The sequence below is a fragment of the Balaenoptera physalus genome (assembly GCF_965194825.1).
Source record: "Balaenoptera physalus genome assembly, chromosome: X".
NCBI classification, from domain to species: Eukaryota; Metazoa; Chordata; class Mammalia; order Artiodactyla; family Balaenopteridae; genus Balaenoptera; species Balaenoptera physalus.
In genome coordinates, this window is record NC_138903.1 from 2,193,572 (window position 1) to 2,337,750 (window position 144,179).

The following is a 144,179-nucleotide window of genomic DNA, read 5'->3' on the forward strand; positions in this document are numbered from 1 at the left end:
GACTGAACATTGACAAGAAGAAGTGAAACTAAGCGGAAACGAGGGAGGTTCAAACACTTCCATCGTATCTTTTTGTTTCTTACTTTTCCTAAAACCAAAGGGAAAAGAAAACATTTGCATAAGTTCATTGAGCCAATACAGAAAGCTACTAGTTTGCTTTGGGAGATGCGTTTTGGTCCACGGATTTAACCTGGAATATTAATAGATAGCCATCCCCCTACAGAGGATGAAATTTTTTAATGCAATAGAGAAAATTCCTTGAATAACATTCATGGTCAATGGCTAGTCTTGCACTAAAGTTCAAACCCACATCTCCTTCCCTGTCATCCTGGATTCATGACCCAAGGCTACCAGACACAAAGCATTGAAGACATTGGATATAGACCGTCGTATGATATTTTCTTCACATATAACCATAAAATGCATATGAGATGATAAAAAATGCACATGTCATACTTTTAAAATTTGTCCCCAAGAGAATAGATTCTTGAAAAAAAAATCTGAAACATAAACACCATAGGCTCTGCAAAGTAGGAACATTTACTTCACTGCACAATTTCCCTGCTCCAGGCACACCGTCCTTTTTATACACACACACACACACGCACAGGCACAAACACACAATCTGTGGTTGTATCTGAACAAGTTCAGCTCAAACTTATAAAGTCTACGAGAAAAAACCCCCCAGGATATCCCAGTAGGAACACAAGCCTAAAAAGAAGATAAAATCTACAACCAAACATTTTTTCAAAATGTCCTACTGTGCAGTCGATTTCCAGTTGCTTAAATAATTCTAGGTCCACAAACGTCAATGGCTCTGCAATCTCTTTATATACATCCGGGTGTATATAAATGTGGAAAAGTCCTTATCCCATTAAGAAGATGCTTCTTCAGGTCTGCCTGGGGGCAGCCATCTGTCCCAGGCAGGCTCAAATCACCCTGTTGCTGGCGTGAAATTAGACAAAGGATTTTGTTAGTTTTTAAACACCTGGGTAAAGTTTGTCATCCTAAGAACAACAACAACAATAATAGCACGAAAGAAACCAAACTTCCCTTTGGAATTCTTACTGCAAAGACCCACAAGCCTGAATTCTAAGGAGAGAAGATGCCTAACAAGAGACATGGAACAGTATTTTAAAGGTGGGTTTTTAAGGTTCTATGGTGCTGACATCCACAGAACTAGCCCCTCCTCATCCACGCTGAGAAAGGAGATTCATCACTCAAGCAAAACCAGATCCTAGTTTCAACGTGCATTGCTGTAGGATTATACAACCAGATAAAACATTTTATGATGCAGAAAGCTACAAGGCACAGGGAGGTGAGAGGTCCCCTGCCAGCTGTCTTCACATCCATCTCCACCTGCTGAAAAGCAGTAATCCACACAAAGATGCATGATTAAGTCACACAGCTCCAGAACATAGCTCCGGAATCCTGTAATGAAGCTGAACTTGGGTCTCACCTATGGGATTAGATTTCGCTTCATGAAAGAATATCTTCTCGCATAGAATCATCACACCTAATTGCTCAGCGGAAAATACCAGCCGGTAAAATTACTGAGATAGATTCAAATATGAATGTGTCTGGCTTTTAGAAGAGGTAAATGCAAACTGGTTGAATAAATAGAAAGCAATGTGATCATGAAATGATCTCCTGACTTCCAAAGGTTCATCAAGAATGTCATCAAATACTGCCCCTGCCATTGGCCAAAGTACATTAAAAATAATTCCACTATAAATCTAGAAAAATAGTGATACAAATGAACTTATTTACAAAATGGAAACAGACTCACAGACACAGAAAACAAACTTATGGTTACCAAAGGGGAAAAATGGGGAGGGAATATATTAGGAGTTTGGGATGAACAGATTCACATTACTATGTATAAAATAGATAAACAACAAGGACCTACCGTATAGCACAGGGAACTATACTCAATGTATTGTAAAAACCTACAATGGAAAACAATCTGAAAAAAATTTATACACATATACAACGGAATCACTTTGCTACACCTGAAACTAACACAATACTGCAAATCAACTATACTTCAATAAAAAATAAAAATTAAAAAAATAAAAACCAACCCCTAGATACCGGGGAGAAAAATAAAACGCAATTAAACTAATTCAATAACTAACTAAATAAACTAGACCTTCAAAGTCGTCAGAGACCTTCAAAGGTTCGTGGACATAAGAGACTCAAAATCATTTCTTTTACATCTCAAATTAACTTTAGCAAATTTCCTACGAGGTGTTCCTTTTTTAACAAAAAGAGACCCAAGAGCCCTTCTGAAAATACTTGGGAAGTACTGTGGTCTGGACCTCGGGGATTCCAGGAAGGAGGCACAGGAGCTAGGCTTCTCCAATGTGCAGGCGCACCCGTCTCCCAGGAGCCTTATTTACTGGTACAGATCCTGCCCCGGCAGGTGGGTCCGGAGCGTGAGATGCTGGTGGTGAGGCCGGTGCTCTGGCCGTGCGGCCCACACACACCGGCTGTGCCTTCTGCTGCCCTGGAAAGGCCTCAGGCTGGTTCTGCTCTATCGCTCGTGCCCGAACGGGGGAGAGAAGCCCCACTCGGTCTAGGCAAGACCTCCTGCACATGAGGTTCTGTCAACCTCGCTGATTTTTAACTACTAAAGATAAAGATACACCTTGTCGGTTATCCATTCTAATACAGCAGTGTGTATGTATCGATCCCGAACTACCAGTGTATCCCTCCCCCCGACCCTCCCCGCCTCGTAACCATAAGTTCGTTCTCTGAGTCTGTTTCTGTTTTGTAAATCAGTTCAACCAACAAGGACCTACTGTAGAGCACAGGGAACTGGGCACAATAGTATGTAACAACCTAAATGGGAAAAGAATTTGAAAAAGAAAAGATACATGTGTATGTAAAAAAAAAAAAGAAAGAAACAGAATTCAACTGATAAAATTAATGAATGAAATAAGAGATGCCTTGATATTAAAAAAAAAAAAAAAAAAAAAAAAAGCTATACCTTCCAGGTGGGGAGCCCACGCTCAGAAGTTCTTGAAGACTTCCAGATCTTTCTGTGACACGGGAGGGGCCACGCTCCAGTCATTCTCGGGATAAGCTTCGAAGTTGGAGGTGTCGCCCTCGCTGCACACTTTGGGCACGATGGGAGGCTGGGGAACAACAGGACACAACACCGTGTTACGGAGGAACAGCGCGCCGGGATGTTACTACGCTCAGCGCACGTTAGTGCACTTTGCACAGACTGTGCTTTTACAAATGGACGCCCTGCAGCAACCCTACCCTGAGCAAGTCTGCTGGGATCCTTTTTCCAACCGCACTGGCTCACTTCCCGTCTGTGTCGCATTTTGACAATTCTCACTGTTCAAACTTTTCCACTATGATGATATTTGTTATGTTGATCTGTAACCAGTGATCTTTGACGTTACTACTGAAATTGTGTTTTTTTGTTTTGTTTTGTTTTGTATTTTTGAATTAAGGTACAGACACTTTTTTAGACATAGTGTGACTGTATGCTTAATAGACTACAGGATAGTATATATTGTACATAACTTAATGTTTCTTTTCTTTTTTTTAAAAAATTTTTGGCCACGCCTTGGTTTGCGGGAATCTTAGTTCCCGGATCAGGGATCGAACCCTCACCCTTGGTAGTGAAAGCACAGAGTCCTAACCAATGGACCACCAGGGAATTCCCTATACATAACTTTTATATGTGCTGCGAAACGAAAAAATTAGTGTGACTTGCTTTATTGCGGTGCTCTGGAACCAAGCTTACAGTATCTCCGAGGTCTACCCATACATCCCTCTATGTCTACAGCTTTATGTGAAAATGTAAAAAGAACTGGAAAACAACAGAGCTGCTTTTCTTTGTTTATGAACAGGAAAAGCTTGGAATTAAGATATTGCAAGTGAGGTGTCAACTATCAGATTGATGAATGCTTACACAGTTTGAAGAATTTAGGGAGGAAGGAAGGTACCCAGCACTTGCTTCTTAAATTCTAGAATTGAGGACCACCTGGACTGCTTGTTAAATTCAGATTCCCAGGTCAGGGACATTCTGATGTAGCTGGCCCTGTGGCCACACTTTGGAAAATTCCAGAAAGATGGAAAGAGCTCCAGATTTGGGTTTTATTGTCTCAGAGGCCAAACCGCAATCCTGCGTTGATAAAAATGAAGGCATTGGGAATGAGAAGAGGGTCAGCAAACTTTTCCCATTAAGGGCCAGTTAGTAAAACATTTTGTTTTTCAGGCCATGCAACTTCTGTTGTGACTACTCAGTGCTGCCATGGCAGTGGGAAAGCAGCCATCGACAATCTGTAAACAAATGGATGTGGCTATGTGCCAATAAAACTTTATTTATAAAAACAAGCAAGGGGCCAGATTTGGCCCACAGGTTGTACTTTGCTGATTCCTGCATACGTCCAACTCCAAGATTCTGTAACGCACACAGACACCAACTAGTTTTCTCTAATCCTATGAAACTGTTATGCTTTGTCCAGAGCCTTTAACACACGTGGTGAACACCACCCCTCTCCCCCGTCCTCTGCAGGATGCATCCTAACCTGGATGTTTCACAAGACACTTGAGGTTCAGTGATGCTAGAATCCTCAAGTCAAGCCCAGGACAAGGACCTAGATATGTCCTTGTCCCAAAGTTCCGTGCTTCCTAACAGACCACAGCAAAGCAGATGCAGCTGGAGAATCCTGACAGAGCATGGGCTCATACGTGGATCCCAGGGGGAACATTTTAACTGCTATGTGGACACAGAAATGAGTCAAGTAAATTAAAAATTATTCATGTAAAAAAAAAAAGAAAAGAAAACCCTCTTGTCACTTGTATATTTCGTTGACTGTATCAAAATGCAAAGAGTACTGAGTGGTCAGCATCTCAGAAACATCAAGGAACTTCAGGTGAAGGTGCCACGTTCCTCATCTGACTCAGAAGTTCCATGCCAGAAAGCCTAATTAGTGAGGTTCACGCTTTATACGCACAGCAGACAACCCCCATCCCCAAATGGGCCAACCCACGCGTGAACAGATCTTAGGTTGGCTCCATAAAAGAGGTTAAGGATTTACAAAGATTTTAAAAGTCACAGAGTAAGTTTAAGGGTCACTTTTCCTTCATTCGTTCTCATTGCATTCAATAAATGAGCTATTTCTATAAACCAGGCACCACGTGGACAGAAAGTGCATGATTCTGGCTTTCAGAAACCTTCCAGCCCAGTCAATGGCTTCAGGGGAGCATCTCTATCTGGGTGGCATGTTTGGAATCACTTGATGAACTTTTAAAAAGTTATAAAAATACAGTTACACAGAGATACCTCTTTTTAACCATCAGTTAGGCAAAACTGCAGAAGTTGTATAACTCACCACTCTTGAGCTGGGGGGAAAGAGGCATTTTTCAAAACAAGTCCCCTGGGAGCACAAAAGGATGCCATTTCTACAGAGAAGTATGTTGCAAAAGTACCAAGATTTCAAACGCCATTTACCCTCTGACCCAAGGATCTCACGTCTGGAAATTCATCTTCAACACAAAAGAAATGTATGAAATTATTCCTTGTAGGAGACTGGAATTGGCATAAGTGTCTGTCAGTTGAGGTCTGGTTAAGTAAACGATGGTAGAGACATGTAAAGGAGCTCCATGCGGTTTAAAAAGAACGAGAAAGCTATTCAGGCATATGGGAAGATCTCGAGGTTATATCGTTAAATGAAAAAAGCAAAATTAGAATAGTGCATGCATAACTGTAGGTTTAATGTTTTTAAAAAAGGGAGAAGGACTTCCCTGGTGGTCCAGTGGCTAAGAATCCGCCTTCCAATGCAGGGAACACGGGTTCGAGCCCTGGTCAGGGAACTAAGATCCCACATGCCGCGGGGCAACTAAGCCTGTGTGCTCTAGAGCCTGCGTGCCACAACTAGAGAGCCCGTGTGCCACAACTACTGAGCCCGAGTGCTCTGGAGCCCTCGCACCACAACTAGAGAGCCTGCATGCCACAACTAAAGACCCAACGCAGCCCAATAAATAAATAAATAAAAACAAATACTTTTTTTTAAAAAGGGAGAAAATAAGAATATGTATATCCACCTGGGTTCACATTAACCTAAAGAAACTTTTAAAGGATACACAGAAAAATCTAATAAAAGTGGTTACCTACAGCCAGCTGGGAGGGGACAGCCTGGCCATGTACGCATATTAATATTGATTTGGTTTTTGAACAATGCGAATATATTACCTAGGCAATTTTGTAAGTCAGTGTAATAGAATAAAATACATAAAAGTTAAAACCTTGAACAAAATGAATATCAGCTCCACCCCTAGAGTCTGGGCTGGGGGCCAGGCATTAGCATTTTTTAAGTCTCTCCACTGGCGCCCAAGTGCAACGTTGAAAACATTGCTATTGAGGATACCCGTCAATAACATATTCAGTTCAAAGAAAGATGAGCCTCAGAATACTTTCCATCTCATCCACCACCATCACTGTGCCACATCCGTCCATAAGTACGAGACATACGTCCTACCTGTGTTATTCCCCCTTAGAAAGGGAACAGATGACATTCATCATAGTCTCAGAGCTAGGGAGGGATGGAGCCAGTTCTCCAAAAATCCAACTGCAAAAAAGCCAGGGTCTTAACACCCCATTAGGTGACTCTTTACCTGAGCTCTCCCCTGAATAGGGAACCTGGCTTATTAACGATGTGGGATGGTTGCTTGTGTCGAATCAATTCATTATGTGTCCATCCTGAGTAAATGAGTGTCCAGGAGAGCTCCAGGCTGCCCAGGTACAAACTGCCCATATACATATGTTGTACCTTCAGTTTCCTTGCTGGGACAGCCTCCCAGTCTGTGGTCCGGAACCACCGATGCCGTTTCACGTCTTCTGCTCCATTCTTCAAAAGAAACACGCATCATCAGTGAACAGAAGGTTGACAGGATAGCAAAGAAAATATTCCAAAAGAATCTCTACACGATTCCCTACAGAGAAAAACAAGAGTTTGCTATGTTTTGAATCACTCTCCCCAGAGTGTGAGCTATTAGGGAAAACTACAGATGAAGGCATTTGAGTTTCATTTGCTTTCCTTCATCGTAGAAAGAAATCCAGTCACGAGGTCCATGTGTATACTGCTCTGGACCACAAAGACTGAAGTATAATTACGGTTCAGCCTCCTGACATAAAATTAGACTGACACACGGTCAGGTCTGAGTTTGACACCTGTTTTCATCTTGACAGTTTCCTCAGGTGAAATTACGCTCATTTTAGAAACGTATAAACTGAGATTCATTAAATGATATCATTTGCTCTGTATTGCCCAGCGAGTAAGTCTGTAACTCAAACTGAGGATGTCAGACTTCAGAGATTTTAACAGCTACCCAATGTTGCCTCTCAATTAACAACGTGTACAGCACAGGGAATGCTACTCTATACTCTGTAATAACCTATATGGGAATAGAATCTAAAAAAGAGTGGATACATGCATATGTACTCACTTTGCCGTACAACTAAAACTAACACAACATTGTAAATCAACTCTACTCCAAAAAAAATTTAAAAAAAAACAACAACACAAAAACCAATGTGTACTAAGGTCTGTCTAGTTCATCCTCAGCTGTGGTGTCAATAGCTGGACGGGAGACACCACCAGCACCAGGACCTCTGAAAATCCCTTCCAAGTTCTCAGCCTTCAGCTGCACCCTTCTTCTCCTTTTTTACGACACTTGTAGCAACTTTTTCATCAATTAAATGTGTGAAGGTATAAGACAGAAACATGTGAAGTCTGTGACACAGGAGCCAGTGCATCTGAAGTTAACTTTTTAAAACGTGTACCAGTTCATATTTTTTAAAGTTTTAAATGATTTATCCTCAAAAGAGAAAATTCTCTGTAACCATATCTCCAAGAGGAAGGAGACGGGGATGTCAATGTTTTCTACTTTTCTCCAGTCCTATTATTCTGAAAACTCTTTTTCTTTTCCTATTTCTTTCCATCCATATGTAAGTCAAATAATGACACCTGATGAGTGTTACCTTGAGGGATGCTGAGAGAAGGTAAATAAGACTGAAGGTTTACTCCCTAAAAGTTCAAACTCGGTATGGATACTAAGGTATTATGATATCTGGATAGATGACAGAGAGACAGATATAGATGATGGTAGATGACAGATGATGAGCTATTTAGATAGATCACTGATAGATACATTTATAGATGATAGATGAAAGTTAGGTAGATAGGTGTTCAATAGATAACAGACAGACAGATGATGGAAGATAACAGACAGACAGATGATAGGTGATAGATACATAGGTAGATAGATGATAGATAAATTGATAATTGATAGATAGATGAGGTATCTAGATAGATGATTGATAGATGATGGATATGTTGGTAGATTGATGATGGAATATCACTGATAGATATATAGATAGACATAGATGATAGACAGATACAACAAATAGACAAAGAAGTGAAAAAGAAAGTAAGTGCTAGAAACTTTCCAAGTGTGGAGGACAGAGCAGTGTCCACAGAGGATGCAGGAGTTAAACACAATGGTCTGTTTTGGAAGAAAAAAGAGAAACACTCCAAACGAAGGAGCACCAGGAGGAGAAAACCAGCCAGGTATTGGATGAACAACTACCCTGTTTCACAGATTTGTTCCTTTCACCAGTGATATCCAACCACTTAGCGTTTACTCCCCTCCTTAAGGACCTGAACACTTGAGCCAATGTCCGTGAGTAGCCTTAACTAGCCAACCAATTTAACTAGTTATGGATGGAACTGTGCTCCCCACGAAAGGACATGTTGAGGTCCTAATCCTCAGCACCTGTGAATGTAACTTTATTTGGAAACAAGGTTTCTGTAGATGTAAACACGTCAGGAGGAAGTCATTGGGGTGGACCCTAAATGCAATGACAGCGTCCTTACAAGAGACAGAAGAGGAGAGACCCAGATACAGAGGAGAAGCCCCAGGAAGACAGAGGCAGAGACGGGAGGGAGGTGGCCACAAGCCCAGGGACGCCTGGAGCCCCCAGAAGCTGGAAGAGGTGGGAAGGACCCTCCCCTGGAGCCTCTGGAGGGAGCTCAGCCCTGGGACACCTCGACCTCAGACGTCTGGTCTCCAGGATGGGGGAGGATGGATGCCTGTGGTTTTAAGCTCACGGTTTGTGGTCCTTTGTTACAGCCGCCCCAGGAAATGAACACACCCACATAAGCAGAGGGCCCGAAGAGATCTGCGGGGTTCAAGTCTCACACACAGGTCTACTTTGTCCCTCAAGACTGCAACTGACAGGGTCAATGCACTGGTCCATGTCTAAGTTTATCCACGGACGTCCAGAGCTAGAAACAGCTAAGAAGATGTCCCTGGTTTGTCTCAAATTCAGCAGTGCCAAAACAGAACCAAGACGGGCATATACAATATCATAGTTTATACAAGTCAGTTCCTTACACATATTTCCCTCCAGATGAAAAGTTTGACAAAATCGCACATGGTGTACAACTTTTAAAATGATGATTAATTCACATACAAACCTGCACATGCATGTTTATAGCAGCACTATTCCTAACAGCCAAAAAGTGGAAACAGCCCAAGTGTCCATGGATGGATGGATGGATGGGTGGATGGATGGACAAACAGCATGGGGGCCATCTACACAGTGGAATATTATGCAGCCATGAAAAGGAGTGAAGCTCTGACACAGGCTGCCACGTGGATGGACCTTGAACACACGATGCTCAGTGAGAGAAGCTGACACAGAAGGTCATGTTTTGCATGATTCCACTTTCATGAAAGCTCAGAATAGGACAATCTATAGAGACAGAAAGTAGCCTAGTGGTTGCCTACCTCCAGGAGGGACAGAAGGATGGAGAGGTGATAGCTACAGGATACGGGTTTCTTTTGGAAGGGATGAGCATTGTCTTTAAAACTGTGGTGATGGTTGCACAATTTTGCAAATACATTACAAGCCATCGGACTGTCCGCTTTAAACGGGTAAACTGGATGGTATGTGAATTAGACCTCGATAATGTTGTTTACAAATATAAAAGTAAATAAAGTCATGATCCGTAACCTATAGATCACTGTTGAGTCACTGGCTCCTTTGGAGAGACAAGGAGATGGGGTGTAGACCCAGTTTGATTCTGCATGCCCCAGAAACCCAGATTTGGAATTTGACCAATGACTGAGTATGAACGTTCTGCCTTTGTTGAAGAGTGTGAAGTCAAATGACAGGCACTTATAACGCATACCACTTAATGTATACGGACGGAAACACTCACCTTCATGTTTCCCAATCTCCTTGTTCTGTCGACAACAAGCAATTTCTTAATGAGGTCTCTGTTTGGGAGAAGGAGACAAAAACACAAGACATGTTGATACGGACCCATGCAAACACAGCAGGTCAACAGCAATAAAATCCAGACCGTACAACGTGGACACTGGAGCAATGGTTCACACCGGCTGAACGCTTTCTAACGCTTCTTTCTAACCATTGTGCGTTCCTAAATAATTTCTGCGACGCAGAGTTGCGAGAGGGATCTAGCTGAGGGGAAGAGGTTGATTAAATACCGTAGAGAAGAATAGCCTTTGAACGTGACCAGCAGCAAGAGAAAATGTGCCTGCCCTGGGGATGGTGAGGCTTCATTTCAAATATACGAGTCAGGCCATCCCTGCCGACTGCACGACATGTGCTTTTACCAAAATCGATGGTCTCGCTTTGCCCTGTGGGTCTGCTTACCTGTGGGATTCTTGTCTGGCCATCCCTGCCTTCCCGTAAGCACGTAAACTTATTGGATCCCGTTCGTGTGTGCTGGTTCACTTAGATCCTCCCTCTAAAGAGCAGATGGGGGGACTTCCCTGGAGGTCCAGTGGTAAAGAATCCACTTTCCAATGAAGGGGACACGGGTTTGATCCCTGGTCAGGGAACTAAGATCCCACGTGCCGCGGAGCAACTAAGCCTGTGTGCTACAACTACTGAGCTCGCACGCCTCAACTAGAGAGGCTACGTGCTTTGGAAGCCGCGCGCTACAGCTACAGAGCCCACGCGCCCTGGAGCCTGCATGCCACAATTAGAGAAGAGAAAACCCGCACGCCACAACTAGAGAGACGCCTGCACGCTGCAACGAAGACCCCACGCACTGCAACAAAGGATCCCGCATGCCTCGACAAAGATCCCGCGTGACGCAACTAAGACCCGACACAGCCAAAGATAAATTAAATAAATAAATAAATAAATAATCTTGTTTAAAAATAAATAAATAAATAGCAGACAGTATCAGAATACAGCAGGACGGTCAATTAAGATGGGAAACTGGAGATGGTTTTCAAGACTTCCAGAAAATGGGCTAGTTCTCAGAGTAACAGTTAAGGAAGTAAAAAGTATATAATGTGTGTGTTAAAGTATCTAATACGCTGAGTATGCTGTGTATAATAATATCCAGGGACTTCAAGCATATAAGGATGTTTTCCAGGACAATCAAAAACCCCCGACACAGCTTTAAGCATCTCAGCTTTCCTGAATCCAACGATGCCCCGGGGTGAGCAGCACAAACCCAGCCTCCAGCTACGCCCCGGGCGCTGTGACCAGCTAAGGAGGCTCAGGTGCGTCAGGTGATAAATATGAGGGACCAGGGACCCAGGGCTCCTCACATCTGGACTGTGAAATCTCCCAGGTTCCTACTGATGTCAAACTCTGTCAAGGCATAACTGTAACACAGAGTGTCCCAACACTGTGTATCCTTAAGTAGAACTGGAGTCCTTCTAGACGTTTCCCCAAATCCATCTCAAAGAGAAAACCCGAGAACACTGGCTCACCTAAGGCTAGGATTGAGCCTTAAGGCTAGGATTGTGATGTGTCCATCGAAAACAGAGGAAATTTACTCTTGCGCAAGGCAGAGGGATACAAGAGCGCTGAGAAATTAAGGTACCTTTCCCGTACTTAGTGAGTTTCCCCTTCATTACTTTCACATACCAAAGAAACAAACCAAAAAAAACAAGGTCACCAAACACCACACTCCCAAAACATCCCCAAATCCATGTGTTTTTTCTTCTTTTTCCCTATTATTTACAGCACCCTCAGCCCTATGAGTGCATATCCTTAAAGCTGCCTGTCCCAGGATTACAAGAAAATCAAAGACTTATTTAATATATAAAATTAGATCTTTGCAAAACAGCTCGATCCTCAAGGCAAAAGGTGCAAAGGAAAAGGGGCCACCCGATATGGCAAAGCCACGTAGGAACTCTGCAAGCATCCAAGACGTGACAGGTGGGCACGTCCATCCTGGAATGGCTGTGAGTCCACTGGCAAGCCCTTGATTCACCGAGGCTGAAATTCTGAATCCTACTGACTCCCCAGGTGCCAGCTGGCTTCTCCTTGACCACTTTCAGACACAGAGAAACACCTGTAAATAAATATGAGTTCTATACCAAGTTGGCACCAAGCCCCAAAGCTTTTACTTCCTTTTCAATTATATATATTCCTGCAAGGAATCTTAAGCTTCATCCAAAGAGACATTTGCCCAGGCCAACACGCCGACACGGCCCAATGCCGAGGTTGTAGGAACCCACAAAGGACCTGAAAAACTTCAGTCAAAATTCTACCCTCAGGGTCACTTGGTGACAGTCATTTGGGTAAGAAATGACTCCTTACGGTTCAGCTTCTCAGCCAACTCATGAAGATCTAGGCAAAAACGTGAAGAAGTAAAATTTTACTCAGCTACGATCTGCCATCATCAAGGGCAGCAAAGGGTCCCAGGTTCCTGCCCTTGCTGAGCCCCCTCATTGGGGATGTGAGAGGAAGTGCCTGGAGCTGCCTGCGTGAAATCTAACCCTAACCCTAATCCCTAACCCTAACCCCTAACCCTAACTAACCCTAACCCTAACTCTAATCCCTAACCCTAACCCTAACTAACCCTAACCCTAACCCCAACCCCTAACCCTAATCCCTAACCCCAACCCTAACCCCAACCCCTAAACCTAACCCCTAACCCTAATCCCTAACCCTAACCCTAACCCCAACCCCTAAACCTAACCCCTAACCCTAATCCCTAACCCTAACCCTAACCCCAACCCCTAAACCTAACCCTAAGAATTCCAGAACAGCCTCTGCTCCTTCTCTCTTGAAAGTAAACTATGCAAAAAAGACGGGGAGTTGGCAGGAGACCAGACGGAGATTATGCTTAGGTTTGTTCTCCTTCTATACCATCTTCTTGTTCACAAAACGTTGGAAACGCACTCAATATATGAACATGAGTGTAAAAAAGAATGAAATTGTGCCCTCTGCAGTAACACGGATGGACCTAGAGATGATCATACTAAGTGAAGTCAGTCAGAAGAGAAAGACAAATACCATATGAGAGCACTTACATGTGGAATCTAAAAAATGATACAGGGACTTCCCTTCCAGTGGGGCGGGCTCTGCACTTCCAATGCAGGGGGCATGAGTTCAATCCCTGGTCAGGGAACTAAGATCCTACATGCTGTGCACTCACAGACACAGAAATCAAACTTACTGGGAAAGGGGGTGGGGGGAGGGATAAAGTAGGAGTTTGGGATTAGCAGATACACACGACTATATATAAAATAAACAACGAGGACCTACTATATAGCATAGGGAATTATATTCAATATCTTGTAATAACCTATAATGGAAAAGAATGTGAAAAAGAATTTATATGTATATAAATATATGTGTATATGTATAACCAAATCACTTTGCTGTACACTGGAAACTAACACAATATTGTGAATCAACTATACTTCAATAAAACAAAATGGATAAAAAAAATTGTGGTAAAATAGAAATAAAACTGACTATTTTAACCATTGAAAATACATATATTAACATAAGCAAATAAGTGACCTAAGATTTATGGATCTCCGCTTCTCTTGGGGAAACATCTCCTGGAAGAATTTAAGTCCTTCCTTGAAAGAGGAAGGGGATTCAGTCTGATGATCTTCTGTGTTGCCTAAGACCATCACAAGTTCACAAAAGAAGGAAGCAGACTATGAGGGCACAGGAGGTAGTTCATCCTTATCTTGCTTGGAGCACGTGCACCCACGGCAACAGCGAAGTCATACCCATCGCGGGCAGGTCCCGGCAACGTGCAGCGGGTGTTTACAAGTCCCAGGTGTACCCAGGAGAATTCCAGGGAGTCTACAGGGGCCATCAACTAGCAGTGCCCATGGGTGTGAGTAGGCGCTAATCTGATCAAATCATTGGTCAATCGTTGATACATCTACAACTCAACTTTATTTTTTTCTCTTTATTTTGTCTTCTCTTAATACCCTCCCCCTGCCCTTCCTCATCCCTCCCCACCCCTCCCCTATAACTCAATTTTTAAAGTGTTTTGCCATCCATTCGAAACAACGTCACTCAACACTGCTGGGATTTGGAGCCTGGGAGAGAAAATCCTAGACCATATTTCTTCATTTCTTTCTAGAGCAACAGACTTTTGAGTGCTGTATTCCCCGTGTCACCTTACTGTCGGACCATTCATGACACAGAAGTCCCCCTTCCGGATAATTTATGTCTAACTGGAGCCTCCTTTTCTTGCTAAAATCTTTTAAAACCTAGCTGGTGGGTCAAACACGACACAAGCTCCAGCCCACACGAACCAAGAGGAACACCATCTGTGAATCACACTGAGAATCTCGATTTAAGGTAAGTACACTGATCTCTAAGAAACAAAACTAGATGCAGCCAGTGGCCCCAGGAGCCGATCACTGTCATGAAACAAGTTTTCTCTGAACTTAATTTCCACAGGTTACTTTAAAAATATGTAGGAAAAAAGAGAGAGGAGTTTAGTTCTCAACTGAACACAATTAACCCCATTTGGGGATCAGGAGGGGTTTGGAGCACCTATCAATGTATCTGGGAAATACGGTAAAACAACTGGAAATTAGGACTCACAATGGTGCAAATGGCTAAAAGCTGACACACAGAGCAAGGTCGTCGGATAACCTAAAGCATTCTTATCTTTTAAAAAATTTAGTTTTTTCCCCCATTGCCACAAAAATGCACACCCAAAGTTTAACACTGAAGCAATGCAAAAGTTCTTGAAACAATGAGGGCGTAACTCAAAATTCTAGCAGGAAAAAGGACTTTAAGAATGAAAATAATTTAAGCAGGAGAGAAAAGCTAAACTCTGCTAAAGCCATCAACACTTGTGCCAACCACAACACTAGCTGGGAGGAAGGACACCCTTCTTGTCAAATAACAAAACGGCTCTCTTATTAAATATGATAACAAATGCCTTTATTTGCTAATTGTAAGTGTCGTTTATTTCAAACGGTATAAAATAGGGCTGAGAGTCATTAAAAGGTGAAGTGTCATCCCAGCAGAGCCATGAAAACCTTTTCCCTTTTGGTGGAAAAAATGACCGGTCAAAACAGCTTCAGCCCAGCATAGAGAATAACACAGGATGGTACCCCGCTCGGCAGATGCCGTAACTGGGGTTTCTTAGATGCTTTAAAAATAAACACACCCGATGAGGAGGGAAACGGTTTACTTACTTGACACTGAAGTCCAAATGTCTGGGGAAATCTATCTTGCCCGCAAGAATTTTTTGGTAAATGCCAAATGCGTTGTCATCAAAAAACGGAGGAAACCTGTTAGAAACATAAACATCTATTTTTAGTGGCGAGCAAGTGTGGAAAACATCCCTGCTTTGTAAGGATGACTCTTTCTGCCTGACCAGGGCAGAACAGAATTTATTTCACGGCAGCTCTTTCCTCCCACCCTGGAGTCCATGGATGGCTCGAGACGAGCTTCGAAGAGATGGTTCCAAGAGGCCAAGCGTGAAGCACTGCAGCCCAAGTACAGAGGATGGGCCAGCAAAGAAAAGGCAATGACCGTGAGGCCATCTGACCAACTATGAGGTCACTAGGGTGCCATTAAAAATGTCTCCCCAACTGGACCATGAGTGGACCTCTTTGTATCCTTCCTGCATACGGGAGTGTGTAGCACACAGTAGGTGCTCAATAAGTGTACACAGGCCAAATGTAAGAGGACAGGTTACACTGTATCCTATTTTTTTGGCTCAAGTACTTCATAACTTTATAGAAGCCAATATGTGAATCTCCATAGTCGATGAATTCACCTCCATCCTACTTTGGGAGGTGAGTGACAGCAACGCTGGTTTCCAGTTTGCGATTTTAGGCACAAAGATCTACACTAGGGGTTGGCCAATGATGGCCCACAGCCTCTTTTTGCCAGTAAAGTTGTACTGGCACACGGCCATGCCATACACTCATGTATCATGTGCAGCAATGTTACCACAATTAAAGACTATAGTCCAGTTATAGAAACTAACAGACCTATCCTTTCTAATATCTGGAAATAGAAAAACAAAAAAACGTGACAGAAGCTAAAGAAGAAATATACTTACAACTGCCAAGACCAAGAAAAATCCAAGAAACTCTAGAAGTAAACCACTGAATATATACTAGATAGCCACATGTCCCTGGGCACAAGGTATACTTTTGATATTTCCTCAGAGTGCTCAAGGCAAAGACCTTCAACTCAAAAGCATAACCTCTATTTAGTTTCTTTAGAAGGAGGTCTTCTAATTCCGTAGAATAAGCAATGGAAATATAAAGGGGAGTTTTCAAATGATGGTCTGATTGATGATGGCAAATCTCAATGATCAAAAATAATTCTCGTGTTGATTCCAAATCAACTCATGTTTTTTTTAAAGAGAAACAGTGTATCGTGGGTGGAATGGTGGCCTCCAAAGTTACATCCACGTCCTCAACCTGACGACCTTAAATGGGACATTATACGGAAACAGAGTTTTTGCAGATGTGATGCAGTGAAGGGTCTGAGATGAGGTCCTCCTGGAGGAGGGTGGCCCTACATCCAATGACAGGGTCCTTCTAAGACACAGAAGAGGAGAGACACAGACACAGAGGAGAAGCCCTGTGAAGATGAAAGCAGAGACGGGAGGGAGGCGGCCACAAGCCCAGGGACGCCTGGAGCCCCCAGAAGCTGGAAGAGGCGGGAAGGACCCTCCCCGGGAGCCCCTGGAGGGAGCGCGGCCCTGGGACACCTCGACCTCCGACGTCTGGTCTCCAGGACCGGGAAGAGGATGAATTCCTGTTTTAAACGCCCCAGTTTGTGGAAATTTGTTACAGCCGCCCCAGGAAACCAATACACAAATATATCACAGAGAAGAGAGAGTTGAAAAATATTTAAAAACTAAAGAACAGAAATATGAAGTACAAAAATAGAAATGAATGGGAAAGTGGAAGTAAAAGAGGTAGGTTCCTCAGAAAAATGGAATATTCTAAATAAATGTAGAAATGCAGCTGTGTGCAGCATAAAATAGCCTTTTTTCCTTATGTGATACTTTCGTTCCTCAGCTTTACACTTGGGCGTGAATAGGAGCACAGAGTCCGTAAGACCACACCTGTACCTCTTGGGGTCACTGGCTGTTATGGTCTCATAACTACAACTACTCTGGCCAGTTGTGCTTCCAGAGTTACCAGCTTCCATGGATTGAGAAACTAGCCAGGCCGGGAGACACCCAACCCTCGCCAACCGTGAATGCCTTGAAGCTTATAAATCCCAAGCTAGCCCTTCGCGTGCGTCAGGAGTTTCCTCTAACAATGGTTGGGGGAGTCATATTCCTGTCTTGGGTGGTGGCCCTGTCTGAGTACATCCAGCTGTATGATTTCACTGGGGGAAACAGATACACATTCAGAAACGGGACCAGGGGAAAATGTGTCATACATACCTACCCACGTTCATGGAGAATATGACACGCAGTACTCTGGAGTAGCTGGCATTACACGACACTATCATGGGAAAGGTATGTTAGCAGTAGTTTAACGAGCGGAAAAAACAATAATAAGTGAGCACTGACAGATCTTGCCTGAAGGAAAAAGCACGGAGAAGGCCTATTGGAGAAGTCGGCGTGTGGAAAGTAGCCCAAGAAAGTGCCCTCAAATCTGTCTTTAATCCAACAGAATCCTTCCAATTCTTAATAAACGGGTGCCCATCATACAGAAGTGGGCGTCACATGCACCTTCACATTGTCCACGGTGAGATGTAGTCAGAAGGACAGCCTGCTCTTCCCCATGAAGGCAGGCTCCAGAATTTCGTCGGAAAAATGCATGCCAATTTTGCCATTTTCTCCATCATCTACCTGTGATCCTTTTTATAGATACCTTCGACCTACCTAAATCTTCCAGTAAAAAAAGTGGATTGTCCAGAAACAGGCGCCATCGTTGTTGCTACCTCGTGTTCTTCATCAGACCCCCAGAGACCCCTGTTACAAAATGATGGTCCTGGGACGTCCCCAGTGGTCCAGTGCTTAAGACTCCATGCTTTGGACTTCCCTTGTGGCACAGTGGTTAAGAATCCACCTGCCAATGTAGGGGACACGGGTTCGAGCCCTGGTCCGGGAAGATCCCACATGCCGCGGAGCAACTAAGCCCGTGTGCCACAACTACTGAGCCTGCACTCTAGAGCCCGCGAGCCACAACTACTGAGCCCACGTGCCACAACTACTGAAGCCCGTGCACCACAACTACTGAGCCTGTGAGCCACAACTACTGAGCCCACGTGCCACAACTACTGAGCCCGCGCACCTAGAGCCCGTGCTGATTCCTCAGAAAAAGGGGCAAGAACAAAGTATTGGGCCAGGAAACACTGGGGCAGACTGTAGCGTGAGAGAGAGTCCCGGGGCACCCTATCTTTGGCATGGCAGCCGTGATTCTCAAAGTGGGGTCCCAGGGAATCCTCGGGTTCCTCGAGGCCTTTTCAGGAGCTTTGTGACATCTTTTTTCTAACTATAAATCTGAATATGGCTGCATTTTCGTCATATACCTCAACCAAAACAACGAATCACACCAGACAGAGTGTGAGAGAAGGGAAGAACGCAGTGGCCCGCAGTTAAGCTGGACATAAGAGACTAATGAACATGTGAAACAATGTCACTCTTTTCTCTAAATATTTTTAATACTAGGAAATAGTTACTTTTTTCATTAAAAATTTGATTTATGTTAACCATTAGTTTATCACCTTATGTATAAGATATGCTTTTACGTATAAACTTATATATTTAATTTTCAAATGCTTTTACGTATAAACTTATATATTTAATTTTCAAATGTGGTAAACGTTGACAGATATAACCTGCATCAATGAGAGCTCTTTGGGGTCAATACTAACATTTAGGAGCGTTTTCATAACTTTTAGGAAGGGAGTAACTTTTAGGGTAGATGGTTATTGAAAACATTTAGGGTCCTGCGGCCGAAATGTTTTGAGAACCACTGCACCGCAGCTAACGTTCCACATGGGTGCAGCTCCAAATGCAGACAAGTTCCACCTTCCTGAAAGACAGGTGTGGGACTGAACTCTCCACATGGGTGGATATGAAAGGAGCAGATGATGAAAGACATCAGGGCTGAGCTGGTGCTCCTGGGAAAGCCCACGAATGGGCCACCTCTCTTCAATCCAACCGAAACATTTCTCACTCGATAAAAATAAAACCCCAGTTATGACATGCTCTCATACCTAATCACACGGCTGGTTGGACCCAACAAATGTACTTCTTGTACTTCATGAAACAGTTCAACCACCAACGAAAGCAATACGCAAACAGACAAGACAGAGTCTAGTCTGATCTTGCTAAAGGTGCCAAAACAGAAAATGGAAATCCAACAAGCACGCGGGAGACGGGGACTTGGAAGAAAAGGCCATCTCCACCGTCTATGTAATAACTCCCTCCCACTGGCCACCAAAGGCGTCTGGGTTCAAGGGGGTGAGAAGGGCAGCTTGCACCATCCAGTGACCTCGTGGGCAATTCACACACGGAACCAGATGGTTTCAGACCCACTGGGCGCTCCAGAGAGAACGGAAAGGGGTGCCGGGGCAGAGCGTGGGTGGGAGCTGCGGAGGAGGGCTCTGAGGGCAGGTTACAGGTGAGCCTGAATCGTGAGGACCGGAACAGAAGGGACCAGGCGGGGGGATGCCCTCAGGAGGCTGGCAGAGAGAGGAACAGCAATGCCTCACGGGGTGCTGGAGGGACAGCGGGAAGGCCTGCGATCCCGGGAGAGGGGCCAGGCCTCCGTCTAGGGTGGGCAGACCTTGTACAGACCGACTCAGAGCCTCGTATAATGAGGGGCTCCGGGTCTTTCCCCTCGAGGGCTGCTAGGGAGAAGGACGCGGCTGGTTGGTGCTGGGGAGGGACCCCTGCAGTGGCTGCCAGGGGAAGGTGTCACAGGCAGGCGCAGGGGCAGCTGGAGGAGACATGAGGACACGTGGGGCTGCTCCAGGCGAGAGCGGAGGCTGGCCAGACTTCAGGGACAGCCCAGGGTCAGCCGCGCGTGCAGTGTGGGCAGGGACGGATGGCTCTGAAAATACCACCCAGACAAGCCTGACTAACTGGAAATGTGGAAAACAAAACTATGCTGACTGAACAAACAGTTCCCTTTTATGAAATGCGAAGTTCAGCTTACGGTGTTCTGGGTTAGGAGAGGCTTTGAGTTATTAATCTCCAGTTATTCTAATAATAGGACCTAGATTCTAATTACATTATTTTCTACTGAATTCCTAATATTCTCTGAGAATACTAGAAATACTGTATGGCTAACATTCTACTGAAATAGAATTCTATTTTCTAATATTCTAATATTTTAATATATTACATCCCAATAGTAATTAGAATATTATTTTAATATATTATATCCTAATAGTATCTTAGTTACTATTAAAACAGCATATTAAATTATTAGAATTCTAATAATTATGTTTATATAATAACCCTCATAATAATTCTAGTATATCCTAATATTATATTCTAATTCTACCCTATTCTACTTTATCCTACTCTATTTTAATAATTTTCTATTATAGTCTATCAATACTATGTTCTAATAGTATAGTATATTCCAACACTGTCTTTCCTAACGATATTCCGCATTATTATATTCTGTACTATTATAGTCTATCCTAACAATAAAGACAAAACAGAGGACACATGAACCCCATTCTGCTAAACATCACTGGGAGCCGGGATTCAATTCTCCTCGGGCAAGGCTGCCCTCCCGTGGTCAGTAATGTACAGGAAGGAAGATATGCTGCTGGCTTGAGTGTGGAAGCTGATCGAATACAGGTGCAGAAAGATGTACAATTTCTATACCTTCTTGCTGGATTGACCGTACATGCCATTTATTTCAACGTTCTGCTTTAATTAGGACTTCCTGGGCTAGGGTGCATATGAAGAAATTTGGGTCTATGGGATTTGCTAGAGGTGTTTGACTAAAGAGCAATGGAAAATTGAAAAGATTAGATAGATTGATAGATATTGATCTATGATTGATAGACAGATATTGATCTATGACTGAGATAGATATTGATCTATGATTGATAGATATTGATCTATGATAGACAGATATTGATCTATGACTGACAGATATTGATCTATGATTGATAGATACTTATCTATGACTGACAGATAGATATTGATCTGATTGACAGATATTGATCTATGATTGATAGAAAGGCAGATAGCTAAAAATTAATAGATATACAGTTAGAGGTAGATATAAATAGATGATAGGCAGATAAAAATAAATATACAGAGAGTTAGAGATCGATATAGGTAGATGGTAGGATAGATGACAGATGATAGATATATAGAATAGATGACATATAGATGATAGATAACAGATATACAGTTAGAGATAAATACGTACAGATAGTAAGACAGACAAAAAGGTAGATAGATGATGGATATAAATGACAAACAAGATGATAGGTAAATATGATATGATAAGCAGGTGACAAGAGAGGGTATATAGGTATGTTATGTAAATAGATGACAGAGCTGATAACAGATACAATAAAGAAGATATACAAAGACGACAGACAGATACAGATGATAGCTAAACAGCCGACAACTAGATATAAACGACAGACAGATCACAGATAGATGATGAAGAGACGGATGACTGAGAGACGAATATGGACAGGTTTGCACAGATTCCCCCCCGGCTGGTCGGTCACACACTCAATGCAGGAGAAGGCCTCTTTCCATCTTTCTTTCCAACCGGAAGCTGTGGACCAGCCCTGCAGGGAATCAGACAGGCATGGAACAGGCCCCGGTTTTATTAAAACCAGAGTAAACTCAGTGTCTGCAAAACCTACCAGCAAAAAGCACAGCCGCCAAAGAAAGCAGGACAGAGGGAAGCAGCGGGAACGTGGACATAAGGCAGCACAGGTCGAGGAGGAGTCCCCGGGAGCGTGGGCAGAGCGCACACGTCGAGGAGGAGTCCCCGGGAGCGTGGGCAGAGCGCACAGGTCGAGGAGGAGTCCCCGGGAGCGTGGGCAGAGCGCACTGGTCAAGAAGGAGTCCCCGGGAGCGTGGGCAGAGCGCACAGGTCGGGGAGGAGTCCCCGGGAGCGTGGGCAGAGCGCACACGTCGAGGAGGAGTCCCCGGGAGCGTGGGCAGAGCGCACAGGTCGAGGAGGAGTCCCCGGGAGCGTGGGCAGAGCGCACAGGTCGGGGAGGAGTCCCCGGGAGCGTGGGCAGAGCGCACAGGTCGGGGAGGAGTCCCCGGGAGCGTGGGCAGAGCGCACAGGTCGGGGGGGAGTCCCCGGGAGCGTGGGCAGAGCGCACACGTCGAGGAGGAGTCCCCGGGAGCGTGGGCAGAGCGCACACGTCGAGGAGGAGTCCCCGGGAGCGTGGGCAGAGCGCACACGTCGGGGAGGAGTCCCCGGGAGCGTGGGCAGAGCGCACACGTCGGGGAGGAGTCCCCGGGAGCGTGGGCAGAGCGCACACGTCGGGGGGGAGTCCCCGGGAGCGTGGGCAGAGCGCACAGGTCGGGGAGGAGTCCCCGGGAGCGTGGGCAGAGCGCACAGGTCGGGGAGGAGTCCCCGGGAGCGTGGGCAGAGCGCACAGGTCGGGGGGGAGTCCCCGGGAGCGTGGGCAGAGCGCACACGTCGAGGAGGAGTCCCCAGGTGCGGTTTCTGCGAGGGGGATGCCTGCTTCGTGTGTCCATCGCGCACGTCTCACGCGGGAGCCACGCTTCAATATTTAATCAGGCCGACCCCGTGAGAAACAGCCCAACTCCTGGCTATCTGGACCAGGGGCAACGTGATTCCTAACCTCCCCGGAGGCACGTCTGGGATTTCAGGGAAGAACACACTCCTTCCTTTCTGGCACACTCTCCGTTCATAACGTCCTCAATCGCGTTATCCATCACGTACGTTACCCAGCTCCGGGAGTCACCCCAGAGTGTCCGTGCGGGAGATGAACAGTATTTTCTTGGGAGACAGGGACACTTGGGAGACAGGATAAAAGACCGCGACAGCTGTGCCCTGCTGGTCCTTCAAGCCTGCGCTTTTACTCTTGGGAAATCAAGCCGAACGGTCAGTTCGTATCACCGTCACGAGCAGCGGGAAAGTGCCGTGCGCCCCGACGCCGAGGATCTGCCCCCGACCCCCAGTGCCCCGTCCTAGGGGCGGGCCGAGCACCCCAGGGCCAGCGAGTGGGGCCGCGACTCGCTGGAGACGTCTCCACGGAAACGCGACTCACCCCGAGAGCATCTCAAATATCAGGATGCCGAGGGCCCACCAATCCACGGCTCTCCCGTGGCCCTTGCTCTGGATGACTTCGGGGGCCAGGTACTCGGGGGTCCCGCAAAGGGTCCACGTCCTGTGGGCAGAGAAGGGGGTCCACAAAACTCAGCTGTGCTTGGCCAATGCGTGCGTCTCAGAAGCACTGAACGTTACAGTCACTGAATCGGTCAACAAGATGCCTTAAACCCTCGCCCCGTGGATAAAGACAGCAGCCTCGTCTGCCCTGACTTTTGTCCTTTATCAACACTCTGCAACCAAGAGAGAATCTGAGTCACGGCCCTGTTATCACGGCTGTGTCTTGTTCTCGGTGCTTACCTTCGCTGCTCAGAAAAAGCAAAACCCCCAGTCCCTGTTTTCCCGTAACATGATGGGAAAAAGGATTCAAGGCTTGACTGGAGGGAGGGACCCTCAGGAACCCACACGTCTGCTTTATGAATAAATGAGCTGGTTCTGTCCTCCCAGAGGAAACACAAAGCGACAGCTAAGTGTCTTTTCCACCTGCTCTGCAAAAGGTCTGAACTGTTTTTGTGGGTTCGCGGTCATTTTAGTATCCGTGGTGGCTTTTGGAAATCCTCAGGTTAAGGGGCTCTGGGATGTCTGGGGTTTAAACGGGGCGGAGAGCTTTGGAAAGGCTTTTCTCCCCAGGAGTTGAGACTTGCAAAAAATTTAGCTTTTAGCCCCACCTAGAGGACGGCTGGCTGAAAGCAAGAGATTCCAACCAGCCAAGCGGGACCCAGCGTAGAAGGCGGAGATTTCTGAGTGTCTGGGTGGTTGGTTTTACTTTGGGTCACCCCTTCCCTGTGCTGCCTTAGATCTGTCTTTTTCACAACAGATGGGAGAAGCAGCCTCCTTCTCCTTTTAAGAGAATTCTATTTCTACTTTAAAAAGCCCCAATGTTTAATTAAAACTTACAATTTGTAACATTTCTGCTGAAATATCTAAATTTTTATGACCTGCGGAAAATAAAGACTGATTTTTTTCTAATTTACTCTTTATTTGTGTATCTCAGTATGGAGGATTTTGCTAACAAAAATTCACCCGTGAAAAGATAAAAATGGTACAAACTTCCAGTTGAAAGATTAAGTCGTGGGGTTGTAACATACGGCGTGGTGACTATATAATTAATAATACTGTATTGTATATTTGAAAGTTGCTAATAGATATGAAAAGTTCTCATCAAGAGTAAAAACTTGTAGCTGTGTGGTGTTGGATGTTGATTATAGAGTTATTGGGGAAGGTCATTTTATAATAGATACATATATCCAATCACTATGTCGTACACCCGAGACTAATACAATGTTATACGCCAATTATACCTCAATTTAGAAAAAAAAGATAAAGAGCCATCAGTGGATGACGGATACACAGCATGGGGTCCATGCACACAGTGGAATGACTCAGCCATGACAAGGAGCAAAGCTCTGACACAGGCTACCACGTGGAAGGACCTTGAACACACGATGCTCAGTGAGAGAAGCAGACCCAGGAGGACAGGTATTTTACAATTCTATTTATATGAAATATCCAGAAGAGGCAAATCCACTGAGAAAGAAAGCAGGTTAGCAGTTGTCAGGGGCAGGGGGAGTGACTGGTAATGAGTATGGGGTTTCTTTTGGGGGAGGGATAAGAATGTTCTGGAACTAAACAGGTGTGATGGTTGTACAACCTTGTGAATGTGCTAAACGCCACTGCATTCTTCACTTTAAAATGGCTAACACAGTGGATTTTGTGTTATACGAATCTTAACAGAATTTTTTAAAGCCACATAGTTTCTCTCTGCTACACCCCAAGGATCACATATTGGGTAACCTGGTCCCTTACACCCCCCCGCTGCATTTAAGGCAGCTCTGAACACCTCAGGACCCCGTTCGACAGACTCTGCTTGAGGTCTGCAACCTCTCAGGTCCCTGCGTGCTCCAGTCCGTTGGCAAGAAAGAGGGAAAATTCAATTTTTAAAAACCCTGTGTCCAAAGCATAGGAAAATAACACGCTAAGGTCATGCTCATGTTTTGTATGACAGATCAGTGATAGTGATCAACATCCAAAAGGGCAACCACGGACTTCCCTGGCGGTCCAGTGGTTAAGACTTTGCCTTCCAATGCAGGGGGTGCAGGTTCCATCCCTGGCCGGGGAGCTAAGATCCCACATGCCTGGTGGCCAAAAAAACCAAAACAAAACAGAAGCAATATTGTAACAAATTCAATGAAGACTTCAAAAAGGGTCCACATCAAAAATATCTTTAAAAAAAAAACAAAGGGCAATCAAAGGAAACACCAGGGAAAATGCTGCTGTGACACATGAGCTATGAGCTCCATCGGAGCCTTTAGCAAAAGTCTGAATGGTGACTTTCTCTTCCCAAAAGTGCAACTTAGACAGCTAGGCTGTTAAACCACAAAGAAGATTTGGAAATCGCTTGGTTCCATCCCATGTTCTTACATTGGGTAAAAGTCCAAGGCAATCAATGTCATCTGCCTGTTTTGTGTTTTTGGTGTGTGTTTGTCATCATGACATAACGCTAAATCCCCAGAACACATTTATCATATAACTGGAAGTTTGTACCTTCACCCATTTCCCCTTCCGCTCATCCCCTGCCCCTGGCAACCACCATCCTACCCTCTGGTTCTATGCGTTCAGCTGTTTTTTTAAAAAATTAAAGTATCGTTGATTCACAATGTTGTGTTAGTTCCAGGTGTACAGCAAAGTGATTCAATTAAACACATATTTTTTTTTCAGATTCTTTACCATTATGGTTTATCATAGGATATTGGATATAGTTCCCTGTGCTATACAGTAGGTCCTTGTTGGTTATCTATTTTATATATAGTAGTGTGTATCTGTTAATCCCAAACTCCTAATTTATCCCTCCCCCGCCCTTTCCCGTTTGGTAACCATAAGTTTGTTTTCTGAGTCTGGTAGTCTGTTTCTGTTTTGTAAATAAGATCATTTGTATTATTTATTTAGATTCCACATATAAGTGAAATCATATGATACCTGTCTTTCTCTGTCTGACTTACTTTGCTTAGTACGATAATCTCTAGGTCCACCCATGGTCCTGCAAATGGCATTATTTCATTCCTTTTCATGGCTGAGTAATATTCCATTGTATATGTGTACCACATCTTCTTTGTCCATTCATCTGTCGATGGACACTTAGGTTGCTTCCATGTCTTGGCTACTGTAAATAGTGCTGCTATGAACACAGGGGCACGTGTATCTTTTTAAATTAGTTTCCGTCTTTTCTGGTTTTATGCCCAGGAGTGGGATCTCGAATTCAGCTTTTTTAGATTCCACACCTAAATAAGATGCTACAGTATGCGTCCTTCTGTGACTGACTTATCTCACTTTAATGCCCCCAAGGTCCAACCACGTTGTCGCAAATGGCAAGATTTCCTTCTTTTTTGTGGCTGAATAATATTCCATTTTATACACATCTCCTATCTTCTTTATCTACAAGCCGAGAAACACGTGAGGGTACCAAAAGCTAGGAGAGGGGCACAGAACAGATGGTTTTCTAGAGCCTTTACAAGGAACATTGCCCTGGCAACACCCTGATTTCCTACGCTGGCCCCCAGAACTGTGAGGCTGTAACATTCTGTTGGGTTAAGCCCCTTAGTTTGTGGTACTTTGTTATGGCGGCCCCAGAAGCCAAACACCCACCCCTTGGGGGCCATATCACATCAGCCCTCACCCAGTTCACCTCTGCTTCTAAAGCACCTGGGGTTTTCACACTCCACACCGCGTATTATAACTTGTGTCATGTGATGGGCTACAAGCTAAATGATGGCCAGAGAAACAAAACATTTGGAAACACATCTTTGGAGGTCCAGAAAATTGTCAGAATGACGTCCACGTTTATCTCTTTAAACAGGCTGACCCCCTAGTTGCCCCCTCAGGCTTGGGGAGGTGACATCATGTCACGCAGACAAGCAGCTACAGCTCAGAAAGGGGATGCGGTGGGGTTTCCGTGAGGAAGAACTTCAGCTTCTCCGGGTGACTTTGCTCTGTGATCGGCGGGAGGAAAGAGTCAAAAGTGCAGAGGTGACCACTTCACCCCATGCAGATGGCTACTATCAAAAAAACAGAAAACCAGTGGTGACGGGGATGTGGAGAAAAGGGAACCCTCCTACACTGTAGGTGGGAATGTAAAATGGTGCAGCCACTATGGAGAACAGTATGGAGGTTCCTTAAAAAACTAAAAATAGAATCACCGTTATGATCCGGCAATCCCACTCCTGGGCATATACCCACGAGACATGAAAGCAGGGTCTTGAAGAGATACTTGTACACGTGTGTTCATAACAGCACTGTTCACAACAGCCAAAAGAGAGAAGCAACCCAAGTGTCCCTCATGGATGAATAAACAAAATGTAATACATCCAGACTATGGAATACTATTCGGCCTTGAAAAGGAAGGGAATTCTGACACCTGCTACAACATGGAAGAACCTTGAAGATATCATGCTCAGTGAAAAGGAAAAATACCTAATGATTCCACTTACATGGGGCCCCTAGAGGAGTCATATTCAGAGAGACAGAAAGTAGATGGTGGGTCCAGGCGCTGAGGGTGAGGGAGCAGGGGAGCTGGCACATTTTAATGGGGACAGAGTTTCAGTTCTGCAAGAAGAAAAGAGTTCTGGAGATGGATGGGGGGGGACGGCTGTACCTCGTTCTGAATGTAATTAATACACTGAATTTTACGCTTAAAATTGGTTAAGATGGTATCTTTGATGCTATCTATACTTTGCCACAATTAAACTTTTATAAAGTGCGGAGACAGAGGAGGCTAAGAAAGGAGGGTGTCCCCATGGGCGGGAGATCCAGGAACAGGTGTCTGATACCCAGAGTCAAGGTAAGGTAGCCAGCACCTCGGCAGAAGCTGGACCAAGGGCGGGTTTGGAAAGGATCCGGGACCAGTACGTCCAGACAGAGCCGTGTGTGAATCACGTCCAGCTGGCACGCTCCTGCCAAGGAGCATGTCGCTGGGACAGCCACTTAGCAGCTCCGGGCTGCAGCCCAGGTCCAGACCACGTGTGCCCGGGCTGCCTAGTGTTGCCGTCGTGTCTGGCACCTGTCTGTAGACTGGCAGAAAGGAACGGCATCTTAGGAGGGAGAAAATATCCTTTGCAAAGAACTCCTCCAACAAGAGATGCAATGATGAAGCACGGACAGAAGAAACCCTTACCTTGCAGGTTTAATGTAAAGAAAGCAACAGTGTGTGCTCACTGATATGTTTGCCCACTCTCTCTCTCTCTCTGCCCATCATCGAGCTCACGCTGACCCTGCTGTGTAAGCAGTGCATCTGGCCCGAGCCCTCCCCAGGTCCACTGGAGTGCTGGGGGTCTTGGGCGGGGGTCTTCAGCTCTCTCCAGGAACCCACCCAAAGGTGCTCTTGGGTCCCTGCTTCCCTTCCCCATGACACCTCTCCATTCCCGATCTCTGATTCTTTTTTCACACGATAGACTCTTTCCCATTTCCCTAGAACCCCTTGTGATACAAAGTACCATTCCAATTTCAAATCCTATGGAAGGAATGGGGTCACGTTGCATTGGCGCAGATAGAGACTGTATGGTCCGGTAACCAGCCAGGAATTCGGGTGCAGCAGGTGGCCGTTAAGTTCCAGAAAGGAAAGCAGATGGGAGACGTGGGTTCTTCCCACACGGAGTCGAGCGGGAAGGGGCTCACACTACCTGCTGGGCTTTTTCAAGTGACATCCCGTCAGGGTGCACAGAACCACCTGGCGGTCCAGCTAGGAGTTTCCTGTCCCCAAGACTTAAGCTTAGGAGCGCCTTTCTTCCCGCCACACCCAGCTGAGTCAACTCAAAGTCAACCCTCATTGCTTTGGCTCATGAAATCCTTTAATTCTGCTGAACGATCCGGTACTGGCCCGTTAATGCTGTATTCCCAGGTGGGGCACATCCACGGTTGCCTGAATCTAGCTGGAAGCCTGGTGCTTAGCTCATGTCCTCACCAGGTGGAGGTGGGTGCAGATAATTCTATCTGTGTTAGCTGTGGTGTCTCCGCTTACATGTGGAAAGGTGAGTCTCTCCCTCGCTTCATCCTGGGGTATGGGGCACAGATCGAAGGCTCTATGACTTTCCAGTTTCTCAGTAAACTCAGGTAGCCTGACCCCTCATTCAAGTAAAAGCTTTCTCCAAAAAGCCCCCAGGCTTCTCGGATGTAGAGAGGCATAAACTGCTAGAAAGAGCTTCAGACTGCAGTAAACGTTCTTAAAGCCTTAGATTTCAAACAGTACTGCAGTTCCCTAAAAAGTTAAAGAGAATTTCCTTAAGTCCCAGAAACTTCAGTCCTTGGTTAATGCCCCCAAAGAATTGAAAGCAGGGCTCTAACAAACATTTGTACCCCCAGGTTCATAGCAGACGATTATTGCAAGGTGGAAGCAGTCTTCTCCTTTTAAGAGAATTCTCTTTATACTTAAAAAAGCTTCCTGCAAAAAGCCCCCATGCTTCTTGGATGTAGAGTCATAAATTGCTAGAAAGAACTTCACACTGCAGTAAATATGTTAAGACAAGACAGACAGTGGTGGATGTTACTGGGAGAATGCTGGTCCAGGCTGTGAATTATCGATGTCCCTGGTCTTATCGTTTCTGCTCACTTGGCTCTTGAAGAGAGGGCAAAGTGACACCCGCCGTTCTCAGTTTTCTCACTGTTACCAGTTCCACCACAACTGCGGGTGGGAGACCGTTATCCAAGTATGCTCTGTAAAATAGATGTCCCATTGCTCATGTGTTCCTACTCCCTACTGCCTTTCACTGTATCCCCACTGAGTTGAATTGTGTTCCCCCCACAAAAGTCCTAGACTCCGGTACCCGTGAATGTATTTGGAAATAGGGTCTTGCAGATGTAATCAGGTTAAGACTGGGACTAATCCAATGACTCGTGTCCTTCAAAGAAGAGGAAGAGAGAGAGATCTCTCTACTGTATTAGAAGGAGGCCACCTACAAGCCAGGAAGAGAGCCTCACCAGGAACCAAATCAGCCAGCATCCTGCTCATGGACTTCCAGAACTGGAAGAAATACATTTCTTATAAGGTCACCAATCCTATGGGATTAGGATCCCACTGTCATGACCTCATTTGACCTTAATTACTTCTGAACAACATGATCTCCAAATACAGCCACAATGGGGGTTGGAGCTTCAAGACATGAATTTTGAAGGAACACAAGTTCAGTCCAGAGCAATGGTGGTGATCATGAAGTTGATGGTGATGATGGTGATGATGGTGATGCTGGTGATGAAGGTGATAATTATGGAGATGATGATGGTGATGATGGCACCGATGATGACGACGGTCATTACAACGTTGATGTTGATGATGGCGATTGTGATAATGGCGATAATGATGGTGATGATGTTGGTGATGATGGTGATGATAGTGGTGATGATGGTGATGATGATGGTGGTGATGATGGTGGTGATGATGGTGATGATGATGATGGTGGTGATGATGGTGATGATGGTGATGATGATGGTGATGATGGTGGTGATGGTGATGATGATGGTGGTGATGGTGGTGATGATGGTGGTGATGATGGTGATGATGGTGATGATGATGACGGTGGTGATGATGGTGATGATGGTGGTGATGATGGTGATGATGATGATGGTGGTGATGATGGTGATGATGGTGGTGATGATGGTGATGATGATGATGGTGGTGATGATGGTGATGATGGTGGTGATGGTGGTGGTGATGATAGTGGTGATGATGGTGATGATGGTGATGATGGTGGTGGTGATGATGGTGATGATGGTGGTGATGATGGTGATGATGATGATGGTGGTGGTGATGATGGTGATGATGATGATGGTGATGATGGTGGCGATGATGGTGATGATGGTGGTGATGATGGTGATGGTGATAGTGGTGATGATGGTGATGATGGTGATAATGATGGTGATGATGACGGTGGTGATGGAGATGAAGGTGATAACTATGGAGATGACGATGGTGATGACAGTGGTGGGGATGTTGGTGATGACGATGATGTGAGGGTGGGCATGATAAAGTCAGAAGCACCTACTGTCTACTCAATGCTTACTACATGATAGGAACCGTTCTTAGGAAATCCTTTCCAATGAGCAGACCCATCCATTGTTACCAATCGCCCTACAGGGTAGGAACAATTCTCATTACGCAGATGAGCAAAACCAAGGCACACGGGGTGATTACAATGTACTCAATCTCACCAGCTGGAGAGTGGCAGACACAGGGGTCCAGCAGAGGCAAGTGGTCCCCATATCCACTCTTCATTCCTAACTGCCCCTCTGAGGTGCTTCCGATAACAGAGGCTCCTGGTAAGGGAAATAAATTTAACCTGGAAGCCATAAGGTACTACCAGCTGGCAATTGTGGGGTTGCACGCAAACCACCTTACCTCTCAGGGCCTCAGATTTCTCAGCTGTAAAATGATGATGGTTGGCCAAACTTATCACCGAGTGAATTTGTGAAACATTTTATTGGTGGTTTGTTTGAATCAGGGCTTCCAAATAAAATGATTAAAAAAATCCCAAAAAACTACCAGGTGGACTATATACCATATGTTACCAATAGGGGGCAGCACCAAGGCCATAAAACCAATTTTTAAAACTATATAAAGTCTTCACACTCTTCTACGTAAAACCATCCCATTTTATTCTTAGCCATGCAATAGAAGAAATTCTATAGGGGAAAATCAGATTGCATTTAACAGCATCCTAGAATGAAACTGGGTCATTTGTAGAGACATGGATGGACCTAGAGACTGTCATACAGAGTGAAGTAAGTCAGAAAAACAAACATCGTAGATTAATGCATATATGTGGAATCTAGAAAAATGATACAGATGAACTTATCTGCAAAGCAGAAATAGAGACACAGACGTAGAGAACAAATGTATGGATACCAAGGGGGAAGGAGGGGGATGGGATGAATTGGGAGATTGGGATTGACATATATACACTATTGATACTATGTATAAAATAGATAACTAATGAGAACCTACTGTATAGCTCAGGGAACTCTACTCAGTGCTCTGTGGTGACCTAAATGGGAAGTGAATCCAAAAATGAGGGGATATAGGTGTATGTATAGCTGATTCATTTTGCTGTACAGCAGAAACCAACACAACACTGTAAAGCAACCATGTTCCAATAAAAATTAATTAAAAAAAAATAACTGCATCATAAAAGCAATCCTAGGATAGCCCTTCTCTAAAAACCATCAGAGATGAATCATTTAGTATACAACAGCTCCCAAATCGTTTCCCACAAATGGGGCTGTTTCTACGACGTGAGGGACACAGGTATCACCTGAACCAACCCCATCTCGTCACGGAATAGGACGCTACGGGTGTATTTTCCAGGTCTACTTCCCAAGATGGGAGTTACTGGCTGCATGTGGCATCTGAGCACTTTTAAAAGTACAGAGGTACTGAAATTCTAATCCAATTTTAATTAATTTGAACATTCAATTTAACAACCCATACTCGATGCAGCGACTGAAAAACTTTTAACTATTTCTGGAGAGCTTGGGCACGTGAATCTACTTTTTTTTCCAGCTGTTAAGTGTTACGGACGCTAAATACAGATCAAGTGTTTCTGATGAACATTTAGCACCCTCCCTGAGACGCACGCACCAAAGGACAAAAGGCACATGGAATTTCAAAACCTCAGTTGCAAAACTTCACGTAAAGTCTCTCAGTGCTGATACTGATGATACGTTGAAGCGATCCTATTCGGGATATACTGAATTAAATCGACTTTATGAACAAAATAATCTGTACCTGTTTTACCTTTAAAAACACGGCTACTTAAAAATGTGAAGTAAGGGGCTTCCTTGGTGGCGCAGTGGTTGAGAGTCTGCCTGCCGGTGCAGGGGACGCGGGTTCGAGCCCTGGTCTGGGAGGATCCCACGTGCCGCGGAGCGGCTGGGCCCGTGAGCCACAACTGCTGGGCCTGCGCCTCTGGAGCCTGTGCTCCGCAACGGGAGAGGCCGCGATGGTGAGGCCCGCGCACCGCGATGAGGAGTGGCCCCCGCTTGCCGCAACTAGAAAGAAAAGCCCTCGCACAGAAGCGAAGACCCAACACAGCCAGAAATAAATAAATAAATAAATAATTAAAAAAAAAAAAAAAATGTGAAGTAAGACACGAGGTCCGCGTTGGACTTGTATTGGACAGCACTACTCTAGACAGAAATTTTAGGAACTTAAATTACTAAAATTGTCCGGAGGAACAAAACATACATCTTTGGTCCGTTGAAATGAAGTGCTGTATGACAGCAGGTATTATCAGCAGCTGTGACGGTATCAGAAAAAGTAGAGTCCACACCGCCATAAAGAACAGACTGGTAGTTGCCAAGCGGGAGGGGGGTGGGGGAGGAATGGAGTGGGGGTCTGGGGTTAGCAGATGCAAACTAGTGTATATAGGACGCATAAACAATAAGGTCCTACTGTAGAGCCCAGGGAACTCTATTCAATCTCCTGGGATAAACCATCATGGAAAAGAATATGAGAAAGAATGCATATATATGTAGAACCGGAATCACTTTGCTGCACAGCAGAAATAAACACAACATTGTAAATCAACTCTACTTCAATAAAACACATTTTTTTTTTTTTTTTTTTTTTAATAAAACACATTTTTGAAAAAAGAAAGAAAAAGTAGAGTCCATTGTGTCTCCCCCTCTGTCTGGGTGTGTCTACTCAACGCCTAATTGTATCAGCTGATGGGGTGGGCAATTGGGGATACAGGGAGAAAAGCTTACGTTTTCTCAGAGGATTAAAAAACAACAATAAAACAAAACCACAGCAAAATCAACCCAAACCAAAACAAAGCAAAAACCTAGAAAACAAATGTGTGACGTAAAGGATGAGAGACTGCCAACATGGAAAATAAGCAAGTTCTATTTCCCCCCACCAACCCTGCCCCTGGCCCCAGCTTTAGCCACTTAGGGTCTGACTCCTTTCTTTGGAATAAAAATCTAGAATTGAACCCAAAACCATACCTTTAGACCCCGAGAGAAGCCCCCAGTGCTTCATGTAAGGGGCCTTCCTCGCTTAACTGCATGGGATTTAAAACACTAACAGTTAACACTTTTATTCTCTACATCTCGGGCAGCGTCGTTCCCAGTAGAAAGAGCGTGCTGTTTATAAACTAAAAGAGTCGTGAAAACGCAACACATACGGCTTTGCAAGTACATCAGCCTTACTTATCCCACATGCTGTCCTTTTCTAAGCTCTAAATTATAGGATGATACACGTTCATTATAAACACTTCTCCCCAGGTAAACAGAGCATTCAGGATCCTTGGGGCGAATTAATCCAAAAGGTATTTTATATTGAATTATGTAAGATTTTATTTTATTATTCTTCATGACATCAACTTTTCGGTGCTAACAATGTTTCTCAGAATATTTGTCCCAGTAATCCCACTTTTGGAAATCTATATTGTGGAATTCATCTCAAACACGTATTTATAAATAGCGCATGTACTGCACCTGTATTGACACAGGAGAACAGTCAAACTCATCATGCATTTGCTCAGCAAAAGGACCCTTTTGGTGTTTTGTTGTTATAAGAAATGAAAAGATATAAGTTTAAAAAAAAAACCCGACATAAAGACGATGTCAAAATGTTTAAAGGCATAATCCTTCCTGCTCAAAGGTGGTGGATTAAAGGAATTCAGCTCTGCCCCCTCCCAAAAAGACAATGAAGAACGATAGAAGGAAACTGTACAACATGGGATCCACCAGGACTAAAAAGGAACCAGGTGACAACAGCAGCAGAATTTTGGAAGGTGCCCAGGAGATGAAGGTCTGTCGGAGCAGAGCTGAGTGGAAAATGGAAGGGAGAGTGCGGGGAGAAAGCTCCTGGACTCCACGTACGTGCACGGAACATGCGAGAAAAATGAAAGCTAACTTGAGAGCTATCCCCTCACACCTGTCGGAATGGCTCTTATCAGAAAGACAAGCCGTAACATGAGCTGGTGAGGGTGTGGAGAAAAGGGAACGCACGTGCACTGTTGGTGGGAATGTAAACTGCTGCAGCCACTATGGAGAACAGGATGGAGGTTCCTCAGAAAACTAAAGATAGAGCTACCATGTGATCCAGCAATCCCATTCCTGGGCATATATCTGGAGAAAACTCTAATTCGAAAAGATACATGCACCCCAATGTTCATTGCAGCACTGTTTACGATAGCCAGGACATGGAATCAACCTCAATGTCCACTGACAGATGAATGGATAAAGATGTGGTATATACGTATATGTGTGTATATATATATATATATATATATATATGTATATGTGTGTGTGTGTGTGTGTGTGTGTGTGTGTGTGTGTGTATATATATATATGTATATATATATATATATATATATAAAATGGAATATTACGCAGCCATGAAAAAGAATGAAATCATGCCATCTGCAGCACCGTGGTTGGACCTGGAGATTGTCATACTGAGTGAAGTGAGTCACACAGAGAAAGACAAATACCATACGATATCACTTCTATGTGGAATCTAAAGAAAAAGGAAGTCACAGCGCAGAGGACACAGAGCACGCTGCCAGAGGCAGGGGACGGGAAGATGGGAAAACGGGGGAAATGTTCACTTACTTGTCCACCAGTTTCTTGGCGAATCCGAAGTCAGTGAGCTTGATGTGACCGTCTCTATCCAGCAGGATGTTCTCCGGCTTCAGGTCCCTGTAGACGATCTCCTTGGAGTGCAGGTACTCGATCGCACAGATGATCTCCGCTGAGTAGAAGAGCCCGGTGGAGCTGGAGAAGCGGCCCTGGTTGCGCAGGTAGCTGAAGAGCTCACCACCTGGCACGAACTCCATCAGCATGTACAGGAAGCGGTCATCGTGCCCCGTCCAGAACCTGCGGGACCAGAACGGGAGTGAGGGCTGCGGCTCGGATGGACAGAAAGGGACAGGGACGGACGGATGCTGAGATGGCACTTAGATGGAGGTCGTGTTACATGAACAGGTCATGTTAAGATATATCTCTAGGTAAGAGATGATCATACTACGTGAAGTAAGACAGAGAACGACAAATACCATATGATATCACTTACATGTGGAATCTAAAATGAGACGCAAATGAACTCATCTACAAAACAGAAACAGACTCACAGACACAGAGAACAGACTTGTGGTTGCCAAGGGGGAGGGTGGTGGGGGAGGGATGGAGTGGGAGTTTGGGGTTAGCAGATGCAAACTATTATATAGAGAATGGATAAACAACAAGGTCCTACTGTAGAGCACAGGGAACTCTATTCAATCTCCTGCAATAAACCATAATGGAAAAGAATATGATAAAGAATGCAAATATACGTATAACGGAATCACTTTGCTGTGCGGCAGAAATTAACACGACATTGTAAATCAACTCTACTTCAATTAATCTTTTAAAAAAAAGATATATCTCTAGGTCCATGTTAGGATACTCATATACACGGACAGACGCAAGACATGTGTGTGGACAGATGTTAAGATTTGGTAGAGATCGATGTTAAGATACGTCTATAGGTATTAGAACAGAAAAACCAACACATAAACAGATGATTATTTTGTAAAAAAAGATACATCCCTAGGTAGATGTTAAGATACTCATACAGACGGACCGATGCCCGCATCTGTGTGTGGGGCGATGTTAAGACTTGGTATAGAGCGATGTTATTGGTACAGATACATGTTAAGACATGGCATAGACAGATGTCACGTCATGTGTATAAATACACGTTAAGATCGATCTCTAGGTGGATGTTAAGATACTCGTATAGGTGAACAGATGTCGAGATACGTGTGTGGACACATGTTAAGGTTTGGCAGAGATCCATGTTATGGGTACAGGTACCCATTCGATGTGCTAAGATGTGGCACAGATGATGTTACGTTACGTGTACAGACACACGTTTAGACACGTATAGGCAGACGTTAAGATTCAGGTACAGGCAGATGTTAGGATACAGGGAGACACAATGCTGAGAGATGGCTATCCTGTAGATGTGCAAAGGTCTCAGAATGGCCAAGAGGAAATACCAGCTTTTGATGATAAACTGGTGAACAGCTTGTTACGGGCTGAATTGTGTCCCCAACCCCCAAATTCATATGTTAAGTCCTCACCCCAGGACCTCCGAATGTGACTGATTTGGAGATGGGGTCTTCAAAGAGGGGATGAAGGTACAATGAGGTCACTAGGGTGCGGCCCTGATCCCATAGGACAGGTGTCCCTATAAGAGGAGGAGATCAGGACACAGACACACACAGAGGGACGACCCTGGGAGGACACAGGGAGGAGAGGGCCGTCTCCACGGTCTCAAAGGGCACCCACAAGGCCGACATCCTGACCTCAAGACTTCCAACCTCCCCAAACATGCACTAATAAATCTGCGGCTCCAGCCGCGCCATCTGGGGTGCTTGTCTCACAGCCCGAGCAGACTCACACGGGGTGGGCACACCTCAGGGATCACACGTGGTTCAGTGGCCCCAGGGCTGTCATCAAGACTGCAAATTTCCAGTCCATTCACGATGGCCTCCCAGACGCCTGCTGGGAAAGGTGGCCATTCACAAAACCCCAAAGTAAAAGATTTCTAAGCAACGACGGGTAGGAGATGTCCCCAGAGAGTCAGAAGAGACACATCATCCCTAGAAAGGCGTTGATCGGCTCTGTTCACGGAAGAAAAGGCAGCAGCGAGAAACCGAGGAGAAAAGAAGAATATGGATGCGAGAAGAAGACAGAGTCCTGAATGAATTTTAGAGGTCATGGCAAAGAGGAAAAGCAACAACTACATCCTGGGGAGATACGCACTGATGGAGAAGAAAGTTTGCCTGTAAAGGAAACGTAGACATGTATAGCTGATTCACTTTGTGATACAGCAGAAACTAACACACCATTGTAAAGCAGTTATACGCCAATAAAGATGTTAAAAAAAAAAGAAAAAGATGTAGAGAAAAAGAGGAACGCTCTTTGGAAGCAAGGGCTCTTGTTTTTGAGCGGATTTAGGACACAGAAGCGTGACTGACGCACAAGCACATAAAGGTCCCCCTGCAGGATCGGGACACACAGAGGATGATGTGAACCAACGTCAGGCTACCGTGCCAACGGTACCTGATCCGCGACGCCCCAGCCCGGACATCTTCTCTGCTCAGGACACTGTGCTGCCCTCCCAGGCTGGTCCCAAAGAGCTGCGTCCATCTGGGCTTCCGTGAACACAAAGGATGCGCGGAGGACCCGGCATCCTTGTGGGGGGGGCAGGGGGGCGGTGCTCAGGGCACCATCCACCAGATGGTCTTGCCTGCTTCCAAAAAAATAAAGAAAAGTACAGGCACACCTCGTTTCAGTGTGCTTTGCACACACCGCATTTTTAACAAGTGGAAGGTCTGTGACAACGCTGTTCCGCGAGCAACTCTACGGGCACCATTTTTCCAACACCATTTGCTCACTTTGTGTGTCTGGGTCCCGTTTTGGTAATTCTCGCAATACTTCAAACCTTTTCATTAGTGTGGCGATCTGTGATTTTGGGTGTTTCTATCGCAAAAGAGCAAGTCACGGAAGGCTCACAGGATGGTAAGCCATTTTTACCAATAAAGTGTTTTTCACTACGGCACCCACATTGCTTTTTTAGACATAACGGTATTGCATACTTAACAGACTACAGTCCAGCGTAAACATAACTTTGAGATGCGCTGGGAAACCAAAAACTTTGTGTGACTCGCTTTACAGTGCTATTTGCTTTACTGTGGTGCTCTGGAACAGAACCCACCGTTATCTCTGAGATCTGCCTGTAATAAACCGTGTCAATATATCCACAGAGCATTGGAGGAGAGAGTTTGCAATGACCCAAAAACTAGCTGGAAGGAAAATCACAAAGCAATAACCAAGTGCGGCAGTGGTCAGGAAGGTATAAGTTTATGCACTAAATAAAAAGATGGGGGACACTTCCCGGGCGGTCCAGTGGTCAGGACTTGGCGCTTTCACTGCCGAGGGCACGGATTCAATTCCTGGTTGGGGAACTAAGATCCCCGCAAGCCTTGTGGTGCGTGCGGTCAAATTTGAAAAAAAAAAAGATGGGCTGCAGAGAGGAAAAATGCCCCCCGTCGTAGATGTGAATATCTTCTCTATGCCAAAGGGAAGCCTTTTAAAAAAGGACAACACACTATTCTGATGTTCAAATGAACGGCTGTTTTGTTAAGCACTACGGTTTATATGTCTTCGCACAATATGGGCCACACGTTACAAAAGGCTTTCTCTACGTGCGCGTTTACACGTGCAGGCTCTTTGCACGACGGGTGCAGCTGGGGGATGACGGGTGCAGTTGGGGGATGACGGGTGCAGTTGGGGGATGACGGCTACCCTCCGATAGGGTTGTTATACATGCCATTCTTTCTCGGTGTTCCTCGTTGACGTCTGTCTCTCGGAGTCAGAGACGGCCCGGGATCCTGTCTGTGAGAAGCACAGTGGCGGCCACGTCTGGGCGCTGCTTCTCTCCCAGTTCCTGACAGCCGTGCGTCTCTGTCCTGTTCCCCTTCTCACATCTTACAGCTCAAAGGCTCAAGATGTGCAGTGCTGAGACTTGAGGGAACACAGGACGCAGGTAGAGGGCTTTGGGGTTGCGGCTTGTGGCTATCGCTACTGGCGTGGAAGACAACTTTGCCCCCCGAAGTATCTCTTTGTCACGCGGATTATTTCGAGCTGAAAACAATCAAGGCCCAAAGACCCAACAAAGAAACTCTGACCTTCTCGCTAAGAGCCTAAAAGAATTTAGACGGAGAAGCAGCTCCTGGAATCTCTATCCTCACCAGAGACGTCTGCCCGTGACACGGGTCACCCGTGGCGGGGAAACAGCAGGGTCTGGAGATCTGGGGCCACCCTGTGTCCCACTGTCTCTGCAGGCGCAGCAAACACTTGTTTACCAACCTTCTTCTTTTCCGTCTCCATGTCAACGGCCTCCCTCCCCTCTGAAGTCCCAAGCCACTACCCCAACAGGCTCTTTCGTCTTTAGCTGAAGATGACAGCATTTAAGATGAGGGTCTGGACCATTTTTGTGAGTGACTCCGTTTTCCTGGGTCTCTCCCGTGAGTCCAGGGGATTCAACTTTTGTGTGACTTTCTCCTGTTCATCTTTCTCACGTCCATTTCATCCTTAGACCAGCCAGAAGAGCCTAGAAGGGTAAGGAAAATGTCTTCCTCCCCGACGTGACTTTCTGGAGAAATCGTCTGACCAGACGCCCATCTTCCTTCCATCGTTTAAAATCGAGATGAGCTGTTATCTTTGGGCCGCCCACCCTCCTTCTCCGGTCCACATACCGATGTGTATGGCAAGGACGTTCTGTGCCGTGATGCTTGAATAGAAGCGCACAGTATCCCAAACGCACGACAGCCTCGCTGTGTTTTGTGGGCGAGGTTAGAACCCAGCCAGGGCTTTGCGGTTCTGACGGGGAAATGCGTTCTAGGGCAGGGGTCCCCAACCCCCAGGCCACGGTACTGGTCCGCGTCCTGTTAGGAACCGGGCCGCATAGCAGGAGATAAGCTGCTCCCCATGACTTCATCTGCCGCCACCCATCACTCACCATCGCTCGCATTACCACCTGAAGCCCACCATACACACACACCTTCCGTGGAAAAACTGTCTTCCACAAAACCGGTCCCCGGGGCCAGAAAGGTTGGCGACCGCTGTTCTAGGATCCTGACACCTGACTGGTGAACTTGTACACGGAACCTCTACGTAAACTGGTGACTTGCTGAGTTTCTCTGGGGCAGGGCGGATGGCCAACCTAGCTGGAACTCATCCGGAAAGGCCTGGTATTCTGGGATTTCGGGGCCGCACTGAGCCCTTAAGAAGACGTGACACGGTCAATCGTATCTAAGCAAGGGCACTACCATTTTCTACAGCTGTGAATTGGGTTGAAAAGGCAGGAGAAATATATATAAGCCTCTCTCTTCTCTCTCCTCTGCTCCAATGCGCGCACACACACACACACACACACACACACATATACACCCACCCAGAGGTCATCAGTGAGCTGCTAGGCAACTCATTCTTTGCGTATCTTCCGTAACTGCTCCCACACACCCACCATCAGGATAAGAACCTGCCCTGACGTATTCTCAACTCTGGAGAACAATGCGTCACAAGGTTCCAAGGCAAGCTCACCTCAAGTCTCAGGGGCATCAGATAATGAACAACGCGGGGACATGAGGACAGGACCCAGATGGGGTGAGGAGGGGGGAATGAGGTAACTTTCAGGGTGCAGCAAGTGAGTGGAGTGCGTCAGTCCCGAAAAACAGCGTGGCCGGACACCAGGTGAGTCGGGAAGGAGGCCGGGGTCACAGTCTCTCTTTCCGTCACCCGGGCTCCAGGGGAACTGCAATTTCACCCACGGGTAGGTCGACCGATATAGGAAGCAACTGAGGGTGAAGTGTCTATTATCCGGCTCCCAATTCCTCACACGTCAAGCCATTCTCGGATACCAGCTGGGTGTCCTAGAATTCAACTCAGTTCTGGTACCATGCACTCAGAGTTAGCACCAGACCCCACGGGGTAAAGGGCTCAGTCCCACAAGACCCCAACGGCAAGCGCAGGTGGTCACCTGTGCTTCTGACCGACCGGCTGCAGGTGGAAGGTTGCCATGACCCCTCCTTGGGTTTAATCTGCTAGAATGGCTCACAGAAGTCAGAGGAACATTTACGCACTAGATCACCGGTTTATTACAAGAGGACCTAACTCAGAAACAGCCAGATGGGACCGACGCAGAGGGTGCGATTTGGGGAGGGGGCAGGGGACCCCGACACCCTCTCCAGGCTGCACTCTCCCCAAATCTCTACACGGAAGCTCTCTGAACCCTATCTTTTTGGGGTTTTACAGAGGCTTCATTACATAGGTCTGATTCACTCACTGGCCGTTGGGAAGTGAACTCAACCTCCAGCCCCCCTCCGCTTCCCAAGGTCAGGGTGGGACTGACAGTTCCACCCTCTAATGGTTGGTTCCCCTGGTAACCAGCCCCCAGCCACAGGTGACCGGGGGCTTTCCAAGAGCCACCCCTTTAACCTAACAAAAGACCCCTTTATGGCTCTCAACACTTAGGAAATTTCAAGCGTTTTAGGAACTCTGTGCCAGCAACTGGGAAGAAGACCAAATAAATATTTCTTATGATAAATCACAGTACCACAATCTCAAATGTCACAAACAAGGGATAGAGTGGGGAGAACTATACCGACCGATAAAGATGGATGAAGATGTTTGTTCCACAAATATCTAATGAAATCAAACAAAACTTCAACAAACCATCATACCTAAGAAAGCCACTGTACATTAAGCGGATAAGTCATTTCTACCTATGTAGATCACACGCAAAAGTGATCTGTCATCAGCGTGCTTAAGAAGCAATAGTTTTCAAATAAAGGCACCCATAACAAATAGAAATTATGGCTATAAAACAAACACAAATCCTGAGGGCCCTGATGCCACTTTCCTTCTCCAAATCACCAAAATCAAATAACTATCGAAAGGAAGAAAAAAAATTCCTCCGATACATCTTTGCTTCAAAGCTCTACCAGTTAAGAGGTTTCTTATATGGAAAGAATTTGTAAAGAGCTGGGTATTATTAATGATCAGAACTAAGCAAATATTCAAACGGTTCCTGACACCACGATTGCAAAAACAGTTACGGCCATCGCTTGGTGCCTGTGGCTGATAGGAGGGGGTCCATGTGACCTCAGAGGAATTAAACTCTTGAGTTCAGAAAATCAGAAACAGGATAAACTGCATCAGCCAATCTGTTCATCCCGCCATTCTCATCAGCTGCAGGACACTGTCTTTTGCACCGAGTCTATAAAAAAAATAAGAGTTTGAGGGCAGAAAGCAAGGTTTATCACATCGCTACGAGAAAAGCACGCATGTAGTGGATCTCAAAGGCATGGGACCCACGGTTAGCACCGCCGAGCAACATCTCCAATAACTCATGATCACCCGTCTTTATTGACCTCACCGCCCACTGGTTTTCTCTTTGTTTAGTGGATACATGCGGACAAGGACCCACTTCGGGGACTTCCCTGGCGATTGGGTGGTTGAGACTTCGCCTTCCAGCGCAGGGGGTGCGGGTTCGAGCCCTGGTCGGAGAACTAAGATCCCACATGCCTCGCAGCCAAAACACCAAACACATAAAGCAGAAGCAATACTGTCACAAATTCAATAAAGACTTAAAAAATGGTCCACAGCAAAAAAACAAACAAACAAACAAAAAACAAAGAAGGACCCACTTCAATGTCCTGTCTTGGACACACTGGAAAGGGCATCTCCCGTTTGGACTGTCATGAGCCTGTGGGAAGCAGAGGAACCGCCTCTAAACACCGAACACAGAAGGGGGGTGTGTCCCAGCAAGATGGGAAGGGTTGGCCAGGTGTATCTGTGGTCGAAGGAGGCTGGGGACAGACACACAGGGAAGTTGGAAACTGAGGCACCACACACCCTGGAGCTGTGGGCACACCATAGAGAGTCTGCATTTTGTCGAGGGCAGGAAGGAAAGTCACTGATGGGACGGGAAAGCAAAGGATGACAGTTAGGTTTTCATGTCAGAAAGAAGCCCCAGTCTCCAATCAAGAGTGGATGAGCCCTGGGGAGGTGACTGAGATGAAAGAGAGGGGACCCAGAGGAACCAAGGCGGACGGACTTTGGAGATGTGATTTAGAAGAGGAAAGGGCAGGTCTGGAAAAGACGAAAACTCCAACTCGAAAAGATACATGCACCCCTGTGTTCACAGCAGCACTACTTACAACAGCCAAGACATGGAAGCAACCGAAGTGTCCAGCGACAGAGGAATGGATAAAGAAGATGTGGTACATATACACAATGGAATACCACTGAGCCACGAAAAAGAATGAAACAATCCCACTTGCAGCAGCATGGATGGACCTGGGGATGATCATACTACGTGAAGTCAGTCAGACAGAGAAAGACAAACGTTATACAATACCCCTCATATGTGAAATCTAAAAAGTGATAGAAATGAATCTATATACAAAACAGAAACAGACTCACAGACACAGAAGCATGGGTGGACCTAGAGATGATCATATTGAGTGAAGTAAGCCAGACAGAGAAAGACAAATACCATATGATATCACTTATATGCGGAATCTAAAATATGATACAAACGAACTCAATTACACAACAGAAATAGACTCACAGACACAGGAAACAAACTTACGGTTACCAAAGGGGAAGCGGGGGGAGGGATTAAAAACTAGGGGTTTGGGATTAACAGATACACACTACTATATATAAAATAACCAACAAGGACCTACTGTACAGCACAGGGGACTGTACTCAATATCTTATAATAATCTATAATGGAAAAGAATAGGAAAAAGTTTTATATAAATATATAAAACTGAATCACTTTGCTGTACACATGAAACGAGCACAATATTGTAAATCAACTATAGTTCAAAGAAATAAAAAAAAAAAAAGGAAGAGAAAAGGGCAGAAGCCCTGGTTAGAGTGAACACGGAAGCAAAGAAAAAGAAATCAAAAACAGTCCCCGGGGGTGGGGGGGGGGACCCAGGAGCTGGAAGGGCCATTTGGGGGGGAGTCCAAAGGAGGAACTGATTGGAGGTGTGGGGCAAAGAGGAAGCTCAAGAATTCCTTTCCAACAGGAAGACCCTGAACTGCCTGCAGAGACATCTGGGCAGAAGGGACCAGGCGCCCGTTGGGTGGATGAGTCTAGCTTGGAAGGAGCAGGTGTGAGTGAGAAGCTGAGCCTAGGAGTCTGGAGTGTCTAGTGTGCAGCAAGCGTGACCACAGTGCATGATTTCGGGAGCACGTGCACACAATCACGCACGTCCATCCCCTATACCACGTCCGCTCCCTGGTCCTCCCACCTCTACGTTGCATGGCCCAGCTTCTCTCCAAGGAAAAGCTAAGAGACCTCCCTCCCTTTCCGTACGCCCTCACCCCTGCCCTGCCTCCTGGAACGCGTCCACCCAAAATGCCCAGGAGGGATCTCTATGAAGCAGAGTTAAAAACAGTGAGAGGCAAAAAAAATGTGTACAATATGCTGTAAGGATGCCACACTCTGTGTGTGTGTGTGCGTGCACGCTCGGAGCTCTTTAAGCACAGGGAGGAGGAAAGAAGGCATCATACCAAACTGTCAACGTGGTGACCTGGTGATGACGGAGGGACAAAGGAAGAAAGAAAAGGGAATGAGGCAAGCTGAGGAAAAAAAAAAAAGAAAAGCAGAGAAGGGAAGAGAAAATGCTTAAGCACTCTCCACGGGCAGGAAAGAGAATGAGATGTCGAAAACGCACTCAAGGAGTTGAAGCAGGGACTCAGACGTCTGTACACCTGTGTTCACAGCAGCATTACAACAGCCAAGAGGTGGAAGCAACCCAAGTGTCCATGGATGGATGATGGATATAAACAAAGGTGTTCCATTCACACAATGGAATATTACTCAGCCATGAAAAAGGAAGGAAATCGTGATACAGGCTACAATGTGGATGAACCTTGAGAACGTGATGCTCGGTGAGAGAAGCCAGACCCAAAAGGACACACAGTGTGACTCCACTCAGAGGAGGTCCCTAGAGTTGTCACACGCATCAGAAAGTAGATGGTGGGGCTGGGGGAGGGGGAGGGGCACGCAGTGTTTCATGGGCGCCATGAGTTCCAATTTTGCAAGATGAAAAGGTTCTGAAGATGATGGTTGGGATGGTTGCACAATGTGGATGGACTTAATGTCACTGAATTATACACTTAAAAATGGTCAAGATGGCAGATGAATGGATAAAGAAGATGTGGCACATGTATACAATGGAATATTACTCAGCCATAAAAAGAAATGAAATTGAGTTATTTGTAGTGAGGTGGATGGACCTAGAGTCTGTCATACAGAGTGAAGTAAGTCAGAAAGAGAAGAACAAATACCATATGCTAACACATATATATGGAATACAAAAAAAAAAAAATGTCATGAAGAACCTAGGGGCAGGACGGGAATAAAGACACAGACCTACTAGAGAATGGACTTGAGGACACGGGGAGGGGGAAAGGTAAGCTGGGACAAAGTGAGAGAGTGACATGGACATATATACACTACCAAATGTAAAATAGATAGTGGGAAGCAGCCGCATAGCAAAGGGAGATCAGTTCAGTGCTTTGTGTCTACCTAGAGGGGTGGGATAGGGAGGGTGGGAGAAAGGGAGACGCAAGAGGGAGGAGATACGGGGACGTATGTATATGTATAGCTGATTCACTTTGTTATAAAGCAGAAACTAACCCACCATTGTAAAGCAATTATACTCCGATAAAGACGTTAAAAAAAAAAAGGTCAAGATGGTAAATTTTATGTGAGGTACATTTTACCACGATTAAAAAATTAAAATTGAAAAAATGTATTCGAGAGAACATATTAATCAATTATTCCATAAACAGAAAAAAAAAAAAAAAGTGGCCGTCGTTGAGAATGACTAGGAACACAGCGGCAGAGACGTCAGCTCTGAGCTCAAAGCAGCACTTTCCACCTTTGATTACTGTCTTTTATTTGCAAAGTCTGCAGTGAGCACCTCCCCTATGGCATTTTAATTAACTTAAAAGTCAGCCTCATTTAGCTGGAGACACCTAACTTTAAAGTTGGTCACTATTTCTCCAGATGCTGCGGTAAAGCTGGACTTCTGCCATTAAAAGGAGAAAATGGAAAGCCACTCATGTCATCCTTTGTTGAGCCCCATCGCCCCGCGCAATCTGAGGTTCTGGAACATCCCTTCCAGTTTCCGAACCGGCTCCATGGTAACCAGCGCCCCCCTGCCCGCCCCGCCGAGGTGACCTGAGCTTGTTTCGCTGTCCCCCACCCCAGGGTCCCCCTGTTGTGGTCCCCAAGGGTCCCAACACTTGGTGGCTCCATCTGATGTCTTCCCAAGGACGACCGCTCGCTCACTCTCTCTTCTGAGACAGCTCCCTGGAAATTGCCCCACCTGGAACGCTCTCTCTCCCGTCCAACTTCCCAGGCGTGTGCCAGGCCAGTACACCGCTGTGGAAGGCGGCGAGGGGGTGACCTCGTGCTCCGTCCTCGCACCCCAGTCCCCAGCTGAACGCACAGGGAAGCACACCCTCCGAGGTACCCAGGGCGCAATGTGTCCATCTAACCTCCCCAGAGGTGCCCTGGGGGCCCGTTCCCATCTCCTCCTCCTCCTCCTCCTGAGTTACACACCAGCATCAATGCTGGAGCTCCCACCCAAGCCCAGCCTTGCGTCCACGCTGGACTCCGATTCCTCCCCATGTCCCAGCCTCTTGGCTGACCCGTGGCCCCTGACCAAGAATTCCCCCCACCTGTCAGCCAACAAGTGCCTTCTCCTCCTGCGAGATTCTGCTGCAGCATCCTGTGCAGCTTAGGACCTCCCGCCCCGAAGGGCTGACGATTCCGTCCCTGCCAACCACGCTGGGATCTCCCAGAGCCTCATCGGGAACTTCAGTTTCCCTCCATCAGGAGAACCCAAACCTCCCTGTTATAAGCGTCCACCTTGCCCCACCCCCCAAAATGCAAAATGGACATGTCATTACGTTTGAACAAACAACAGAACAAGGAATTGGGAAGTGGCTGTGCTCCTTCTGTCACAGCTGTTCCTTGCAGGCGATGCTGAAAGAGGAAGGAGAGCTACTTCTGGACTTTTGCTTCTGAAACTCAAGTGCAGAGGGGTCCAGGGAACTCAGAACAGGGTGTTCTTTCCTCCTGAAGTGTCAGAAGAGCCAAGGAACAGTTTTACTAACTACCCGTCCCTGTGCCAACGGAGATGCACACCAGACTCAAGTCTGTGGGCAGGAGAAAGACCTTTCCCTTAGGCTATGGGCTCGTCCTCTCCAGACTAAGACCCAAGTCCTCTACGTGGAGATCCAAGCTGTCATTTCGCCAATAATGAGAAGGATGTGCCCCGTGAGTGATGGACCTGTGAGTTCTTTCATACCCAGACCTGTAGGGGAAAGCCAGTGGAACCCGGCTGGCTAGCTGGGTCTTCTACTGCACGATGAGTGACATGGCACTGTGACTGTCACTGAGTCCAAAGGTTCATCACCAAGGCTAAATGATGCAACTCCAAGTGCAGGGGCTGGGACGGGAAAGTGAGAATGGACCCACACCCACCTAATCTCTCTGTGTGCGTCCGTCACAGGCGTTATCAACCAACCAGCCACCCGTCATTCCACGCATCCATCCATCCGTCAACCTATCTAATCTATCTGTCTACCATCTGTGTATCCACCCATCCATCCATCCACCCACCCACCCACCCATCCATCCACCCATCCATCCGTCAACCTATCTAATCTATTTGTCTACCATCTGTGTATCCACCCATCCATCCACCCATCCATCCATAATACCTACCTATCAATCTATTTGTCTACCATCTGTGTATCCACCCATCCATCCATCCAACCACCCACCCATCCATCCACCCACCCACCCATCCATCCATCCATCCGTCAACCTATCTAATCTGTCTACCATCTGTGTATCCACCCATCCATCCACCCATCCATCCACCCATCCATCCATAATACCTACCTATCAATCTATTTGTCTCACTATTTCTATATCACCTGCCTATTCATCCTGTCTTCCTTTCTTCCTTCCATCCATCCATCCACGCATTCTATCTATCTATCTATCTGTCTGTCTGTCTGTCTGTCTGTCTGTCTGTCTGTCTATCTAGGCAGTGGTCTGTAATCAGGACTATTTCACTCCCCGGGACATTTTCTGTCATCACACCAGGGAGGGAGTGCTCCTGGCATTGAGTGGGTAGATACCAGGGATGCCGTTAAACCTCCTCTACTGCACAGAAGAGCCGCCGCCACAAAGAATTTCCTGTCCCCAATGTCCGTGGTGCCCAGGTGAGAACCCCTTGTCCTGGATCCCACCAACTCTAAGATGCCAGCAATTTCTGTACGCACAGAGGGCGGGGAGCAGACACAGGGTCATGGTCTAGGGGCAGGACACAAGCCTTCCTCCCCGGGAAATCTTGACTGTGTCACAATCCTTCTACACCGAGTTTGTCAGCTCTTCTAAAATTCTCTCTACGCTGGCTGAACTGGCCTTCAGGATGGCTTTATCCCAGAACAGAATGCATTCTCTGATGTGTATGCAATGAACGTCCTGGCCGACTTTCAAAAACGCAACCAGTAGCACTTCAAATACCGAACGCTGATAACACCGTGGGCGAACTTGACAAGTCGTTCAAGTGGAAGTTGAAACTTGAGTCTTTGTTCCGCGTGATACCCGGCATCATCGGTGTTCCACGTGGCTTCATGTGAATGCAAGTATGGCTCACTCAACGCTTCTGGACAGTATGAGAGGCAGATGTTGGGAGAAGCAACTCACTTCCAAGAGAAACTGCACAGCTGGGGGGATTCGATACCTGCTTCCCTCGTGGTCTCTTCCCACTAAATCCGGTGCTCTATCCAGTGGCCCTGGGCACCCTACTCCCCCCGTTCGCGGGGCTGGTCAGATACAGCACTCTCCCCCTGCTACGTGTGGGGCACCTCTAGAGTCTGCTGACCCTGGATCAATTCAATCCCGGTTTTCAAACACCGCCGGGTCCCTCAGGTGACAACGCACAGAAAACTTCCAAAGGCTACAAGTACTTTATAATAAGACCCCCGTGCACTGAAAGACCTGCACTTAGCAAGTCACTAAGTAGTAGTGTCCACCCCAAAATCTATATGCTGAAGTCCTAACCGCCAGGACCTCAGCATGGGGCTGGATTTAGAGATGGCGTCTTTAAAAAGGGGATGAAGGTGAAATGAGGTCACTAGGGTGGGTCCTGATCCTGTAGGACTGGGGTCCTTATAGGAAGACGAGGCCAGGACGCAGACACGCAGAGGGACAGCCTTGTGGACTAAAGGACCAGGAAAAATTCCTGCCTCTTGGCCACAGCACAGCTGGACCTGACATATAAAAAGACCACATTCAGGTGTGCCTGCACCCAGTGGGCTGTATGGCAACAGGAATATCAAGGTAGCAAAGAGCCTGTCAGATTGTGGGGCTACCACAGTGCAGAGAGATCACACTCTTTAAAAGAGAAAACCCGATTTAGATAACCTGGGGTCAAACTCCAACCCACTGAAACTAGGGCTTAAGCCTTTGTGATGGAAACAATTTAGGTACTTATCCAAAAGCAAGGAACATCGGAATACAGAATCTGTGTCCCTCTGGACTCGGCAATCTACCCTACCTGATGAGGAAACCGCCTGATTAGCTGTCAGAGTAAAGGAAGCGGAGTTATCTGACTAAAGCTCTGTTTTTCATGCTCCTCCTTTTCCCTATTCCCTTTTAACTTCCCAAAGCTCAAGGATTCTATCCTGGGGACTCCTCTGACGTAGTTAGAAAGCATCTCCAGAGCCCATCACCTAGGCTGGTCCCCACTCCGGGAGACGACGGGGTGTGTGTTACTTTGCTGGGGCTGCCGTAACAGAAGACCACAAACTGGGTGGCTTAAACAACAGAAATGCATCCTCTCGTAGTTCTGGAGGCTAGAAGTCCAAGATCAGGGTGTTGGTGGGGGTGGTTCCTTCTAGAATCTCCAGGGAAGGATCCATCCTAGCTTCTTCTATAGCTTCTGGTGGTTGCCAGCAATCCCTGGGGTTCCTCAGCTTGTGGCCGCATCACCCCCAATCTCCACCTCTGTCTTCACGTGGCCTTCTCCTCTCTGTGTGTCTTTGTGTGTCTTCTCCGCTTGTTACAAGGACACCCATCACATCGGATGGAGAACCCGCCTTACTCCTATAGGACCTCGACCTACATCTTGATTACACCTACAAAGAAAGACCCAACTTCCAAATAAGGTCACATTCACAGGTACTGGGGGTCAAGACATCAACGTATCTTTTGTGGGGGGGGGGCGGGGAATGACACATAATTCAACCCACAACAAGGTGGAGTTCCCAGAATTGGAAGCCATCCCCCGAGATTCCCTAATGTTTCCAGGGGGACGTGCCTGAACCCAGAAAATATGCGATGAGGTGAACTCAGCGTCCCCGCCAGGTGCTCGGCGACACGCCTGCCGCCCACGCACAGCCCTGGAAAGCGCCTCTCCCACTGGCTTCTCCCCTCTTCTCCAAACTTGTGTCTTCTCAACACCAGTGTCTCACACTTTCCGTTTTCACCATCAATTCCATCGGCTTTTCTTCCGTGTTCTCCTAATTTCACTGCAGACACATAACAGATCACGCCACTCGGTTTCCAGAGCAAACCGGAACCCAGCGGCCAGGTGCCCCATCTTCCTGGGAAAACTCAGACACAAAGCACCCTCGGGGACACACCCTGGGGTTCTGGCTGGAGACTTCCTGTATTTGGTAAAAGCCCAAGACCGTTCTCCTAAATCACGTGAGAATGACTTGGCAACAGATAAAGGAGTCCACATCTCCTTTATAAAATGTGTACTGAAAACCCTAGCGAACTGAAGTCTTTACCCAGAATCACTATTTCAGTTTCTAGAAGAGACACCAGAAGTAGAAGCTTTTCTTCTTTCCAGAAGAAGATGTGCACGCATGTGATTTTCTACCCATCTTCCCACCACTTCCCAGTGAAGAGGAGACTCAGAGCTGAACGGGGAGGGGAGGTGACTCTGCTGCACCCGCTGGCTTTTTTGTGTTTCGATTTTAATGACCCAACAGCATGAGACTCTACTGACCTGTCCACACGGGCCCAACACGGCCTTCGCGCTTCATAAAAGGAAAGTAAGACAAGAAGTCAGCTGCTTCCCTTCTGTCACCCACCAAACATGCCACCCGTCCCTGCTCCCGAGTGGCACGCTGTTTCGGGCCCTGGGGACATTGCTCCGGTGGCTGTGAGTTGACAGGTGTTATCTCCCTGCCCTGGGGCACATGCAAGATGCTCCAGGAGCAGGGTGGAGGCGCCTGTCTCTGTGTACAGGCAGGTGTATCGCAGAAGAAAGGCAGGTGCGGGTGAGGTGGGAGAGGCTGGTGGGGGGAGAGGCAGATGAAGGAGGCATCACAGGGGGGCAGGTGGCCCTGGGGTGACAACATGGATGGCACCTCCCACCTTCTACTGCAGGTCACTTTCCTGGGATGACGGAGGGAAGAGCGTCTGAAAAGAGATGGAGCCAGAGGCAGAGCCAGGGGCAAAGCCAGAGCCCGGGGTGAGCCACTTCTAGGACACTGAGCCCCTGGGGTCATTCCCTGCGGATTTGTCAGCAGAGACGCAGATCATGGAGGGATCACCACGGCTGTAGTTAAAGCAAAGAAGGCCTTGAAAGAGGCAAGTCTGGGAGGCCAAGAACAGCTGGGTACTCAGGCCAGAGAGGGGGGCCCGCACCAGGCTGGGCTGGGAGGGGTCGGGGGCTGAGAAGGGGCGTGAGGAAGGCGGCGGAGGAGGTGGGAAGCGGCGGAAGGCCCCCGGGGATGGGGCCGGAGAGCCCTCTGCGGACGCCCACACCTGTGGCCCCTGAGTGGGAAACGGCCTTACCCTCGGCCAGCAAAGAGTGTGGCAGAGAGAGGGATCCATTCGGTCCATATTGGGCACCTTCCACTGGAAGGTTCTATGAGGCATCTACATGGGGACACTGAACGGTCAACGAGAAACCCAAGAAAGGATGCGAGTGAGTAGAGGTGAGCCGGTGACTGAGGTCCCAGGAGAACCCACTGGTCAGGCTGCCCAGGGAGCTGGGGCCGGGAGGAGGGGACAGAGCCTGTGGCGGGGCCGCAGGTGCCCCCGGGGCCGCGCGGCTGGTGCAGGGGGGCGGAGCCCGGCGTCCCACCCCGGGCAGGCACTTGTGCAAACGGCGCCCTTCTCCGCGAGACCGGGAGCTGAGATGTCGCAGGCCAGTGTGACCCGCTGTGACCGCACTGCATCCCACGTCCCGCGGGAACACCCACCCGGGGTCCGGGAGCAGGGGACTCACAGCTTGACCAGGAAGGAGTGGCTGACTTCCCTCAGCACGGACTTCTCGTTGTGCACGTGCTGTTCCTGCTTCAGGCGGATGACATCCGGGATGCGCATGACCTTCAGGGCGAAGAAGCGGGTGCTTCTCTTCTCGCGGACCAGCTGCACGCGGCCGAACGTCCCTGTACCTGCGGTGGGGAGAGGCGGCGTCAGCGCCCACGGCCCCCAGCACGGGGGACCAGCGCCCCGGCGGCTCGGGCACCGCAGCACCGGGCGATGCACCTGGAGCGCGGGCTGGGGCACAGGCGCCTGTCTGGAACGGTCAGTTGCATTGATACACACACAGGGTCGCTTGCCCCCGAATTGTTCTTTAATAGGGGCGACTGGCCATCCTTTCTGCAAGTGAGTCATCCCAGAGAAAACACACACACAGGGAAAGGCAGAACGGAAAAGGTTGCTAAGTACATTCCTTCAATGTGTCTTTTTCTTCAGGTTTTCTAAATCAAGACAAGACAGAGAAAATAAACTTAACGGTTACCAGAGGGGAGAGCAGGGGGTGGGGAGAGATAAATTAGGAGTTTGGGATTAGCAGAGACACACTACTATATATAAAACAGGTGAACAACAAGGACCTACTGTATAGCACGGGGAAGTCTACTCAACATCTTATAATAACCTATAATAGGAAAGAATCTGAAAAAGAATAGATATGCATATATATAACCGAATCACTTTGCTGTGCCCCTGAAGCTAACACAACATTGTGAATTAACTATACTTCAATTTAAAAAATTGGATTAAAAAAAAAAATCAGAAGATAACTCTTTCCATGAAAAACTTGTGAGTATCCCTGCCAGGTTCCTATTTAACCCACAAAGCCCTGTATGAGAGGCTAATAAACTCTAAACTGTAGTACACGTGTTGGTGATTACCACCAGTCCTGTTAAAAAAAAAAAAAAAAAGGCTAATTGTAATACAGCCCTGCTCACAAGCTTCTTCCTTTAACCCACTGATGCCAGCTAAACGCACTTAGTGTTTCTGTTAAAACTTGCCAAGGGTTAGAATCAAGTGATGCAGATACTAACAGATTAAAAGTGCAACCACTACAAACATGAAAGGAAATCAACAGTATAAATATAAAAGGAAATCAAACCCTCTTTTGTACCGTGCTGTGACACTGTCAACCCAATGTCTGTTCTTCCTCCTCCTCCTCGGTCCCCCTCCAGCCCCTCCTCATCCCCTGAGCCTCACTGTGGGGTGGGGTCCAGCCGCTACCCCTCCCCCAGGCCGGCAATCACTTACAGGACCTCTGAGATTAAAGATCCAAAGGAATTTTATCTACGGCCAGAGAAAAGGTAAAGTTGGGGGCAGAAAAATGACATCTGTATGTGTGAACCTCTGGAAGCTTATCCAAGACGGCTGTCCTTTCTGCATGTTTATCGAAGAAATAACGCAGAGGAAGGGCGCTCCCAGGGGAAGAAGGTATGGAAAACGGCCAACGAATTGGGGCTCCCTGGCTGGAAAAATGGTAATCAACATGATGAGAAAGCAGGAAAAAAGGAATTCAAGGATGGCTCGAAGAGGAAGAAGACCTTCAACACAACCATAAAGCCACCTTCTCCTCTTTCATAGAGTTGGGAATGCCATTTACGGCACATGGTAACATGGAGAGGAAAACAAAGTTATACCTAAGCAGTACATTTGCGGGGAGGGCATCTTCTACAAATTAAAATTCTCAAGCTGCAAAATAAGTAAGTACATCTACTGGCTTACGCAGCTGGGGTGAGGGACATTAATAAGTCACCTTGGCTTTTAAAGGAAGTTCCCAATCGCGAATATTTTATTATTGCTGAAATAGAAAGTGATGTACAAACATGAAGGAAAGAAACTGTGCCAGAAGAAGCATATGATGAACCCCAATACATTTTTTAAAACTACCTCCTCATCAAAAGATAATTCAGAAGTAAAAACAGAATTGTATCACAGTGAGGCAGCGTCATGTTGACAAAGTTCTGTGGAATCAGATCAACACAGGCAGGTAGGGAAAGGGCTCTGAGGAGAGTGAATTGATACGGTTCAGGTGTTTTCATGAGAATGCTGGTGTTTCCGTTTGGTAAAGGGCGCATGAGTGGGAACTGAGGACACTCGTATAGCATCTAGTGCAAGTTCTGCCTTTGATTTGATCTATGAACTCAAGGCAAACAAATTAACCCGTTTGGACTCATATTGTTTCCATGTCTCTGATAGAACAGGTAGATTATTATATAAGTGTATCAATTGTCTCGCCACATGCTAAAATTCTAATGATGAAAAGAAAGACAACACAGCTATGACTCAACAGATTTTTTTTTTTTACATTTCTGCCCGCAACATCTTTTAAGGTTGCTGAGTTGTGTGTGCTGTAAACACTGAGAATCAAAGCAGAGTGCCTGCGGTTCAGAGATGGGGGAGGTCCCTCAGCACCACAGTCAGATTACAGGAGGATACAGGGACCCCATCTTGTTGAAGGCAGATGAAACCAGCACGCTGTAATTTTTAAGTTGATCGGCTTTAATGCACTGAAGACAAAAACAACATTCAATGGCGCTGGTATGAAGTTGTTGTTGCAGTAGAAAGAAAAAGGACAAACAGCTTTTCCTGCTTGGTGCTGGCAAGCTCTCCAATATACATCCCCAGCTCTCAATATCTCCCGTTAGACAGTAGAAAAGTCCGTCTTTTAGCTTTGCTGCAGGTAAGGATGGTTACGTGACCCACCTCTGCCCAATAAGAGACGAAATGGAATATTCTTCAGTGTAAAAATGAAGGAAATCCTTGTTGATTATCTATTGTATATATAGTAGTGTGTGTATGTTAATCCCAAGCTCCTGATTGATCCCTCCCCCTGACGTTTCCCCTTTGGTGACCATAAGTTTGTTATCGAAATCTGTGAGTCTGTTTCCGTTTTGTAAGTAAGTTCATTTATATCATTTTTAATTAGGTGCCACAGATGACTGACAGCATAGGATCTTTGTCTAACTTACTTCACTCGGTGTGATAATCAACTATACTCCAATAAAATGAAAAAACGAAGGAAATCCTGCCACTTGGGACATCACGGATGAGCCTTGAGAGCATTACGCTAAGTGAAATAAGGCCAACAGAGAAAAACACACACTGTATGATCTCACATACATGAGCAATCTAAAAAAAGGCAAACTCATAGAAACAGAGCCGACGGTGGTCGCCAGAGGTGAGGGGTGAGTGATGGGGGGAATGGACGAAGGGGGTTAAAAGGTCCAAGGCTACAGTTACAAAATAAGTAAGTCCTGGGGATGTCAAGTATGGCATGGTGACTACAGTTAGTAATACTGTATTGTTTACTTGAAAGCCGCTAAGAGAGTAGATCTTAAAAGTTCTCATCACAAGAAAAAAATGTGTAACTATGTAAGGTGATGGATGTTACCTAGACAGTGTGGTGACCACTTTGCAATATATACGAATATCCCATCATTGTGCTGCACACCCAAAACTAATATAATGTTATACGTCAAACACATCTCAATAAAATGGGAAAAAAACCCACAGACTATTTCTCAACTACACTCCAATAAAAATTTAAAAAATAAATAAAGGGGTCACCTTGAACACAAGGTATCTCTTTACTGTGAAGTCACAACAGACGGGGGGGAAAAAAAAAAGAACTGCAGAGTGAGGTGTGGGAAAGTGCAGAAAACGCATTTCGCATGGTCAGAAGGGACTGACCTGCCCTCTTCCTCAGCCCCAAACCCACAAACTGTCCCGAGAGGAGGGAGGTCACAGAGGGACCATGGGAGAGCCTTTGCCCTGCAGACTCCAGGTAAAAAAAGCGACCGCCTTATTTTGTCTTTGAAAACCCATAATGTAAATGAAGCAGAGGGAAAATCAAAGAAACTAGGATTTAAGTTTGTGTGGATCCTTTTAAGTTTGCTGGAACTGGAAACACTTGGGGAAAATCCATACAGAATGAGGACAGTTAAGAGTGACGTGGGGGCCTCCCTGGTGGCGCAGTGGTTGGGAGTCTGCCTGCCGATGCAGGGGACGCGGGTTCGAGCCCTGGTCCGGGAAGATCCCACATGCCGCAGAGCAACTGGGCCCGTGAGCCACAACTACTGAGCCCGTGAGCCACAACTACTGAAGCCTGCGCCTAGAGCCCATATTCAATAAAGGATGCATTAAAGAACGAACAGGGGCTTCCCTGGTGGCGCAGTTGTTGAGAATCTGCCTGCCAATGCAGGGGACGCGGGTTCGAGCCCTGGTCTGGGAAGATCCCACACGCCACGGAGCAGCTGGGCCCGTGAGCCACAACTACTGAGCCTGTGCGTCTGGAGCCTGTGCTCCGCAACAAGAGAGGCCGCGACAGTGAGAGGCCCGTGCACCGCGATGAGGAGTGGCCCCCGCTCGGCGCAACTAGAGAAAGCCCTCGCACAGAAACGAAGACCCAACACAGCCATACATACATACATAAATAAATAGATAAATAAAAAGAGTAACGTGGAATGCCAGGTAATTACAAAAGGAGAAAATGTAAACCACTCTGGGTTTTATTTCGGGGTCTGGGGGTCAGAGGGGTAATGAGAGAAATGATAGGGGGGCCACTCCCTCTGACTTCACCTTCCATCCCCCTCTGGTCTCCCCCCTTTTCCCGCAGCACGTTCTATAGAAAAAAATCCACTAATGGACCAACATGCCAGAAAGCTGACACCGCTCATCTGGACCCCTACTCAACCTCTGTGCTGGGAGGGGATCCACAGTGGGCCTGGTCCTGTTTGGGTCACCTACACACAGTCTTTCTAACTCTCCTCCCACCAGTTGAGGGTTGAATTGTGTCCCCCAAGACATAGATTCAATTCCTAACCCTGGAACCTGGGAACGGGAGCTTATTTGGAAACAGGATCTTTGCAGATGTGATGCAGTGAAGGGTCTGAGTTGAGGTCCTCCTGGATGAGGGTGGCCCTACATCCAATGACAGGGTCCTTCCAAGAGACAGAAGAGGAGAGACCCAGACACAGAGGAGAAGCCCCGGGAAGACAGAGGCAGAGACGGGAGGGAGGCGGCCACAAGCCCAGGGACGCCTGGAGCCCCCAGAAGCTGGAAGAGGCGGGAAGGACGCTCCCCTGGAGCCCCTGGAGGGGGCGCGGCCCTGGGACACCTTGACCTCAGACGTCTGGTCTCCAGGATTCAGAGAGGATGAATGTCTATGGTTTTAAGCTTCCCAGTTTGGCGGTAATTTGTTATGGCAGCTCCAGGGGTACAAATTCAACCAAGCAATGCAAGGATTCTTCCAGCATCCTTATTATTTAATCACCTAATACTATGTGTTCATGTTTTTGCATACAGAACCCAACAGGATTTTCACTTATCTTCCTGTTTGAGAACACGTTTGGAAATGAAAACTTACATTTTTCAAATACCCCAACAGGGATCTGCTCAAGTCTTTTGATACACTGACGCGGTTTGGGAAATCTGGGGAAATTTAAAGGCCAACACTGAGGACACCACACTCAATTGTCTTTGTCCAGAGAGTTGATGAGAACACACTCAAGGAAAACAATTAGAATTCATAAAAAGAAAAGCCAGTCTGTTCTGGAAAAGTGATGAACTTTCCAAAAGCTTATCAAAAGAAGCATGCAAACCATGAGCCTGCTCCAAGAGAGAACGGGATGATAGCTAATAATAGCAACATTTTCTGGGCAAAGGAAACACTGCTGGGTTTCTGCTCCGGTGGGGTAAGCCCCTTGGCTGCCCTCACCAGGCACACGCCCCCGCCAGAAAGGGGAATTTCTCTTGGAGACTCTGAAACAGGAAGTTTCACCTGAAAGACAGCCAAATTCCACATTCCCTTTTATGAATTGCATTTGCATTTCATGTTTTAATTACTGGAAGTGAGAAGATTCCTCCTCTTACAAAGGATTTTGTAAAAGCGTCTACGCATAGTGTCTCCTGCGAAAAATGGACATAATTAAGCTTACTGTTATGACACATAAGTCTGGCTTCCCAATGACTATTTTTTTTTTATCCTTGAGACGGCAGCAATCAAATGATATATGCAATACCCCTCAATCTTTTTCTAGATACCTCTGACAAAATTTAACCTTGAAGAAACACACTGATTTTAATTACTTTACATCATGGAGACCGTCGGCAGTGACATTATCTTACACACTTCCGTCTTCTGCTTTAAGGAAAGAAGACTCCACAAGAAAGGACGTATCCACTCTTTGATGATGAAAGGGACTTTGAGGACATGTTTAAGGAGAACGTTTACTTCACAAATAAAGGAAACGACAACTTGAAATAACAGGACCGTTATAACAACCTGCGGAGCAGAATCAAGATAGAAATTCCACCAAGGTGGAAATTAGCAAAGATTGGTTAAATGTGCAAAGGGAGTCCTGTACGTAAAAACCGTATTTCCTGTGTTCTGTTGAAAATTAGGGAACTGAACCATTTTTTAACCTGACGAGAAATCACTTTTTCTTTTCTTCCTGTTTCAGAGATTCAGAAATAGTACTGCTTCCCTAAAAATGACTGAGTTCATGCTTTGAAGGGTCTGCTCTAAATAGGATGAAGTCTGGGGGGAGGGATAAATTGGGAGATTGGGATTGACATATACACACTACTATATATAAAATAGATAACTAATAACGTCCTACTGTATAGCACAGGGAGCTCTACTCAATACTCTGTAATGGCCTATACGGGAAAAGAATCTAAAAAAGATGTATATGTATTACTGAATCACTTTGCTGTACACCTGAAACTAACACAACGCTCTAAATCAACTCTACTCCCATAAAAATTTCAAACAATAAATCAATAAACAGGATGAAGTCTCATCCACACAGCAAGGGAGGGGCAGTTATTCGATTATGAAAACATTCTTAGACACACACACACATTTTCCATTCTGGGTCCACGCTGGGGATGAAGCAATTCTGAACAGGAGGTGCCACGGCTGAGGGGATGGATTCGGGGGTCTGAGACGTCAAGACCTGTCTTTCCCATTTGCGGGCCGAATCCAGCAATGAAAAGCATCAGCTCACCCTTCAAATCCATTCTTTACCCAAAGATCCCAGGGTGGCCTCCCGGGTGTTACCTTCTTACAACGGATAAGCACCTTCTGGACCCAGAATCAAAGCTCAGATTTCGTGCAGAAAGCCTTTCAATTACCTCCACTGTTACCCAAAGAAGGCCCACTCGGGAGATCCTATAAAGCCAGTTCTTGGTTTTAACTTCGTCCTTTGTTTACGGAGGATGTTATCACTGGGGGTCCCGGAGGAGGGCACGTGGGGACACCCCTCTGTGGACTATTGTACAACTTCTCCTGCGTCTTCAACTACTGAATTAATCGTCTTAAACTATTTCATAATACAAAGTTCTTTTAAAGAATCGCATCTGTCCTACACCCTAGAGGATCCTATGCCCCACACGACCATCTTCAAGAAGCCCTGTGTCCAAAATCCACAGATTCCAGATTTGACCAGAGACACTTTGCTAAAGGCATCGGTAGAGAAGGACCGATTGTACCAGCTCACCTGCCTTCTTTTTCTTAACCTGACTGTATCCCCCCCACCCCTGTCAAAAACAGGAAGGAACGGATACACAGATACGTGGACAGATAGAAAGAAAGGAGAGATGGATGAAGGATAGACAGATGACAGATAGATATGGGCTTTGTAAGCCTGTTTCCCAAAGAGGAGATAAAACTTCATCACGATCCACCTGACAATTACCTGTAACCTCCATCTTCATTTAGTAACAGCCGACACAGCTTTAGGACAGTCCAAACCACTCCGTCAAACCTTTAAAGCACAGAGAGCTGGGAAGAGGATTAAATACACCCGTCACCCGGCTTCTGACGTCAAGAAACCTCACTCCCGAAGACTCCTGGGATCCGGATGCCAACTAATTTCAACTCACTTCCCACAGCTGTCTGATAGAGAGAAAGCTTTTTTTGTTTAATATTTATTTTACTTATTTTATTTTTGGCTGCGTCGGGTCTTAGTTGCGGCATGTGGCGGGCTCCTTCGCTGTGGCGTGTGGGCCTCTCTCTAGTTGTGGCGCGAGGGCTCAGCAGTTGTGGTGCACGGGCTTAGCTGCTCCGCGGCATGGGGGATCTTAGTTCCCCAACCAGGATCGAACCCACGTCCCCTGCATTGGAAGGCGGATTCTTAACCACTGGACCACCAGGGAAGCCCAGAGAAAACTATTTTTTTAAATGGAACTATAGGTAATTTACAATGTTGTTAGTTTCAGTTTACAGCAAGTGATTCAGTTCTTTATATATATATATTGTTTTTCAGATTCTTTTCCATTATAGGTTATTACAAGATATTGAGTACAGTTGCCTGTGCTCTACAGTAGGTCCTTGTTGATTATCTATTTTATGTATAGTAGTGTGTACCTGTTAATCCCAAACTCCTAATTTATCTCTCCCTCCCACGACCCACTATCCCCTTCGGTAACCGTAAGTTTGTTAGAGGTAAAGCTTTTTCAGGGGAGCATCTCATGATCACAAAGAAACCAACTGCAAGAGTTCTTAGTATGTATCCACCCCATCCTGAAACAGTCTGCACCCGCCCCTTGTATATTGAGCATAATCACACCCCAATGATAACGACGATTTTTCAATACCTGTTTACACTGGTAGGAAAGGAGGTGGGCTAAGAAAGAGCTGACCCAACCATCTCTCACGAAAGACCTGCCTTACCGGCCATCCCACCCCCTGCATCCTCCACTTCTTTGTAACCTGCGATCTCTCTTGAAGTTACGATGCTCAGTGTGCCTTTCACTGGGGTATCCCAGATGCTAACAAAACAGAACCAGGCACAGCCAAGGGGAGAGAGTGCGGGTGGAGGAGACCCAACCTTCCCTGAAATGCAGGAGAAAAGACAGCCGACAGGCCAGCGTTGGGTGGAAAACTTCCACAGGAGCAGAGCTGCCAAGAAAGGACGGCATCTCCTCCCCGTGGCGCCGGGAAAAGAGGGTGCGGCGGAAAATGTGCTTCAACCCAGGCACCCCTCGACGGGAGCAGAATCCCCACACCCTGTGTATCACCTGCTGGGCCAGTGGGTTGAGCTCTGCGTTGGCTTTCGAGGGAACACTCTTCTTCCTCACATTTCTATATGGTCGAAGCAGGTTAAGGTACAGAGGTTAACACAGGATGTATGTAATATTAAGGGCTGCAACTGGGAGACTTCTGAGCGACCCAGTGACCCTCAAGGGGCTACAGAGGGGTCTGGACCACGCTTCCGAGCTGAGTCTGCCTGAGGATCACACCCCCCCGGCCTCGGCGTGCCGCGGCCTCTGACGCAGCAGTTCTGCAAGATGGGGGCCGGACAGAGGGTGACCTGCCCCCGATTCGCTAGCACTCCCAGAGGTGGGAAGGATTCAGCGGACCCGCAGGCGAGGCTGGGACACGGCAGGCAGCCTCAGCAGCAGCGGTGTCACCTGGCCACCCGGGGGGATCCGGGGGTCCCGTCCAACACCCTTCCACCACCAGTGGACCCCAAGTGTCCTCAGCAGTCACCCCCTTTGCCTGGAACCCCGCCCACAAGGTGCCAGAAATCACTTGTCTCCTCCATCCAACGGGAGCAAAGGTTTTATCTCCTTAACTGTTTAGACAAGTGAAATTCGTGTGGAGATGTTTAAACCAATCGAAAAAAGGATCTATAATTTCTAAGGAGGCTGAAAGAAGGCAGTATGTGAAGAAAATGTCAGTCCACTCTTGATAGTGATATGTGCTTCTCTATGCTGAAAAGACTTTTTTTAAATAAATAAATAATTAATTAATTAATTAATTTATGGCTGCATTGGGCCTTCGTTGCTGTGCACGGACTTTCTCTAGTTGTGGCGAGTGGGGGACTAAGCTTTGTTGCGGTGCACGGGCTTCTCACTGAGGTGGCTTCTCTTGTGGAGCACGGGCTCTAGGCGCACGGGCTTCAGTAGTTGTGGCCCGCGGGCTCGGTAGTTGCGGCTCGCGGGCTCTAGAGCGTAGGCTCAGTAGTTGCGGCGCACGGGCTTAATTGCTCTGTGGCATGTGGGATCTTCCCGGACCAGGGCTCAAACCCGTGTCCCCTGCATTGGCAGGTGGATTCTTAACCACTGCGCCACCAGGGAAGTCCCTGAAAGGACTTCTGCAGAAAGATACAAGATACTAAGCTGGGTACCTGGAGTCGGCAGGGGATGGTGGTGGAGGCAGATGGGGGCCAAAAACAGGGATGCGTTTCCATGTATAATTTTCTTCATTTTTAAAATCTGTGAGCTGTAGAAATGTTTTAGGTACATGATAGTTAAATATGTTAAATTGATCAATTCAATAAACATACATTATATAATTATTGCAAGATAATTACTACGCCACAATGAAAGAACGTATCATTGTAAAACCCAGTTCTTTTCCTTGAGGTTTCCCCCCTTAAGGTAACATCAGAAAAGCTGATAAACTACAGTACATGACATCATGTGTCCCAAGCCTGCAGTTCTCCTTTTCAAAGTTGGCTTTTGGAAATTACGGCTGCAAACTAGTACAAACTTCTGTTTTACAGGGGGAAAAAAAACCTTTAGAAGGTGTTTTTTAAACAATGTGTGCTAACTCTGATTAAAATTAGAATTGTGGAACTGTACACTTTGAAAGGGTGAATTTTATGGTTTGTGAATTATCTCTTAATAAGCAGAATTTACCCCCAAAAATGTGTGCTTTGGATAAAGTTATGAGGATTTTTAAAAAAAAAACTTGGAATCTTTAACTTCAAAGATCAGCTGAATAAACTGGACACAATTCAGCTGAGCCCTGGGTGGGAGGGGTTAGAGTTGTGAGTTCACTAGTCTAGACAGATTTTAAAAAAACAAAAACAAGCAATGCCCTCAAAATGTTGCTGGGTCAAGCCACATTCCATTTCACAGCGCCTGGGGCAGAACATATATTTCAGAACCACAATTCTTCTATTTACAGATTAATTACTAAGTTACACTCTCTTCTAAGAAAGATACAAAATGTATAATCACGAAAGAAACAAGAAACACAGGAAGTCCCTCACAGCAACCCCAACGCTAACGAAGGACGCGAGGAAACGCCTGGAATTCCTGGCCCTGCATTGGACTCCCTAAGAGCAGATATGAGGGACTTTGAACCGCGCTTGGTGACTCTTTACCCAGGAGCACAAAGGTTGGTCTTTGTACTTTGACAACACAAGGCGGGCAGGTTAAAAGTCACAGCCCTGTACTGCATCCAGGGTGGGATGTGATGATGTCACAGCACCCCCCAAAGTTACGAACAATGCACTGAGATGTTTCTTGACCTCAGCGTAATTGACACTCTGGGTTAGATAATTCGGGGGCCGTGGGGGGAGGGCGTGTGCTGGGCACTGTGGGGTGTGGACCAGGATCCCTGGTCTCCACCCACCACGTCAGCAGCACCCCCCGCCCCCTCCTGCATTTGTGACACCCCAAATGCCTCCAGACATTGTCAAGTGGTCCCCCGAGGAGCAGAATCCCCTTGGTTGAAGACCACTGGTATAGAAAGATGGATGATGGATGGACGATAGATAGAAGATAGATAATAGGTAGGTGGTAGATGATAAATAAGAGTGATGACAGATGATAGCTAGATAGAAGAAGGTGATAAATGGATGGATGGATGGATACATGGATAGATATAGAAGACAGATGATAAATGGATATATTGAGATAGGTATAGATGGATACATACATACATAATAGAGAAATATAGAGATGGTGGATAGATGATAGAGAAATATAGACAGATAATGGATAAATAGATAATAGGTAGACTGGTAGATGATAGATATGGATAGATGAAAGATTTATAGATTTGATAGACAGTACATAGATATAATAGATTAATGATAGGTGGATGGATAGATGATTGATAGACAGACAGACAGACAGGGTCTCTCATGTCAATGCAGAGTTTCTCAGCCTCACCCTACGGGCATCTGGGGCTGGATGAGTCTCGGATGCGGGGCGTGCTGGGCCCTGTGGGGTCTGGAGCAGCTTCCCTGGTCTCCATCTCCCCAGGTGTAACAATCAATGTCTCCAGACGCTGCCAAGTGTCCACTGGGGGCAACATCGCCCCCAGTTCAGAAGCACCAGCTTGGAGCCAGACAGCCCGGTCGAACTTCCTGTGGTGACAGAAACAGTCTACATCCGTGCCGTCCAACCCGCGGCCACAAGCTCACAGCGGCTCCTGAGACTGGGCGACTGGCTTTGAGCGTCTTTCACGCGGCCAGCAGCCGTCATACTGGACAGCCTTCAAGGTGCTGCAACTCAGCTCACGCTCAATTCTTGCATCAGGTGTCAATTTGCCCCTCTGGAAATGTAGAGAATGCTGCACCTCTGACAACAGATGGCTTATGTGGTCCACGCTGTGAAGACCACCTAGCTCTCTAAGCAAAAACGGGGTCAGGGACTTCCCTGGTGGTGCAGTGCTTAAGACTCCGCACTCCCAGTGCAGGGGGCCCGGGTTCGATATCTGGTCAGGGAACTAGATGCCATATGCACGCCACAACTAAGAGTTCGCATGCTGCAACCAAGGAGCCCGCGAGCCGCTACTAAGACCAGTGCAACCAGATAAATAAATATTAAAAAAAAAACAAACCAACTGGGTCAATCTAATGAAGCGAGGCATCCGTCCCACCACTACTGATATACTGCTGTGTGTTGGACGCTCTGCACGATTCAGAAACAGCCACAGTCCACGCAAGGCTCGTCCCCGATACCTTATTTTGTCTTGTTACCATCGTGCAGGAAAGGCTGACAGTAAACGTTAATGTCAACAGCCATCCTGACTGTGACGCGCTCATCTGTGCTTCACGGGCTTCTCAGGCTGCAGGACTTCAGAACACAGGTGTGCTGAGGAACATACGGATGGACCTCACCTTGGGGTGAAGGTCGGGAAAGACGTTCATTTTTGAGGAAGGGAAGTTTCCAGTGGAAGCTGGAGGGTGGGGCAGACTGGAAAGTAGAGGCTCATTGAAATTAAGGACGGGTGGGACTTTTCCTGGTGGCGCAGTGGATAAGAATCTGCCTACCAATGCAGGGGACACGGGTTCCAACCCTGGTCCGCGAAGATCCCACATGCCGCAGAGCAACTAAGCCCGTGCGCCACAACTACTGAGCCTGCGCTCTAGAGCCCGCGAGCCACAACTACTGAGCCCGCGCACCACAACTACTGAGGCCCGCGCACCTAGAGCCCGTGCTCCGCAACAAGAAAAGCCACCGCAATGAGAAGACCACGCACCGCAACAAAGAGTAGCCCCCGCTCGCTGCAACTAGAGAAAGCCCCATGCAGTGACAAAGACCCAATGCAGCCAAAAGAATAAAATAAAATAAAATAATTTAAAAATTTTAAAAAAAGAAATTAAGGATGGCAAAGGCCACAGAGAGAATCGAGATTCATGAGTATGGAGGAAACAGGGCAAGAGAAGGCAGGGATTCTGAAATCCTTCCATCGCGTTCTTTATGCAACGGGTTACAGGAAATCACGCGGCGGGCAGGGGGAAGTGCCCGGCTGATCTGAGTTCGGCGTGCTTTCCGTTTTGTTTCAGAGATTTCCCTGCGGTTGCAGAAGCCAGTAGGAAGGACAAAAGATTAGTGTGGAGTGAAAGAACAAATCCTGCATGAGGCTGGAGGGGATGGGCTGGGAGAGGGAGGGAGGAGATGCCCACAGGGTAGCACTGAGGCATCTGAGAAGGTCGTGATTTAAAACTTGAAAAAAGATCCTGTACTTTTATAAAGATGTATTTTATATAGCTTAACACTAAAATATAGTAGGATTTTTTGAGAATGCTATTGTAATATGTTATTGTTTGCACAGACTTTTATGCATAATTCACTCTAAAAGTATACAGTGTATGGTCTACGAAAGAAAAAAAAAAAAAAGGACAGGAAACCCGGCAGGTGTCCAAAGGGTCCATTGAGTTGTTCTGTTTTGGGGAGGGTGGTGACAGGTTCCACGTTGGACCCTGCAGATGCCTGGAGGAGCAGGGACGTACTGGGTTCAATCGAGCCCCCAAAGATTCACGCCCACCCAGAACCTTAGGATGGGGCGTTATTTGGAAACAGGGTCTTTGCAGATGTGATGCAGTGAAGGGTCTGAGATGAGGTCCTCCTGGAGGAGGGTGGCCCTACATCCAATGACAGGGTCCTTCTAAGACACAGAAGAGGAGAGACACAGACACAGAGGAGAAGCCACGTGAAGATGAAGGCAGAGACGGGAGGGAGGCGGCCACAAGCCCAGGGACGCCTGGAGCCCCCAGAAGCTGGAAGAGGCAGGAAGGACCCTCCCCTGGAGCCTCTGGAGGGAGTTCAGCCCTGGGACACCTTGACCTCAGATGTCTGGTCCCCAGGATGGGGGAGGATGGATTCCTGTTTCTGTAAGTCACCTGGTTTGTAACGATTTGTAACAAGAGCCTCGGGAAATGAATATAAGGGGCCCCCTGGATGTTGGGGAGAGAGAGACAAACCCACCCAACAGGCACTGCCTTGGGGACCACCCTGCAGCTCACAAGAGAAAGGTGCAGGTGACAGCTGTGCCTTTGACAGCTAGCAGCTCCACGACGATAACTAAAGTCACAAGCATGGATCAGATCACCCTTTGGACTTTAGAAAATCCTCCTTTGTAATATCCAGCCGTCCTGTTGACAACTCTTTTGTTTCTCTCTTATTGGAACTTCCTATTATTTTTTTTTTAATGTTTTTGTTTGTTTGTTTGTTTGTTTTTTATTTAAGTTATACAATTTATATTTATTTATTTATTTATTTTTGGCTGTGTTGGGTCTTTGTTTCTACGCTAGGGCTTTTCTCCAGTTGCGGCAAGCGGGGGCCACTCCTCATCGCGGTGCGCGGGCCTCTCACCATCGCGGCCTCTCTTGTTGCGGAGCACAGGCTCCAGACGCGCAGGCTCAGTAGTTGTGGCTCACGGGCCCAGTTGCTCCGCGGCACGTGGGATCTTCCCAGACCAGGGCTCGAACCCGTGTCCCCTGCATTAGGCAGGCAGATTCCCAACCACTGCGCCACCAGGGAAGCCCCGGAACTTCCTATTATTGTTGATGGATACAGTATCTTGTCAAACTTCTCTGAAAACATGACTCAAAGTGAGACTTTTAAAAAAATCCCTCTTATGTTCCCTTGTTTGTTTTCACCTTCTCTGAGGTTCCCTGAATTATTGGCTTTCTCTGGGATCTCAAGTCTTTTGCTACCTTGATGTCTCAGACTGTGTAAACCTATCGAACGAGGCGAGTTCGGTGGTTGTTTCCTGTTAAGAATGAGGGTCTACAGAGGACCACTCAAGTTTCCACCTGTGAGCGAGGCTGGGACCCTCGGCATGAGAGAATTAGGAGAACGTTACCGTTAGAGAGCAACCACTGCCTTCCGTCTCTTGACTAAATAAACTGTTCCCACGGTGCCGATGGTTTTCTGGGCGCCGTGCTCATCACAGGAGCTGTGGAGTTCTCCAGGGATCTCTGTGCTTCGTTACTCAATCCTTACTTTCTTTTTTTTTTTTTTTGGCCACACCATGCAGCTTGCAGGGATCCCAGTTCCCCGACCAGGGATCGAACCCGGGCCCTCGGCAGTGAAAAACGCCAAGCCCTAACCACTGGACCGCCGGGGAAGTCCCACTCAATCCTCACTCGTTAGAGCCCGTCTGGGGTCTGGCGTGTCCAGCCCTCCCCAAGCTGCTTCGCCCACAGTATCCTACACACTGCCGTCGGCTCCTGGTGGTCCGGAAGTCTGATGCGACTTCTACCCTGTGCGTGACCCCTGCAGCTCCTTCGTGATGTCTGTCTGTATCTACGTTATTCCTGTGTTCCTGAAAATAAACTGTATTATCAGTTTAATGGAAACTTGGGAGAGGGAGACTATGAGGGGGGTGTGTGTGTGTGTGTGTTCGTGTGTGTGTGTGTGTGTGTGTGTGTGCACGTACCAGCAGGCAGGTGGCATCTGTGTGCAGTCAGGTTGCCACACGACATCAGGAGTCTCTGCACTATTGATTCTATGTATACAATAAACAACGAATGCGAACCTACTGTATAGCACAGGGAACTCTACTCAGTGCTCTGTGGTGACCTAAATGGGAAGGAAATCCAAAAAAAAAGGGGATGTATGTATACGTAGAGCCGATTCACTTTGCTGTACAGCAGAAACTAACACAACGTTGTAAAGCAACTCTACTCCAATAAAAATTAGTGAATAAAAAAGTCTCTGGCAATATTTACAATGGGGAGAGGCTGGGAATAAATTACACACACACACACACACACACACACACACACACACACGCAGACCTCAGAGACACAGGCTGGGTTCCAGACCAACACAATAAAGCAAATACGGCAATAAATCGAGTCACAGGAATTTTTTGGTTTTCCAGGGCGTATAAAAGTGATATTTCCCAGTTGACAGACTGCCCTGTAGTCTATGACGTGTGCAATAGCATTATGTCTAAAAAACAATGTACAGACCGTTTTAAAATAGTTTCTTGCCAAAAACTGCAAACCGTCCTCCGAGCCTTCAGGGACCCGTCGTAGTAACATCAAAGTTCCCTGGTCACAGATACCATCACACATATAATCACAATGAAAACGTTTGAAATATGGCGAGAATGACCAAAATGTGACCCAGAGACACAAAGGGAGAAAATGCTGTTGGAAAAATGGCCCCGACAGGTTTGCTCGAGGCGGGGCTGCCACAAACTGTCAATGTATAAAAAACGCGGCATCTGTGAAGTGCAATAAAGCAAGCTATGCCTGTGTATACATAAATTTAAAACTGTAACTTTCACTGCATCTTCTCAAGGAAGATGTAGTTTGTCTTCTGCTGACAAGCTCAATCTTCCCATCAGTGAAGATGTTTTGCCCGTTTGAAAGTGTTTTGTTATGAAATCCTCAAGTACCCATGAGAATATGGTTCATATAGAAACAGAAAAGATGCTATAAGGGGTCCGTGTGGAAAATGCAACCAGAGATGTTTAGAAAATAGCAGCTGATAGTCAATCACTTTTGGAAAATATACGTATGCCTCTGGACATTTACTTACACTAGGGACAGGAGGTCTTTTTGACGTGTAATTTATCTCAGGTGTCATAACGAATTAGGGGACAGCGGAGAATTTTATTAAAGAGCTGTTTCCATTGGTATCACTAACAGTGTCTGAGAAATCACTTAAAAACGATCCTCAGGTAGTGGCACCCCAGAAGGAAGGAATTCTGATGTCTGATTTTGTCTACCTACACGACTGCTGAGATTCTTAAGTGTGTAAGCTGTGCTGGTCCAATGCAGTAGTTACCAGACACATGTGGCTTATTTAAAGTCCAATGAAGTGAGGTTGAATCCAATAAGGAAGTTGGTGATGACCCAGCAATCCCACTCCTGGGCATATATCCAGACAAAACTGTAATCCAAAAAGACACATGCACCCCTACGTTCATAGCAGCACTATTCACAATAGCCAAGACATAGAAGCAACCTAAATGCCCATCGACAGAGAAATAGATAAAGAAGATGTGGTACATATATACAATGGAATATTACTCAGCCATCAAAAAGAATGAAATCATGCCATTTGCAGCAACATGGATGGACCTAGAGATGATCATACTAAGTGAAGTCAGTCAGACAGAGAAAGACAAATATCATATGATACCACTTATATGTGGAATCTAAAATACAACACAGATGAACTTATTTACAAAACAGAAATAGGCTCACAGACATAGAAAACAGACTTGTGGTTGCCAAGGAGGAGGGGAGGTGGGGGAGGGATGGATTGGGAGTTTGGGATTAGCGGATGCAAACTATCATATATAGGATGGATAAACAACAAGGTCCTACTGTAGAGCACAGGGAACTATATTCAATATCCTATGACAAACCATAATGGAAAAGAATATATATATATATATATATATATATATATATATATATATGTATAACTGAATCACTTTGCTGTACACTTGAAACTAACACAATATTGTACATCAACTATACTTCAATAAAATAAATTTTTAAAAAAGAAGCTGGTACATCAGTTGGTCACCATAGCAACAGAGATTATAGGACATGGTCCTCCTGGCACCAAGTTCTGTTGGACCATGCTGCTCTAGAGAATCCAAGAACAAGAGAAGAAGTTTGCTATGAGAGAATCCAGGAGAGGCAGATGAGTCAAGAACTGGGCATACGAACACGCTGAACTAGTCCTGTTGAGTCTACTCCGGAGCCCGGCTCATGTGCATAATAGGGCTGAGGCCGCCATACTGCTCCCCAACTACGGGAATCATTCTTATTTCATGATAGGGGAGAATCAGGACTCAACCCGAAACTTATTCTTGGTAACAGAACACAGTACTAAAGTTGCATAATAGTCTTTACAAGGTTTAGACCATTCACGTGATAGTTAATGCAAAGCATGGATCCTGCTGAAATACCCCCCGGCTGACCAACCGCTGGGCTCTCGGAGCACAAGAATCTCTCTTCTTCTAAAGCCCCTGACCCCGATCCTTGTCTTGTCTCTCTCTAGCTGATCACATCCCTGAGAGGTGACCCTTCAGTTCTTCAAACTGACCTCACGCTTTGAACTCTCGCCAGGGTAACCAACCGCCAGCAACACATCCATTCTTCCAGGGTCTGGCTGGACAAATATTCTGGGGTCCCTACTGTGCCCCAGGGTACACAGTGATACAGAGTGTGGTAGACATAGACCCAGGCCACCTTCAAGCCCCTCAATGTCCACTTCAGAGCCCCCCCACGCTCAAAGCAGCGCCTCTCAAACTCTCTGATCTCAGGATTTCTGGATGCGCTAGAAATCTGTCAAGAACCCTGAGAGGCGTTTGCTGGTGTGGGGCTTGGGGGTACCTCTCGATAGCAGCCATAGTAACAAGTAAAACAAGAACACAGAAAACACAAGAGCCCTCAAGGATGCATCTCACTGGTGGTCAAAGGGACAACCATCATCACACGTCAGGTGGCCACTGGAAACTCCACCCAACACTCATGCGAGAAGGAGAGAGGAAAAAAAAAAGCAAATAATGCTTTCGTATTCTTACAAAAGTCGTAGTGACCTCATAGAGTCCCACAAGGGACTCCCATGGGCCCCAGGACCCCACTTTGAGAACCACTTTCATCTCAGCTATGGACCGACCTTAGCAACCCATCGCGTAACCGATGCGGTCTTTCAAAAGGCATTTCGTTCTGCCTCTTAAATAGACTATTTCGCAAGAGCCAGCATTTTCCAAACAGGATAAAGAAATATTTTTACAGTGTTTTTAGTTTAGGCTCTGCAAAGGAGACATATTTTGAATGACTATGTTAGGTATTACTATCCGCCCTTTTCATGCTCACTTAGTATCTATTTTGTGATCATTTAAGAGCTCACGGCACTAAATACAGGCATTCTGAAAACCTGAACAAGTGACACATAATCAAATATAACTGTCTCCCATTCAGAGTCTTTCTGATGATTCCCACTTCAAACCAGAACCTTGTCACCAAGATCAAAGGTGTCATTTGAGAATGTGACAAAGACCCACTTTCCCTCAACCATCTTCCTCCAGGATTTCCTACCTGTCAAGGATATCCAATTCCCACAGCATAACCCTCATTCCCCAAAGACTAAGGACGGAGGCCAGGGGGTCTGGGAGGGAGCGACCTAAGGGTCCCCAGGAGTCACCTAAAAGTCCCCCGTGGCCCCAGGCTGGGGTAAGTATCCACCCTTCATCTTTGCGCGATACAGGCGAACCACGTCCTGGGAAAGCACGTGGAATCCAAACATCTACTAAGAAGACAAAAACGAGTGTGTCTCCCAATGCCCGTGCCTGAGTCTTGCCCAACTGGAGCCAGAGAACATGTTCATAACCCAAAGTACACTGTTCTACAAGCCCGGGCACGGCCAGTCCAGGCAAAGTCAGGACAGCCAGAGACCTGTTTCAAAGGGCAATGCCATGCCAGCCAACTGGGAAGTCAAGTTTAATGCTGGCAACAAATAACATCGATAGAAAGACAATGTCTCCATTCCTCAAGAGCCTTGATAAAAGCTGCTCACTCCGCCTTGATGGCCCTCCTGCAAATCTGCGGTCCTTCAAGAATCCACATGCAAGACTCCTGCTGTCTGTGCTACCGAGTGGTTCCTGGGCTGGGCTGGCGTCCTCATTTTATACGAAGCCTGCCTTCTACTTTCCTATCGCTGTGTGATGTTTGTCACGATTCGTTACTCTTTTCTGGGCTGCAAAGGAAGCAGCCTGGAACCCGGACTGTCAGAGGCTGCACTGTTTCCAGAACAAAAGCATTCTAAAGGGACAATTCACAAACCACCTTCTGGGGCACACTCGGGACCGTCTACCTAGGAAACTACCTGCCCTGCTGACTCAAGAGGAAGGCCAGGCAGCGGGCCTGGCAACAGGAGATGGCTTTTCCCACCCAAAGAGGTGGCCGGTCGCAGGTTTCATCAGAGTATTTTTCAACAGCCAGCAGGGTTCTCACCCCCTCAGCCAAAAACTTTCCAGTGCATGTGGGTGTGTGCACACCCGGGTATGCACTAGCGCAGGGAGAAAGAGAAGCACAGAAAATCACTGGGTAACTACAGAAAGAAGTCGCTTTCCCCTTCTACAAAGGTAGGCGATCTCCCACCGATAACCCAGGAGGGAAAGAGCTCAGTCCACACACCCACCCACCCCCCACCCTTCCCACGGACGGTTTCGCCAATGGCACCCCAAGTTCTAGATGGGGACTGTAAAGCTGATGTCTGAAGTTGACGGCGCCCTCCTTTCACGTTTGCTGTTAAGGAAGCCGAGCAGCTGTCCTGAAAGGCGCTGCACTTAGAAACAGGCTTCTGGAGCAGGTGGGCGCTGACTCGTTTCTCTCCATGCTTATTTCTGCGGCTTGTTCCCCAGGGAAGCAGCTGGGGGTGTCCATTCATGGAGGGGAAACTGTCACGAAGGCAGCAGCAGCTGGGAGAGGATCAACCAGCCACAGTGCATAGAGCGCAAGACCCCCCCCCAACGACCAAGATGAGGCGGTGAGCCTTTGGGCTGCCCTGGGGTGGTGGAAAAAGATGACGCCGGCTTAGCAGTTCTCCTGGGTCACGATTCCCTTTCTTCCACGGCCCTCTGGGATGCTCAGAGGGGCAGCCCAGAATCTCAATCAAAATACAACACTTTACTACCAGGAAAAATAAATAAAGACCAAAAAAAGAAAGAAAGAAGAAAAAAAAAAAAACCACTACACAAAGAAGAGTAACATAAACCAAAAGCAAGCAGAAATAAAGACCTAACCCGGGTCTTTGTGTTAGGTCTTTACTAACTTTACAAGCAGAAAACAATGAAATTGAAAACAAGAGACTTCCCTGGTGGTCCAGTGGTTAAGACTCCACGCTTCCACTGCAGGGGGCATGGATCTGATCCCTGGTCAGGGAACTAGATCCCCTATGCCGCGACTAAGACGCAGCGCAGTGAAATAAATACTAATAATAAAAGAAAACAAGAGAGCAATAGAGAAAAAATAATCAGGGCAACAAGAAGCTGCTGCTTTGACCCAAATCGATACAATGGATACCTCAGAATCTGTCACCAGAAGAACATGCTAACCAATCTTTTGCAGGATCAACTAAATGAATGTCTTCACGAGTAAAATCACTGCCAACAATAACTATTTATATTCAAGGATCCAATACTCTGACTCACCGGTGCTTTGTTTTTTTCTGGGTAAATGTTTTTTTCCCTTAAGGTGTAAGGATAAATGGAAACTAGCACCCAGGCAGAATTTCCAAAAGAGGAAACTCTAGATAGGTGGCCTTCTGGATGCCCATTCGATTTGGGGGTGACACTCCAAGCTAGAGTTTTCAATCTGTGCTGAATGATTTTTTTTGGAATCGTCCCCAAACATAAGCTAACTACCCACCTCTCCCCGCTAGCCCCCCGCCCCCCGACTGCACACACCCAGGCACAAGCAGGCGCGGGCACACAAAGCCCTGCCCGTCTGCCCCTCCAACCTCAGACCCCAGGTGCCCTCAGCATTACAAAGGCCGTCCTCTGAGCAGCGGAGCCCTGCCGGCCCCACCCAACCCTCAGATCCGCTCGGTCTGGTCTTTTGTTCGGTGAAGTGGCTCCCGAAATAATGACCCAGCGGGGTGAAATCATCGACCGAATCAACCGTCAACTGTTTTACAGGAACCCCGGGGAGGTTGCCCTCCAAACGCCTTCCAGGAGCCGCCTCATCAAAAACGTGTCCAAAGGAGCCACGTCGAGAGAATGCATATAGAGAGCAGCTCACGACATGGGAGCGCTGGGTGCAATGATGTTCAGCAACTCATGCGTCTGAGCAGGGGCTCTGGGAGACGGTTTGTTTTTCCTGTAACTGGAGGCAAAGCCAGCGTGAATTTCCAAATGGTAAGTGGGGTGAACAGACGTGCAAGGTGCCGAAGGTGGGTCTTTTTTTCAAGCATGGAATCACCCAGTGGGAGGGGACCTCGGAGGGGACGTCGGACGCCCAGAGTCTAGTCTCCACAGTCGTCCTCGACGGAGCGGGAGGCAATGGGCCAAGCAGGTGTTGGGGAGGCCACGGCAGCACCTGGCACGAAATAAAGGCTGGAAGGACGGCCCAGAGGGGTCCGACGGGAGCCCCTACATGGGGACAAGGAGACTCCCAGGACGGGTGACAGCCACCCACGTGGAGAATGTCCCCCTCATGTTCCTACACCCCAGGGAAGCAGGACCCGTCCGTGCCGGAGGAGGAAAGGACCTGCATCCTAGAACACACGCCCTCACTCCCTCCGCGGTCTTGGCTGATACAGGGCGTTCCAATGGGACGAGCCTTGGGGACCCTCAGGACGCTTGACTGGAGTTCTCGATGGATAACTTCAAGGGCACTGAATAGTTATGTGTAACATATGCTCCTATTTGGACGCAACCCAGATGCCAAGCGGACGTTTACCGAAGTGCCGTAAGGATGTAGCAAGAGATGCAGTATCCTGTGCACCCAACCCAGCGTACATCGGAGATCCCTCCTCCCCGTGAAACGCAGGGCGGGAATGACACTCCTATTAGGAGCTGCTTAGACGCATTTGTAGTGTTGCTTTTATTATTCTTCCAAGGGTAACCTCGGCGGTGGGGGGAGACTGCCAAGTTCCTCAAAAAAAAAAAGATAAATAAACGTACCCGTGTTGTCCAATCAACCAACATGCTCAAGCCTCCTGGAGAACAATCCGCCCGCCGGCACCTTTACCTCCCGCCTCCAGGTGGACGCAAGCTTCGTTTCTGGGATTCCACGTGGCTAACGGCACCTGCCTCCACGTGGGTCACAGCCGTGTGTCTAAAGGTCCATCCTGGGGCCAGAAGCTCCTCGAAGGTATAAGGCTTTGTCATCTCATCTTGGAGCAGTCCCGTCACTGGGGTTTCTCTTGCAACACGAGAACTGGTGCTGCTTACCCGGGGAGGTGGCAGTTAGTGGTGACACCATTCCAGCCCCTCAAAAGAGGGCACAGATGTGACAGCCTCAGGTAACTCATTAATCCCTTCCCCAGCGTGCACATGCACGCGCACACACACAGACACACACAATTTCCAGCCCCATCTGTTGGTCAGTGGATCTCCCATTTCTCCTCCCAGGTAGTAACGGAAGAGCTTTTTATTATTACTGTGGTCCCTCCATTTGTGGAAGTCAATGCCGCCAGACCAGGGCTGAGGCCAGGCTGGGCGCAGCCATCCACCCGTCACGTGCTCCAAAGCGGTGCCATGTCTCAGGTGAGGCGTACACAGTAGATTAGAAGAATCGGTGCACGATACACAGAATAAGATGTCCTTGTCCTGATCCCCAGAACCCGGGGACATGTTCGTTTACATGGCAAAGGGGAATTGAGTTTCAAGGTGCCAACCACAGAGGTGAATCAGCAGAGCCTTAATAGGGAGATGCCCCTGTGTTAGTTGGGTGAATCCAGTGGAATCACCAGGGTCCTTAGAAGTATCCGAGAGAAACAGGAGAGAAACGGCATGAGAAGGGTTTGACCTGACAACAACGTCTTCAACGACAAAGGAAGATTATCATAAACAAAGGAATGCGGGCGGCTTCTAGAAGCTGGAAACGAATTCTCCCCTGGAGCCTCCCAAAGGCACACAGCCCTGCCCACACCTTGGTTTTAACCCAGCCATACTGGGAATTCCCTGGCGGTCCAGTGGTTAGGGCTGGGAGCTTTCACTGCCGAGAGCACGGTTCAGTCCCTGGTCGGAGAACTAAGATACTGCGAGCTGCACAGCACGGCCCAAAAAGAAAGAAAGAAAAAAAAAAACCCCAGTAATACCATTTCCAGACTCCTAACCCTTGGAACGGCAGGTTAATCAATGCATGTTGTTTTAAGCCACTGAGTTTGAGGCAATTTGTTACAGTAGCCAAAAGGTGGGAAAGGCCACGAGAGAGATCACAACAGGAGATCAAGGGAAGGGGAGCTGGCACTGGGCTTCCTGTGCGGGCCCAGCCCTGCCCACCCCGCTGGCTCCCTGACTCCGGAGTCAGAACAAGGAGGTGCTCTGAGCATCGGAGGGGGGGATGCACGACAGGTACGCCGAAAGGAGCGAGCGCCAAATCCGTGCAAAGACACTATTGTGTGTCCTGGAAAATGGGATGAGGCTGTGTTTGGAAAAGATGATGAAGGTGATGATGATGGTGATGATGATGGTGATGACGGTGGTGATGATGATGATGAAGGTGGTAGTGATGATGGTTGTGATGGTGATGGTGGTGGTGATGATGGTGGTGATGGTGATGCTGATGGTGATGCTGATGATGATGGTGACGGTGGTGATGATGAAGGTGATAATGATGGTGATATGTTGGTGATGATGGTGATGATGGTGATGACGGTGGTGATGATGATGATGAAGGTGGTAGTGATGATGGTGGTGATGGTGGTGGTGGTGATGATGGTGGTGATGGTGATGCTGATGGTGATCTGATGATGATGGTGACGGTGGTGATGATGAAGGTGATAATGATGGTGATATGTTGGTGATGATGGTGATGATGGTGATGACGGTGGTGATGATGATGATGAAGGTGGTAGTGATGATGGTGGTGATGATGATGGTGGTGGTGGTGATGATGGTGGTGATGGTGATGCTGATGGTGATGCTGATGATGATGGTGACGGTGGTGATGATGAAGGTGATAATGATGGTGATATGTTGGTGATGATGGTGATGATGGTGATGACGGTGGTGATGATGATGATGAAGGTGGTAGTGATGATGGTGGTGATGATGGTGGTGGTGGTGATGATGGTGGTGATGGTGATGCTGATGGTGATCTGATGATGATGGTGACGGTGGTGATGATGAAGGTGATAATGATGGTGATATGTTGGTGATGATGGTGATGATGGTGATGACGGTGGTGATGATGATGAAGGTGGTAGTGATGATGGTGGTGGTGATGATGGTGGTGGTGATGGTGATGATGGTGGTGATGACGGTGATGGTGATGATGATGTTGGTGATGGTGATGATGAAGGTGATGATGGTGGTGATGATGATGGTGATGGTGATGATGATGTTGGTGATGATGATGATGGTGATGATGAAGGTGATGATGATGGTGATGGTGGTGATGGTGACGGTGGTGATGATGAAGGTGATAATGATGGTGATATGTTGGTGATGGTGATGATGAAGGTGATGATGATGAAGGTGATAATGATGGTGATATGTTGGTGATGATGATGATGGTGATGATGAAGGTGATGATATTATGGTGCTTACCTTGGTTCCAATCAGCCAAATCCACCTGGGGTGAGGCTTAACTAGTGCATCATGGGAACTCCAAAGAGGCTGAGGTACCATATGATGCGTTAAAAGGTTCATGGTGTTATGGGCTGAATTGTGTCCCCCCACCCAAACAATTTCATCTTGAAGTCCTAACCCCCAGCACCTCAGGATGGGGCTGTATTTGGAGATGGGGTCTTCACAGAAGTGATGAAGGTACAATGAGGTCACAAGGGTGGGTCCTGATCCCATAGGGCTGCTGTCCTTATAAGAAGAGGAGATCAGGACACAGACACACACAGAGGGACGACCACGTGAGGACACAAGGAGGAGAGGGCCGTCTACACGCCCAGGAGAGAGGCCTCGGGAGGGACCAGCCCTGCCCACACCTGGATCTCAGTTTCCAGCCTCCAGGGCTGTGTGAAAATAAATTTCTATTGTTCAAGCCGCCCAGTCTGTGGTACATTGTTTCTCTAAGCAAATGAATGCAACAGGAGAAACAAAATGGGGTCCATCCACACACTGAAATATGACTCAGCCATAAAAAGGAATGAAGCACTCACACAGGCTACCAGGATAAAATTCAAGAATGTGAAGCTCAGCGAGAGAAGCCAGACACAAAAGGCCAGACACTGTATGATTCCATTGACATGAAATGTCCAGAACACGCAAAGCCATAGAGACATGGGCTAGTGTTTGCCAGGGGCTGGGGAGTGATTGCTTAATGGGTAGAGAGTGTCCTTTGGGGGATGATGAAAATCTTTTGAAACCAGATAGAGGTGGTGGTTGCACAACACTGTGCCACTGAATTGTTCACTTTAAAACAACCTTCTGTGAATTTCAATTAAACGAAAGTTCCCCTAGTGTCAGAAGTGATGCTCATGATGTTGGTGGAGGGTGGCAGGATGTGGCAGCAGGTGGCGGAAGGTGATGGTGATGATGTAGATAACGACAAAGACGTCTCCCAGGCAGATCAAACTAACCATGTCCCGAACGGTACTCCTGGCCTTTTCCCCCAAACACTGCTCCATCCCTAACCCCCTCAATGTCTCCAAGGGGTGGCACAGCTTTCCAATCAGGTAACCCCCAAACCTTGGAGTTACCCCTGATTCTTGTCTCAGCCACTGTTAGGGACGGCATGTCTGTGTCTCCCCCAGATTCATACGGTGAAGCCCTAACTGCTGGTGGGACCGTATTTGGACATGTAACCTCTAAGGAGGTAATGAGGTCATATGGGTGGAGTCCTGAGCCAAGAGGGCACTCCCTTCTCTCTGCACAGGCACCCAGGAAAGGGCGTGTGAGGACATGGCAAGAAGACACCCATCTGCCAACCAGGAACCCTCTGGTCTCACCAGAAACCCAATCAGCCAGCACCCTGACCATCTGGGGAGAAAACCCCCAAATGCCCCGCCCTGCCTCACTCCCCCCGGAGGTCCCTGTGAAAAATCAAGGGAGATGTCTGTGCTCCGACCAGAACACTAGGTATGATCTTGAAAAAGTGAACCTTCCTTTCTCAGTTCTTTACTGTTCTTCCCAGCAAGAAAGAGCATTTGTAGTTTTCAAAGAAAAGAGGAAAAAGGGAAACGTTTTTAAATGGTGTGAAGGTGGTGACATGTGGGTGTTTGAAAACAAACAAACAAACAAACTTGGGGGACAATACCAAGAAAGCCCCAAGAAGTTGTTTCTGAGACTGAAGATGTACTGAGAATCGTGAACACGTGTTTCTCAGGAAGAACATCGCGCTTACAAAAGCTTCAAGTCACCCCGGAAAGGGGAAGCTTGTGTCTGTGTCACGTGGTGTTTCTGCCCTTTTCTTGCAGTGACAGACATGGCCTCCTTGGTGGTCCCCAACTGTGGAGAGACCCATCCCAGAAGCAGGTCTGAGACCAGCATCATGGCGCCATGCCCTCATCCCCACGGGTGAGCCAAGTCGGGACAAGGAGGGTCGTCCCCAGATCCAGGGAGACAGGTGCCCTCCTGTAAGGAAGCCAGGATGTGACGAGGTGAGGCTGGTGCTCCGGCAGCCCCCTGCACCCCAAAGGCAGAAGCTCAGGAGGAAGAGGGCAGGGCGACATGTAAGGAGAAGTCAACCCAGTGTCACGGACTGGATGTCTGTGTCCCCCCCAAATTCCCATGTTGAAGCCCTATCCCCCCCTCCCCCACCAACGTGACGGTATCCGGAGGTGGGTCTTTGCGAAGTAATTAGGATGAGATGAGGTCATGAGAGTGGGGTTCCCAGGATGGGATTAGTGTCCTTTTAAGAGCTTTCTACTCTCCACCATCTGAGCACACAGCAAGAAGACAGCCAGTGCAACCCAGGAGACTCTCACCAAAAGCCAACCACGCTGGCACCTTGATCTCGAACTTCCAGCCTCCAGAACTGGGAGAAATCAATCTTGTGTTGCTGATAAGACACGCAGTGGACGGTGTTCTGTTACGGCAGCTGGTGCCAATCAAGACAACAAGGTCGGGATGGATTCAAGATGGCGCCCCTTGGCCTGACCACATGGGAACTAACTCTGCCCCATCCAGCTCGGGGGATGACCTCTGTCAAACAGTGAGTTCTGCTTTAGCCGCACCCACATGCTGTGTGGGATGAGGACGCCCTCGGAAAGTACATGTAACCCGGTGTCCTCCACCTCCAAGGATTTGGGGAAACCGCTTCATGGACCAAGCTGTAAAGCCACGTAGAAATCAACTCTGCAATCCTGTCTGGCAGGTGTATTAGTTTCCTGGGGCTCCCACAAACTGTGAGCTTAAAGCCACAGGCATCCATCCTCCCCCATCCTGGGGACCAGACGTCTGAGGTCAAGGTGTCCCAGGGCCGTGCTCCCTCCAGAGACTCCAGGGGAGGGTCCTTCCCGCCTCTTCCAGCTTCTGGGGGCTCCAGGCGTCCCTGGGCTTGTGGCCGCATCCCTCCCGTCTCTGCCTCTGTCTTCCCGGGGCTTCTCCTCTGTGTCTGTGTCTCTCCTCGTCTGTGTCTTAGAAGGACCCTGTCATTGGATGTAGGGCCACCCTCCTCCAGGAGGACCTCGTCTCAGACCCTTCACTTCATGACATCTGCAGAGACCCTGTTTCCAAACAAGGTCCCGTTGCCAGGTTCTGAGAGGACATGAATTTGGGGGGAGAAGGGGGACTCTAGCCGACCCAGGACAGCAGGTTCTGTGTGCACGTGTCTGTGACCCTGTCTCTCTCACTGACTTGCACATTTCTCCTGGCTGGTCCTCACCTGATCCTTACCATCCTATACTTTCTATCCTCTGGCCCATTTTCCTTTTCTCCTCCTGCGCAGGGAACTACTGGCTCTGCATCTCCTAAGCTTCTCTTCCCGAAGTCCCACCCCTCCTCCCACCCCCGCCGTCCCCTTGGAGATGGAAAGTAAGAAAGCAGAGTGCGTAAGATGAAGAGGACATGGAACAGGCAGACCCATGGAGACAGAGAGCAGATGTGGGTTCCCAGCAGCCGGAGGAGCAGGAAACAGGGGGTGACTGCTCACAGATTTGGGGTCACCCTGAGGGGGCAGCAGACGAAAATGTTCTGGAACCTCACAGAGATGAGGGTCGTGCAACTTTGTGACTGTGTAAAGCACCACGGCATGGTTCCCTTTGAAATGGTTCCTTTTGTGTTATGTGAACTTCGCTGCAATTTTTAAAAAACGAGAAGGAACAGGGACTTCCCTGGCGGTCCAGTGGTTAAGACTCCGCGCTTCCAATGCAGGCGGCTCGGGTTCGATCCCTGGTCAGGGAACTAAGATCCCACATGCCACCTGAAGTGGCCAAAAAACAAGTAAAAGTTTTTTTTTAAATGAGGAGGAACAGCATGCAGGACTTCTGTAAGACGAAATATTCTTTTCTAGTATTTTCCGTAATTTTATAAAAAGAAATATTCTTTTCTCATATTTTACCTAACTTTCCAAGTTCCTGTGACGCTCTTAAGTTGACACCACCATTCACACCCACTCAAGGTGAATCAGATTAAAAGGTGAACACAATTTTCTGAGTATCGCTACACGATAAGCAACGTTCCCTCCTAATGGCTTCTGTCAACATCGCCCTGGGAGAAGTCATTCACATGCAGTGGGAAATCTCCCCAGTTCAGAGGCGTGTTGCTCCTGTGATGGTTTGGGAGTCCAGGTGGGAGGAAGAAAAATTAGGGCCAGTTCTGGGGAACCAAGAGTGCATGAGAGAATCTTATCAGCAGGGAGGAAAATGAACATAAGAGACAACAGTGCAGGTTTAATTACTCACTACGGAAGGTCTCCTCTGTCTTAAGAAAAAACAACTTTCTGACAGCGTGATGTGATAGTAAAAAAATACCAAGAGTCAGGCGTGAGCGCGTTTCTGTGGTCAGGGAATGAGCTTTGTGCCTTGATCTCGGTGCTGGTGGTTGCCCAGATGGATGTACAGGATAAAACCGCACAAAACTACAGGCATGCCCCCTCCTCACAAACTCAAAAGAGTTCCCATGAAAAGTGGGAGCGCCGATTAAGGTCTGTGATCTCTTAGCAGGATGGACCCCACGCCGGCGCGCGTCCTGGTTTTGATATTGTGTGACACCTACAGAAGACGTCACGGGGGAAAACTTCATGAAGGGTGCATGGGCCTAGGTGCAGGTTTTGGAATCCCCCGTGCGCCTATCATTATTTCAAAACGTTTATCTTTAATAGCACCATTGTTCGTGCTCATAGCAAGAAATCAAGCTTGGTTACCGGGACCAGGAATGTGGACCAGGGCACTGCACACCATTCTTTCTGTGACTGAGCCTGTTTTTCAATCTATGAAATCAGTTTGGCCAAGACAGGGCCCAAGGTCCCTTCCACGCTCTTTAAAAAATGCCCATGAGGGGCTTCCCTGGTGGCGCAGTGGTTGAGAGTCTGCCTGCCGATGCAGGGGACACGGGTTCGAGCCCTGGTCTGGGAAGATCCCACATGCCGCGGAGCAACTAAGCCCGTGTGCCACAACTACTGAGCCTGCGCGTCTGGAGCCTGTGCTCCGCAACAAGAGAGGCCGCGATAGTGAGAGGCCCGCGCACCGCGATGAAGAGTGGCCCCCGCTTGCCGCAACTAGAGAAAGCCCTCGCGCAGAAACGAAGACCCAACACAGCCATAAATCAATAAATAAATAAATTTAAAAATGGTCCACATCAAAAAAAAAAAAAATCTTTAAAAAAAAAAATTTAAAAAATAAATAAAAAAATAAAAAATGCCCATGAGATTTTTCACCAACACAAGCTGAGCTTTCTTCCAAGCTGTCTGAATTTGCGGAGAGCTAATCAACCTAAAACACGGACAACTTCCCGTTGACAGTTTATCCAGGAGCACAGAATAAAGGCATCTGAGACCTTACTCATCACTGACTCTCCTCCTTATTCTACCTCAAAGGTGTCATGGCCGCCCCGTGAACTGGGCCGTCTGCTTCCAGCTGGGTCCTGGTATCCTGGTGCCAACCCTCCTGGGGGTCCTGCCATCTGAACAGCCACTGCCGGTTTTGCTAAATCATGCAGAAGCACATCTGTGCCCACCTGCTGCGTTCCACCTGCGCTGCAACCGTCCTTGGGGGATTGTGAGTCAGCAATTCAGTCCCACGGGCGCCTCCCCCGGGGCCCAGCTCACAGGCAAAAGAACAGGATGAAAAAAATGGCTGTTGGTGAGAAAAAGAAGAGCTCACACACCGGAGTGGAGATCAGACCAGGTGAAAATGCACAACTGTGTGAGGCCAGAGCTTCAGAACTTCAGGGTGGAGGAGAAGCCCAGCCAGCCTGGTCCTTCCACCCTGACTCATTCTGGAAGGCTCCAAGGGGGTGGGGATTGTGGTATGTTAAGAAAGGCTGAGAGGTTTGTCGGGGTGGTTGTTTTGTTTTGTGTTTTTTTGTGTGGGTTCGTTTCAAGTTGTGGAAAACAGCCTTGCTCAGCTAGAGAAATGCATGCAGATGGCCTCAGACGATTCAGAGCCACTGGGGGTGCCTGTTTGCGATGGGGGACAGTTAGGAATGGGTCCAGGAGCAGTCAAAAGGGAACTTAAGTTTCCTGGGCCCGAAGCTTAGGATGAAGAGGCACCATGCTGGTCCCAACTGTGTTCTAACTGTGGGTAAAGAGCCCAACATAGCCCCTCACTTTTGTCCATGACACCTTATGGTCTAAAGTTACTGGAAACTGTAACACCTCTGATGGGTTTGGGATTTTTAAAAAGCTTATTCTTAGTTTCTTAAATTAACCATACACAGATAAATCTGGAATATTAAAGAAAGTTCTGGCAAAAGGTGATTTTAAAAAGCCACCAAAGCTGCAAAGCCACACAAACACACACACACACACACACACGCACACACACACACCCTGGGCCCCAGGCCCCTGCTGGTCCAACATCCTGAACGTGTGTGACCTGGCTCTCCCTTCACACCCTTGGAACCCACAGGAAGTTATCCTTGAAGAGTAAGTATCTTCTTCATTAAGAAAGGGAAAGACAACTGGGGAGCTCATTTCCCCCCCACCCGGCCCTGCTCGGTCCCCAGAGGCAGTGACATTCTATTTTTAAGGACAAGATGGCTCACTGGGAACCCTATGCCCACTAGGCAGCACCCAAAGGGCCCCCAGGCAGCTGCAGACACCAGGCTACGTCACGTCCGCAGCCCACCCACCAGCCCATGCCCTGCCTGATGCCCTGGCACCTTTCACAATAGACTTGCTTAAGTGCCCAAAACAGATCCAGTTGCCAGCGCTGTGTGCCAAGGGCCGGCGGGTCCTCCACCAACTTTCCATTGTTGAATTGTGTTTCCACCTACCGGTGTGACTGCACTGGTCTAGGTTTCTATCCTCATCTCCTACCTTGCAAAACACAGCGAGCTTTTAAAGCAGCCCTGCAGAGCGCCCCAGAGGGAGGGAGGGAGGGAGAGACAGAGAAAAAGAAAGGGAGAGAGATAGAAGATGGAGAAGATGAGACAGACAAAGAGAGAGAAAAAAACAGGAAAGGGAGAGAGAGATGGACAGAGAGAGAGAGAGAGAAAACGAAGGAGATGGGCGAGAAGGCTTAGAGAGAGAGGAGGAGAGAAGCAGGAGAGGGAGGGTGCCTTCTGTCCCCTCCGTCCCAAGTCGGGTTTCCTAGTCCCAAACCAGGCTTCCCGGGCACCCCTTCCTCACAGCCAACTACACACGGGCAAAAGGCTACTGACGGAAAAGGGAAGGCTTCAAGGCCACTCTGAGTAGTTTTAATGCCACTCTGGCTGTGCCCCTTGGTCATATGAAGCCCCAAGCCATGCCCTTGAGGCCAATGCTTCCTCCCTTCCAAGAGAGGGTGGGTAAGGGCCCGAAAAAGTACCTGGGTACCCCTGCTCCAGGATCATTTACGGTATGTGCCCCCTTCCCCACTGATTCTTTCCTGACAGGTTGGGACAACTCCCTTAGCAACAAAGAGTTGCTAAGAAGCCACAAGCTGGCTTGAGCCCACAGCTTGAAGGCAGCGCCCTTGTGGAGTTGGGATATTCTGACCCACTCAGGGCGGGCTCCATACACCAACACGTTTTGGGATCCAAGCACTCAGGGAACTGGAGACTTCACGCTTCCAGCTGCCTAGGAGTGGTCAGGCTCAAAGGAGGACGACAAAAAGGAAATCAGTGCCGGATAAAAGAAATGCCCAGTTCCGGATACACAGACGGAAAATACGGCAGGGTAAGGAAATGCGTAACTCACCCCCAATGCCGCCCCGCGCCCCTAAAACGCCACGGGACACCGGACCCCCCCAGTTCCAGATACGCTCTCAAGTCCAGGCGGGAGCGTCCTGACGCGAGGCAGAGGGGGAGCCTGGCCAAGGTGAGGTCTGCAGGGGTCTCCGCGGCCGCCGCCGCCTCCGTCCCCGGGGGCCCCTGCCTGGGAGGGCGCGCGACGTCCTCAATGTGACGTGACCCCAGCAAGTTCTGTGACGTCGGGGGGGCCCAGACACCCGGGAGGTTGATGGGGGGCGGGGGGGAGGGTCTAAATCAAGAGACTTTGGAGGTGCGGGGCAGAGCGCCCGCAGGCGGGGAGGCTCTCGGGGGCCGGAAGGAAGCCCTCCAAGTCTCGGGGCGTTCGGGGGACCCAGGGCGCAGGGGGAGCCCCGCGCGGAGACCCCGAGCAGGCGGGACCAGGCAGGGCCCTCCCCGGGCGGCGGCCGGGCGACCGCACACAAGCCTTTTGTCTGACGCCGGCTTCCCGGGCGGCGCCGAGCGCCCCAGCGGGCCGGGTCCCCGCGCGTCGCACTCACCCACGGTGGCCAGCGTGTCGAAGTCCTGCGAGCGGTAGGCGGGCGGCTCCGGCGAGGGCGCCCCGGGGCCGGGGAAGAGCGCGGGCGCGCCGTCGGGGGTCTCCCCCGAGCTCTCTCGGGAGTCGGCGTCCGCCGCGGCCGCCTTGGCCAGCCCGGGCGCCTCCATGGGGGCGCGCTCAGGTCCGGGGGGCGCGGGGGGCCGAGCTTCCCGGGACGCAGCCTCGGAGGGCGGCGCGGCGGCGGTGGCGGCATCAGCGGCGCCCACCCATGCGCGGCCCCCGCCTCCCGGTCGGCGGCCGGGCGCAGCTGGCGGCGCGGCGGGGACAATGGCGGGGCGCGGGGCGGCGCTCAGGGCAGGAGCGGCGGCGGCAGCCGGTGGGAGTAGCCAGCGGCCTCTGAGGGCGGGCGCGGCGCGGCCTGGGCGGGGGGCGCGGCCCGGGCGGGCGGGCGCGAGGCGGGGTCCTGGCCGCGGGCGCCCGGCTGCCTGTTCATCCCTCTCGTCCCGCGCCCGCCGCCGCCGCGCGGGCGCTGCGTGCGCGCTGCTGGGGGGCCGGGCGGAAGCGGCCTGGGCGGGGCCGCGCGCTCCCTCCGCCCGCCCGGCTGGGGGCGTGGCCCGCGCCGCCGCGCCCCGCCCCGTCCGCGCCCCCGCGCCGGGACCTCAGGGCCCGGGCGCCCGGGGCCTCGCCCGCCATTCTGGGGCGGGCGCGGGCGCGGGCGGCGAGGTGCCCGCGCGGCCTCCGCGCCCCGGGGCGCCCCGGGGATGGAGTCTCGGCCGAGCTCCCCCTGGAGACGCGCGGGCCTGTCCCCGCGCCCGCTGCGCCCCAGCCCGGAAGGCTGGGGGGAGGCGGGACCGGCTGGGGAGCGGGAGGGCGTGGTTCAAAGAAAAGTAAAGTTAAAACATAAAGCTGGAGTTGGAAGCGGATGGGGCGCGCTCCGCCGACCGCGCGGTGCCCGCGAGTCCCGGCGGGCGGTCGCCACGTCTGGCGAATAACCCCCGGGACCAAGGCCGCTCCCAGCCCTGGCTTGCTGGACTGCAGTCATGTAAGATACGCACCGCGGGGCAGGCGCGCAGCTGCGCTCCCGGAGCGTTTCTTGACAGCCTCCGATAAATCTTTTAATTATTTCAAAAGAACTATTTTTAAAAATACTAAGAGGCAGGTAACAATCAGAGAACTACCAAAGTGCAGCGCATGCAACTTGCCGGGCCGCTGGTGTAAACACACCAGGGACGATTTCGGAAAGGAAACGCAGGACGGTCACAGACACGCAGCGATAGCGTTTGGTTTTTCCTAATGGGAAGTGTGTTCCAGGCCATCTTTGGTTATAGCTATACCCCCAAAATGTCGGGGCTGCATCTGAAATGCAAATGTACCTACACGGATCCGGCCACTGTTTTTCCGGGGATCTGGTTAAAGTGCTCCTTGGACCACAGCGGGCCGGGCAAGGAACGCCTGGCATCGGTCTTTCTGAGCAGCCCCCAGGGCTATCCGGGCCGCAGGTCCGCGGACCACAGTCTGAGCAGCGAGAGGGCACCGTGCCTGCCCTACTGTTTGGCGGGATTCCAGCGATTCCGCCCTTGAAAGGGAGGGTCCTGCCCCTGAGTCCTCGGGTCGGCGTGGGGACGGTCTGTCGCAGAGGCCAGAACTTCAGAAAGGAGGCGTTTTACGGGGGACCAGGCCAGGCCTGCCTCGCTTGGCCAACTGGGAGGGGGTGACAGGAAATCAGAACCGGCTCTGGGTGTGCTGTTCTGGCCCCCGGCTGCCAGCCGCGCCCCAGCCCTCCTCTGCACATTGTGGGTGGCTTTTTCCCCGGGCGAGACGCTTGCTCTCTGCTGGTTGCCACATCTTGCTTGAGCTGGAATGCGAAAAATGCGCTCCAGGAGCGGGCCGCGTGCGCCCCAGCGGCTGCTTAGACAAGGGCTGGTCCCCTGCGCTCAGGCCACCAGGCCGTGCCCCGCGGAGGGGCGACCGGGCCGGTCCACGCCGGGCAAGGGCGCGTCTCCACGCGGAGCGCGCGCCCGCTCCCCGCGGATGCGACCTTGTGACTGCGGTCGGGCTGGCTAATTAAGGTCGACGGTCAAGGCTCGGGTTTCACACCCAGGGAAAGGCACGCCTTGCCCTTCTAATGGCAGCCGGGGAGGAAAAAGTAACAGAGACGCTGGCAGAGTTAAACTCTGGGTGGCGGAGTGGATCTGACCCTTCCTCGCCCGCCCGGGGCTTGACCGCATGCCCACCTGTTCCCATAAATATCCCGGCGGGTTTCACAACACCTTGATGAACAAAGCCGCTTTCACCTGGAAGGCTCATAAAAATTCTTTGGAAACCACAGCATATTTCTTGAAAGGCAAAAAAGAAAAAAAGCCCTGCAAGCGAGGCATTACTGGGTCATTTGTACCGCCTTTGTGATGAGCAGTCGGTGGTGATGGGGCAGGGAAATACCGAACTCTGCAACCCAGCGGACTAAATGCTCCCCGTACGCAGAATGAGCTCTAAAGTCAACGCCGAAACAGGTGTAGGCGGTGTTGAATAAGGGAGAGAGAAAAAGGGTGGTCCATGAGGGCAGCTGGACACTTCTTTTGGAATTGCATATATTTGTAAATATGTATGTATATGAGTAGATACGTATATATGTGTGCGTGTGTATACTGAGTTAAAATAAAAAGTGTACAGTTGCCTTCACAAAGTTTACAATTTCTATATATTATTATATATATTACATTCCAATATGTTCTGATATATATTCTAAAATGTGTTTACCAGCCTTCACAGACTTTACAATTTATATGTGTATAATAGATATTAAATATCACGTATTATATTCTAATCTATTCTGATACATGTTTTACAGTATATATTCTAAGCTATTTGATTATGTTCTAATATATATATTCCAAAAGAAGTGTTCAGCTGCCCTCACAGGCTTTATATTTATATATACATATTAGATATTATTTATATCACATATATTCTAACCTATTCTGAATATATATTCTAATATGTCTTATTATATGTTCTAATATATATATTCCAAAAGAGGTTTTCAGCTGCCCTCACAGACTTTACATTTTTTTATGTATATAATATTAGATACTATTTATACCCCATATATTCTAATCTATTCTCAGATATATAGTCTAATGTTTTATTATATGTTCTAATATATATATATTCCAAAAGAAGTTTTCAGCTGCCTTCAGACGCTACAATTTATGTATAATATTAGGTATTATTTATGTGATATGACTACATTCTAATATATTCTGGAATATACATTCTAATATATTTTATTATACATTCTGATTCAGAGAAGTGTTCAGTTACAGGAGTACGGTTTCCGATTTCCGTGGTCAGACTTTACTGTCATTCAGACGAAGCCGTGGTGTAGTAGGAATAGCCTAGGTCATTTCTCATGCTCAGTGATTTTGTTCCTATTTCTCAGGTGATCTGTTGCATAGCCACGTAGGGGGGTTTTGTGCTTTCATTCGTCACCAGTGAATGTCTTCCTGGCAAGGAGTGATTCAAATATTTATAAGCGCTCACTTTTAGTAGGTTTGCAATCCTCTGCTTCTTCGTTTTCCCTTGTCCGGACGGCCCTGTGGTGGGTTTGCGTTGGTTTAACGCGCTAGGAATTCGTGATAACCTAGTTAGTTGGCTACGTTCTATTAGAATCCTGGGCACTTCTGCCTCCACGGATGGACCTCTGCTGTCATGACGGGTCACAGATGATGGTACCTATTTCATCATTATGATCAGTACACCCACAGTCATCAGAGGCCTGCCCCGGTGGGAGCCCAGCTGAATCCCCACCACTCACAAAGCGTCTCCATGCACCCCAAGGGCTGTATTTTGGTGCCTGGCTCTCTATTTTATGCAAAGTGGACCCCCTTTTCAGACAGCTTCAACTTCACCTGTTGAATAAGCGTTTGACCCAACATACGTGGATAACTTTTGTTCTAGCAATGGCCTTCCTGCTGATGGAAATGAAGTTTCCACCATGGAGATGTCACACACACTGCCCTGGTTAGGGAGGTCATGGACCCCAAATGGGCTGAGAGCATTGAACTCATCCAAGGTAGAATCTTGGATAGTTAAATATGTGCACATTTGGGTAAAATCAAGCAATCCACCATCACTAAAATAAAACAAAACCCTAAGCCACCCTCTCTACAAACCGAAGTTTAAAAATCTGAAAAAGTACAAGGACATTTGACTGTCACACTGCTCTTATTCATGTATGGAGCTCCAACGTCTATGAATAATGTTTTTATACGTGTCTATTTACTCGGAGGCTTTTCTTGAGAGATTTCAAAGGGAACTGTAGAGGAACATGTTGAGAATAGACACATTGCCTGGGATAGACCAGCCTGTAATTAGAAGATGGTGCATTTACTCATCACCGAAGATATGCAGGAAAGTTTTTACTTGTCAGATGCTGAAGAGATTCATGGAAAATCTAAGCTGTGATGCTGGAGGAACACAGGTGGGTCATTCTTCCCGAAACGTGAGTACATATGGTGGAAGGAAGCGTCCTTCATCCGAAAGAGAAGTTAACATTCTGTGCCCCTGTGGCTACTGCTTAACTGGATTTCTGAACTTGAACTTTAAAAGTCATATTTTACCCAAGGAATCATAGTGATGGTTAGAAAGTAAGGATGATTAGGAAGTAAATATGATGACTTAAGAGAGATTTCACCAAGGGCATACATCATTCTGTTCCATCATATGTTAACGTGGTTTCCTTTCCCTACCTAAAATCTCAAGTTGTGAAAATGAATGAGTGGGGTGGACCCCGTGAGCCACGGTGACCTGCATCCTAGAATCCACAAACCAGACCTGTCACTTGGGTCAGGCGGTAATCAGTGTCCTTTTAGCTCATGTGCTAGTGTCCGGAGCTTTCCACGAATTCTAAGTACCACAAAGCAACATGAGAAAAATTATATCAAATCAAGTCGTATCTGTCTCTAGACATTATAAATAATATTCTAGTACCAACTGTTATCTACTTGGGATTAAAAGCTTCTTTAGATTCTCACCTTGTATGCTATTAAAAAGTACCACAAAGGGCTTCCCTGGTGGCGCAGTGGTTGAGAATCTGCCTGCCAATGCAGGGGGCACGGGTTCGAGCCCTGGTCCCGGAAGATCCCACATGCCGAGGAGCAGCTGGGCCCGTGAGCCACAACTACTGAGCCTGCGCGTCTGGAGCCTGTGCTCCGCAACAAGAGAGGCCGCGATAGTGAGAGGCCCGTGCACCGCGATGAAGAGTGGCACCCACTCGCCGCAACTGGAGAAAGCCCTCGCACAGAAACGAAGACCCAACACAGCCAAAAATAAATAAATAAATAAATTTTTAAAAAAAGTACCACAAAGACATTACCACGAAAGAAAACTAAAATCCATTTCAGAAGGGCTAGATTTAAAGACGGGAGAAAAGTATAAGACAGGCTCAAGGCTGTGTTGTACAACACAGGGAATATAGCTAATATTTTACAATAACTGCAAATGGAAAGTAACCTTTAAAAGTTGTATAAACATTTAAAAGTTTTTAATTAAATAAAATAAAAAATTTTAAAATAAAGAAGCGGGAAAACAAACTTAAAACAACAAGACTAGGGACTTCCCTGGTGGTCCAGTGGTTAGGAGTTTGTGCTTCCACTGCAGAGGGCACAGGTTCAATCCCTGGTCGGGGAGCTAAGATCCCCCAAGCCATGTGGCATGGCCAAATAAAATAAAACAACAAGATTAGAAGATGATAGTGGAGCCAGTTTTCCAATACCGGGATGGTCACAGGAGGACCTCCTCAACTTGATAGAGACGGAATCACAGGGGTAAACAGATAAACAGATCTGACAACCTAAAAATGTAAGAACATTATGGAATTATAAACAAAATACAAACACATTTACAACAAGAATGCAACGTGCCTAAGAAAAGTACATGAGCGAAACTGATATATGTTCAATGGGCATTAACAGACAACCCAAAAAAGGGCATAGCTACGGGTCATTCACACAGGGAGGAAACAAAAAATCTTTAAAATAACTAATAATCAAAGAGACTGGACTGAGAACAAATGTGACAGCTTTTTTCTTTCTTTCTTTTTTTTTTTTTTAAATCCACCTGACATCGTATAGGTGAAATGTTCCATGCTAATGAGGGAATTCTTATACACTTTTGGTTGTAATGTTACGAAATGATCCTATGTTTTGGTGCAGTCATTCTATGTCTAGAAATGTACTTTTCAGAATTAAATTTGGAGAATATCAAAAGCCTCATGATCAGAGTTACCCATGATTATGGGATGAAATGTGCTCCGCAATCTCACACAAGTTCAAATGTAGAAGTCCCAACCCCCAGGACCTCAGACAATGTGGCTGGATTTGGAGATGGGGTCTTTAAAGAGGGGATGAGGGTACAATGAGGTCACAAGGGCGGGTCTTGATCCCATAGGACTGGTGTCCTTATAAGAAGAGATCAGGACACAGACACACACACACACACAGGTACGACCCTGTGAGGACACAGGAGGAGACAGTCTACACGCCCAGGAGAGAGGCCTCAGGAGGCACCAGCCCTGCCCACACCTGGATCTCACATTCCAGCCTCCAGGACTGGAGACCATAAATTTCTGCTGTTTAAGCCGCCAGTCAGTGATATTCTGTTTTAGTGACACGATCTGACAATGACACCAATGATTCAAGGCAGTTTTTATTATAGAGAAATAAATAGACATACTTTCAACACCCAGAAATATGGGAATGTATACTGGTCTGTTTATGTAAGGGGATTTTCAAACTCTTCAGAATGGGAGCATTATGACCAAATTTTAAGTATCATAGGCAGTCATCCAAATTTTGTAACACACTCTGATCTTCATTATATAACAAGATGATGCCTCCCCCGCCCCATAAAGGGAAGAAAAATGTCCCAAAAGGTTGTGTCTGGATTAGGAGAATCTTTACCAAGATTCTTCAAATGTTGTGTTGCAATTTTTTTTTCATAAGGACAGAGACCTCAGAACACACAGGAGATTTCACAGGAGATACAGATTGAGAGTTATCTTGGGGCTCGCCTAGAAACTGTGGTTCTGTAGTTTATCTTAACTTCCAGGAGGGACGTAAGAAAACATTTATTAATTCTTATCGGAGAGACAGATTGCTGTAGCTGGTCATCAGTACTTATCGGTAGGAAGAGGAAAGTTGAAAACTCGCGAAGGACGTAAGGAGGATGCGTCTATAAGTAGAAACACACGCCCTGATCTTGGAGGAAGGCATGGGTGGCTGGAATTCTTTCTTAATGGAGGATTCAGGCCAGCATCACAAAGTATCCCAGCATTGTCCCCTCCGAGGCGTGGTGGGAACTGGGCAAAGTGAACTTCATCTGGAAGGACGCATGTGATTTTAGAGACGGGGCTCTAAAATCCTGAAAACTAAGACTGGGAATGAGGTGGCAAACTAGCTTTTCTCATGATAAAGCCAGGATTTTAAAAAGTGGTTTCCTATTGCAGAGGAAAGAAAGAGATTGAGAAATGCATTTCACAGGACTCCAGAATGCACATTCCATTTTAACAGGGCAAAGAACGTGGGTCACCCAGTGAACGTTATTCAGAAAACCGCAGGGTGACTTACATGTAAATAAAGCAGGCCTCTTTGTCTACTTGTGACGCGGAAATAAATTCTTCACGTGTCAAAAGGCATGTGCAACAATAAAGCCCTGGAGCATTAGATGAGAATATGGATATTAAACTACGATAGTCATAATAAATACATTTGTATAATCTGCATAATGTATATGTTTTACATAGTGTATATATAATTTATATTGGGTTGGCCAAAAAGTTTGTTCAGGTTTTTCCCTAAGATCTTTATTTTTTAAATTAATTAATTTATTTTTATTTACTTGGCTGCATGTATCTTTTCGAATTAGGGAAAAGGGGGTGGGACGGATAAATTAGGAGTTTGGGATTAGCAGATATATAAAATAGATAAGCAACAAGGACCTACTGTACAACACAGGGCTCTGGACTCAATATCTTGTAATAATCTATAATGGAAAAGAATCTGAAAAAGAATATATATATATACACACACACACATATATATATATATATAATTGAACTGCTTTGCTGTCCATCTGAAACTAAAACATTGTAAATCAACAATACTTCAATTTAAAAGTACATAAGTAAAGGGGAAAAAAAGAAGTGCCGTTCAGAACAGCCTTAGAAAATGTGGATGGACTTGAATAGAAACAGGCGATACTGGACAAATCCAAAAGGAGCCCTAAAACATCCCATCCCATAACCTTGAAAGAGCAGAGAGATTCCACCCATCTCCAGAAAGCAAGGATGCCACCATCACCTCATGCCTGGGCTTAACATCAAACACCTGTCCACAGGATAAAAGGCACAACAGGTAGTATCCACCGCGCATACATGGGGTATATGTGGGGTTACCACCACCAAGAACAACAACACAACCGTGTGTTTGTATAATGAACAGTGGAACTTTATAAGAAAACGAGGGTTTGGTATCACTTGTTTTGAATTTTGCTGAATTCGCGGCTGCCCTCTCGGGCAAAAAGAAAGATGATACAAGTGTGACAGATAAGCTTGAGGTTAAATACGAAAAGACCTTCATGGGATAGGAATGTTCTGTGGTGTGAAATCTTTGAGGGACACAGAACTAAGAACAATTTAGAAACAAATTTAATCTGCTGTGTGGACACACACAGATCTGGAGTTCACTGAATATCAGACATAGTGCTTTAGCTTTTAAAAGAGGGGGAGTAGGTGTGGGCTTGTCTAGAGACAGTACAAAGAGTTTCAAATTTCCAGAAGAAACTATATTCAATATCCTGGGATAAACCATAATGGAAAAGAATATAAAAAAGAATGTATATATATGTATAACTGAGTCACTTTGCTGTATAGCAGAAATTAACACAGCATTGTAAATCAACTATAGTTCAATAAAAAAAAAAAATTTCCAAAAGATTCACAACAGAGTGTTCAGTGGATGAAACTGTATAGTTTTGGGAAAAATTGATCCCTCAATGGGCCCAGCCTTCTGTGGGGCATTTTAATACAGACCGGGAAGCCATTTAGGCTGGAGTCTGTGGGTCTAAATTTTAGGATTTGAAAATGTCAATTAGTCTAATATTTCTACCGTGTGATCATTAAGGAATCTGAAGGTATCTGGATAAATGTGAATTCCTGGTAGGGGATTCCACAATCTTTGGCCAAAATGTTGAGATTCCACCATATTTTTAAAAAGCCAATGGCCAAGAAGCTTAGAGGTTGTCTTTCATGGACCAGGTACTGGGTTCAATGGTGGCCCCCTTCCCCCTCCCCCCAAAAAAGATATGTCCTCTTACAATCCATTAATGGGACGTTATTTGGAAGAAGCGTCTTTGTGGATGTGACTAAGGATCTTGAAATGAGATCAGTCTGGATGAACCAGGTGAGCCTTAAATCCAGTGATGCATGGACACATGTCCCTACATGAAAAGGAAACACAAAGAGGAGAAAGCATTGCTTAGAAGGAGGTAGAGACTGGGGTAATGCATCTACAAGCCCAGGACCACCAGAAGCTGGAAGAGGGGATGGGACAGTTTCTCCCTCAGAGACTCCAGAAGGAACCAGCTCTGCCCACACCGTCAACTCAGACTTCTGGGAACTGTGAGAGGATACATTTCTATTGTCCTAAGTCCCCCCAGTTTGGGGTAATTTGTTACAGCAACCCCAGAAAACCAACACATCAGCTTGTCTTATTTTAGATCCCCGTGAGAATTTGATGAACTGGAGATCGTACTGTGGAGGGTCTGTTTCTGTAGACACTCCCATTTGTCGCCCCAAGGGCATGGGATAAACCTTTTGCAGAAAAACTCGAAAAATATGGATATATCTGTCTACCTTTAGCCAGTTGGCAGGTTGCCTTCCTCTTTGCCAAATGACAAGGTTGTACCGGCGGGGGATCTGTCAATGTGTCACATCCCAGACTGATGGTGCAGGAATGTTCCACAGTCGAGCCCACCCAAGATAAACTGTGCACTTGCCACAGAATGATGGCTTCAATTGGTGAGGATGTGGAGAAACGGGAACCCTCGTGCACTGTTGGTGGGGTTGTAAATTGGTGCAGCTACTATGGAGAACAGTATGGAGGTTCCTTAAAAAACTGAAAATAGAGCTACCATGTGATCCAGCAATCCCACTCCTGGGCATATATCCAGAAAAGACGAAAACTAATTGGAAAAGATACATGCACCCCAATGTTCACAGCAGCACTATCTACAGTAGCCAGGACATGGCTATTACACTATCTACAGTAGCCAGGACATGGCTATTACACTATTGTACACTATCTACAATAGCCAGGAGAAGCAACCTAAATGTCCATCAGACAGAGGAATGGATAAAGAAGATGTGGTACATATATACAATGCAATATTACTCAGCCATAAAAAAGAATAAAATAATGCTATTTGTAACAACATGGATGGACCTAGAGATGATCATACTAAGTGAAATAAGTCAGACAGAGAAAGAGAAATACTGTATGTTATCACTTATATGTGGAATCTAAAAAACATAACAAACTAGTGAATATAACAAAAAAGCAGCAGACTCACAGATATAGAGAATGCATTAGTGGTTACCAGCGGGGAGGGGAGGAGGGGCAGTATAGGGGGAGGGGAGTAAGAGGTACAAACTATTAGGTATAAAATAAGCTACAAGAAAATAGATAGCTAGTGGGAAACAGCCGCATAGCACAGGGAGATCAGCTCGGTGCTTTGTGTCCACCTAGAGGGGTGGGATAGGGAGGGTGGGAGGGAGACGCAAGAGGGAGGGGATATGGGGATATATGTATATGTATAGCTGATTCACTTTGTTATACAGCAGAAACTAACACACCATTGTAAAGCAATTATACTCCAATGAAGATGTTTAAAAAAAAAAAAGCTACAAGGATACATTATACAGCTCAGGGAACATAGCTAATATTTTACAATACCTGTAAATGGAGTACAACCTATAAAAATTGTGAATCACTATATTGTACACCTGCAACTTCAGCAACTATACTTCAATTAAAAAATTAAAATTTAAATTAAAAAAAAAAGAATGACAGCCTCAAAACTCTGACCTCCTTTTGGAGCTATTGCTACCGATTTTCTTGCTCTCAAAGATCTTTCCAGAATTTTGCAAGGAGCAGTGAGACCAAGACACGGAGGGCAGAAACAGTATCCTTCATACTAGTTGCCAGTGTTCCTAAGAGGGGCATGTTATTATTTCCCGAGTCGGGGGCGTGAGATGGCTGCAGGCTTTTGCAGTTGCAGGCTGGGTGTTGGTTCTTGTGAGTTCCTGCCGTGTGAGGCGGGATGTCTGCAGGTAGAGCCTACGCATCAGAGCTTTGTGGGACCAGAGGGAGCCGTTTCTCTCAAGGCTACACCTGGTGCGACACCAGCTTATCAAAAGTAAAATAAAGGCTGCCGGGAAATGGAATCTCGGAAAGAGCTGAATGCAGTTATCTCAGAGACAAACTGGATTTCTGGTCCCCTCCTCCATAATGAATATGAATGAAATAGTACAACTTCTGCCCTCTCTCTTCCCAATTTTCAGGTTTACTTCATGGTTTTCATTAAATGGGATGAGGTCAGTCGCATATTTAGGTGGATGGGGTGCTATTTTGGAATGAGCACGCAGAGGTCATCAGATCGAGAGCTGAAGAGGGGTGACTTGAAGCTGGGTTCTGCTGGGGCTGTCCGCAGGACCACGTCCATGGGGCTTGGGTTTCCTCCCAGCCCTGGGGCTGGTTTCCACCGGGGAGCATTCCTGGAGAAATGGGAGGAAGCTACAAGGGCTTTCCTAACCTCGTCTTCGAAGTGTCCCTTCCACCCCCATTCTGTGGAGACAGGGACTGAAGTGCGTGCCTTCAAAATCCCTATGTTGAAGCCCTGACCCCCAGGACCTCCGAAAGTGACTGTATTTGGAGATGGGGTCTTTAAAGAGGGAACTAAGGTACAATGAGGTCATTAGGGTGGGTCCTGATCCCACAGGACTGGTGTCCTTATAAGAAGTGGAGATCAGGACACAGACACACACACAGGGACGACCACGTGAGGGCACAGGGAGGAGAGGGCTGTCTACACGCCCAGGAGAGAGGCCTCAGGAGGACCAGCCCTGCCCACACCTGGATCTCAGATTCCAGCCTCCAGGACTGGGAGAGATACATGTCTGATGTTTAAGCCCCAATCGCACGACGATTGGGTGAAGCCCCAATGCATCACCCAATCAGTGGTGCACTGTTTTGGCAGCTCTAGGGAGCTAAGACACGTGAGACATAGTAAGTTTATCTCGGATGCAAGGGAAAGGAATTTAGGCTCCACTCCTTGGGGGAGAGGCAAGATAAGAACCTGTGGATGGGAGATGTCAGGTCACCTCTGGAGAATGCAATCGGCTGCGCCATCTTTAAGGTGCTTGTTTTGCGGGGACAGTGGGAAAAGGTGATGTCATTCGTTTGAAGTACTGTGGCTGCACTCTGACACACACCGGATCGGCTGCCACGGAGCAGTGAACCAAGAATCTTCATCTGACACCCCCCCCCTTTTTTTTTTTTTAATACCCTTTTCTTGATACCATCTTCTCGACTTCTCAAACCACTTTGGCCACCAAGCCCCAGCCCCACCTCTAACACTTCCTGCTTCAGTTTGCAGTCAAAAGCCATCTGAGTGTTTTACTAAACCCTGGTGTGTAAACAAGGCATGCTCTGAGGTTGGAGGGGTTCCGGAGAGGTTCTTTAACATTTTTATGCCGCCATAAAAAAACAACAAACTTTTGCCATTTGCAACAACGTGGATGGACCTGGAAGATATTACGCTCAGCGGAACAAGTCAGGCGGAGAAAGACAGATACTGTAGGATCTCATTTATATGTGGAATCTAAAAAACAAAGCAAACTAGTGAATATAGCAAAAAAAGAAGCAGACTCACAGATACAGAGAAGAAACTAGCAGTTACCAGTGGGGAGAGGGAAGGGGGGAGGGACAAGATGGGGGAGGGGATTAAAAGACACAAAGTATTACATATAAAATAAATAAGATACAAGGGTATATTGTACAGCACAGGGAATAGAGCCATTATCTTGTAATAACCTATAATGGAGTTTAACCTGGAAAAATTGTGAATCACCATGTTGTACCCGAGACATATAACATTGTGTACGTATATCAACTATATTTCAATTTAAAAACAAACCCCAAAAAGCCCTGGCTCATCCACCATCCCCCCCCCAAAAGAAGACACTGTAAAAGAAAATACATAATTTATTGGAAAATTCATTAAAAATTGTTTAGGGACTCTCTATTTTATTTCTCTTCTAGAATAGGTGGTACCTGGAGTTATGTTCAACTCCATGTATAGGGCATGCCACTGGGTACAGAGGACCAGAGATGCCAGGTGAGATAGACACTAATCAGATCCTTCTACAGCGTTTGTGTTGTTCTGTCCATCACTCCGTGGGTACCCTTCCCTGGTGTGCACATTTAACGGGTCCCGCTGAATATCTCCTAATCTACATCCCAGGGTTTTTCTTCCCTGGCACTGTGGATATTTGGACCGGATAATTCTCTGCTGTAGTGGAGCCGTCCTGGGCACTGTGGGGCCTGGAGCAGCTTCCCTGGTCTCCACTCACCCCATGCCAGGACCATGTCCTCGTCCCCAGCGGTGACAACCAAAAATGTCTGCAGACATTGCCCCTCTGGAGAAGGAGGGCATTGTCTGTGGTTGGGAATCACTGTCTTAGCACAATGTAGAGTTGCTATTCAACACAGATGATAGAGATAATTTTTGTATGTGGGTGTGTATATATAGGTTTAGGTAGATAGATAGGTAGATAGATAGATGCTAGATGGATAGGTGGACAGATAGATAGAAATTATGTATCAGACATTAATACTTTTTACTGAAACATATGACTAAGTTATAAAAGTATCCCCTTGCAAGTTCAGTTCAAGGTTTGCAACCCAATTATTTATGAAAAAAAGTTCTGTTTTCAGAAACTTATAAATTTTAGAATTTCAGTTGAAGGATTATGAACCTTATTTACATCAATGACAGCATAGCTGAACAACCACTTTTTACTTAGTATCATTCCGTATTAGTCCATAAAGAGTCTCCTCATTCCTTTTGATTGTCCTGCTTTTTAAAGAGAATAATATTCCATTGTATTGATGTAGCATAAATATATTAATTTATCACCCATTTATGTATACTTTGTCTCTAATTTTAACTATTGCAATCAATGTCTTAATTAATAAACTTATAAATATATCATTTCAAAAAAAGAAATTATGTATCAGACATTTATTATATAATAGACAAATTAGATAGATAGATAGATAGATAGATAGATAGATAGATAGGCCCAAATTTGTCTTTTTTCATTTGGCTACAATTTTCATTTAAAGAAAACACCCCTAAAATTGATTTGTCTCCATTTAATCTTTTTTTTTAAATTAATTAATTAATTTGTTTTTATTTTTGGTTGTGTTGGGTCTTTGTTATGGTGCGCGGCTTCTCATTGCAGTGGCTTCTCTTGTTGTGGAGCACGGGCTCTAGGCGCGCGGGCTTCAGTAGTTGTGGCACGCAGGCTCAGTAGTTGCGGCGCACGGGCTTAGTTGCTCTGCGGCATGTGGGATCTTCCAGGACCAGGGCTCGAACCCGTGTCCCCTGCATTGGCAGGCGGACTCTTAACCACTTGCACCACCAGGGAAGCCCAGTCTCCATTTAATCTTAAAAAATAATTCTACAAACTTAGCTACTTTCCTGGTATCTGTTCCATGACAATAATACTCAAGCAATTTATCATGACAGCGTTGGGGGAAGCAAGTTTCACATGCTTTGTGAAACTCTCCAGTTTGAAAGAAACTCCATTCGGGGAAGCTGAAATGATATTTGTATAGAAAACAGTGCAGCAAGAAATCCAATGCGGAAATCACAGTGACCAAAACAAACAAACAAATTGTTGTGTTTGTATTTTTTTAAGTTGCAAAGGCTCTATAAGCATAAGGAGCTTTTTTTTTTGAGACCTATTTTTGTTTGCACCTACTTGGGTAGCATAATCCCAACATTGCATATGTGGGAATTACTCGCATTTGCAAAGCTTTCTCGGAGAAGTTGAAGAAACATTAGCTTGATACTTCTAAAGCTCTCTCAAGCTCATTTCCTTAATTCCCTAAAATGTCACCGGGCTAGTGCAAAAACTAGAACGCATCTTTGAGAAAGCATCACCAAATGCAGCTTTTCTCTGGAAATTGCAGCTTCAAAATCTAAAGAGTTCTCTTTCCAATGTAACAACTCCTTCCAAACAAATCTTGCCTCAGTGGTGAAATTACTTTGTATAAAAGAACAGCTTAGGGACTTCCCTGGCAGCCCAGTGGTTAAGATTTCACCTTCCAATGCAAAGGGTGCAGGTTCAATCCTTGGTCAGGGAGCTAAGATCCCACATGCCTTGGGGCCAAAAAAACAAAACATAAAGCAGCAGCAATGGTGTAACAAATTCAATAAAGACGTTAAAAATGGTCCACATCAATAAATAAATAAATAAAGAAAGAAAGCCTAAAATACCATTTAAAAAAAAAATTACAGCCTAAAATTAGGTTGAAGCCAGGTAATGATTACTCTTAAGAAAATATTTAGACGCTGATGCTGAAATTTTAGGTATTTTTAAATGTTTGAACTGATCACCCCTAAGGCATCTGTGGACACATCCATATTCTTTTGCTCGTGTGTGTTTGTTTTAAATTGAGCAGTTTGGGCTTAGAGGGGAAAAACTGTGTTCATCCCGTGGAATTTTGATCTTGTCTGTCTAACCAGACATCACTGGGAGAGTCTGTCCAGTTCCTGGGGGTTGAGAGGGTTTACGTCAGCAGACCTCACTCTTCCAAACGTTATTGCTTATCTCAGTGACTCAGACGGGAAAATCTGGGGTCAGGAATCTCACTCATCTGTCTTTTATTGACCTGGAGGTCCTTTTTTAACACCCGGACCAAAAAAAAAAAAAAAAAAAAAACCCAAATGAAAAAAGCACCCCCAACTTCTATGAACAAAGAGATGTCGCCGCCTATATTCATTTAACGTTTTGTTTAAACATAGTTTTTAAAAGGAAGAAGACTCAGACATAAGTTATGTTGATTATTGTAATAAAGGATTTAAAAAATATAAAACAATCTATCGTTACGTGTGTACTATTTAAGTAAACTTTTACGAAGACACGGGTGAGGTGTGTTTTCCTAAGCATAGAATCAGCAGGTAGAATGAATACTCCTTCCTTGATTTAAGATGGAATTGAAACACGTTGTAGTTTTAATGCTGAGTTTAGCTTTCATCCTCTCAATTTTCCCGAGATTTCTGGGACTGCCGTGTTCCTTCAATCGCTTCTGAAATACCTCTGATTCTAATAAGAGGTCTGATCTTCTGGTTTTTTTAGCTAGAGAAATACCATCGTGAGCTCTATTCCAGAGGCACTTATCCGTATTACAAAAACACATTTGCAAACCCAAATGCACTTCCTAAAATATGGTTTGGATATTGGAGTGAAATAAAATGCTTCAAACGAATCAAGCCAAAAAAAAAAAAAAAAGTCTAAATTGTACATCCTTAAGAATTAAAATTTTAAGTATTTTTTTGTACGGTCCATTTGAAAGGCGTTTCATGATTCAAATGTTGTCTCTGTCCTCTGGCAAGCGATGGAGAAAATTGCACAAACATTTTATCTCTGGACAAGAAGATCTAAAACACAGCAGTTACTCAAGAGATGAGACGTGCGCACACAGAAATTGCACGTGGTTCACTTCCCCACAAAGGACACTCATTTTACTGTGTGGGAAATCACTGTCTTCTAGCCTCAGTGCCACTGAGTTTTGGGGCTGCGTGACTTTGTGATGAGGGGCGTCCTGCGCTCTGTGGGCTGTGGAGCAGCTTCTCTGGTCTCCACCCACCACGTGCCAGGAGCTCCCCCTCCCCTATAGCTGTCACAGCCAAAATGTCTCCAGACATTGCCAAGTGTCCCTGGGGAGGCAAAATAACCCCCGGGTTGTGAATCACGACTCAAGAGACATGAGGACGATACACAAACGAACTGGAAATCGTAAACACTGATCTTAGCGGGACTGACTTGGGTTCTACTCGGCTGGATCCCAAGTTTCTGGTTGGGTGACTATCTTCCCCACGTGTCTTCACACTGGGGTGCAGGCCAAGGGGCAGCGGATACTTGGGGTGTCCTACTCCTCTGGCAGAGAATGGGAGCTAAGAAGATTAAACAAACGAGGCTGCCGCATTTATAGCCCACACTTTGGTCACCTGTTACTGATGCATTGGCCACTAACATGTTTGAACCCAATACAATGGTGCAGGAATAGTTCCTGTGCAATAAAAATGATTCTAGTACCAATTCCAAGGTGTACGTGTGTGTGTGGGGGGAGGGTTCCCCACATCAATGCTTGCACACCAGCTGGGTGTCCTACAACTCAATTCCGACACATCTACCTGGAGAAAAGGTCGGACCCCACAGGTGAAGGGCTCAAGTCCCGCAAGACTTCCTCCACTTCAGATGCCAGTGCCAAATCCCGGGTGTCACCTGTGTTTCTGAGCGACCACCTATAAATGGAAGTTTCCCACCACCTCCTTCTGGGATTCTATTAACTTGCTAGAGTGGTTCACAGAATTCAGGAAACCCGTTTATTCTCTAGAGTACCGGTTTGTGACAAAGGATATTAAAAGGTACACATTCACAGCCAGATGGAGAGGTCCCAAACAAAGGAGCTTCTGTCCCTGTGGCGTTTGGGGACTGGCATCATGTCACGTGGAAGTGATCTTGCTTCCCAACTTGGAAGCTCTCTGGATTCCATCCTTCTGGGTCTTTAGGGAGGCTTCACTACTTAAGCACGGCTGATGAACTCATTGGCCATTGATGATTGATTCAACCTCCAGCCCCTCTTCTCTCCCTGGAAATCAGGGGGCTGGGACTTCGTCTCAGCTTACCCTTCCCCCTCCCCGTGTCCTCAAGCCCATTCTCAACATCTGCATCTTTATTCCTGCCCTGCCCCTAGGTTCTTCAGAACCATTTTTTTTTTTAGATTCCATATGTATGTGTTAGCATGCGGTATTTGTTTTTCTCTTTCTGACTTATTCACTCTGTTATGACAGACTCTAGGTCTGTCCACCTCACTACAAATAACTCAATTTCGTTTCTTTTTATGGCTGAGTAACATTCCATTGTATATATGTGCCACATCTTCTTTATCCATTCATCTCTCAATGGACACTTAGGTTGTTTCCACGTCCTGGCTTCAGCTTTGGTTTCTCGCTGAAAGGCTGCACATTCCTTTCAGTGATGAATCCCACACAGAACTTCCCTCTTCCGATAATCAGTGGTCCTCAAAGCCAGCCAGGACCAGCAACGCTGCATCACCTGGGGACTTTTTGGACCTGCAGAATCTGGGGTCCATCCCAGATGCGATGAACGGAAAGCTCTGGGGGTGCGGCTGTGTTGAACGTGCCTTCTGGGAGATTCCCAAGCACGCGCCAGGCTAAGAGGAGAAGGCTGCTTCTTCACGGAGACCCCCAAGCTTCACCACCTGAATCCCTGCGGCGGATGGGGCCCTTCTTCTGGAGCAGCATCCTGGGGTTGGATATAGGAAGCGCGAAACACCTGACAGTCTGGAAGACGCTGGAGCGCACCCACCCCTCCCCGGTGTTGGCCGTGGGCTGGACACCAAGTCCTGGGGTCACGCAGAGTCTCATTCCTTCCTCGGGTCAGCTCGCGTGAGGGCAGGGGATGCTGTCCAGGCCAGTGGGACTCAGTGAGGCTTCTGCTTCTTGGCAGAAAAGGTGGAGCTCATTTCTGTTGGACTCAAACCTGGACTGTTGTAGGCTTAGAGTCGGGCGTCTCAACCAGGGGTGACCCTGCCTCCTGGGGAGGCAACGTCTGCAGGTGTTTTTGATTGTTATAATTAGAGGCCAGGGGTGCCACGGTATGAGATGTCCTAGGGCTGCCTTCACAAATGACCAGAACCAGATGCCTTAAAACAACAGAAATTTATCCTCTGTCAGTCCTGGGGACCAGACGTCTGAGGTCAGGGTGTCCCAGGGCCGCGCTCCCTCCAGAGGCTCCAGGGGAGGGTCCTTCCTGCCTCTTCCAGCTTCTGGGGGCTCCAGGCGTCCCTGGGCTTGTGGCCGCATCCCTCCCGTCTCTGCCTCTGTCTTCCCAGGGCTTCTCCTCTGTGTCTGTGTCTCTCCTCTTCTGTGTCTTAGAAGGACCCTGTCATTGGATGTAGGGCCACCCTCATCCAGGAGGACCTAATCTCAGACCCTTCACTTCATCACGTCTGCAGAGAGACCCTGTTTCCAAATGAATTCCTATCTGCAGGTTCTGGGTAGACATACATTTTGGACCCACTGAACCCACAACTGGGTCCATCTTAGGATTCTACCCACCACACTCATGATTTTCAATGTATTTCCTAACAAGGAAACACAAAAGTGTATCTGAAACATTCCCTTTCTGTTAAAGAATAAAATACATGAATACTTTCTTCAAATAGACTTCAATCAAGTCAAACCTCTGAAATATTGACAGTTTGCCTTTTTCCAACCAACCAAACATTAAAAATACTCATGCAAAACTCTTTTGCATCTGCCGATTTGGTTCTTTCTCATTCTATGCTTTACCAGGAAAGGCGCCTCTGAGCTACATTTCAATGCTTTTTAAAGAGTTGCTTTTTCTGAAACAACCATGTTTGAAGTGAACTTTCAATGGACACGGGGGAGGATTTATTTAGCATCTATGTTCTCCAGGGAGCATCAGCTCTGTTCTGTGTCACCCAGCCCCGCCAAACAATTACATGGTTTTAATACAGATCGAAACGGTTGCCATAATTATGCTAACCATCTAATCCAACGCATGATAAAAGTGCCATTACAAGCCTAATTACTATATAATTATATATAATCAGAAGTTTTCCAGCTAATAGGAGCACATTCTTTGCAAGGAAAGGAGTGTGTGTGTGTATTTGCATTAGTAATTATAGTGTTGTCGCCGTGGTTTGAAAAAAAAAAAAGGTGGCTTTTGTTTTGCTTTGTTTTACTCTAGGTACCCTTTATAAAATAAAGTCTGAGGTGTGTTTGTCACAAAGAGAAGTGAAGAGTCATCCCAACTTTTTTTTTATGATTAAATGAATATTATTTGCTGTGAGCCAAGTTGTATGATGAGAATACTAAATTGGAAAATAATTACATTTTCCAAGTTCAAGGGTTTAAATTGTTTATTCCTTGGAAACATTAGGACTGAGACGTCTTTCGCAGAAATGTTTTGAGGCTTAAACGATATATGTGAAAACATTTTGTCAACCAATGATCAGATGGAATTATTATTGGGGTATGAAGTGTTGCAATAAGTAAAAACCAGGAGATCTAATCCAGCTGGGCAAATGTCTCATGATGGTGTCAGGCTTGAATTGGGCTGAGGTGTTAGGAAAAAAAAATATTGCCCTTGCATGGTGCCTGAAATGACCTTCTTTGTGGGGACTCTTGGGATTCCAACATCCTCCAGAAGGTCCCAGTTGAAATACAAACAAAACTGAGAAAGGAGATAGGTGAAACCACCAGAATTCACTATTTGTATTTTATTATTTTGTATCATTTTAATTTTAGTTATGGTCTGCAGATGGGAAGAAAAAAAAGTTCTAGCGCTTTGCATTTTTAACAACTTTTGGAGATACTATTCACATAGCTTTCAATTCACCCAAAGTGTACAATGTGATGCCTTTCAGTACATTCACAGAGTTGTGCAACCAACGCCTCTATTTAATTCCAGAACATTTTCATCATCCCAAATAGAAAGCCCGTCCCCATTAACAGTCGGTCCTCACCCCCTCCCTGGTAAACACTAACCCACTTTCTGTCTCTCTGGATTTACCTGTTCTGGACGTTTCCTATCAATGGAATCACACTGTGTGTCCTTCTGCATCTGGCTTCTGTCACTGAGCATAACATGTTCAAGGTTCATGCACGCTGTAGCCCGGGTCAGAGCCTCACTCCTTTTCATGGCTGTGTGATATTCCACTGTGTGGATGGACCCCATTCTGTTTATCCATCCCTTCCTCCCTCCCTCCATCCGTCCATCCATCCAAGCATCCATGGACACTTGGGTGGTTTCCACCTTCTGGTGGTTGTGAATAGTGCTCTGAACGTGTGTGTACAGATGTTTTCATTTCTCACCCTGCCACTTACGTTAAGCAAATGCGTGTGAGCATCTTTCAGAACAGATGGTGCCACACGTATAGCGGCTCTCCCTCTTTTGGCACAGTGCTGGCAGGCGTGAATGAGGAGGAAGGAACAAGGAAGGACACAGCAAATTTGTGCTGACTCTCAACCCCGTCTACGCACCTGGATCAATGAACCCCAGGTCTCTGGAGGGCTCCCTGAGCATTAGAACAATTTAAACCTCCCCGAGTGATTGTAACTGCATCCAACGCTGAGACCCACAGTGGTCCAGATAAAGTCTGAGAGGGCAGCAGGGTGGGCTGGGGGGTCAGCCTGGGGCATCAGCTGACTCACCAAAGAGCAGGGACATTTATTATCCACCCGCCACCATTCTCGCCTTTATAGATTTGATGGTGTCTTCACGGTCACCTGCTTTTTCACCACCTGACCCTGAACAGGGCCACGCAGTCTCAGCAATGCCAGCAAGTGTAAAACAGATGTGGGTTCCACCTTGGGTAGGATTCATTTCCTCTGCAAGGAACAGAAACCCCAGGGCACAGTGATGCAGAAGAGATGGATATTTTCTCTTCCTAGGAAAGAGAAAGTCCACCGGGAGGCAGCCCAATGCCCGTGGGGTGCTGTGCCCGCTTGGAGGCTGGTCTTTATCCTGACAGCCCAGGACGGCATCTGGCTTCTCAGAGGGAGGCTGGAGATGTCAAAGAAGAATGTGACAGACACCCAGCTCTTCCGCAGAGGCTCACGGGAGCTGCCCCCGGGTGCTCCTTGCTTTCCTTATGCCCAACCAACGGCCATCCTACGCCACTCCAGCTGCAAGGAAGCCTGGGGTCGCTGTCCTGAATCCGAGAGGCCTTGTGCCGGGTTCCAGACTCTTCGTGGTGGAAAAAGAGTGGAGTGAATACCGCAAGCGCCCCCAGCCAGCTTGTGCCACGGCAGGGGCTGCATTTTGGTCTCTTGTACGTGTGTTTTGGGTGAATAGAAAAAAGAAGTTACGTTGCAGAAACTAGACGAGTGCGTGAACAGTTGAACCTTGAAAGATGCAGTGCTCAGGCAGCAGGGAGAGAATAACAGAACAGACAGAAAAGAAAAAGCCGGCCGTTACAACGCAATCGATGTGAACAATCAGTGAAATGATGGATGAGGCAGACAGGTGGGTGAGTGCAGCTGTCGAGAGGGGAGAACTCCTTGTCGTGGTTACTAGACGTTAGACCAGTGATTGTCACCTGGGGCTGACCTTTTCCCTCCACCCCCAGGGGACACTTGGCAACGTGTCTGGAGACATATTTGGTTGTCACAGTTTGTGGAGGGGGAGAAAGAGGGAGAGGGAGAGAGAGACACAGAGACACAGAGAGAGATTCTGACAGCACCCACATGTTCTCCCACTTGCTGTTTGAACCATCATAAAGCATACAATTCAGGGGCAGTTAGTACACACACAATGTTGTGCACCCCCCGTTTCACCACCCCAAAAAGAGACCTCGTACCCATCAAGCAGTCACTCTCCATTCCCCTCCTGCAGCCCCTGAGGCCCATCAATGTGATTTCAGTCTCTACGGCTTTGCTCATTCTGGACATTCCATACAAATGCCGTCATGCGCTCTGTGACTTTTGGTGTCCGGCTTCTTTCAGTGAGTTTCCTAGGGCTGCAGGGAGAACGCATCACCCACTGGGGTGGCTTAAAGGGGAAAGAAACGTAATTCTTTCACAGTTCTAGAGGCCCGAAGTCTGGCCTGGCAGGTGCCCTCTGAATGCTCTTGGCGGGGGGTAGGGTTCCTTTCTTGTCTGCCCCCGGCTTCTCCTGGTTTACCAGCACTCCTGGGAGTTCCTTGGCTTGTGGCTGCATCGTTTCTCTCTCTGCGTCCATCATCCCACGGTTTTTTCCCTGTGTCTCTGTGTCTCCACTGGACCATCTGGTCATCAAAACACCAGCTCTATTAAGAGAGGGCCCCCTCCCACTCCACTAGGACCTCACGTTAACTTGATGCTACCTGCCAAGACCCTATTTCCAAGTAAGGTCCCGTTCTGAGATACTGGGGTTAGGATTTCAGGGTATCTTTGGGGGAGGCTGGGGGTGTAATTGAGCCCACAAGAGCGCTCAAAACTCAGTAATGACAATCCATGTGTTTTTTAAAAGGGAAATAATATTAAACTTTTATTTATATTTTGTGTACTTATTGAAATTAAACTTTTCCAGCAGGTCAGAACATTTTACAGTTTACAGTTCATGGCATTTACAGATGGTTTCTTTTGTTTTAACCGAACTAAAAGGGACAAGAAGGGACTTCCCTGGTGGTCTGGTGGTTAAGACTCCACACTGCCAATGCAGGGGGTGAGGGTTCGATCGCTGGTGGGGGAATTAAGATTCCACGTGCCGTGCGGAGCGGCCAAAAGATAAAAAAGATAATAATAATTTTTTTAAAAAGGCACAAGAAGCTTAAAGAAAATACCTGAGAAGAAAGTACAGATTGACGTGTATATGCTATGTCATGAATCAGGCCTGGGAATGCATTTGTAAATGTGATATTAGCGTTAGGAAGACTTCAACCAGTGTTGGCCAAGTGGCAATTAGGGATGCAAGGCTGGGTTCAAGGGTCATGAAAAATACAACACATGGTGCGCTTTCTAAACGAAAAGAAAACCCGATTCCTGGCACGATTCTACGTGATGCAGTAGTAGTCAGTCCCTATGGCCACCTCAGGAGCCGTGCTATTTTAATGCGATGCTTAAAAAGATCAAGGCGAATGCAGAAAAGAAATGCATGATGAACAACACTTTAAAGGAAGATGGTGATCAGCACACAAAGATGATACTCAGCCAGGCCAGTTAATCCTCCCCCTGTGTCCTGCCTGGGGAAGCACACCAGGTAAGAGGACCCCCTTCCCCCAGCATCACCGAAAAGATGCAAGGGATACAGCACCAGGGATGGACCTGGAGGGTATGATGCTTAATGAAATAAGCCAGAGAGACACAAATACTGTATGATATCACTTACAAAATACAACAAAGTAGTGACTCTAACAAAAACAGAAGCAGACTCACAGATCTAGAGAACTTCCCAGTGGGGAGAGGGAAGGGGGAGGGGCAAGATAGGGGGAGGGGAGTAAGAGATACAAACTACTGTGTATAAAATAAATAAGCCCTGGGACTTCCCTGGCGGGCCAGTGGTTAAGACTCCGTGCTTCCACTTCAGGGGGCACAGGTTCTATCCCTGGTGAGGGAACTAAGATCCCACATGCCGCGCGGCACAGCCAAAAATAAAATAAAATAAATAAGGTAAAAGGGTATGTTGTACAGCACAGAGAATACAGTCAATATTTTATAATAACAATAAATGAAGTATAATCTGTAAAAACTGTGAATCATTATATTGTACACCTGAAACATAATATGGTACATCAAATATACGTCAATTTAAAAAAATTTTTTTAAAGAAAAGAAAAGACGCAAGGGAGCTTGGGAGGGGCCACCTACGTGACCCTCCCTCTTCAAAACCAGCACAAAGCAAGTGCCCATCTCCTCCACCCAGAAGATCAGGTGGGGTGCATAAAGTATCTTCCATGAATCATCTAATCTACGTGCAAAGACACAGGCACGAAGGCTAATTCCCTTTTGTGCTTTCCCACACCGTCTCGTTTGTGCTATTTTGGGTCACCCAGTCATGCGGTCACAGATGCTTTTAGCACAGGCTAAAGGCACGGGGAATCCATCTGCCCACTTCTTTTGTTCCAAGGACAGAAGTCTCCCCTAAGGGGCTCAGGGAATCTTGTCGCTGCTTCCAGCCCCCGGACAGGGATGCTTTGCTAAAAGCGTAACAAAGTGTCCGTTCTTTCCAAATTCACTGCGGAGAAGGTAGAACAGAGTGACCTTCACATGGGGCAAATGTTTATTTTTGAAACTCGACTGCGCCCTTATATTTACATAGACAGTCTCCATTTCCTGAGAAAACATTGGCAAGTTCCATTTGGGGCTACTTGGTACTCTCGTCAACAGTTTAGATGCCGTGGGATGCACAGAGGTTACATTGAAAGGTACAGTGTTTGTGCCAGGAAAGGAGAGACGGCACCAGATTAAAAGAGCACAGTGGCCGACCTGGGAGGTTAGAAAGAGTACAGCAGAACACCACAAAGGAAAGAGGAAGGAAAGAAAAGGAAAACAGCAGGGCTCATTACATTAAAAAAGAAAGAAAGAAAGAAAGAAAGAAAAGAAACAGAAGATCCACGTAGTCAAAATTAAAAGCATTTAAAACTTTTTAATTAAATCCATTTTAAGTTAAAATTGAATTTTGGTAAAATTAGTTTTATTTAAAAATTTACATTTGGAATTTCCCTGGCGGTCCAGGGATTAGCACCCGAGCTTCCACTGCAGGGGGCACAGGTTCGATCCGTGGTCGGGAATCTAAGATCCCGCAAGCCGGGCCACATGCCAAAAAAAAAATTTTTTTTTTAAATTTTATTTTATTTTTTATACAACAGGTTCTTATTGGTTATCTATCTTATACATATTAGTGTATATATGTCAATCCCCATCTCCCAATTCAAAATAAAAATTTACATTTAACACATTCAATTATTTTAATTTAAATTTTAATTTGTAATATACCTAAAAGTACACTGAAATAGAAATAGTAGAATCAGCAAAATTCTGGTAAGACTGAACATAAAAAGAAAATAGAATGTGCCAATGAATAATAAAAAGCAGATACAACTTAAGATGCAGCAGTGTTTATAACAATAACAATAACAAAAAATCCAAGAAGATAACATTTTTAATAACGTTTTCCCCGTACATTTAAAAACTTGGACACAATAGAGGCATTCACACTGTTCTATGAATTTGGTATTTTTTTTACCAAAACTGACTCAAGTACCTATGTAAGAGCTGAAAAGTATTATAGAAATTTAATAAATCAAATCAGTAGTTAAAAAGCTTCCCACTGAGAAAATACTCGGCTCAGGTAGTTTTAATCAAGTAGTCGAAAATTCCAGTATTATCTAAACTACTCCAGACAATAGAAAAACAAGCAACATCTTCAATGTATTTTATGAAACCAGTAATATTTCTATGCCAAAACTTAAGAAAGCATGGGAAAGAAAATCACAGATCAATCTCACTCTTTGTGAGTAAAAATTGCAAATTTCAAAGCAAAGTGTTGGCAAAACAAGTTAGGTAAGCCATTAAGTGAGTTTGTTTTATATTGCACATTAAATGTGAACAGATTAAAGGAAAGAACAAAATGAAGTAAAAACAAGCCCTTCTTATATCAACTGATGCAGAAAATAACTTGGATAAAATTGAGCATCCATTCCTGATTTAACAAAACAGGAATAAGTAAAAACTTCCTTAATCGAATAAAGGCTTTCTACAAAACAACTGATTGCACATAATACCAAATAGTGAAACTTTGAAAGTGGTCTCCTCAAAATCAGGAACAATTCAGGGATAACATCGTTTCTATTCAACACTGTCTTGCAGGTTCTAGCCAGTACAATCAGACCAGAACAAGAAAAAAATAAAGTACAAGAACTGGAAAGAAGGAGAATCATATCATTTGCAGATGGTATTTTCTACATGTATACAGAAGAAAACAAACAAACAAGTTTCTAGATAAAACATAGAATTAATGAGTTTAGCAAATTGCCATTTATAAAATCATGAAGCAAAGTCAATTTCCTTTCAATACACTGGAACAAGAGTATTTCATCATATGAAAAAAATAAACCATTTATAATAACAAGAAAAAATAAAGTCTTTTGGATTGTTCTACCAAAAGAAACACAAGAACAAATGAAGAAAATTGCAGAGATTTAATGTCCTGTTGACAGACATAGCTGAAGAATATAATTTAAGAAACGTATCATATTGAAAGTCTGAAAAATTTGGTAGCATAAAGATGCAAGCAGTCTCTCTCTCTCTCTCATAGTTACAGCAAAATTTTTTTCAAAAGCTTGACTACCTGACTTTAAAACTGATATACAAATAGCCAATGTTGCTAAAATAAATTTGAAGAAGAAAAACAAGGGGGGAGATTATTCTTGCAGATGACAAGTTATCTTTAAGGATGCAATAGTAGGAATGCAGTGGTGCCTGGGTGCTGGCATTCAAAACAGTCAATGGAAGGCATGGTGGTGTGTGACAAATCCATGGGTAAACCATGACCTAATCAATATGGCGCTGGGACCACTCGTTCTCCATAAGGACCAAGCCATACTTCAAAATCAAAAGTTTCAAGTAAATCAACAATGCTTCAAAAAAAAAAAAAAAATCAAAGGATTCAAGATTAAGCAGTTAGGTTTAAAAGGTGAAACCTTAAAACTCTTTAGAAGAAAATACAAGCAAATATATTTATGACCTTGCAAAAGAAAGAATTTTTTAACCAAGAGACAATCAGCAGAAACTCTGAAAGGAAAAGACTGATGCATTCAATGACATGAAAACGAAGAACTTCTTTGCCTCACAACTCCTATAAAGGAGTGACCAGGCAAGACACAGATTGGGGGAACATATTTGCTATAAATAATCCACAGAAGATTAGTATTCATAATACATAAAGAACTCCTACACGTCCACTTGAGAAGACCACATGATTATAGAAAAACGGGTGAAAGACTCCAACAGGCATTTCAAAGAAAAGGAAATCTATGTTACAAATTAAACAAAGGGAAGCAGCTCACTCAGCGGTCATCAGGGATATAAAATTAAAACCAGAACTGGTATCTCATAGTGTAACCAAGCGGGACCCTATGGGGCCTTCCCAGACAGGTCTCCCCCGCCTCCTCCCGCCCCATGTCCTCCACCTGCCTTTTGTCTGTAGAAGAACTTTAGTCAAAGATTACATTTAATCAGAGAAGTGAGAAAATGCAGAAAGAAAAGAAAACAGTCAAGCAAGACAAAATAATAATAGGCCATTAAACAAAGTCAAGGACCTTTAGTTCCTCCTCAAGGGCTATAGATCATATTCTGAGCCATGTCCTTTGAGCTGTTTTGCAGATACTGAAACCCCACCAGGTGGGAGAAGTTAACTGCATGCTGCCCACCAGCATGGTCACCCCAGACCAGTTGGAACCAGAAGGTTGAAGATGTGGACTGCCGATGACCTCACCACCAACCAATCAGAAGAAGGTCCACGAGCTGACCACATACCCACAGACCCCCTCCCTCACTCTGTCTTTAAAAACCCTCCCCTGAAAGCCATCAGGGAGTTCAGGTCTTTTGAGAACTAACTGCCTGGACTCCTTGCTTGATGCCTGCAACAAGCACTGCACTTTCCTTCACCACAATCCAGCGTCAGTAGATTGGTTTTACTTCACGTGGGTGAGGGGACCCAAGTGTGGTTTGGTAACAACAGTAGCAAAAGCTGAGCACAGACATGGGAACACTCATACTCTGCCTGTAGATGTGCTACAGCTACTTGGAAAAACCACGTGGCATGACTAAGTAAAGATGAGGAAATGCATATGACTCAGTAATTCCACAAATTACTTACCCTGGAAAGACTTTTAGAAATGTGTACTAGGAAAAAAAGACGGGAAGCCCTCCAAAATGGTTATCGAGAGGGAAAAAAGAAGTAAGTAAACCACGTGATATTCAGATGGTGGAATAATATACAGCAAAGAAAATGAATAAAACACAGCTAAGTAAATCAACAACATAATTCTCAGAAACAGTGTTGAAGGAAATAGGCATGTTGGAGGAGAAGACATGTAACCCAATGCCATTTATATAAAGATCAAAAACAGGCCAACAGGGCTTCCCTGGTGGCGCAGTGGTTGAGAATCTGCCTGCCAATGCAGGGGACACGGGTTCGAGCCCTGGTCTGGGAAGATCCCACAGGCCGCGGAGCAACTGGGCCCGTGAGCCACAACTACTGAGCCTGCACGTCTGGAGCCTGTGCTCCGCAGCAAGAGAGGCCGCGATAGTGAGAGGCCCGCGCACCGCGATGAAGAGTGGCCCCCGCTTGCCGCAACTAGAGATAGCCCTCGCACAGAAACGAAGACCCAACACAGCCAAAAATAAATATAAAAATAAATAAATTAATAAAAAACAAAAAAAAACAAACAAAAAAAACAGGCAAACAACATAATTTACAGTTTAGAGATGAGACCCATGACAAAACTACTCATAAAACAAAATAAAGAGGGGGAATTTCCTGGCTGTCCAGCAGTTAGGACTTGGTGCTTTCACCGCTGAGGGCCTGGGTTCAATCCCTGGTTGGGGAACTAAGATCTCGCAAACCTCGTGGTGTGGCCAAAAACAAAAACAAACAAACAAAAACAAATTAATGAGGAACATACATTCAGGATATTTTAACCGTGAGGGCTTTGGAGGGACACACAAGAAGCTTATAACACATGGGATGTGTGTCTTGCTTTATGCTGCATTGCACATGCGTATTCATATTATTATTTTTTAACTCTGCAAAATATCATATACTCATGCATGCGTGAAAGGAAAAGAAAATAATTCTATCGACTGGTTTATTTACACTCTGTGGTGAGAATTTATTGGTGATTTTGTAACTGCAGCAAGTCAATCAGAATTTCAGACCCAGAAGAGACCAGAAATAGAGAAATATGCATGGAGGAAAAAAACCTCAAAGTCACAATTAGTGGTAGAATAGGTTGAGAACCAGCTTTTCTTCTCTCCTTCTCTCTCGTTTTACTAAGCAATATATCCCATACATGACAGGACATATTTCCAATATGTTGACCTTAATCTTTCTCTAGGAAAGACGTCAACTAGACTTCATGTATGCAAAGCTAGTCTAAAAGTATCTTGCCCTTTTTAAAATGAAAATAATTATTTGTTCCTTGTAGAAGTGTACGTTCTCATTCTTTTAACGTATTTATAAAATAACCCCCAACTGAACCAATCACCAACAGAAAGCATCTTATCTGGTTTTGGCGAAATGTGAGCATCTTGACTATTAAAGCAAGTACATGTGCTCTGAATATGAACATGATTTTAAAGTGATAATTGAAAGATTTGTTAATTCTTATTACTTCCTTGTAAAGGCTCAGGGTTGAAAACTGATTTTCTAGAGTAAAAATAATAACAGGTGAATTCATTGCTACCACATTTTGCCGCCATCACCCAAGCTGGTGGTTCCCTTTCTCAATATTAAAAAAATATATATATATACACGTTTCTGTTCAGCCCTGCTGGACCCTAATTCAGACGTTATCTCTGCCTTTCTTCTCTTTTTTCCAAATGCGGTCTGTCACCACATCCTGTTGACTGTGCTCTTATCAGGTCCTTCAAACTGGAACCTTTCCCTCCTCATCGCCCTCGTCAGTCTCCGGTCCAGGACCGCGCGGGGCTGGTACCTGTGTACTCACCACAGCCTTCCTCTGGGTTTCTGTTTGGACCGTCACACGCCCTGACTGTGGCAGACGGAATTATTTTTCTGAGATAGTATGATATGCTCATGCGACAACTCACACAAGTTTTCTCGTTCTGCAGGAGGAAACCCGTCCACGGGGCATCCATTTCTAGACCCTTCCAGACCAAGGTACGTGTTGCCCCACGCCGTGGCGGCCCACATTTACCATCTGGCCCTTCACAGGAAGAGTGTGTCAACCCTCGGTGTGGACAAAACCCCGTTCTTGTCCTCTGAGAGGTCAGCACGTGAGGATGGAGAGAGATGAACGCATGATTATAACCTAATGTGAGACCTCCTAGGGTGAGGGCAGAGCAGAGTAATCATGTTGCACTCAGAGAACTTCTGGAATGAAATCTGACACAGGATGTGATGGATGGCACCTCCTTCAACAACCCTGGAATGAATAAACGCACCACGCATTTCAGACACTACAAAGAACTCCAATACGTGATCCCAGTCGTTCATTCCCCCTTGAATACCTCTGCTTGGAGTTTTGTCTTTTTTTTTTTTTAATTAATTAATTTATTTTTTGGCTCCGTTGGGTCTTTGTTGCTGCTCGCGGGCTTTCTCTAGTTGCAGCGAGCGGGGGCTACTCTTCGTTGCGGTGCGCGGGCTTCTCATTGCGGTGGCTTCTCCTGTTGCGGAGCATGGGCTCTAGGTGCGCAGGCTCAGTAGTTGCGGCTCACGGGCTCCAGACAGCAGGCTCAGTAGTTGTGGCGCACAGGCTTAGCTGCTCCGCGGCATGTGGGATCTTCCCGGACCAGGGTTTGAACCCGTGTCCCCTGCATTGGCAGGCGGATTCTTAAACACTGTGCCCCCAGGGAAGTCCCTGAGTTTTGTCTTTTTCTCACTTTTTCTAAACCTATTATTTTTTTCGCCAAGTGATTTGTGTGCACTTCAGGGAACGGAATTTTTTTTTTTTTTTAAATCTCAATTCGGTAAAACGTTACTAAGGGCTTATGACGTGTGAGGGGTATAAGGGTCGGGGTTGGTCTTAAAGATGCAAACAGGTAAGGTGCTTTGTATTTTTCAGGTAGGGCTGCAATAACAGAATACCATGGGTTGGGGGCTCCAGTAACAAAAATTGCTGTTTCCCAGCCCTGGAGGCTGGACATCCCAAATCAAGGTGTGGGCAGGGCTGGTTTCTCCCGGGGCCCCTTGCCTTGGCGTGTGGACGGCCGTCTTCTCCCTGTGTCCTCAGCTTGCCAATTCTCTGCACATGCCAGTAGACAGAGAGGGAGAGAGACATACAGAGAGAGACAGAGAACTGTGGTGTCTCTTCCTCTCCTTACAAGGGCACAGCCCTGTGGGGTTAGGGTGCCATCCTGATGCCCTCAGCGAATCTTAATTACTTCCCTAAAGTTCCTGTCTCCAAATATGTCCTCAGAGGGGTTATGGGAAGACACAGTTCAGCTCATAACAGCCTTACTCACAATTGCATGCTGATTCCATGGGACCTAACAGTTCCTTCCTTCCTTCCTTCCTTCCTTCCTTCCTTCCTTCCTTCCTTCCTTCCTTCCTTCCTCCATCCCTCCCTCCTTTCCTTCTCTCCTTCCTTCCTTCCTGAAGAAAAATTCAAATATATATTACATCCCTCATTATTACTAATAATGGACCCTATGGGAGAAAATTACCACGACTCTATAAAGATAACTAGTAAGTCGCTTATTTTCTTCTCATCTTGTTGCCAAACGTAACGAATTGGTCTTGGCTTGTGAATTTGTGATGCACGTGATTTTCATGCTGATTCGTGGTCAGTCGTTCTAAATGTCTCACTTCATTTTTCTCAGGGATAAATAGGCTAAGAACGTATGGAACAATCAGATGATTTTATTCCTTGCTTTTGAGTGAAGGTCACTGGGGGCCTTTGCCTGGGAGTCTGAGAGAGACACTGAGATAACAGAGCAAGGCCTACATGCTGTTCATTTTTCCTATATCCCCAGAAGGGGTGGGGGAATGAAATATTTCAAGGTAATGAGCACAAAAGAGGGAGAGCCCCAAGCCTCCGAAAGGTAGCCACGATCCCCTGCCTTACTGAGCGTGGCCAGATGATTGGAGCAGTCATCCAGGCTTAGACATTTCCCTCCTTTGGGGTGAGTTAAGGATTGTGGGTGGAAGTCCAACTGGATGATCTTGAACGCCAGTTTCCCGTTCAAAGAATCGTGTTCCAGTGACTGCAACTGTCCCCGTGTGGTGGACGCCCCCCGGAAGGGTAGGTTGCAAGACGGCGAGGTACAGACTTTCCCTGCAGGTGCCCCGTGCAGGAGGGCCCATCCCCGAGCTCACCCTGGGCACAGCCCAGACGCCCGCCAGCCGAGCACCGAGACCTGCCCAGGAGGCAGCCCTCCGCTCCCGGGCTCCGCACGGCTACTGGGAGCCGGTACATCCAGCCCGCAGGGACCAACCCCCCCCCCACCCCGCCCCCTCTATTCCCTCTGGATGTTTTTCCCGAAAGAGACAATCTGCGCCTGTTTTGGACACGAATGCCACCTCCCTCAGTTCGTAGCTAAGCCAGTCTGGGCTTGTGTCGCTAAGAAATGGCACGGAATCATCTCTGCTTGTCGGTTAAAGGCTGCAAAGCAGGAAGAGAGTCTGATGTGAAGATTGGATCAACCCTGTGTAGCCTCAGCTCTAGATTCCCTGGGGCCTGTCATTTGAAGGCTGATGCGTTTGCTTCATCTTCTGGGCCTTCCTGCTAATGTTCTGCGTTTTGATCTGTTTCCCGTTGATTACTTTTTATGACTTCGAGACAAGGCTCAATGAAAACAGATTCAGCCAAATGTATCTGTTTTTGTAATAGCTCCAGCACATGCTGAGGAATAGAAGGGAAATAGAAATAAGGGAATAGAGTGGGATTTTTAGATTTCCTATAAATCTTGTTCCTACAAATTCACGTTTTACACACACACACACACACCATCCATCCACCCATCCATCTACCCAACCATCCATCCATCCATTCATCCACCGTCAATCCATCCATCCATCCATCCATCTTTTATTCTCTGTTTCTCTTTATTTGTGTATTTTGAAGCCAAAATTGAATTCAATACTCCTTTTCTTCTGCCTTCCAGGGAAGGTGGAGATAGTTTACAGTGGAGAAATGCAAACACTTTTTCTCTCAGTTGAAGCATCCATTTGTAAATAGCCTTTGGCCCCCGGAAGCTCTTCTCCTTCACTGATTCTGAAAATCCATCCTGCTCTCCACAAGGCACATATCCAGGCCCTCCTAAGACCCAGAAAAACGCCAAGATTTCTATTTAAGGAGCGTCCCTCTTCTTCAAAGGTGGCTGTGGTTATAAATAGCAGCATTTTAAAAAATTGAATGTTTATGTTTTCATCAGACTGTCAAGGTTAGGAAAACTGGCCTTCAAATCCAACCACCCTGGAGTTGGATTCTGGCTATGCCTGCGTAACAAACTCATGTGATTGTGGTGAAACCAGCACAAGATATTTCATGTAAAGAGCTTATTATAATGTTTGGCATTTAGTGAGTAATAAGCATTGCTTAACAATAACAATGATAATAGATCGTCTTATCTTTTGTACACTGAATAATAATAATAATAATAAATTTAATGTTTGGTACACTGCTTAATAATAATAAGGAAAACTTCTTATGTTTGGTCATTAGTAAATAATCAATAGCAGTTTAATTCAGATTTATAAATAAATTTAATGATAACATTTATTACTATTTTATATATTTGTAATAGTTCTATGTGCCTAACATAAACCAATCCTGTTTTGCTGGGTGTTGCAGAATATGGCATCAGTTTTGGTAGGTATGGGAAAAGAATATTGAAAAAAAAATGATTTCTCCATTTGCATGAAGAGTCATGAAAATGTTAAATTTTACCATCCGTGATCATGCCCCAGCTGACTGAATACACCATTACTCAGATCCTGTAAGCTGCTTGGTGATTTTCTGTTTTTAAAAAATTTCAGCATCTAACTAAGTAAATCTACTTTGGGTTAAGCAACTCTGGACGTTATTTGTAATTAAGCTGTCATCTGTTTTCCCAATATTTATCAGTCCCTTTCATATCACTAAAACCCACATTTGGCTTGTTTGTGGAAATAAAGAACGCTGGTTAAGGAGTTTCCAATAATTTTAGATAAATACTCTGGCTTATCAAAAGATTCTGTCATTCTTAGAAAAAAATAATTTTATAAACAGATCTCTAAAAACATATATAGAAAACAGCGTGCAATATGCCCTAATGAAATGGAAGGACATTGTGTGCTAAGCACATTTTCTTTTAAAGTTCATAGAGACTTTAATATTTTAAAAAGTGGATGATATTGAGAAACACCAACATGTGCAGAACCCTAATTAATGTATTTGCTATGAGATGTCTTCTTTTAGGATGTCAGTTCATTTCGACATTGCTGTCAAACTTCTGAGCATCCAATTTGTTTTTCCCCTTTACTGAGGTATAGTTGACATGTAGCATTATGTTACTTTCGGGCGTCCAGCATAATGACTTGGTATATGTATAACCTGAGAAATGGCTCCACGATAACTGTAGGTAACTTCTGTCATCACTACACAGAGCTACAATTCTTTTCCTGTCATAATCCAATATGTTCTTTTTTATTGAAGTATAGTTGATTTACAATGTTGTGTTAATTTCTGCTGTACAGCAAAGTGATTCAGTTATACATATATATATATATATTCTTTTTATATTCTTTCCCATTATTGTTTATTACAGGATATTGACTGTAGTTCCCTGTGCTCTACAGTAGGTCCTTATTGTTTATCCATCCTGTATATACTAGTTTGCATCTGCTAACCCCAAACTCCCACTCCATCCCTCCCCCACTCCCTCCCCCTTGGCAACCACAAGTCTGTTCTCTCTGTCTGTGAGTCTGTTTCTGTTTTGTAGATAAGTTCATTTGTGTCATATTTTAGATTCCACATATAAGTGATATCATATGGTATTTGTCTTTCTCTGTCTGACTGACTTCACTTAGTATGATCATCTCTAGGTCCATCCATGTTGCTGCAAATGGCATTATTTCATTCTTTTTGATGGCTGAGAAGTATCCTATTGTGTATTTCTACCACATCTTCTTTATCCATTCATCTGTCAATGGACACTTAGGTTGCTTCCACGTCCTGGCTATTGTAAATAGTGCTGCTATGAACACGGGGGTGCATGCATCTTTTCGAATCAGAGTTTTCTCTGGATAAATGCCCAGGAGTGGGATTGCTGGATCATATGGTAGCTCTTCTTTTAGTTTTTTGGGGAACCGCCATACTGTTCTCCATAGTGGGATAAGCCAATATGTTGATTTCAACATTGAAGGAGTTATGAGGGGCAAATGGAAGGAGTAATTCGTAACTTAAACTTGCAGAGCAATAGGTTTATTTTATTTCGTTTCATCTTTATTTTTAAGCTTTATTCTATTTTTAAAAACTAATAGAGTTTATTTTTTAGAGGAGTTTCAGGTTTACAGAAAAATGGAGCAGGAGGTAGAGAGAGTTCCTATACACCCTCTTTCTTCCCACTCACGCACAATATCTCATATTTTTAAAATTTAGTTTATTGAGATATAGTTGATTTACAATATTGTGTTCATGTCTGCTGCACAGCAAAGTGATTCAGTTATACAGATATATATATATACACACACATTCTTTTCCATATTTTTTTCCATGATGGTTTATCACAGGATATTGACTATAGTTCCCTGTCCTGTACAACAGGACCTTGTTATTTATCCATCTTACATATAATAATTTGCATCTGATAATCCCAAACTCCCAATCCATCCCTCCTCCAACCCCCGCTGGGTAACCACAAGCGTGTTCCCTATAACATTTCATACCTTTAACATCTTGCATTCGTGTGGTTCATCTGTTATAACTGATAAACCAATACTGCTACATTATTATTAACTGAAATCTGAGTTTACACTAAGGCTCACTCTTTGTAGCGTATATGCTGGAGGTTCTGACAAATGGATGACGACATCATCTACCATCACGGCATCATACCGAATCATTTCAGTGTCCTAAAATCCCTCCCTCCCCAAGACCCCTGGCCACCCCTGATCTTTGACTCGCTCTGTGGCTTTGTGTTTTGATGGTTTTACATTTTTAATCTATACCAATTGGAAAGTCAATTGTAATTACTTGGTTCCAGCGTGGTACATCGGTGGCGTATCTATACCCCGATGACTATTTTCCCATAACTCTCCGATGAAGGAGACTATAAAATACACAGTGCCTACCGCAGCCCGTTTTCATTCATTTCCCTGCATTTGTAGGGATGGGACAGTCCGTCTCACTGAGCCAGACCATGGGCTCTCAGCCCACTGTGGGCATCCTTGCCAACGTGGCAGATGGAAATCCTGGCTATCGCACAAGCCCTGCTGTTTCAGGGTCTGTGGGTGGGGCTGCCACCTGCCTACGATATATGGAAATTATATGTGATTCATGAACGCAGTCAGGATAAATATGCTGAAGCAAATGGTTGACGGATTTGTGTTTCATACCCGCTTCTTTTGACCACGGTTCCGGACAAGGCAGGCATGTAGTGTGCCACTCCTTTTTCTTTTTTTAAATCGAAGAGACTTTCACATAATATGTAATTAACCACTGGCATTTAGTAAGCTCATGACACGGTATCACTGTCCCCTCTACGGAGTGCAAAAGCAATTTCATCCCCCCAAAGAAGACATCCATCACACCCATGGACCACTCATTCCCCATCCCCCTTCCTGCAGCCCATGGCAACCAATGATCTGCTTTCTGTCTTGATGGATGTTAACAACAGAATTCAATTTCCTTTTGGAACCATTAACCATCGACGAGTTACAAGATGATGACCATTTCTCTATCTGGTACTCAGTGTATAGATGGCAAAAATGGATATCATATACCTGATACATATTTGCGTTAGAAACTGGCTTATAGGGATAGCGAACTTGCCAGATGGGGTTATTTGTTGGGGTCTCGATGTGGATTAGCTTATCTTACCAACACTTGAATCTCACAGTCTTTTGGTCATGTTTTCAGCTCACACGAAGATATTCAAGCTCAGGTAGAATCAAACAAGTTTGTTGTTTTGTTTGCTTGTTTGGTCGTGCCGCAAGGCTTGTGGGATCTTAGTTCCCTGAGCAGGGATTGAACCCGGGCCCCTGGCAGTGAAAGCACCGAGTCCTAACCACTGGACCGCCAGGGAATTCCTTCAAACAAGTTTTTTCTATAACTTATTAGTGCACAAGTATAGCATGATTGAGATCAGCATGTAGACACACTTACTATAGATAAACACCCATCCTTGGGGTGACCTGGCTGAAATCACAAATTTAAGGGATACACCCACAGCCCCGAGAGTCATGGGGCCAGGGATAGACTGGAAGAATCGATCATTTTGATCGAGTCAGCTGATAAAAGTCACATGGTTCTCTGGAGTTGATTTGGTGGCTCCCACTTCTGGGGAGATCATTGCCTGAGTCCCGAGAAGGGATGACTGGGCAGGTTCTGGCTCACGTTCCTTTACTGATGCCGGCAGCACAGGGTGTCAAGAACAACCACTGAGGTATTCCTACGGATATCTGTACTTCAATACGAATATCTGTGCTCAAAACTAGAGAGGAAACACGTTTGCTTGGAGAGAAAGGTATAAGCCTTACAGGACAGTGCGGATTCTGGGCAGTTGAGTGCCTGACTTCTGGATCTGAGAAAGTAAGATGTCACCGTACTTGGGCTCTTCCACTGGCAGAAGCCCCTGAGGATGGGGATGATTTTGGGGGTTAGATAATCTGTCTCTTGGCCGCGTTGAGATAGTCTTCAAGGTGCCCATGGATTGCTACCTTCTCTCTCTCCTCACAGACTCTTCTAAATTAGTGGTTTAAAGTATGGAGTTTCCTTAAAAAACTAACAACAGAGGGGCTTCCCTGGTGGCACAGTGGTTGAGAATCTGCCTGCCAATGCGGGGGACACGGGTTTGAGCCCTGGTCTGGGAAGAGCCCACATGCCGCGGAGCAACTGGGCCCGTGAGCCACAACTACTGAGCCTGTGCGTCTGGAGCCTGTGCTCCGCAACAAGAGAGGCCGCGACAGTGAGAGGCCCGTGCACCGTGATGAAGAGTGGCCCCCACTTGCCGCAACTAGAGAAAGCCCTTGCACAGGAACGAAGACCCAACACAGCCATAAATAAATAAATAAATAAATAAATTTACAAAAAAAAAAAAAAAAAAAACCTAACAACAGAGCTACAATATGATCCAGCAATCCCACTCCTGGGCATATACCCTGAGAAAACCATAATTCGAAAAGATACGTGCACCCCAATGTTCACAGCCGCGCTATTTACAGTAGTCAAGACATGGAAACAACCTAAATGTCCGTTGACAGATGAATGCCTAAAGAAGATGTGGTACGTATATACAATGGAATATTACCCAGCCATAAAAAAGAATGAAGTAATGCCATATGCAGCAACATGGGTGGACCGAGAGATGCTCATACTAAGTGAAGTAAGTCAGACAGAGAAAGGCAAATATCGTATGATATTGCTTATATGTGGAATCTAAAAAAATGGTAAAAATGAACCTATTTACAAAACAGAAATAGACTCACAGATGTAGAAAACAAACATACAGTTACCGGGGGGAAGGGGGGAGGGATAAATTGGGAGATTGGGATAGATACATACACACTACTATATATAAAATAGATAACTAATAAGGACCTACCGTACAGCACAGGGAACTCTACTCAATACTCTGTAATGACCTATATGGGAAAAGACTCTAAAAAAAGAGTAGATCTATGTATATGTATAACTGATTCACTTTGCTGTACACCTGAAACTAACACAACATTGTAAATCAACTGTACTCCAATAAATAAATTAAAGAAATAAATACTATAAAATCTGCTATTGAACCACAAAAAAAATTTTTTTAATTAAAAAAAAAAATTAGTGGATTAAAAAGAAGAGTATGCACTCCCCCACTGAGGAAGAAAGACGATTTATTTCGGTATGGAAAAATATGATAATTTCTATTTCTATTTATTTTATTTACTAAATGGGAGAAAATAAACCTTACTAATATGTAATATGTTGACAGGTACATTTGCATACATATTGAGTGTGTGCTTAAAAGTTTTAAACTGTTGAGCATAATCCAAAGAACAAATGTCACCACCCTTGCTCCAGACTTTGGATTTCACGTCCTCACTTCCTTTTTCTGTCTCTCAGAAAACAGTCGACATTTTTTATTTTTGGTAACCTCCTAACCCCACCCACATGCCTTTTTCACCACGCAGGATTTTTGTACTTCCATATTTTCGTTTCAGGGAGGCTTTTTGGTTTTTTTGTTGCTGTTGTTTTAATTAATTAATTTATTTATTTATTTTTAGTTTTGGCTGCGTTGGGTCTTCGTTGCTGCATGCGGGCTTTCTCTAGTTGCAGCGAACGGGGGCTTCTCTTGTTGCGGAGCACGGGCCCTAGGCGTGCGGGCTTCAGTAGTTGTGGCACGCGGGCTCAGTAGTTGTGGCTCACCGGCTCTAGAGCGCAGGCTCGGTAGTTTTGGCGCACGGGCTTAGCTGCTCCGCAGCATGTGGGATCTTCCCGGACCAGGGCTCGAACCCATGTCCCCTGCATTGGCAGGCGGATTCTCAACCACTGCGCCACCAGGGAAGCCCCTCAGGGAGATTTTTTGAGAAATGACAGTCAAACTTACAACCCGCCCTGACCTGTCTCTGCAGCGTCTTTACAGCCTCAGAGCCCGTCACTTTTTGACTGGTTATCTGGGACGTTTCCTGGAATCTTTCATTTTAATTTCACGGAAGAGAGAAAACCCAAGAAGGCACGAGAGTGATTTACATTAATTAGTATCATGATGCTTTCACCACTGCAGTTGCATCACTGTGGGGTTTTTCAAAACAGGAGTAACAACGTACAATTGATTTGCACAAAGAGAAAAGTCTACAAGATGAGCCTTCTTCCAGGGACGGAAGGACCAGGTTCCTGTACGGTCCTGGAAGCAGGGACGGAGACGGGGTGTAGTTCTGGGGGAGCATCAGGCCAGCCCAGGACCTCCTACTGCCGATCTGCTGAGCAGAGACCCTGGAGGAGCTACGGCTGAGACCCTCCTCACACACCATCCTGTCTCCTCTGGTGTGTTGGTATCATTCATTTGTTCATATCCTACTCAGGCGTGTGGAGAAAATGCAGATCATCTGATTTTCCCAGAGGCAGGTGCTGTGGTGGTGTGTGTGTGTGTGTGTGTGCGTGCACATGTGCCTGGGTGTGTGCGCGTGTCTGCGTGCATTCATGTGCACATGTGTGGCATGTGTCTGCACGCACGTGGTGCACACGCCTGGCGTGGATGTGTGCACACGCCTGTGTATATGTGTGTGCACGTGCGTACTGTGCTGGGTTTAGCGTGTGCATGCATGCATGTGGTATGTGTGCATTTTGCACGTGTGGCATGCACACACACGTGGCATGCTTTGTGCGCTTGTGCAGCACGTGCTTAGCACATATATGTGCACCCATGTGTATGGCACGCGTATTCTTGCATGCAGGTGTGTGGTGCGTGCACGCATGCGTGTGCAGTGTCTGTGTGTCTGTGTGTGCCTGCAGGTCTGTGGTAATTGGAGGATGATCCCAGATGCGTGAGGGAATTAGAATTGGTCACATGCAGTTATTTTGGTCCAACCTAAGACGTGACACCATCCCTTCAGGGAAATGCTGTCTTTATGACTTTCCCCACATCCCCCATGCCCGCGGGACATCCAGGCTCTGCGAGGGGTGATGTGCCTTCCAGGAGGCGTTGCACAGGGGCCAGCCTGGCGGGCACTGTCCACTGCTGTCCCAAGGCCTCTGGTCCCCGGTCCCGACTCCCCAGGAGCTGCTGGCCCTCGTAGCCGACGTCAGGGGCTTGCGAGCTGCACGGTCCGGCCGAAGGCAGATGGTGCTTCTGGCTCCAAGTGTCCCAGAGACACTGCGCCACCTTCCACCCCATCCTAAGGCCGTCCGTCCAGCCCCATGACCTGGCCATGGGCTCATACTTCTGTCCCCGCCAGTGGCCTCAGGCTCTCCCACTAGCTCGTCCATCACCATCTGTGCCGTGAGGCTGGGATGAGGGCACAAGTGTAGCCTCTCTGTGACAAGCAGGTCTGACCATCACAGGGCAGATGGGAGCTGGGAATAAACGCGACCCCAGCGCTTCTCTCCGGGAGCCGAGGGACAGCTTGCTGCTCTGAAGGCAGCTGCCCCGTGGGAGACATTCTCCTTTTTGCAGAACCAGTCTCTGCAGGAGCCAGAGCATCAGGGACCAAAGCACGGCTCATCCTGGAGGGAAAAATGGCAAAGCAGAGAAAGCAAGTCTTCTGCAGCCACATGAACTTAAGACTATAATCCTGGCTAGCTGACGGTCCTCTTGCTGCCGTGGTTTCCTCATCCATGCAAAGCAGGGTGGTGGGGTTAACGTCACAGGGATAGGAGTCCAGCGAGGGGGCCCTCAGGCCTCGTCCGTATCCTATAACCACGGAAAACGCTGGTGGCCGAGTGTGTGGGGAACACTGGGTCTCGGAGAACAGGGACACGTCACCGGGGGTCCCAGGGACTCGCCTGTTCTACAGCCAAGTCTAGACGACTTTGCCTCCAGGGGATGCTTGGCGATGTCTGGAGGTCAGATCTGTGCAGGTGAGGGCTACGGTCACCTGGTAGATGGAGACCAGGGATGTTACTCAAGCTCTCACAGCGCACAGGACAGCGGCCACCACGGAGGACAATCCAACCCTGAATGCCAGTAGTGCCGAGGCTGAGAAGACTGGCCTCTGCATGAGAGATTCCATCTATCCATATATCTAAGTATCTATCATCTATCTATAATCTGTATATCTTTCATAGATCATCATCTATCTACTATCTATGAATCTACCTATATCTGTCTATCCGTCCATTTATCATCTATCTACTATAGCTATCATATCTATCATCTATGTATTTATGTATCTATCCACCTTCTATTATTATCTACTTCTATATCTAATCTCTCTCTGTTTATATCTATCTACACATGGCTGATTCAGATTCAATCAGTTTCCTCTCTATTTATAGTCTTACATTCTTTTATATATTTATATGTGCTCCATCTATGTATTATAAACAAATATATGTATCTGAATCAATGATAAAAATATCTGTGTATATGCATGCTCATGTTTATATGGGTATACGTACACACACACTCTTTTATCTGTAGATATGTATTTTACATGTGCATGCACATAGAAGTATGTGTATATATGTGTTATATTTGTGTCTATACAGATAAAAGAATATATATTTTATACACAGACACACACAGCTTATACGTCGGATTCTTAACCACTGCGCCACCAGGGAAGTCCCGGTACCGGAGACCTTGATGGTTCAAATCCAAGGTTCTAGAATGGAGAGCTGTAAGAGCAGCTCAGGAGATTTTTCAAGGAAGAGCCGCCCCCACTTGCTGACTGACAGGCCAGTCCTCATCAGAGCTATCGCTTCGTCCTGAGGGTGCTGACCTGCTGGGCAAGGCAGTGGGTGGGCTGGGCTGATGGAATTGCTTTCAGCTCAAGCCAGGAAGACGCCTGTCACGGATGATTCCTTTAATGGAGCTAAGATGGGCTGTCCATTTGTGCATTTGCAATTTCTCCTCTTACCCTAGCATTAAAGCTTCTGGAATCCAAAAGTAATCTTTTTCTTTTCTTTTTTTTTAAGACATCTTTCAATAGTGGCTTCATTATAGAAAAAAAAAAAAAGACTGATGCAAATCAGAGCGGAAGAATCAGACAGTTACCGTATCTGTGAATTTCCGAGGGTCCCGTTAGGTGGGACCTCTGCGTTGGTTCAGATTTTGTATGTATTTTTTAAATGTAATTTTTATTTTAGATTGGAGTATAGTTGATTTACAATGTTGTGTTAGTTTCAGGTGTACAGCAAAGTGATTCAGTGATACATGTACATATATCCATTCTTTCTGTATGTATTTTAAGAAGCGAAGACCGAGCACAGACAAGACTCCCTTTGATGGGTTTGACTTTAATTGCTGCATACAAAATGCTCAGAGCTGGAATTTCAATCGCTGGTAATGGCCAGGGTGTTGTTCTGGAAGACTCCTGAGAAGCTGAGGTCACTAATGCAGAAGCCAAAGAGAACAGCAAAGCTCATCCCTGAAGGCCTCCAGAACCTTCCTCATTAAGAATTTAAATAGATTTGTAGTCAAGCTCTGGTGTAGAGGCAGAGGTACCCGCTTTGAAAGTGAAATGGAAAATTTAACTGCGTATTTGGGAAAAGGATGCTTTAAATGAGGTTCCATTGCATCACATATAAGCTGCAAGCTCGCAGTAAACTCTTAGAAATGGCCACATTGCTCTATTTCAAGTGTCAGCAGGCTATGAACCGTGGGCCAAATCTGGCCCACGGTCAGCTTTTATAAATAAAGTTTTATTGGAACACAGCCACATACATTCATTTGCACATGGGTACTATCTATGGCTGTTTCCTGCTATGACGACAGAGTTGGATAATTTCGAAGGAGTTTGTATGGCCTACAAAGCCCAAAGTATTCATTCTCTTTTTTTTTTTTACAGAAGACATTTGCCAACACTTCTCTACCTGATAAACTTTGCTGCCTTTCCGACAGAACCCTCATGTGCCCATGGCTTTGGAGATTAAAAATGATCACTTTTTGTATATAAAGTTTGAGTAGGTCTTCACCTTTTTGCCCAATACTTTCCACATCCACAGAGCTGCAATGAGATACTGTTATAACGCAGTGGTTGAATGCCATGAAAGATGGTAAGTGTAACTTAAAGACTGAGTCATTTTAGTGTTCACTGCAGGGGGAAATAACTAGAATATCCATTAATTTTATCAATACGCAGGCTTAGTTTCCCAAATCAGCCTCTTTAAGTAGGAGCTTTCCTACTACACGACATTAAAGAGTCACAATGCTTGGGCTGCTTAAATGTGTATCAATTTCTCAAGTCTTAAATCTCTCATAATACAGTTATCGTTTTCCTAGGTGCCCTTGCCTTGGCTGAAAAGTTTCAAGTCCCTACCTGTGACCCACCGGTCTTAAGAACCAAAGTAGAAATCAGAACATGACTGTAGAAATTGTTCTTTATCTCCTGCAGCGAGCATCAGACTATCAATTATATTCGTAATTACAGGTTTCATACAGCATGTAAATAATGCACAGGCTGTCCTCGTCAAGCAAACCTTAAGTACTTTCTGTCGAGAGTTTCCTGTAAGTCATTTGAAATCAAAACACTCTTTAGACACCATCTCAAATCACCTAACGGCGTTTCAATGGTCTTTTCGATAATCAGAAAGAAACCGCAGTCAACAGGCTTACCCACAAATACGGCAGAAAATGAATGTGCTGGCAGCCAATGGGTTTTATATTACGGGGTTATAATCACGCAGCTTAGTCTGCGTCTGAAAACCTAAATCAGCCCGTGAGTTTTCTTCCAAATGCGGTGTAGGCTAAGGGGTGCTGGGGGGAGAGTCCTGCACGGGAATACACGGCAGCCTCAGGTTTTGTGATTTGAGAATGATTGTAAAAAGGAACGAGTTTCTAAAGTACGGGAAGGACACAGGGAAACTCCAGGCAAGAATGCAAAAATCTGGGTCTTGAAGGAGCAGGAGGGAAGAGTTACCAGAATCTTGAGGCTTAGGGGGCTTTGTGGGAAGGGGTACCTTGCACGGGGGTGGATGCGGTCAGCCTCCCTCTTCTTTTTCCCTCCTCGCTTCTGCTGGTGTACCCACCCCTCTGATTGACTGGAAACCAGCGGGTAAGGTAATCTTTTCACGTTATCCATCCAAGTCACTCTCTGGGAACTTGGATCAGGGTGGAGGAAGTTAAACTGAGTCACAGTGGATCAGGACGGCAGGAGATACTCAGCAAAGGTGGTTGGACCCCCTTTTCACATGGATATTGCCTTTTGTTTGTTTTTTTGTTTGTTTTGGGTTTTTAAGAAATTTGTTATGTGTATTTATTATGAATTGATCACCACATCCATCACCATACATAGTTACAAATTTTTTTTTCTTGTGATAAGCACCTTTTTTTTTTTTTCATGGAAAGACATTTTATTTTAAATATAGCAGTGTGTACATGTCAATCCCAAACTCCCAATCTATCCCTCCCCCCCACCCTTTCCCCCTGGTAATCATAAATTCGTTCTTTAAGTCTGTGAGTCTGTTTCTGTTTTGTAAATAAGTTCATTTGTATCATTTTTTTTAGATTCCGCATATAAGCGATATCATACGATATTTGTCTTTCTCCATGTGACTTACTTCTGTTAGTATGATCATCTCTAGGTCCATCCATGTTGCTGCAAATGGCATTATCACATTCTTTTTTTATGGCTGAGAAATATTGCATTGTATATATGTACCACACCTTCTTTATCCATTCATCTGTTGATGGACATTTAGGTTGCTTCCATGACCTGGCTATTGTAAATAGCGTTTCTAGGAACACAGGGGTGTATGTATTTTTTGAATTAGAGTTTTGTCTGGATATATGCCCAGGAGTAGGATTGCTGGGTCATATGGTAACTCTATTTTTAGTTTTTTAGGAACCTCCATCCTGTTCTCCATAGCGGCTGCACCAACTTACATTCCCACCAACAGTGTAGGAGGGCTCCCTTTTCTCCACACCCTCTGCAGCATTTGTCGTTTGCTGGCTTTTTTGCTGCTGTTTTCCACTCATTTTTGCTTGTGTATGTCAAAGCAATCTCACGGTTGAGCTAGCTTCAGAAGTCAAAATTTTATGCCCTCTTGTGGAAATGGTTAATAGTGACATTGGTTTCCACTTGTCTTGACAGTGTCTGCTTGAGGGTGGCTTCAAGCAGGCCTGAAGGCAGAATTTAGCTTTCTGAAAGCAATATTTGGTGGAAGGTTAGCTCTCTTTCACGTACCTGGAGAACGCAGCCAAGATGAGGGGTTTGGAATACGCAACAGCGGGATCATCTCTGCAATGGTGGCCTGGGGGCAAAGGGATAGGTGTTCCATCCAAGAAAAGATTCTCAAACAGAACTATCATCCTGGGTAAAAATGAAATACCAAATGCATGTCTGCCTTCAAGTGCAAATTCACATGATGTCTCTTTACTCACTGTATTTTGTTTTTTTTAGATTAAAAAATACTTCAATTTCCATTAAAAAATTGTGTATATTAAACGTATACAAAATGTATACAACGTTTTGATAAATAGCGTACATGTTTTGATATAATGTGTACATGTTTTGATACATAGTGCAACGAAGACCATAGTTGAGCTAATTAAGACATCCAACTACCCACAGACTTATCCTTTGTGTGTCTGGGGCAGGACAGAGCATGGGAATTTTCTCTTCACGAATTCCCAGTATACAGTACAGTATTGTTAATTATAGTCACCATGCTGTACCTTCGATCCTCAGAACTTATTCAGCCTACATAACTGAAACTTTGTGTCCTTAAAGGAAACTCTGTATCCTTTAACCAACATCACCCATTTCCCCCAACCGCTCAGCCCCTGGCAATCACCATTCTACTCTCTGCTTCTATGTATCTGACTTCTTTAGATTCCACATAAAAGTGGAATCATGCAGTGTTTGTCCTTCTGTATCTGGCTTAGTCCACTTATTCATTCAAGTTGTTGGAAATGGCCGAACTTCCTTCTTTCTTAAGGCTGAATAATACTGCATTATATATACACCCCATCATTTCATCCATCAACACACACTTATAGAGTGTTTCCATATTGTGACTGTTGTGAACAATGCTACAATGAACAGCAGAGAGCAGATATGTCTTTGAGATCCAGATTTCATTTCCCTTGGGTATACACCCACCTCGATTCGTTTAAAGCAAGCGACTGTCACCCCCTGTACAGTTAGGATAACCGCACCAGGTGAGGTCTGAGGCTAAGCCAGGCTGCAGGCACCATCAGCTAACCTGGGGAGGAAAGGTGCAAAGGAGGTCATACCCATGACCATACCCAATAACCCTCCAACCCCAAATGTCCTCACAGACAAGTTCAAGGCAGACGCATCATTTTCAAGACGACGCTTTACACTGGAAAGGCAATTTGTTTTGTCCCAGTCTTCTGCAGGAGCTCTTTTCTCTCTGCTAAGCACTTGCTCCGTACAGGCAGGCTCGTCTCACGAGACACACGGACAGCTGAGTCATTATCTCGAGAATGGCTTCAGCTCACTGCGGTTTCTGCTGTGCTTAAACATTAATGTGATTCCAGAAACCAGACACCAAACATGATGTGAACCTACTTACAAGAAAGTGACACCTCATACAGTGGTTCTCGAACCTCAGTGTGGGTCAGAAACACGCCGAGGGCTTGTGAAAACATAGTTTTTGATTTGGTGGGTCTGGGGGTTTGTACGTGGCTTGGGGATTTGCATCTGGAACAAGTTCCTAGGTTGTACTGGTGCTGTTGGTCCAAGAACCCACCTTGAAAACCACTGCCTTAGAAGGTCTTGTGATTCTTTTTTAAGCACTATGACGGGATTATTAAATGAGCTCATGACTGGAGCTCATTTAATAATCTGGCTCCCAATGACTTTGGTTCCCACCAATAATGAAAATATATTCATCTGTGATAGAAAAGTTTCCCGAACGAGAGTGTTTGAATATACTGAGGTTCTGTTTCCCGGCTGGCATGTTCTATCCAGCGTTGTGTACCACATGGTCGAAATTTAGAATCTGAGCTTTTGCATCTATCGATAGAAGAGTCATCCTGTAACCTGTGGAGCTGAGAGAATGATAAAACCCCAAGCTGTGCACGAGGGGTGAGCCTCAGCTGAAGAATTTAATTGCTTCCTTGGAGGCATTAATTTCCGAGCTACGTCCATGTTTTTTTTGAAGCAACGGAAGCAGGTATGAGCTGATAGAGTCCGTTCAGGTAACATGCTTCAGCCATGTCATCTATTTCCTGGAAGTCGGAAGATAAGAAATGTAGAAGGGGTGAGAGGAGGTGGAGAAAATAAAGGACCTGAGGCTGCAGATACTGGTCTTCCGTTGACTTTATTCGGAGGGGCTCAGACGTGTAAACTATGGTGACATTCAGAAAACGTTTCTCTTCTTTTTATGCATTGGGCACTCTGACTTGGGAATTAATGCTTGCTCTTTATGGATGTGTGCGTGATTAAATAGTCCCCTCTGAACACTTGGGTGAATTGAAAAGATTTGTCAGCAACTCATATTGATGTACAGGAATCAACGGAGGTAAAACACGGCACGCTCCCTGTGGATACTTTTCAGCAGGGGGTTGATGGGTCTTTTAGGGAGTTCTTGTAATGAGCAACTGAAAGCTTGCCTGGACCATCAAACGACTTGCCTTGTGGAAATACATGAAGACGGAGGGATAGCAACAGCGTAAGAAGCAGACAGTCACGTGTGCGTTTTCATCTCTCAAGGTTCAGGGTGAGTGTGAGGGTGGACAGTTTTGTTCTCAGGAGATCGCATGGATGCAACATCTGACCCTAACCACAGGCTTTCCACAAAGGAGACTCTCACAGTTCTCCAGGGTTCCTGGAAAAGCACAGGAGGTGGAGGCCCTCTTCCAGAACCGCCCAGGGAGCGTCTGTGAAATGATGTTTGCTACAATCCTCTTCCTCCCCACTTCAGCTCAGAGGATGTTTACTGACCGCACGATACTTACAAAAATCAATCAAGTGCCTGATAATCTAGTATGCTCTTCCTTATCTATTATGTCCTTCCTTTTGAGGACCTTCCTTATCTCTACAACGCTTCGCTGTTGAGGGTGGCTGGAGTCTACTGAATGGATGAAAAATCACTTCTCGTGACATATGCTTTGAAAAACGCAGGAGAAATTAAATTTCTCCCTTGAACAAGCGGCGATCGATCAAACTGGCCTTCAACTCAATGCGTCTCTGTAACTCCTGTGAGAGAGCTGCCTCTACGATTACGCATTATAAGCAAGGAACAACCCTGGTTTTCCTGCTGTTCTGCTGAAAAAGAGAATGGCATTTGTACGAACCGCAAGGTATAACTTAGACACACATTTTAAATGAGATTAAAAAAATATTCATTGTACTTATCTTGGATTTCTCACCAAGATAATTTGTCCTTATTTTCCATATCTCCTTTCCTTGCTTATAAGAAGTCAAGCTGGGAAAGGAGATATGGTGATTGGGTGTCAGTGAAAAGTAGATTCAGTTGCATATAAAGAAAACCAGGGGGTGGGGGAGGGATAAATTAGGAGTTCAGGATTAACATATACCCACTACTATATAAAAAACAGATAACCAACAAGGACCTACTGTAGAGCACAGGGAACCCTAGTCAATATTTTGTAATGACCTCTAGGGGAAAGGAATCTGAAAAAAATTGATATATATGTAATGTAGAGCTGAATCCCTTTGCTGTACACCAGAAACTAACACAACATTGTAAATCAACTACACTTCAATAAAATAAATAAATAAAACTTAGAAAAACTAAAAGAAAGGACAAGAAAATCCCATGAGCTTCCGTAAGGCAGAGGTTTATTTTGGGGACGCGCTGAAGGAGACAGACCAGGGTCCGTGTGCCAGTTATACCATCATCAGAGGCCAGGATACTTCTGTCTTTCTTGTCCAGTCCTCTTGACTCTGTGCTTCCCATCTCACTGTCAACTCATGTTTCAAGACGGCGCCTCAAGCTTTAGTCATCGTGTCCAAGACGCTGGACGCGGAAGACCAAAGGTGCTCTACATTCAGAAGCTTTCATGGAGGAACCACCCCACAGCCTCTGCTCACATGTCATTAGAGACCCTGCTGTGCAAGGGGAGACCGTGGGTCTTAGTCTTTAAGCTAGGCCGATGGCCACCTAAAATAAAATTAGGCTTCAGATAATAGGGACAAAGGAGAAAGTGGATGTTAGGTAGGCCATTAGGAGTCCACTGCAGGGTAGAAAATGGACCAGGTAAAGCTCAGAGTGAGGGCAGGCAGAGTGGGACAAAGAGAGACAGAGACGGTTAAAGAATTTAGCAGTAAGAGGGGATGCAGGGGGAGAAGTCCCTGGTGGTCCAGGGATTAGGACTCGGTGCTCTCGCTGCCGTGGCCTGGGTTCAATTCCTGGTTGGAGAATGAAGATCCTGCAAGCCGCTGGGCCACAAAAAAAAAAAAAAAAAAAAGGAGGGGCTGCAGGAAGAGAAAGGGGAAAAGTGTAACAGAGTTTTCCCACATCATCTTTCAGGACCCAGAATCCCACAGCCCACAGGACACTCTTTGGCTTGAAGCCATCCTGAAATCTGGTCTTTCTTTGTGGAACTAGGATTGGATAATGCTCTCCACTGCCCTTGTCCAGGACGTGCTGGGTTAGATCCTCCCGGGCCTTGATGTGAATTCAACTTTGTTCTTTCCCCAGGGAGAAAAGATGCTCAAACTGCGACCTGCTGTCTGTCACACAATGACTACTTGAGATACCATTGTTTTGGCCGGGCTTGCTAAGATTTTTTTAGCTACCATTTAATCCACATGATTATATTTTAAATGATGAAGGGACCCAAGGTTCTTATCCATTTGGGGATCTTGTTTCCTGCTCCTAGGTCGGGTGAGTAGTTCAGTTCTTGACAGTTTCCTGGGGTTTGGTTTTTTTTTTTTTTTTTTTTTTCAGTTCTCAGAAAAGATCTGGGGCACAGATACCAGGCCTTATTTTTGGAGAAAGAAAGAAAGACCTTGGGACTGCAGAGGTCTGCTTTTAATTTATGGGCAAAATGACAGGCAGGAAGGCTGGTTTCTGTTGACCTGCAGTCCGTTAGGGGGTGAGAACTAGCAAAGGAGCCCAAGGCTCCTTTATCTCCACCTGCACACTTTATAGGAGGACTGGGGTCGGTGTGACAGCAGTGAACAGTGAGCTGCAAGTGGCTGAGGGTCTTCTTATTTGGAGGTTCATCACTGGAGGGCCAGGGAACTCTAGGAAAAGAGTCATCAGGTGACTGGGTAGAGGTCGGCCCCCGAGAGGCTTTGGAACAAGCTGCATTCCAAAACTGATTCAGGAAGGAACAAATGATTTGAACAGACTGATCACTAGAAGTGAAACAGAATCTGTAATAATAATTAAATTAAAAAAACTCTGCCTGCAAGCAAAAGTTCAGGACCAGATGGCTTCACTCGGTAATTCTACCAAACATACAAAGAAGAACTTACACCTTTCCTGGTCAAACTGTTCCAAAAGATTGAAGTGGAGGGAACCCTCCCAAAGTCATTCCATGAAGCCACCATCACCCTGATACCAAAACTAAAGACACCACCAAAAAAAGAAAATTACAGGCCAATATCTTTGATGAATATAGATGCAAACATCCTCAACAAAATACTAGCACACCGAAAAAGGCTCCAGCACCATGATCACGTAGGATTCATTCCAGGTCCACAAGGATGGTTCAACACATGCAAATCAATGAATGTGATACACCACATCAACAAAAGACAAAAGCACATGATCATCTCAATAGATGCAGGAAAAAAAAAAAACCCAAAACATCTCTTTGTACAGCAGATGGAGAAACCAACAGGGACTTGAACCTGCAGAGTCACAGTCAGGGGTCTATCAGTTGCACATGGGATTTGCTTTTGCACTTCTGTGGAGTTTATCCCTGCTTGGGGCTGCAATCTTGCCAGTTTCGTGGAAAGCATCCCAGGCTACATTTTATTTTAATTCTTCCCTACCCATAGCTAGGAAGAAGAGGACCAGATTGAGGCAGGAGATAGATGGGCTCCAGGCTAGGCATTTACATCTGGCCTCCTGTTTACATTTCTTGGGGCGAGAAAAAGATGGGCTTCAGGCCGGGGAACACTTGCAACTAACTAGCCTCCTGTTTGCATTTCCTGAGACAGGAAATAGATGGGCTCCAGGTTAGATATTTACAACCAGCCTCGTGTTTGTACTTCAAAATGGAAATAACAACAGAAACAGGATAAACAGCCAGGCTTTGTCTCCTGTGGATGCCTTAAGATAACAGTTGTGGCCGGAACAGAAAGAGGCTAAACCCTGTTTCAGTAAAAGATCAAGAGGTCATACACTTCCCATCCTTGGGGCAAGGGAGACACTGCACATGCGCATAAAGGCTCCTTGGGGGCTCAAAAAGGAGGGAGGCTAAGGCCATCCCATAGGCCTCTGGGCTGAAATCCATCTTGGGAAAACGTTTTGCACCCGTGTTGAGGAGGGTCCTAGGCAGGGCAGGTGTGGAAAAAGAAACCAGGTAATTGGCCAAAGGTAAACAAAACCGGGACAGAACTGCCCTATATGAATGAACTAACCGCCTCTTTACTAAAGGGCTTCTCCTCATTAGGGGGGACGCCCACACCCTTTCTCTCCGCGTGTGCATCTCTGCCCTGCTTCTGTCTTAACTAAACAAACCGTTTCTCTGTGTGCTTTCCCGCTTGTTGTTGTGCTGGGTCTCTAATCATAAACTTTCCGCCTGTTTTTACAGTTTTGCCTCTGTGAGAAATGCATTTTTCACTGGGGGTAAGAACCAGGGGAACTCTGCTTCTAGCCTCTAGCCCTTGCTGGTCTAGCGGCTAGGATTCCTGGCGGGGGGGCAGGGGGTTTCATCCAGGCTCCCCAGGTTCAATTCCTGGGCAGGGAACTAAGATCTCGCTTCAAACTACTGCTCACCGTCTCTCATTGATCAAGAAGACTTATTTACTCTTATTTTTCATTTTCAGAGATGACATTGCTGGTCTGGGTGAACTTTGTGTGTGCAGTTGTTCAAAATCAAACACAGAATCAGGAATTGCTTTTGGACTCGGTGTGGAAAGCACTGTTGGATTAGTCTCTGGTATTGGGAAGCTATGGCGGGCGCTTCCAGATCTGTGTTAGCCTCCAAGCAAATCCAGTCCTTGTTCAAACTGAGTGATGCCTTTTCTGAGTCGTTAGCTTTCCTGGGAGCATGGCTGTATGCGTGTGGGTGGAGTTCAGATGGCGCCTCAAGCTTTCTTCTCTTCCTTATTGATTTTGGGATATTTAAAAGTGCTTGGCATTATACATTCTTTTGTTAACAAGTAGGAAGTAAAAGCTAGGTAATAATTATGCTTGTGATACACATATTCTAAGATGATCCCCCGAATTCTTACCCCTTGGTCCACACACCCTGTCTAATCTCCCCCTGCATGTGGGTGGGGCTATGACTAGAATGGATGCCACACCTGTGATTAAGTCACATTATACAACAAAGGTGAAGGGGTTTTACAGGGGTAACTAGAGTCTCGAAACGGGTGGCGTTTTGTTGATCAACAGGGATGACTGTCTTGGGTGGGCCTGACCTCATCAGGCGAGTGCCTCACAGTCAGAGGGACGTGAAGCAGCAGAGATGTTCGGTTTTTGTCCTTGAAGGAGCAAACTGCCTTGGGGCGGAGAAGGCTCGTGTGGCAGGGAACAGCAGGTGGCCTCTGGGATCCTCAACCCTACAACCACAAGGAACTGAGTCCTGTCTACAACTGGTAGGCTTGAGAAAGGACCCTGAACTTCAGAGGAGAGTTCAGCTCTGGCCGACCCTTTGATTTCATCCTCCTGGGGCCCTGGGCAGAGGACCCAGCCATGTTCTGCCCGGAAACCGTGACAGAAGAAATGAGTGTGATAATTTGTGACACGGCAATCTCTAACTAACACACTGCTCTTTTCGGGTAGAAATGAGTCAGCGGTCCTTTTCTAGAAGGAGACAGCCTGGACAGCCCTTCCCACTTGTCTGACATACGACATTCTGTCTGTCTGGCAGCAGCTACTCAAATGCCAAATACCCTGATGTGGAAGAAATTTTGTTCTGTCATGCTAGCTTAGCAGATCCAAACCTTAGGGGTGTTTTTTGTTGTTCTTCTTCTTATTATTTTTGTCTGTTTGTTTTGTTTTGTTTTTGTTTGGTTTTGTTTTTGTTTGCTTGGTTTTTGGTTTGTTTTTGTTTTTGTTTGTTTGGGTTTTTTGGCTTGTGGGATCTTAGTTCCCCGACCAGGGATCAAACTCAGGCCCCCAGCAGTGGAAGCACAGAGTACCAACCACTGGACCAACAGGGAAGTCCCCAAAGCTTGTTTAGACAGAGATGAAATATTCTATATCAAGATGCTTTGTGGGATACTCCCAGGTAGCTGCTTAAAACATGTTGGGTGAGGGCTCACTCTCTCTTGCATGGCCATTTCGCTCCACTTGCGCTGGAAACTGGGTGTATTTGAGGATATGGACCGTTCCGATAAGTCACCATCCATTCTGTCTACCACGTACCTCGAAGGTGATAGGAAGGTAACAAGAGTCCCAGGAAGGCTGCCCTGGATTATGAGTTTTACAGCCCAGTTCTGCCAACGCTTTGCTTTTATTCTTGAAATGGATAAGCAGTTTCCAACCCTTTTCCTGAGTCTGCTTTGCAGTCGAGAGCAGTGAATTATTGTTTGACTGTGGGCCAAACAAAGAGTTCTGAGCCAGGCCATGGCTGAAGGTAATTTCTCCTGATCAGACTTACCTAGTCACACCAGGAGGCATAGAATAAAGCAAACCTCAGAGTCAACAGCAATTCATTCATAATTTTTTGGATGCATTATTTACTTTTCCTATTTCACTGTGCTCAAAGAGAAACACATGCCCGATGTTAATTCCCCCTCCCCCAACCAGGTGATGTTTTAAAGGAGCCCAAGAGCGGTAGCAAGGAGACGTTTTACAAGGGGTTAAGAGGGATTCTGACTTATCATTTTCACGAGAACGCTTACGTGTAATGAGTTTGCCTCTTGGCCATTCTCCGTGAGGCACGTGGAGGAGCTGGGACGTTGGGTGGGTACCCCTCTCGGCGACCTAAACGTTAGTCCTAACGCCTTTTGCCTACACTGGTGCCCTGCAGGTGGCTTTGGTTTATTTCTTTGTCTTGAGCGAGACTGGCGTTGTGCTTGTCCCTTAGTTCCAACAGAACCTCTTCTCTAGCTCCACGGGCTTTCCTTAGCAACCTGGCCTCAGACGTCATCGCTGGTCGTATTTGGGAAGCTGAGCTGCCCTAAACATCCCTAGACAACCCCAGGATGTGCCCCAGAACTTTCTGGAACAGCCCGTGTAATTAATGAGACTGAGAATTCACTCTGAACGAGGAGCTATTGTACAGCACAGGGAACTACCTTCAATATCTTGTAATAACCTATAATGGAAAAGAATCTGAATCACTTTGCTGTACACCTGAAACTAATGCCACATTGTAAATTCACTATACTTAAATTTTTTAAAAAATAGTTAAAAAGAGAATTCATTTCAAGTAAAGGCAATGGGGGACTTGTTTCCCAGTTTGAATTTCTAATCATGGAGAAGCGTGTAGATGTGATTTGTCGTTATCATGGTGCCCACGTGATTAAGCAGAGCCTTGTGCTTTAGAACAGACTGGGGGCTGCTCTGTCTAGATCTGCCCATCATGGGCCCTTGGGGGATGCGTGGTGCCGTGCCCGAGGTGAACACACCCTCCTCTGTGCTGCCCATCCCTTGTTAAGCATACAAGGGGAAACTCTACTCGTAAAGCCTTGTGTCACTATCTTTTATATCAAGTCCTCCTACCTTTCCAGGGTTTTGAGGGAGTGGTTCTGTTTAATGAAGAATCAGTGGCACTGACATACTTTGAGCTGATCGAACTTCAGGGCACGGAACAAGAGCGTGGCAGTGCATTCAGGACACGTCTCCCCATCCGGACAGAACCTTCTAAGAAAACACTTGGGTAGCCACAATAAAATATACATATTAGGGTCAATACAAAATTCGTGTCAGTCCCACCTAGCTGCGAAAACGTAGCTGTTTCAAAAACAAAGTAGAAAACAACAGTGACAGGTTTTTTGTTTTGTTTTGTTTTTAAACGCGGAGCCTCTTGGTGCATGTCTTTGCTTGATGGGTAAAACTTGTCTAGGGATATTTCAGGGATGCCTAAGGCATCCTGTTTGGTTTCTTTGATTCTTGGAAGAGATGCTTCGCTTTGAGAAGGCTCAGAAAGCCCCTGGGAATTGGGTAAACAGTCTTGGAAGTCAAGGTAACCGTCTCCGAGGAAAAGGTGTGCCTCAGGTACAGAGAGAATGGATGAGAGAG

General features: G+C 46.2%; 1 protein-coding gene across 2 annotated transcripts; it reads right to left on the reverse strand.

The window, feature by feature from the left end:
* Nucleotides 1-220: 220 nt before the first annotated feature.
* On the reverse strand, nucleotides 221-87,964 carry LOC309652458 (cAMP-dependent protein kinase catalytic subunit PRKX). Of its 2 annotated transcripts, XM_082446287.1 has the most exons (9): nucleotides 87,461-87,964; nucleotides 53,466-53,634; nucleotides 36,172-36,435; nucleotides 23,513-23,632; nucleotides 15,484-15,579; nucleotides 10,251-10,308; nucleotides 6,795-6,872; nucleotides 2,993-3,140; nucleotides 221-945 (listed from the first exon to the last, which is right to left on the reverse strand). In XM_082446287.1, the coding sequence occupies exons 1-8, from the start codon at nucleotides 87,624-87,626 to the stop codon at nucleotides 3,015-3,017; spliced, it is 1,077 nt and encodes a 358-aa protein (XP_082302413.1). In that variant the 5' UTR covers nucleotides 87,627-87,964; the 3' UTR covers nucleotides 221-945; nucleotides 2,993-3,014. The 2 variants fall into 2 exon arrangements, with proteins under 2 accessions (XP_082302413.1, XP_082302412.1); XM_082446286.1 differs by lacking the exon at nucleotides 23,513-23,632 and having other exon boundaries at nucleotides 87,461-87,750.
* Between the last annotated feature and the right edge of the window lie 56,215 nt (nucleotides 87,965-144,179).

Excerpts from the sequence above, each read along its gene's own strand:
- LOC309652458 (XM_082446287.1), bottom strand. The coding sequence starts at position 87,626 with ATGGAGGCGCCCGGGCTGGCCAAGGCGGCCGCGGCGGACGCCGACTCC. Across the intron at positions 10,309-15,483 it reads CATTTGGACTTCAGTGTCAA|AGACCTCATTAAGAAATTGC; the intron begins GTAAGTAAACCG and ends TCTCCCAAACAG. Across the intron at positions 6,873-10,250 it reads GGAGATTGGGAAACATGAAG|AATGGAGCAGAAGACGTGAA; the intron begins GTGAGTGTTTCC and ends TTTCTTTTGAAG.